Source organism: Numenius arquata, chromosome 5 (genome assembly GCF_964106895.1).
Source record: "Numenius arquata chromosome 5, bNumArq3.hap1.1, whole genome shotgun sequence".
In the NCBI taxonomy this organism is placed as follows: Eukaryota; Metazoa; Chordata; class Aves; order Charadriiformes; family Scolopacidae; genus Numenius; species Numenius arquata.
This window is the reverse complement of record NC_133580.1, coordinates 63,920,318-64,064,496: the sequence shown is the minus strand read 5'-3', so window position 1 is coordinate 64,064,496 and position 144,179 is coordinate 63,920,318. Positions and strand designations below refer to the sequence as shown.

Below are 144,179 nucleotides of genomic sequence, written 5' to 3'. Positions count from 1 at the left end.
TCACCCTGGTTTACAATCTCTTAGCTTGTCACCTGCCAATAGCCTTAGGAGAATTTAAGATGAATATTCTTTTTTTAAAAAAATCCATAGACTCACCAGTTTTTGAAGCAATGCTTTTGTGACGAAGCCTTTTCATTTGCCATAATCTACACAAGATCTAGCTTTCCCACAGGATGTTCATGGATGTCTTTTGTGTGGGCAATAAAGTCCTGCAACCAGTTTACTACTTTGCTTTTGCAAATATCTGCTTGTTTCTCCTTCAACTTGGGGAAGCCAATGAAATTCAGCTGGCACTGTTTTGGTTTCTCTTTAATCAAGGAAGTTCTGTTTTCATGACTCAAAGGGATTCCCTTAAGGACTGGAAAAGAGGAGATTAAAGCCAACACTGGTCCCCCTGATAGTCAAGGATCAAAAAACTTATATGGTGAAGCAGTTTCAGGCTTTAACTTGCAAACGCACTTCAGTTAAATGAAAGAAGATGGAGATACAGTACAAAGAGAAGAACAAGAGGCAATCATAGTAATCAAGCCTACTTGAGGCATTATCTCAAATAACACTGTGAGGCTGGTAATACTGTGTGAGAGTTATTGCAAAACATTTCCCAGTATTTTGGAATGAGTGATATAAGACAAAATCACAGTTTTAAAAAGCATCAACTTGTGAGCCCACATACATTCACCTGTTTTTTAACTGCAGGGTATAAGCTAGGAATGTTTGCTATCATCTTTTCGGATTTTGTAATTTTTTTGCATGTGGTTTGAAAGGTAGTGGACACAGAGAATACCATGAAACAGTTGTTAGATCAGTTTCGAGAAGATACAGAGCCAGGTTATGAACGCTACATGATGAGCCATCGCTCAGTCCCATCACAGGGAATACTCACACAAATGCTAACAGCTAGCCAATATCAGATAGCATCAAACTACTGTTTTATTTGTTTCAGTGATATGAAAGGCTTTTTTTTTCCCCCTCCTTTATTATGACAAATACATCAGAGTGCCTTAGGTGAAACTATTTAGGATAACAGAATGAGCATCAGTTTGGTTTTACAAGTCCCCTTTGGCTCTGCAAGTTTCCTCCAGAGCTGATCTGTGGCTGTCAAGGTTGGAGTGCCACAGTAGACAACTTTGTAATGATCTGAGGCGTATTGCCAAATAGTTCCTTTTTGATTTCTATCCAACACAAAAAAATACTATTAAATTTACCAACTCTTGTATCACGCTGCTGACATATCTGGAGGGTGATTAATTGTGCCCCTGGGGTCTATGTAATGTTCTATTCTGGACAAAAAGAGCTTTTAAAATCTATCTAAGAACTATAATTATGAGTGAGGACAGAGACCCATAACTGTAAGAGGCTTCTCTGTGTTTCTTATTTAAGTACCTGCCAACAACTGAAAGATGGAAAGCTGAAGAGCATTTTGTACCAGCAAGCAGAATGCAGCAACTTTTCAGGATAAGTTCTATCTGCTGTGAACAGTTCTGTCTAGTAAGAACCAATGAATCTATTAATCTGTTCTGCAAGACAATGGATAGCAATGACCCGTCAGCTGTATGAGATACATCAACGTCCTTCCATATCTTTCTAAAGAAGCCCTATATGCCCTCTGCAGGCTCTGCATGATGCAGTAGCACCATTAGCAGTCATCGCTGCTGTTACAGAGCTTCCTTTCCCTGGGTTTCTAACGCTGTTTTTCCTTTAAGACGCATTGCATGGGGTTAAAATTTTGCAGATAGGTTTTTTTTTCTCTCAGTGAGTGATTTTGAATTTGTATTCTTTTTTTAAGCTATAATTGAAATAAAAACAGAAAAGTCATTCTGAATTTGAATTTATATAGTTATAAAAAAAATGAACAATGTAGAGATATTTGTATTCCTAGCTTTAAAGGGAAAAGCATATAAAACAAGAGACAACAGTGGCAGAGCTATTGATAGCTTGACACTGATACATTCCTTGTGTGGCATCTATATTGATTTAAAGAATGAGAAAAGAGAGATATAAATTTATGGGGACATTTTGGATCAAATTTTGCATTCATTTATTAAATGAAATTTATAGAGTACTAAACCATTGACCCTATCATTTGGTTTTACAGATTTATGGCCAAATCCCAAGCCTACTGAAATCAGTAAGGGTCTTTTCAACAGTAGACTTCAAATCAGGACCTTGCTGCCTGACTCTCCTCTCACATTAAGCAATGTTATAGAACCCAGTGACATTACATCAGTGTAAAACTACGAAGAAAGCAAATCTATTCTAAGTCTTCAGGAAAAACAGGTGCATTCAGTGATTTAAAATGTATGTAGCTGTGTGTATGTATGTTCCAGACTTCACTTTGGTTCTAGCATAAAGGGTTCAAAAAGCAGAAAACGAAGGGAGGGTTAAAAGATTATAGGAGGAGTAATAACGAAGCTGGCTAACTGCCCATGAGATTTAACATGGGAAAAATGAAAGCTAATATACCTCAGGAAAAAAATGATCCGCAGCTCAAATATTTAACTAGAAGAGAAAATTTGGAAGTTTTTAGGGTTGAAAAAGTTCAAGTGATTAGAGGAACCAAAGAAACTCACCTTAAACAACAAGTTCTTCCACTTTAAGGTATATATTTAAAGTTGTACAATCTTCTTCGAGTGCTCAAGATCATACAGATATAAAGGTGCTATGTAATGGTATAGGAATCCCACAGAGTAATGGAGTTAAGCAATCTCTATCTAAAGTACATCTATACTTATATCTTCACATTAAGGTACCCACTATTTTTAAATAACAAGATCATCATCCAAATTGTAGCAATATAACTTTCAAGGATAGACCTGACCTGTAGATACAAGCCTACAGTGTACGTCAGTGAAAAAGCAAATGCAACTGTAGTCTTTGTGAGTTGGATGCTGATGCAATAGCACCAAAACATGATATTTATTTGTAAGCACCGCACTATAAAAATGATGTCATTAAGTTGCTGGCAGTCCAGAGATAAGTAATAAGGTGCCAATAATGTGAATCAGCTGACCTGTGAAGAAAGAACTAGGTAGGTATGCAATGGTATTTTACTCCCCAGCTAATGGAGTTTGCAAGTTGTTGTATTGGTGGTGTTTGAAAGAGGGAGGTTGAGTGGAAACTGAAACAAACAAAAAAATCTTCTTTATGCCACTTCTGCAGGAAGAAAGTAAAAATGCTTGCAGTACTATACCCACAGAGTTCATAAAGTGTCTTTTGCATACTCAGTTACAGCAGTGAAGCGTAGAGATGTGTTGACTTTCTGCCCATATTTGAAGAACATTGGTTTAAGAAAAAGCTGGAAGGTCTATTTTAAGTGGTAAACTCTATAGTTATTGTTCACAAGATAATTCAGGCAAACGTTTCATCTCAGTATCAGGCAATATTCCTGCCAATGAGCCTCCACAAGAAATGATAAGAAGTCTAAACTGTAACTTGAATGCAATTGTGTGTTGAAAGGATGAGGAAAACATAACAAAACCCACTCTTCTCATCTCGTATCCCAGTCAAATTTGGAAGTGCTTAGTAACTGGGGTTTCTCATCCTCATGCCGGATTTGTTGGATCTATATGGACAAAGAGGCTTTAAAAATGGCAATGGACACTAGCCATAGGAAGGAAATTTTGATACTGGCTCAGTGCAAGTATTTGCCTGTACAGATATACCAAGTTATGTCAAGTTTGAGTGTAAATTTCCAGGATTTTGGGGTCTTCTGAGGGTGTCAAGTCATGTTGGCAATAGGAGGCTGGTGTGGAGGCTGCTACCTCCCACAGCATTTCATTCCAGATGTTTTTCCCTGTAGACTCTGCAGAGGCTTGGGGTAACAAGGCTCAACTAAATATCCCAAATAGGTGTTCAAAATTAGTATGATTTCAGGCCAAAGTGTTTGTTCTGCTCTGGAGTGGTATTCTTCACTCTCCTTATATTACTCTTTGCTGTGATCCTTTGCTGCATCTTTTCTTAAATTAAATATGCAACCAAAACCGTAACTTTGTGTCCTATTGACCTCTGGCAATGACGGTGTTTGTACAGCACTCAGGATAATAGCAGCTCACCTGGTTGAGTCCCACGAGCTTTACCTTCATACAAATAATTATTGGTACCGTTAGGATAAATGATCTTTGAGGCATTTGAGGAAATTATTTCCAAAGAAAGAAAAAAAAAAAAAGAAAGAAGAAAAAATATAAAACAAGTACCATAATATTAAAATCATTTGACAAGGGTATGTAAGATAAAGGAAATTAAAACCACACTTTCAAAGAGGGAGAGGTACGAGAGGAGTAGGAAAATGCTTTTAAAATTTAGTGGTCACAGAAGAAGGAACACTACAATGTGTCACATTAATAAGCATCGTAAGTAGGGACGTTGATTAACTCAGGAATGACTTATTATAATACAAATGACAGGACATAATGGAACTGAAGTGACAAGGTACGCAACGTGTATTAGAGAAAGTAAAATGAAAGCTAAATTCCTGTGGGACTGGCAAACCTTTAGAAAAGTTTGTTACAGGTTTGTTAAAAACAGGGTTTGGAAATTTGTAACTTTGAGGGGGGACAAGGAAATAGAATAGAACCTGGGCAGAAAGCAAGATGGTTGGTGCTGTGTTAGCCTAGAAAAAAGTGTAAAAAATAAGCTATTAAAACAAAAGGAAACAATACGTGGAAGAATGCATATATTAACTGAAGGAAGAGAGCAAAACCCCCCATTTTTTCTGTATGTAACCCTTACCATACTTTAGTCAAATGGCAGTGCTCAGCTAATAATTGAGCCTCCATAAGTCTAAATCACACCAGCGGGATTTTAAAGGACTCATATTCTTAAGATTAAGAAAATGCACACACATTCCTATCACTGACAAAAAAAAATAGGTAATTTTAAGCAAATGTACTAAAATAAATATAATTTGATATCTGTTTAAAAACACGTTATTAAAAATACTCTCTGTGGCATTAGGGAACTCTTCATATGCCAAAAAAATCATGACTGCAAAGAAATGACTGCCTCTGTTAAGGAAATAAAAGGGTGTTTGTGTTAGTGTGGAGACACATCAGTTTCTGTAAAAACACTGGTTTCAATTAAATTACAAAATAACTGGAAGCTTTATGTTCTTTAACATTTTAATTTCTGCAAATATAAAACGACTAGGATTGCAACGACAATGATCTCTTCAGAAAAGATACCAAGAAGGCTCACCAAACCCAGTGCTTTTGCATGCTTACTTCAAAACACGTCAGGGCGGAAGAATATATACTGCATTACAAGATACGTTATGCCTCATGAAATGAGCACAAATGAAGTGGGACAGGGAGAAGAAAATGATGAAATGGTGGAACTGAGAAGATGTGTTCAGACAGAAGAGTGACTGCAAATGAAGCTGCAAACCCAGGGCTCAACGGTGCGAAATGAATGTGTAGGTTAAAATATTTTGTTGGCAGGACCCTGAAAACTAAGAGCAGATATTTTGAATCTGGCATATTCAAGACTTTGGGTATCGCAGAAACTGAATATCATTGAGGTGGACTATAAAGAAATGCATAGAAGGCAATAAAGAAGAAAAGAAGCTATGAATATCAGCTAGAAAGATTAATAACATAATGGAACCAATGAGAAAGTCATTTTATGCTCGATATCATAGTATTATTATTTTTTTTAGCCTTATGCTTTTGGACTATGTAGGCCAGGTATTTGAAATGCTTGTTTTACATGCCACATTATGTGAGCAGAGTACAGAATGCCTGTATAGGCATTTGTGACACATGGCTCACCATTTTTAGTCAGTGAAAATTAGAAGACATTTGTACCAATTCAATTCTGTAAGTATTTTTAGTAAAATTAGAGACTCTGTTAGAACACTCTGATACATTTTTGAGACCACTAAAATGCTGCCATGACTCGCCTGGCAGTCAAGTGAAATTTTTTGAGAGCAAGCACACCATTTAAACAGTTAATGTAAGCCACTCAGAGCTTGGTACTAAAGCATTACCTCCAAAAGGTGATCAATTTAGTATACTATCCAAGTGTGTTACCTCTGCAGCAGGAGCTGGCCCAGATAAGTAATTGTTCTTTTAAGAAGCATGATTGGGACAAAAGTGCAAAAAAACTAAGACCGAGGAAGATTCAGAAATCAGAGACAGCGCGTGACAGAGAGGAGATTGCGGCTCAAAAGAGAGAACATGGAAATCCTGAGCTATGACTAATGAGGCCAAACATAAATGCAACAAAAATAAATTTAAAAGCAATTTTTGAAAGTAGTCAGTACCTGGCAATTCAGGGAAGTCTTTCAGTTGATGATAGAGTCCTCCATAAAGCCTATAAGAAGTTCATTCAATGGCAAGAGTGTTAAGGATGAAAAGGACTGAAAAATCTAAAATTCAAGATAGTACGAGTAGGATTAAAGAGAGCAATGTGAGGGAAATTGTACAAGCTAGATGAAAAATGATAGAAAAAAATTATCCAAAGTCACAAGAATTTTAAAATGTTGCACACTGCAAGTGCTGAAAAGTTCTAGGCATATAGCTTCTGCTTGAGGAAAATAGAATTAGCATCAAAAATAGTCAACAAAGTATTCATGTGTTATGCTTAGGGGAAAAATTAATTTCAAAAGAACATAGCAGTTCTCAAAGAATTTCAGTTGTCATCATAAGCAAATGTGTGTGGTCTAAAAGGAAGGAAAAAAACCCCATGTGGTCTTGTTTTTGTATTAGTGTCCTGTGGCAGGAGGAACTATTGATTAGCCCACACAGCTGATGTCTGCTCTGTGATACTGGAAATTGAAAGCTGAATGCTAAAAGGTTAATGAAGGATTAATAAAGGTAAGTTGACACACAGACCACTCATGAATGCTATCTCAGAGTGCAGTTACTCTGTAGCTGATACTCAATGATTCGTATATCCTACAGACAAAGGGGGGCATTACACTAACTAAATACTCCTCTGCTTATATAAGGAAAGAGAATTTTAGAAGTTTAATTAATTAGAAACAGTATTTGCCTGGCAACCAGAAGTACCTTTCACAGTGAGTTTAAAGATAAGTCAGGATACAGACTGAAAGCTGAGAGCAAAATTTGAAGTGGTTTTCCAAGGACTCAGATAGAAAACTTCAATTAACATTAACAAGACCTATGTCGTTAAACCAAAATGCAGTTTTAAGAGGTGAATTTTAAACCCTGACACAGGCTTCTGCAATTGGACAAGCTAGGAGTGTAAAGAATAGTCAGTTTAAGTGGGTAACTAAGGCGTTAAGTTTGGAGGGAATGAATTCTTATGAGGTTCCAGCTCTGATTTTGTTAGGGTCATAGACACCTGGGGAATTTCACCACCCACCCCACACAGACGCCACCAAGCGAATTACCTTTACTGAACTTAGAACATGTCCACAATATATATTTTCCAAACACAGTATATAATTGTTGGACAAGTACATATTCCCTTTCCTAGAAAGTCATCATCAACTCCAGCTTTACTCGGATTATCCTTCTGTCCTGCTATTCAGTGTTTCCTGGCTCTCATTTTAATCCTTCTCATGCCTCTGTGTGCCACATAGTCTACTGTCCTGTGAAATTGCCTCTCATCTCTTTCTCTGCCCTCCCACCCCACCGCCATCCATCTACTCTGTAGCTTTGTCTTCTAGGACTCTGAAGTTCTTCATCTCTCCTCTTTGGGAGGCTCCCTTTTTCTCTTTCTGATACCTGGTCCCACTGCTTCTCCCTCAGCGGGACTTCCCTGCCTGTGACCTCTTGCTCAGAGTTGTCCTCCACATTTGGTCTGCCTCACCCCGACGACCTCTGATGGGACGTATCAGCTACTCCTCTGCTTGCTTCAGTTTCTCCACTGCCAGGAGGTGCTTCATCTGTGCAGTGTGTTGCTGCCTCTCATGCTCACTGGGATTTCCAGGAGCTGTTATGTATCATTGGAGAAACAGGAGCTGGTTTTGTGTGCCAGCATCTTTCTGCTCCCCAACAACTTTGCACCCTACCTCCTAGGCCAGGCTCCTCCCCTTCTATGCTGTGGTGGTAAAACTATTCATCTTGGGTCAGACTTAAGGTTTTCACAGTGAAATATCACATTGTAGAGGGGAAAACAGTGACTCATATGCATAGGTAATATAAAATACATGTTACACCAAACTATTACTTTCTCTGATACTATGTATGTTTTGACAGAACAGAAAATTCTATAGATAATACCCCATTGCATTTGGAATTTCTGAAGTTCTACATATCTTTGATTACAAGGCACCATTTATTACTTTTTTTAGTTTGAAGTAGCACAGAGCAAAATATTTGTTTCTGGTCTGCGCAGTTTTAAAAGTGATCCCAACTCATTGATTAGTCAGCCAAATTAAAAGGCTGATTTATCCTAGTAACTTCACTGTAATGTAAAATGTCTTCTTGAAAGACAGTCCACTGAACTCAACCACAATGGGAGGTTTCCATCTCTCTTGAGCTTGTAAGGCTGGTGAAACATCTTGAGTGCCATAAAGAAATTAAATGTATGGACACTTAATGATGATGTTGAATGGAATTATTAATGATACTGTTGCAGTAATGGTTTCTGTGTATGACTCTTCCCAACAGGAATACTTAAGAAACTACACTCATATCTTCCCTTTCAGAACTGTTCAGTGGGTAGACTCTTCCAGTAAGTTGCTCCCTGTTTCACCAGCTGCCTGATGACATGCTTGTTGTGGCAGATACTTGCCACTCACCAGACGTGTTTGTATCCTCTGTTTTGCACAGCCTTTGCAAATCTCAACATTGGTTATGAATTAGTTTTATTGAATGAATTGTTCATATCTTTGTTCTACTTCTCCTGTATTTTTCCCCAGTCATAGCTTTTATTCTGCTTAATATGACACTACAGAAAACTTTGCCTGTCGTTGAAAGACATGTAATACCTCAGCACCCACTTCAGCCAGGCTTTCACCATGTTCTGAGCTTTCTTTTGGTTCCTTCCTTCACTCAAAATTTGGGGAATTTTAATGGGAGTCTTATCATAACTAGTTTTCAACATTTCCCTGGTGACACAGTTTTGCCTGCTGCTTTACCAAGTTTAACTAGAAGATAAACTGTCTGGTTCTGAGCATCTAATTTCTTTGTCAGTGTCAATCATTTCTTGAGGTGACGGTCCATTTAACATCTCTGAAAAGTACTCTGCCTATCAATGACTCAACTCTTTTTCCATTTTAAAAACTTTGAATGTTCGTGCTCAAAAAAATGCATAGCAAGATAAATGTTCCCAAGTTGAAATGAATGTTTCTTGGTTCCATATTCAAAATCTAAACAGAGAAGCTACATGTATTTTTTTTTTTATTTATCATGCTCTGAGGTTCCATGTGCATTTTCATTTGTCACACTGAAATCCTCCACAACTTGTGAAATCGTTTGTGAAAAATACATGTTGTCCACAAGAAACAGTGAAGTTTCATTTCTGGAAGAATTAGAGTCCTACTCCCAGCTCTGCCACACTTGTGCAAGTTCTGGCAGGTCATTTTGTGCTCCTCAGTTAATCCCAAGGATAAATGAACCTGTATCCATCTCCCCAGTCAATAATAAGGACAAACCAGTTTCCTAAGCAAAGTTTAAGAGCAGCTGTAGCAGAGCCTTAGAACAAGAGCTACTTGTACCAGATAATGGTAATGACTGTAATTCACTGTGTCGGATACCTAGACATGTATGTATAAATGTGATACAGATCATGGTGCCTATCTGCATGGCACTAAAATTGGACTGCAGCATGAGGAAATTAACTTTGCTTGCCTATGTGCATGAAGAGAGGACAATTTTCAGTGCTGTCAGCACTATCAGTATGAAACTTATTATGGGTAATAACATTACTGTAAAATAGATGCTTAAAAATAAAGATGATGTAATATTTGTATCCACTGTAGAATAAAACATGCTTTAAATGAAATAGACTAATTTTATTGACGGTGTCAAAGAAATGGATGTCTTTCTTGATGAAAAATCTGAATAGAGCCCAGGCAATGGTCAGTAGTGTATCCTGAAATTTAATACGTCACCCAGAAATCTGTGCTACTTTTTTGAATGTATCAGCTAGATCCCTTGACATAGTATGTGCATAAATCACAACTATTAAGTTGATTTTAATACAATCCAGCCAGTGACTGACATCAGTATTATAAAATATAGAAATGTAGATGTAAATCTGATACTGTGTTTCTAAGTCTCTTTCTCTCCTGTCTGTGTCTATGAAGGAGCTCCAAACTTGATATAGAATTTTTTTTCTGTCTCTTGGCCTAAACAGGTCCTTAATGTCACTTAAACTCACTTTTGTATCTACTGGACCTAAGCAACCTGGTAAATATGATCTGAAGGACAATAAACCATCCTAGCACACAGACAATTGGCTGACCTAAAATAGTTGGAAAGTAAAGGCTCTTGACACTTGAATAATACTAGTTCAGGTTAGACTGGACTTTCAGCAGAATGTGTAAGATCTGCTCTATACTAATTTCTTTACCTATACGATGACAATATGCTCTCTTGCTCACAGACCAGATTAAAATACAATTTGATCTTTACTGGAGACAAAACCCGTGGAAAAAAAATCACCTTAGGTACACAGGTTGTTGAAATGGAAAACCCAAACATCTCACTGGTATAGTACAACTAAAGCACATTTGTCTTTACAAAAATAATATCTACTGTGTTCTAGTAGAAAAATGAATGTCAGCTAACAATCTAAAAGCAATAAACAATAAACTTAAATTATAGTAAAAGTCAATTAGTATGCCAATTAGTCTATATTGCAAGCAACTTACATGAAAAATCTTATTTTTCACTGTCATACAAGGTGTCAAGGAATGAACTCTGTCATTTAGGATTCACTAATAATTATAAAGGGGAGTTTGACAGATTATGATGTGACTCCATAAAGTAGTAATGCAAAATAGCTACTCACCAAATGGTAAAAGCTTTTATACTTCAGCAGCTTTTAAAAGGGTATACATGGTAATAGAAACTCACTTTGCAAAAAGACAAATAAATCTGGGGATGCATATGCTTTGTGTCAGTTTCATGTGGTTCCTAAACAAGATTTTTACTGAAAATGTTCTCAGTGCAAAAAGATAATAACATGGAGAAAAATACATTCATCAAGTACAACACACAAAACCCAGGACCTCACTTTATTCTTCTGGGAAAAACACAAAAAAGTTATCAATCTGTTCCTAGCCACGGAGTTCACTATCCAAGAATGCAAAATGTACTGTAAAGGCAAAGACTACATTATGCAAATATCATAGGCATGAGGAGGCCATACAATTCACTTCACAGCAGAAGATAATCAGCTTTCTCATTTGAGTTCCACTTCAAAACAGAAGCATCTTACTTCTAAAAGAGCTGGACATCCAAAAGTTCAGCCTACGTGTTTGTTTCCATTTGTTTCTTCCAGCCTACTTTTTTGCTTCTTTTGTCTCTTCCGGCCCTTGGCTGTGATTTTGTAAGGCTTCCACAGGGGTAAATTGAAATCTATTGCTTATTTTTGGCTGAATTCTTCATTTGGCTTTTGTCCTGTAAAAAGCATAAGCAGTCTTTCTGGAAGGCTCTTGAAAGCATCTAATTATTTATTGCCATGTAATGGTAATATGAATTTATATTACCTACAAACTACTTTGGCTTAGATCAGTAGGAACTTCCATGATCCCCCAAAAGCTGTTCTAACAAACAAGCCTTGAGAAGCCCACTTCTGCCTGAAAAGATTAGGGATATGCTATGTTTCTGTGTCTGGAAATTGATTTTACTCAAAGCAAACATCGTATCTGACTCTCACAAAGGAACTATTCGTCTAGCTTCCTTGAGTGCAGCACAAGGTCTGATCTTTCTTCCTACTCTGTAATCATATTAATGATTTTTTTATATTTTATTTGTAGTAAATAGCTCTTTGCTTTTCATCACAGAATTTGATAAGGGAAAACAGAAATACAGTAGGGAAACAGAAAGCACAAAGAAGTATGATAGACAAAACTAAGGACATTTATCTGTGGTAAAGAATTCTAGCCAATTATAGAAAAGCAGAAAAAAAAAGTCATGAGTTCTAGAAAATGTCCAGACTTGGAAGAATTGATTCATATCCAATACTTTTGAAAAAATACACCCTTTCTCCATATATTTATTTGAAGCATAAAATCATAGAGTCATAGACTTGTCTAGGTTGGAAGGGACCTTTCAGATCATTGAGTCCAACCGTCCATCAACCTAACACTGACAAAACCATCACTAAACCATGTCCCTCATCATCACATCTACCTGTCTTTTAAATATCTTCAGGAATGGCGATTCCACCACCTCTCTGGGCAACCTGTTCCAATGTTTGATAATCCTTTGGGCATAGAAATTTTTCCTAATATCCAAATATCCAAATTTCCTAATAACTAAAAAAACCCCAACCAACTAAACCCCATGTAAGTATTCAATACTTCTTTATTACATGAGAGCATGGTATGGGAAGCCCTCATTCTTTGCATTCAGCACCTGCCTGCTGCTGGCACAGGAGTGTTTTTTTAAATATGCCAGTATAAACTTGAGTTTGCCCTCATGTTCATCTGATTGAAGTGCTGGGGGACACCTCAAGGACTGCCTCACAATCACCATGTACAAGGACTCATGGAAGAATCTGGAAAGGATGTCTATCTTCAAGAAAAGATAGCTCTGGATGATAGTATTGACTTTGGGAGTAAAGTATAACCTGGTGGTACTGTAGGTACAACTATAATCATAATTTGAGATGGAGTAGATGTTTCCAGCCCTACAACAGAAATATGCTCTTATAAGGAATGTATTACTATATTGTCAATGTTTAGTTGCATGAAGATAATATTTGCTGCCAAATGTAGTTGAATTATTTTCCTGGTGCACATTTTGCAATGCATTTCTAATGCGATCACTTATTATTTAGTTCTCTCTCTATTTGATGAAAGCATAAATTAAGATAAAGTGCATCAAGGTTACTGATGCTTTCTGATAATAAACTAAAACTGTTGATTAAGCAGATGATGAGTTTAAGTCAACATCCTTTGTATTAAAATGCTTGATGTGGATTTATGGACTAACCTCACAAAAGTTTCACAAGTACAAAAGAAATGTTAAATAATGATAAAGAATTTTTTACTTTAGCATAATTTAGTATCTACAGTTTTAATACAGAAAGTCATTTAAGTAAGAAAGGACATAATTAAGTCCTATCAATATACCAAACTACTTATTTTTCAGATTAAAACATCAGAAGTAATCTTGTTCTTTCATCTTGATTAGGCAATGTATTTGTTTTGGATTTCCATGGATATTTAATGAATGTTATCTGTTTGAATGAATCTCTCTTTTTTTTCTTTTTTTTAGGAACAATCTAAGAAATAAGTTTTGCCATTTCTATGGCACTTACAGGTACAAACTCAACAATATCTGTACTAGGCATAAATTCTCCTGTTCTCCCCCTCTTGGGATATGAAATGGGAGATTATTTTTATAATGAAGCAGTTACTTTATACTTCTTTTGGTGGTTCCTATCTTCCTTCATCAAGAATTTTTCTACCATCTTTTTTCCAGACTGCTGTTTAGGCCAGATGAGGTTTTGGCCCATGCTGCTAAATTAAAGAAATACCCTTGTGGCCAGTTTGGGAAGGATTCACGTGATTTTCCTGGGAGTCCTTCAAGGAATCCTCTTCATTTTGGATCATCTCCATTCCAGAGCAGAGAATGTTTACGGACAGCCATGCATACAGGCTGCCATTGTGCATCACCTCCAGCTGTGTCACTGCCTCTTCTGGTGACAGGGCCTGAAGAGTCCTTTCTAGATCATCCTTGATGTGGCCTGATACAAAACCTCCCCATCCCTCTGTTTTAACTCAGATTGAGTTGAGGTGTTTACATGGCACCGCGTGTATGAAAAATGTTGGCCTTGGCTTTCACGACAGTCTTTTCAGGATGGGCTTATTGAGTGCTTCTTGGCAAGGCAGGATCCCTGTTGGTCTAGGATCCTTTCAATTCCAGTTTCTTTCTGAGAAACATATTCAATTTAACATTGTTTGAAAGGTACTTTCAAGTTATGGAGTTAATTCAACTCCAAATTAGCAAACATCAACAGTGAATATCGGTCCTTTTCTTTCCACGGACATTCCTCTTCATACTTTGTATTCAGCCCTTAGTGTAGGTAGATTAGCTCATTACAGCCAAGAGAAAGAGAAAAGGAAAAAGAAATTATTTGAATGTATCCAATAACTGTTCAATATTCTCAGCAGTCCCCAAAATGACATTAAAAAGAATAACATGCTTTCCATCATAACAAAATCTAAGATTATTCAGTATTGTTTGAAATACAAATAATATAGAATTATTTTACTATTAAACTGAAAAGCTTGCAGCTGACAGCAGTTAATTTTTTTTGGAGTTATTGTGTTAAGATCCTCTAAATCTACTTGTAATGCTGAATAAGAATGATCCAAGGATTAAAAATCAGTGAGGAGCTTCAACAAAACACAGCAAATAAAATACAATAGTAACCTTACACTTCAGATACAGGACGAGTATAATCTGCACAGCAGACAAGATGGGCAAGATCTACATGGGCTAAGAGAAATTAATCAAACTGTACTGCAAAGCTTGGCCTGAAATCTAGAAATGCTTTGAAAAGTCAATAAAGGAGGTCTTATCCCCAGCAGGAGTAAATCCATCAGATAAAGTCATTGCAGCTCTGTCCACTTACGTCAGTTGAAGATCTGCCCCAATGTTTGCAAAACTAATGGACTACACTATATTGCTTTCATTTTTCTGCTGGTAGGCTGGAAAGGTAATTAGTACACAGCTGCATCCCCAATAGTACTGTCTAATAGAACTGGGGTTTGCCTCACAGAGATGTGTAAAAACATGCAGAGAGAAGCTAAGAGCCGGAGGGCTTGATTCTCCACAGCCTGATGGGTTGTATTCATGTACACCAGGACCAAATAAGTATAAAATACTTCTTTCCCAGTTTGGTACACGATGTTGAGCAAAACAACCGAGCAAAATAAATGAAAGCAAACCTGGAAGGTGGGAGGGGAAAGACCTAGTTCTCCTGTATACAAGAATTGGTATTTGTTAAAATTTTTAGCTAACACAGCAAATATAAGTGATTACTTGATAAATCAGAAAAGTGAAGGAAAATACAGCAAATACTACACTAAAAAGATAAATTTCAGGGATAGAAAAAACCATGGATGTGCTACATAATACTGAAAGTTTTTTGGTTTTGGTTTAGTATAGTTCATTTTTGTTTAGTTCATTTTAGTTTTTCCACTGTACTGAAATGCACTAAACCAAGGAATTAATAAAGGAAGTCTAATGAGAAAAAAGAGTAAACCATGGTTAACTCCAACTTACTCGAGAGGTGAGCAATTCCTATCAAAGCAGGAAACAGTAAGTCCTTATCTCATAATTAAAGTACTTGAGTAGGAAACACCAGGGGAATAGTCTAAATACAGTAGTATAGCTGTTAGTTAACAAAAGGAAAATGAAAAATAGTATGAGTATTCACTGTATAAATCAGTGCAGAAAGTAACCCCACACACTGAGTCTAATTTTGACTCACTGACCAGCTGGATCGGATGCTGAAAATCAAGCCTTTTGAAATGAAAAGTGTGGAACACAGACTTCCTAGAGAAATTGATATTATGTAGAACCAGTGCTCTACCTTAATATGAAATTACGAATGGGATTTTCAAGGAGCCCAAGGGAATTACGGTTTCCAGCTCCTGTTGAATTTTATTAGGATTTAGGAGTCTAATTCCCTCATGCTTCTTTGACAATCTCAGACTAAATATTTACCTCCTCTCTACATCTTATGCCCTTTCTGCATTATTTACAAGATTCAGAGATACCATTGCTCTCTGGAGCACACAGCAATTGTGGAGTGTGTTCTCAACCATTTTATCTGCTTGCGCCCAGAATAGTTGGACAAAATCTGAAGATGCACAAACTGTTTGTAGTAGAAGAAATCAAATTGGATTGAAGAATCTGGACTTCTAAAAAATTGATCCTGTTATTTACAAGCAATTTATGTTCCCCCTGATTTCCCTAAAGACAGTAAGAGTGAAGCAAAGCCAGTTCCTTCCTCAGGATTCTCCAGATCATTTTCTAGCAGGACCCTGTCAGAAGGGTCACCTCGAGCTTCATGGCTCCTAATGCTCCTGTCTCTAGACCTTTCTCCTGAAATCTACAGCTGCAGCCAGGTGCTGCGACTCATTGGCTACAAAATGCAAAATAAAACGCCACTGTTTTGTGTGTTTGCCTAGTCCACTAGAAATTTCTTCTGTCCTCATTGGTCAGCTTTGAGTTTTGTATAAGATATGTGCTCTGGGTGTTGGCTCCTTCGTAAATGATATTAACTACTTTTTTGAATTTATCCTAAATAAATAGTGTCTTCTACACTCTTCAGGTTCAGTTAGAAATCCATCCAACTAACAGCACAACAAGGCAATCTTCACCAATGATCTGTTCTCCAGGTAACGTCTTCTACTGAGCAGTTTAACATAAACTTGTTGGAGAATGGAGTTGCATCTAGATCAAATGATTTATTATTCCCCCAAATGTATCTTCTTACTAACTGATCAACCATTCTGTATCTTGACCTTTTTCTTAGGTTTTTTACTCCACTTTTCAGGATTTTTTGGCTCCAGCAATTTTTTGGGAATCACGGTCAGCAAAACCACGGATAGCAAAATGCCATGTGCTCGTATCTTGTGCACACTATGGATGCAAGAGGAAGGCTTTGTCTAAGTGATTCTAGGCAAAAGGAATTAATACACTCTACAGCCTGCATTAGGAAAGCAAAGTGATCTAGCCCTCTAGACTGAACACATTTGGCCTTGGGTATCGGACAGTCATAATGTCAGTAATAATTATATCAGATTCTCTACAAGTTTCTAGATGCCTACTTTTAAAACAGTTTAAGGTCCTCAGATACCACTGGGACCTGATTACTTACCTTCTGTACACTTTTTTGAAAATGAAAATTCCTTTCCTATGTGTTAATATCCAAGCATACAGCTGGCATCATTACAAAAAGTAGTAATGCATGCCATTAATAAAACCTTAAAATAGTGGAATGACTCTTTTCCTAGGTAACAAGCGATAGGACAAAAGGAAACAGCTTCAAATTGTCCCAGGGGTGGTTAGGATTCAATATTAGGAAAAGTTCCTTCACTGAAAGGATTATCAAGCATTGGAACAGGCTGCCCAGGGAAGTGGTTGAGTCACTATCCCTGGAGGTATTTAAAAGGTGTCTAGACATGGCACTTAGGAACATGGTTTAGAGGTGAACTTGGCAGTGTTAGCTTATGGTTCAACATGATGATCTTAAAGGTCTTTTCCAACCTAAATGATTCTATGATTCTGTAACTGTCTACAGCATACCCAGATAATTCCTGGACTCCTTCAACTCAGAAGAAAACAAGCACGATAAGTGCATTGGCATTTTAAATCCTGCATCATAGCATGTGTCTGCCTGTTGGGATCACGTATTAGCTATCAACAGATATGGGAGTAAAAGTACAAAATGCAAAGTTGAGTTAAAAGAGCTTTTTAAAATATCCCATTAAAACTCCACCTAATCCTTTTCTTTCTTTTTTTCTTAATAATCCCTTTTACTATATGGCATGGAATTGATATCAACAGCTGATATCTAGAACCTTAATAGGTTTCTATCCTGTTAATTCCCTTTGGTTAGAGGTCAGCAGTTTGTTGGCACTGCCTTCCTCCAAGGAGCAGCTGGGAACTGATACCAAATGATCTAAGTTGTTGTCATTTTCCTGGTAAAGACTTGGAGCTCTGGTCATTTTACAAGCAAAATCCACATTTGTTTCAATGGGCCCTAGATGAAATCTGATTTGAATCTCTTTCCTTAAAGAGACATCACACACTTAGCTAACTGTTATAGTTCACAAAATTTAATGTTGCATGTTTTGTATCTGATACACTAGAGGCAACTTTTCAAGTTCCTGCAGCTGCGCAGCCTAAATCTTGGCACAATCTACTAATATATCTTAGACAGAAATATGACCCCATAAAAGTAGAGTATTATGAGCACTAAAGCTCTGCTATGTCTCAGTCAAAATATCAGGGTTTTTTACTGTAGTGTTCTGCTCAGTATTCATGGAATAGAGTGTGATTAAAGAAGCACTCTTGTTCTTGGTGTGACGATTCGATAATTATTGTCTTTGTTTCTTTTAATATATGCACAAAGTCTCATCCCACACAAAACATGATATCATAAAGCTAAGGTAATAGTAGAGTGAGACATCTTTCACAATGGTAGTAACAAACTCTGGGTGGTTTTTCAATGTTTATGAACATCAACGCTATATTCACAAACTTATTTCAACATCCTGGAAATGTAACCCTTCTACACCAAAAGAGAAAAAAAAAAATCCCTTGCAATGACTAAGGTAGAATAGGATAAAGAGAAGACAAACGTGGCTTTTAATTACTTTTATGCATGGAGACTCAAGGGGTAGAGGAACACAAAATGTCTTCTGTAATTTTTGAAGACAAGTGCTTTTAAATTGCTCTGGCTCTGTTAGGGGTCCTTACAGAGCACCCAGAGCTGCCTCATTGCTCAGGCTCTTCCACTAGCTCATCCTTAACTTCTTTTTTTGTTGGACTTGTGTGTTCCCTGTCCTGGGGCTTTCTAGAACGTACAGATCACAGCTTATCCAGGGCCCACATCAAGGTTTCTCCCAGTCAATGGGAGAGTTCTCCCTCTGTAGCACAAATCCTACATGTGGGCACCTCAGCAGAGGAACAGTCTTACCTCAGTCCTGCCTTGGGCTATGGAACAGCCTGGGCAGCGTTTTGAAACAATGCGCTACTATAGCAATGGAGGTTGATGTCACAAGGACTTTAAATGGCAAGTGACGAAAATGTTTATCTGTTTCATTTAATTTTTAAAAGGCTATTTTAAAAGAATAAAAACCCAGTATGGTTTATGAGAAGAAGTTAGTTGTGTAACACTAGTTCATAAACATGGAAATTTAAAATCTAATGTTATGAGTATTTTCTTGATTACCGGCGGCTTTTTGGCTTTAAAATGATTGATCACAGCATACAACATAAGAAAAAGTGCCCTCCGATTCTTGTCTGCTGAGGTTCTGATCCAGGAAGTCCAACAGAGTCTAAATGGATGGTCCCTCCAGCTGCTTACCTTTTCTTCCTTCTTCCTCAGTGTGTACTTTATGAGGTTGGGAGATTCCTGCAATGATCTGACTCTTCTGGGGTCTGTTATTAATAGCTGTTCTCAGTACAGACTCTTTTCTGCTCCAGATGTTCATGAAGTCTGATGCACACTAGGAATATCTTGTTACAATTAAACCATACTAATCAGTACACACATCAGTTACTGGGTATGGGAGCTTCACACTAAGTATAGAAAAGGTAAAGGAAGCTTTTTTCCCCCCCACCCCGTAAATCATGTAAGGCTAAGGTTTCATGAGACGGTGCAAAAAGTTTCTATAACATATATTTATCACACATACTGCATTCTCTTTCATTACTAATTTTCTTTTATTAAAAAAGCAATTGACTGTGTCTGGCAAGACTATTTGTATTGATTTACAACTAATAATGAAACACAAATTACAGCAGTTTCTGAGTTAATTGCACCTTTGGCCTCATTTTTGACTACAGTAAGGGTTTTCCAATCAGTCTTAGACACCTGGCCATCAACCTTCTGGGACCAGCACTCTTGCCCTAGACATCTCTACTCTTCTCTCTGCAGACTAGTGACAAAAATTGCTAAGTACTTGGTATCTTTCCATTCAGTTTGGCAACTCAGCAAGTCCAGTGTCAGGTAAGCACCTACACTCCTCCTTCCAGGAAGTGACAGCATAAAATAATGATCTTTGAAACAGTCTGATTTAGAACTGAAACCTTACAGAGAAAAAAAGATATTAGGAGAATAAACATATCTAAACATGTCCTCTTTGTCTGGTAGCTGACAAAAAAACAAGATGCAGAACTTGACAAGGTTAAGGCCAAATCCACAAAAGGATTTATGTGTCTGGATGCTCTTCAGTCGACTCCACTACACAGGGGAGAAAGTCAGCTCTTGACACAGAAACCTTGCTTAGAGCCACAGAGAATCACATCTCCCCACTGGGATTCAAAGCCCAGTGTTCTTTCCCGAACCAAAACACTAGTAAGAATTGGTGTTGACAGAGAAGTATTCTCCCCATTCCCTCTCCACATTCTAATAAATCAAGAAGATTAAAAAAAGAAGAGAGGGGAGGGGAAGAGGGAAATAGTATCTACAGGTTTAAATCTCTCTTGTATTCACCGGTTCCGTAATTTCTCATTATTTTTTTCTATGTTTCTGTTCCACCAAAGTGGCAAAATTGTTTCTGAGAAGTCCTAAGAAGTCCTTAGTCCTTCCATTCCCTCATCCCTGATGGATACTGTACAACATGACACAATGCCATTTAAGACCATTGCATTTGCACCCGTTTAGTACCTAATTCACCCGTTAACACTTGTAAAGTTTGGTGTCTCCTGAAACTAGGAAAATCAGGAGTGCGTGTCTGCTGCAATTATGCTTGAAGGCCTGACCTCATCCTAAGCCCCATTGCAGGAGATATATGGTCAGACTGCTTCACACCGGGGTTTTGTTTATCTCTAAGAAGACTACCTGTTTCCCAAAAGAGACATTTCGCCAGCCACCATGCAGAGGTTGTACAAAGAGACTACTACGTCCATGAATCCTAAGCAAAAAGAAAAAGAGGGTAAGACATGCGGGATGGTAGCACAGCTCAACCCCCTTCAGTTCTGATACCTTTCTTTCCTCTTTTCTGCTTTCTCTTTGCGTTCCTCACTTGGAGACCACAGGAGGCAATGCCTTGCTGGAGCACTGACAGTAATACTTCCCTCCCAAAATAATACAGAATCATAGAATGGTTCGGGTTGGAAGGGACCTTAAAGATCATCGAGTTCCAACCCCCCTGCCATGGGCAGGGACACCTCCCACTAGACCAGGTTGCTCAAATCCACAGCAGACATCTGTCCTGTATCATTTCAGCTTAGAAAAGGTGTAGCTGAAAACCCCTTACTGTGGTGTATATCAATAATAGGGATACTCTTATGAAGACTAAAGAGGCTGTGTGAGCTTGGTTTTAAAGAGGTTTCACACTTGCCAGATTTGGAGTGCTGGGGGTCGTAATAGAGACAGACGTTAGCTAATAACCCTTCTGAGAATTCTTGGATGGCAACTATGACACCTTTCATCTCCTGGGCTAGGAAGCAAACAATCAAGGGTTTTGCTTGAAAGGCTTTGCTTTGTGTCAAAAGAAGTGCTAAGGTCGGTGTAAAATGCGAAGAGAGGCTGCCAGTGATGCCTGGAGTTTGGACGTGGTGTGTGGAAAATACAGCTGGGGTGGTAACAGCAAGGAGCCTGACAGAGCTTCTAGTTTCTTGTGCCTTCCTCACATTCATTGCACAGGTCTGATGAAAGTTGTTGACTGCCCAATCAGGTAGTAACTGACTGAGAAACTGCTTACTTTTCTAGGTTTATCACTAACCATTTGATTTTAAAAAGTCAAAAGCAGAGTCAGCCACTGACTTTGGCTTACGGCTACCATTCTTTGTTATTAAAATCTTTCATCAAAGCACAGTGGGAGACAAGACCTACTTCAGCTTGTTATCTGTGTTTATACTTAAAATTTTGTTTATGCTTTTACTACTACCAAGAAGAATAAAGTAGCCTAGTGCTGATAACAAAAAATAAGAACATTCCAAAGAGATACCCCTTTAAGTATATTTTGTTCTATCTTTTTTTCTGCCTTAGATACTCATTTTCCCAAAGCAGTCCTAACTCGGGTTTGGTTAACTTCAGGATTTCTAATTTTGAGTGCTTACAAAAGGCACTCATTAAATATACATCAGATATATCAGCATTTATCATCTACATTGGTGATACTACAATTAAATCTTAACCTTCTAGAAGGCTTATTAAACATAGGTAATATTCTTATGCAACCTTTTTCATAATTCTATTTTCCTTTCTACCCAGTTGATAATGCCATTCGCTTTTTTAAATAACAGGGTCATTCCTATACATGTCCACAATTCGGTGATGTACTAAGAAAACTTCTTACCCCTACATTTTCCATTTTTAGCTTTCTAAAAATTAGACTAAGAACAAGGCCAGAAAGCAAGGCGATTTCATGACATATATAAACACTAAAATAAGATTGCATGATGGTATTGAATTTTTTACTGTTAGAGAATAAGTCATTTGAAGAATTTGGCAGTGGATGGAGAAGAAAATTCCAGATGGACTTTCCAGCTACGAATAGGAACCTTTTGTGTTCCAATGGCTCTTAGAAAGACCTTGAGATTTCAAAGACACAATCTATTTCCACATATCTTGTAGTGCTGACAGACAGAAAGGAATGAGATGGACGACCATTGCACCATGACTGACATATTTTTCCTTTAGAAGTACATCTTCCCTTTCAGTATCCTTCCCACCTCTGGCTGAAGTGCACTGGATGTGCAGCGAGCGTGCAAATCCCAATACCCATTCCAATGCTTCACTGTCACATGTAAGGCAGAGAATTTGTGACATTGTGCTGATTCAAAAGATGTGGCATGAGAAGTAAATATAGAAAGAGACTGACAAATAAGAGCAAAAAGCATAACTGCAGGCTCCATTCTCTCTGTCCTGTCTCTTCGAGACTTTTAGTATTAGTGGGATGCAGCAAGCTCCCAAATTGCTCTAAATTAAGCTATTCCTAGAACAAAATCTGTGACATTTCCTCTCTTTGTTGTTTACAAGCAAGCCTAAGGATGGAGAATCTCTGTTCTGATAATTGATTCAAGGACTGAATAAGCATTTAAGGGAAGACTAGAGAGAATTTCAAAAATAGATTGAGGGCAGGATGCTCTCCAGTCCCAAATGAATATTGTCATCACTGACCTACAGAAACAGGTTGTCTCTTATGTTTAATCTTTCCTTACTCTTAGTTCCTGAACTATTCACTAGACTGACTTGAACAAGAGGCACAGAAAGTGCCAGTCCTGACAGTAGCCTGAAGATTGTTGCTTTCTCCTAAGAAATTGTAGAAATTGTCTCAAAACTCCTCCAGCTGAGTGAGATACCAAATGCTAGAGAAAGAGAGGTTAAAGATGCCACACACAATATTTTTACTAATCTATATTGCATCTAGAAGGAGGAAGACTAGCAATATCCAAAATAAGATTTAACTACTTCCACAGGTAAATTAGATTAGTTTTGGACTCAGGGCCTCCTTCACAGAGGAGCAGCAGTAGAAAAGAACTGAGTTAGGGTGATTTTCCCTTAAACTTCTTATCAGGGCTTGGTGCCGCAGTACAGCTGGGATACATGAACAACCAAATGGGCTGTCAAAAATTCAAAAACCAGCACACAAATGTGAGCAGGCAAGAAGCTCCATGGACAGTGAGGATCCTAAGAAGCGAACTGGTTGAAGGATGCCTTGCCTATTGGAAAGGAAAGACTCTGGCTGGGTCAGCTTAGTTTTAGTTTTCAATGAGTTTTTGAAAGAATTGAGTAAACTGGCTTCTTTAGATCTCAGAACTGCTGTTCAGTGTCATTAAATATGCTTAGTAATCAGTTGGTATATATGATTGCATCTTGCCCTCAGTTACGTGACAACAACTTCCCCTTTAATTAAATGGGATTGCACCTGTGTAGGTAATGATACAATTGGGCCTATAATATATAATAAATACTCAATATCTTTGCCAAAAAATCATTTAGTTGCATAATTTACTGAATGTTAAATAATTATTAGGAACATATTTACTGAAATTCAGTTGTTCAACATCTATCTTCATGCAAATTATTGTTACACTTCGATAAATATTCATAGTAATCAGCGTGTATTTAATTAACATACAATAACTTTCTCATTAAGTCTGAGTTAAATCCTTTTAAGGGGGGAGCATTTCATTTAAAGTGTAACTGGAAATCTCTCTTTGGAAGATTACATAATTAATCGTATTTTTCATTCCTGACCAAAAAAAAGGGCAGTTGATGGCTGTGAGGGATTGTCCATTCATAGGATATGATCCTGTGCTTTGATAAAAATCCAGCCAAATCATCTGAGCACAAAGCAAGAAAGAATTAACAGATTTTTTTTATTTAACTTGCCTGTGATTTAAATTATTTCAAAATAATTTATTTGGAAGTCATAAGAGCTTTGAAATTAAATGACAGAACAGTGCAATTTACAGTAAGAAACAAAGTTAAAAAAATTAAATTACATCACATAACAAATCAGGCTGAAGAAAAAAATTGATGGCATCTTTAGAAAACATATAATTCAGTCACTCTCCACTTTTCATTCAATTTTCACCTTGTTTTTCTGTTTAATGTTTTTCTTGATTGGACCTATCAGTAGAATGGGTTGCTTTCTTTTGGCTTATGTGCAAAGTAGACCTTCAATGATATGAAATTGTTTACTTTCACCTTTTAATCAAATCATGTAAGATTCTAAATTTCTGTTTTCCTTACTGTTATTTTGGTTTAGGCAGAGCTCTGTAAATTGTTTTGTGGAGTAAACGGAAGGTTTTAGCACATGTGTGAAAGATAATAATTTTCATTTATGTCAATAATTCGAGATGTACCAGGGTTTTTTTCCCTCCAAAAATCAATAAGAATGAAACAATAGTCAAATTCTCCATTCAGATGAAACAAAAAAAAATCAGATGTCTTTCAAAACATCGAAGACCAAGATGCCCTGAAATAACCTACTGGATAAACATCTCAATTTCAGGTAATTCTTCAGTCCTCCTGATCTCGAGGAGGAAGCTCAATTTGCCCCAATTTTGTACACTCAAACCTAGAGACAATCCTTCCTTCACAACGAAAACTTTGTAAGTCATATCAAGTGGAACAGGGCCAGCTGGAAGAAACTGAAAATGCCAGTATCAGAAGAAGTACTAGCTTTGTGGTTAAGGTACTTTCCTGGATGTATCAATGCAGAGATTCCAATCCATCCTGCAATTAATACAAACTAAGAGTTAATTATGTCTCCACTAAGTAATGGTCTATTCTAGGACACATTAGCTCACACCAGAAATTGTGTCTGAGGCAATCTTTCGCACAGAATGCTTCACTGAAACCAATACATTCATGCAAAAGTTGCATTTTTGCTGAAATAGACTTTTCTGCCACAAAATATTAATCAGGAGATTCACAAAAAGGTGGTACAAGCACCTTTTAATATTGATTCTGCCTGGTCTGTTTTCTCCTCCTTGGGACATCGCGGCTGCGTGAGTGGGAGCAGTTGGAGAGCGATATCTATTGGAAGCAGATCTGCAGAGAGGAGCTGAAACTCTGTGGAGGAAGATCTTGCTCCTGCCTGGGACCATTTTTGTATCTTGCAGTGACAGAGGTTTTGCACTGGAAAGAAGGACTCCACTTGCTCCTCCTCAGCCTGGGGCCTTCAGCCACCCTCTCCCTGCTCTCACACAACGTAAAACTTTGAATCTGAAAGTTTCTGTGTGAAGAAGGGAAGGAAGCCCCGTGAGTCTCCTATTCCAAATATCTTATGGTCTGCAGCTAAGAAGTTCACCTCTGAGAAGTAAGAGGTGAATTTGAAACCCATCACATAGCAGGGGCAACTGGGCTTTCACATTTCCTTGGTAAACGTTGAATACAATCAATCTACATAAAAGAGTTAGCACCAAGACCTTCTTCAATGAATTAAAAAAACAAAGGATAGTGAAACCAGGTCAACTTGAACAGTCCCGAAAAAAAGGTTTATTCTTTTTAATTAAATTAATTCAGAATTAGGGATACAATCCAGTTGTGCAAACACAGGCCTACAGTGATATTTGAGATGGTTCCTAACTGCCAGTCCAGAAAGGCACATGTCTTCCATGTGTCGTGGGTATTTGCCAGCTCCAGGAAGATATCGCAGCTAACCCAGGATGTATCAAATGGTGCTAGAGACCTCTGTTCAGGTGGCTGAATCACTTCCAAACACCATATACTTGAAATCCAGCATCTAAGAATAAATAGCTGTACTGCATTGTACTTGTCTATAGAGGAATTGTGACAGATCTTATATCAAATGAACATATGCTCTGTAAGGTACAAAAATTCTGAAGGACACTGGTGAAGGGGAAAGGGAGAGAAAGAAAAAATTTTATTTTCCCTTTTCCTGTTTACAAGATAGCAGAACTTGCCCAGCCTTGGCACTGGTGAAACCTGTCTCACAGCTAACGAGCACTGTTTCTACACAGAAAATTTGTTGCCAGCTCACATTCTGCTTCAATTTTTCCATGTATATAACTCTTCTGCTCCATATAGATGATCATTTAAGTACTATGTCCCAATACATAGACTTTATCTAAGGCTCTTGCCTGGCTTTTTGATTTTTTTCACTACTCACCACTCTTTCTTTCAAAGAGACTATCTTCGGGGACTTAGCTCTCAAACATGCCTTGTTTAATTTCAGTCCCTGGTTACCTATAGCCCAGAACTACACAGTATTCCCCCCTTTTAATGGGGGGGATTAAAATTGGCAGTAAGAACTCATACATGTGAAGCCATAGACTTATTAACACTAAAAGAAGACCTCTCAAAGCATTTTAAATTTCCTGCATGAAGAATTTTTGTGGCTCTCATCTAAGCAGTGTAACACGTTACGTCTTGTGTTCACGTTTGGTAAAGCTGAGAGTCATGTTCAAGCAGTTATCTGTAGCTCTTCTGATTTTCTTCTCTTTATTACTCACTTCTTTATTCCCATAACGTGTGAGCCTTTCACTGATTTTGAAATCAAAGTGAACAACCTCAGGCTTTTAAAAAACAGCTCACTATGTTATTTATAATAATTTCCCTTCCAGACCTCATCCCATGGATTATAGAGAGAAAATAGGCTGTGTGGTTTACACTGTACTTTACAGATGAGATAACTGAAGAAAACTCAATAAGAACATAAAATAAGACTAATTTAAATTAGGTAACGTATAAAAGGAATGTTTAAAATGCCTGTGATACTTAGAAAATGATCTTCACAACTCATGGGAGGCTCTTCTGCTTTTGTGTTGCTTTCCCTCCTTATCTTTTAGAAACTGATGATGGTTTTCTCTTTCTTCACCATACTTACCTTCTTTTGTGTGGGAGAGTGTGTAGATATGTAAGAGAACACACACTTATATATGTGTTTCTATGTTTACGTATGAAAATAGCAAACATAATACCACATCTTCTTGCTTCTTGAATCAGTGTGCTCACCAGACTAACAAATTAAAAACAATTTCCAATTTCTTTCATAAATACCTAGTGGCTAAACATTATTAATGCATTTGTCGGACTGGCACAAATTCAAAAATTGCTCAGTTAAGGAAGAAGAATATAAAGCATCGATTGTTTACAATCAGTTTTTGTAATCTATATTTTCCTCATGGAGGTGAAAGTTTATCTCATTGTACAACAGTGGTTATAATTTCACCACAACTATTCATCAAAACTGATATTTTGGAGCTGCAAATCATCACTTTCTGAGGCTACAAAGTAAGCAAGCTGTTGGCCTTTCCTTTAATACCCTCCTTTAAAAAAAAATAGCTGCCAGCAAGTTATAGGTTTATCTCATATATGTGAGAGTACTCCAATAAATCACTTCTGCTTGCAGCGATCATAGATTATGAGGCTTTTATAATCATGAAATAAGCCCAATAGTCCACTGCTGTTCTCAGAAGATTGAAAATGACTGTGTATTATTCCCTTTGTGGGGATGTATGAGCCTCTCGTTTCTCAGGGGCTAGTGTTACATTTAGCCATGCTGCTGGTATGTACCTTGTATACCAGAAATGTTTCCTACAAGTTGGGAAACATTAGGGTGTTTTGTCAATTTCTGACATCTTTTCCTACGAAAGAATGAAGTGCACTTCAGGTGTTTTAACTCCCTAAAATAATTCTTTTTGTTCTCCTTTCTTTTTTTCCCCAGGTACAAGATAATCTTCTACAAAACAGTGGTTTGAAATGCTTTGACACTGCAAGAAGTACATGAAAGCCATTGGAATGAAGTCTACGAAGGAGGTTTATCTTAATTCTCTCTTGGAACAATTATGGCGATTAGATACACTGATACTTTTGTATGCTTAGAACCACAATATTTGTAGAGCAATGATTAGAAGGAGTTTCTTACTGGAAATAGATCTAAAACTATGGTTTTGATGACATTCTTAGCAAAACATTTGTGCTATAAGCAAGATAATGATGACAGATATCAAGGTCAGTGTAATTACTTTCTATATTTGGATTAGTATTACCCTGGGTGTTATATACAAACTATCTACAAGCATCAATCTATTGCTATCCTTCCTTAGGAACAGACTTTTCACTTTCACATTATGAAGTTTAATGCGTATGCCAAAATAAGAAACTACAAAAAAAAATGTTTTTGTATTTTTTTAAGTCCAGAAGGTGCAGTATAAAAAATAAAGGAAAAGAGAAAAGCAGAGCGAAATTGTCTTTAAAGCTGCAGATATGCAAACTCAGAAATGCAGATTGCTAATGTGTATTTTATCCAAGAGAGAGCTGGATGGCAGAAACTAGCTAGCATTCAAAAAGGAATTGGTGTGTCAGGTTCTTATTTACATTTCTGATACTCCTGAAATTAATAGATAGCTATTTGCTTTAATCTTTTTATATCAGCCACAAACTGCTTGTATGTGTTGTATCATAATCATTTTGATAGGAATTGAATTTTATTCTAGTGGCATTCAGTTTCTAATTTTCGAGTCCAAGCTTTTGGATGGTAGCTGTGCTTGAGGGTGATATAAGACCCTTACGTAAACAGTGCTTCAGAGCCATACATACATCTTGACTGGACTAAATCAACAGAGGTAGTAGAGTGCTGATTCAAAGGCACACATAAATGAAAAATATTTCAAAGCCAAACTAACGGCAATCCTCTGAGCTGTGAGTTAAATTTAATGTGATAACAAAAGACAAGGTCAGTAAAGTAAGCCTCGCTCCTTCAGATTCTTTGTTTTAATGCTATTAAGTATCTGGACACAGTAAACCCAGTGGCCCCACCGCCAACAGATCTCCTTCTGAATTATTTGTCTTTGAAATTACTCATTTTTTCCCTCCAGCTGTGTTGCAATGTTCAGCTGAGGCTATAAATAAACAGCTCTTTCAAATGTCATTGGCTAACATCATCCTATGCATTGATCATGGAATAATGCTTCCAAGTTTCTATTGCATTGTGAACTGGATGTTCCTGGCCTAAAATGTGTGTAGCTTGTGGTAATTTGGTATGAACACTCTTGAGTCCATCAAGTTTTACAGCTTCTGCATCATCAGTCACAAATTTAAATCTTCTGCCATTTTCATACAGTAAAGTCATGATGAAATGATTCTTAAGCTACAAAGTGAAGGAAAAAAATACTCTTTTTCTCAGTGGTGACAGCTTGTCTCTCTCTATTTTTCATCCAAACAAGTAGAACGCTGTAAATCCTGTCCAGAAGACACAGACTGGAAGAATTAATCAAAGGTTTGTTTATGAGCTGTTTGGAGCAGATTAAATGTTGTGTTGACAACACAATTTACAAATTATCTATCAACATCAACAAAAGCATAGCACCTGATCCTTATATCAAGGAGAACAGGTCTGAGACCTGACCAAAGAGCTAAGCTAAGAGCTAAGTGTGGTAACCTCCAAATTACAGCCTCTGAGGGTAGTCCTTGAAATCTAGTACTTGCACCCGAGCCTGTGCACTAGCACCCAGACATTTCCCCATGGATGAGGCTCACCATGGAACGACTGTGCATGAACATTCAATCGATGGGACAGTTTCTCACTATCTAGAGAAAAAAACATATGCCCTGAAATCCTTCAGGTCCCTTTGTATAGCAGCTGGTGCTAGTGAATAGTTTTTTATAGAGAAATGTTTTATTACAGCATTTAGGTTCCAGTTTTTGCAAGCAATTTCATGGATATAGAAAAAAAACCACGAAAAACCCCAACTCCAGAAACCTGAGCCAGCAATGTGCCCTTGAGACAAAGGCGGCCAACAGCCTCCTGGGCTGCATTAGGCAGAGCGTTGCCAGCCGGGAGGGAAATGATCCTTCCCCTCTGCTCAGCCTTGGCGAGACACATCTGGAAGGCTGAGTCCACTTCTGGGATCCCCCACTACAACACAGACCTGGGCTTGGTGGAGCTAGTCCTGCGAAGGGTAACAGAGATGACCAAGGGATTGGAGCACCTGACTTATGGGAAGAGGCTGCAAGAGCTGGAACGGCTCAGCCTTGAGAGGAGATGGCTCAGGGGCATCTTGTCAGTATTTATAAATACCTGAAAGCAGAGAAGACAGAGACTGATTCTTAGTGGTGTGTGGTGAAGGGTCAAGGGGAAACGGGCACAAACTGAAGTACAGGAAATCCTATTTAAACAGAAAAGCTTTTTTTTACTGTGATGGGGCTCAGACACTGGAACAGGTTGCCCAGACTCTTCATCCCTGGAGACATTTAAAACCCAACTTTCTTCAGAACAAATGAAACCATAGGTTTTCAAGAGTTTTAAAAGCACATCCGTCTTACCATATTTACTTACATATTGTATCTATATATTCTAAGGGAGATGGAATCCTCCTTTTTCTGGCAATGCACACGACTTATACAAAGGATTATACTTCGCCAGATAAGATTAAGACAGGCCTTCACGTCTTTCCAGATCAAGCCCTGTACTTGAACTGACTGGTGGTGACGCGCTAATTGATGAGTACAGATAGAGGCTGAATTTCCACTGAAGAACAGTGAGATCCGATGGAAAGAAGCAATAACATTTTTTAGGGTCTTGGACTATAAAAGAAGCAGCAAAACTATGACTGTGCAATTCTCAGTCAAACATCATTAACTTCTGAATATGGGGACCCAGGAACTGCCTTTCTGGAATAATCCCAAGGAAGGCTCCAGGCAGACCTTATTGGGGCCTTTCAATAGTTAAAGGAGTTTTATAAGAAAGATGGGGACAGACTTTTTTAGCAGGCCTTGTAGCAATAGGTCAAGGGGTAATGGTTTTAAACAAAAAGAGGGAAGATTTAGACTAGATACAGGGAAGACATTTTTTATGCTAAGGTTGATAAAACAGTGGAACAGGTTGCCCAGAGAGGTGGTAGATGCCACATCTCTGGAAAAATTCAAGGTCAGTTTGGACGAGGCTCTGAGCAACCTGTTCGAGTTGAAGATGTCCCTGCTCATTGCAGGGGTTTGGACTAGATGACCTTTAAACATCCATTCCAACCCAAACTATTCTATGAGTCTATGATTCTATGACTGTACCTTCCATTACCCCTAACAGTTGCAAAAGGCTTCATAGGGTGGTTCCTGGAACCCCACTTTCCGCTTCTATTTTTTTCCAGAAACACATTTTTAACTACTGGATCTGAGAATCTATCGCTTTTTAACATGTTGTTTTACTTCAATATCTGGTCGAAACTGACATTTCAATGTCTGTTAATTTCCCATAATTTTTTTCCTGATACTGTTATTTTTATTGTGATTAAATGAGAGATTTAAAAATACTTTTAATTAGTTAAACTAGCAGAAATTTAAATGAAAGACTTAGGTGGCTGGATTGCAGGAGCAACCCGTGCCTACGGTAATTTGGAGAGCAGGATACATCCATGCAAGTCCATAGAAGAACTGTGCACTAACAACATCTGGTTAGCAAACAGTCACACTTGCCTCAGGTGGAAGGTGGGACTGTTTATGGAGAAGAGCGAGGACAGGACTAAAGTCAGCATTAGAGACAACAGATTTTTGTGAGTGTCTGGGTTAATCAAAACCATCAGATTTCTAAACCAGCGTTAACAATGATGGACTGGATTTTCATCATCTGAGAGTTTGGTTGCTAATAAGTATTTAGTATTTATTAAAAAGTGAGAGAAAAAAAGGAAAAAAATGCCATGGGTATTGGTTTGCTTCATCTTCTAGACATGCCTATATAAACAATGTGAGACTCATTAAAAATACTAGCACTTGAGAATTTTGCAGTACTCTGCAAATTGATTCATTCAAGAAGTGCTGTATTTCTCATTGTTTTGAATCAATTCATTTGCAGGAGGCATGGTATTTCTCATTGTTTAAAGCAATACATTTACATGTGCTGAATGCTCCCATGTTACAAGATGCTTAAATTGTGAAAAATAAGCCCTTTCTTCATGTTACTGGCAACGGACTACAAGCAACAGCATACAAAATAAGCCATGATGCAAATGATTTCATTAGGTTATTAGATTCTTAGAGATTAATATTAAAAACTGACAGCACCCCATGTAACAATAGGAGCTTTTCTTTGCAACAGCTAGTTTTAAAATGGAGTGTTGTTGTCCTTCTTATCATTCAGTACCAGATGAGAGTAATAAGAAAAGCACGTCCTCTATCCAACAGCTGGGAACCCCAGCTTCGTAGATAAGAGAGGTTGTGTTAGTTTCGACAAAAACGGAAACATCCTGAAAAATTTTCTAGGAATAATGGGATCCATATAGAAATGCAAAGGACAATTTAACAGATTTGTACAGCCATTAATCTTATGTTTTAAGCTCATCTAGGAAAATGTGGACCTAATTCAGGCTTGCTGTAACGTATGCTTTCTTTTATATTTCTTAATAATCGTACATAGATATTCTTTGGCATTAGGAAAAAATAAAATTCAGTGATCAAAACACCCAAAATAATTGGTATGAGCCGAACTTTTCAGGGTAGTATATTGGCATTTTATAATGTGGAACTGAATGTGTGAATCTTAAATGCAAACCTTTTTATTAGGGTTGAGTGGAAAAGGGCATCTAGTATACATTTTAAGACCTCTTTTCAACTTATTTTTGGAAGAGGTACAACATACTCATCCTTTATCATATTTTGTCAAGTTTTAGAGAATAATTGCTAGGTGCTGCAACCTAAAGTCCTTGAAAATGTAACTACCTGCACTGGGAATGAATATATCCTCAGCTGCCTCCATCACTTTCCTTTCCCGGCTGAGGGACCCTGAACAATGCCATAAAACATCTTAGCCCCCAGGCCACTTTGGTCCGGCTACAGCAATGTGTTTTGCCTCTCAGAAACTTGTGAAAAGACACTGGATTATACCTTGGAAAAGAGCCTCAGTAAGTTTAGGTATTAAATATTTCACAATTTTTTTCTGGAATTGGTCTAATAAGGGCCAAGAAAATAAGTAATTCTACTTACCAATATTTTCTTAATCCACCCCACTAATGTTTTGAGGAATTGTTAGTATAAAAACAAATGCAGGTAAATGCACCTTACAATGTGGTTCCTAGAGATGGTTGCTGAAAAGGTGTCTATGCTGAATTTATGAAGCATCAGTTGCTCTGTGCACTAGCAGCTACAAGGTCTTCCTGGATTGCCTGCGTTGTATTGGTGGAGCAGCACTTTGTGACCAATGTTCAGTCTGAATTCACCTTCTTTTTTCCCAAATACTAACTTGAAAATCTTGAAGAGCTCCCACTCGAGGTCTTGTAGTAATGGAAATTTGCCAGGGGAACAAAAAATGCTATGTGAAAGGGCAAGGCATTTTCCTAAAGAAGTATTTATCATCTTATTTTACACCTAAAAAAAAAATAAAAGGAAGCTGAAACAAGGTTGTTGTCTGCTCCTGTCACCAGTGTGGTGTGAGGATTGCTTGATGGAGCTATGAGTTAAGGAGAGGATGATGAGAGCCAAAAAGTAGGAAACTGAAAATTACATCACAAAAAATCAAGCATTCTCACCCGTACAGTTCCCCATTATAGGAATCTGTACAGGAAGGTTCGTATGTCACTTTGCCTTTTGGAAAAAAAAATGAAGCTTAGAGAAAAGCAGCTAGAGCAAGGCCTGAATTATGATTGCTGCTGGAAATAAACCCAACTGTTTTTCTATTATTGAATAAATCACTAAGCTTCTAGAATTCATGTGTTAATAGACGGATGCTGTGAATATGTTGTAAAACACAAAACTAAAGGTTAAGTATCTTCAGATACCTAAGAAATGTGTGAATTGCCTACATTTTTACAAATCCTTATGTGACTGCTTATTAAGGTTACCACAAAACCTCTATATTGAGAAAAGTGTTACCTGGGTTGCAAAGTCCAGTAGCTTTGAAAGATAGTAGTAACTCATATTTATTTCTCAACATTTTTACTATAAAAGATTTTTCCTAAGAAAAAGAAACTTTCCTAAGAAAGCTATCACCTGTGTTGTTTGCAGCAAGTATTTGAAATATAGCAATAAAAAAGTTCTCAAGCTACGGAATTGCCTTTTTTTTTTTTGTCTCTTAAAATTCCATTCATGTTTAGCTGAGGTATCAGTTTCCATTTTTTCATCACTTGTTTTTTAAGGGAAAAGTTAGTGTTTTGCAAAAGTGTTATTTGACGGTGAACATTTTAAAGGTCTAGACCCAGACTGTTACCAACACAACAGTAGATAAAATAGCAGGAGCGGTACTTAAAATGCTTAGGAATGAGCAGAATGCACAGGAATTTGGCAGGGTTTGTATTTTCTGATCACCTTATCTGACACCATTGAGCTAGAAGTCACTTTCCATAGACAACTGATTGACTTAACACCAATATAATAGCTCCCATCCTTCAAATCTGTGTTGCAATGGCTAAGGAGCTATGGGAGAGAGGTTGTAATTGTATCTAATGAGAATTAAAAAAAATAATAGTCTTCTACCAGTTAAATGAAAAACTTACGTTAAAAGACTGCTATTTGTTTATAGAAGTCAAGCCCTAGAAGGAATGCCAAATTTATGGTTGCCAATTGTCCTTGGTGAAGGCCTTATACATGTGCTATGATATGCAAAACTATACGCAGAGAACTGTCCCTTTCAGCCCTGTGTCTGCACAGAGGTGGAGTAGAATTAACATCATGTGGATGATTACATGTCTGGCATTGCGTGGCTGCTTCATTTTGCACCACAGATAACTTCTTTTTAAATATAGGATTTTTGTGGTAATCACAGTAATTAGAATTAGGTGGTTGCATTTTTATGCATTTATCAACTATTTGAAGATATTTATCATCTGTCTTGCATTTCATAGTGTAGTGATGAATTGTAGAGGATTACTGAATTATAAAATCTTTCTGATTTATGTTGCCTGCTTCCCCAGACTTCTTCATTAAAAAAAAAACCAAATCCACCCCACAGTCCTGCAGAGATGGTTCCTTATTCCTGGGATGTGTTTCAAAAGAGCTCACTCAGGGACAAAGGTCCTCCCATGAAGAGCAGCTTGCAGGATAGATGCTTTTGATTGTGCATTTTATAGAGAGAATATTTCCTCCATAGCACTTTGATAACAGCCTGGCACACTTCAAACATTATGGCAATATAAATGAGGAAAATAAATCAAAGGCATTTTGGGAAACTAAATTCTTTGAGTATAAATTTTGCCTTTGGATATTATGAACACACGAAACTAAAATGGATGCCAGAAGAAGTGTGGTGTGAGTATCCACAGGAAGTATTCAACCTTTAAATTATTCATGGCACACAGCAATTAGTTAAGCAACAAACATTTTTTTAACCGTTACTCAAAGTGTAAAATAACCTTTAATAAACTCTAAGGAGACACAGAATGTCCAGAGTGATACATACATACCTTTTTAAGCATGTTCTCCAGAAATACTCATAGCGTGGGTTACAACTTGCTACTGAAGAGCAAGTGGTTTGTACACCAAGGAGTTTGTTCAGTCTATGTGTAAAGTATACTAACATAAATTTGAACTATGCAGATATATTGAGAGGAAAATAAAGACTGTTTATTCATTATTTCAAAATTCAGATGAGTTCCTCTCCCTTTTAATAATATACATCAGTAAGGCTTTTCCGTTCTGCCACTACACCTGTGGTACTTCATGCACAGCAGCAGTTACAAAAGAAAGAAAATTTCAGGTCTTCACGTCAGGATACACGCTCTCCATTTGGAGATAGTGTATTTTTTGTTTCCTGGAGCATATTTAACATTCCTCAGAACAAGGGTGTGTTAGCGTGCTGCGTATAGCATACTAAAACCTGAACTACCGATGGAAGCTTCGGTTGAAAAGAGCAACTTGCTTGTGGTCCGCTAGTGGCTCAAAGCAGAGTAGTGGCTCAAAGACGTGGGTGGGATGGTCTACCTCTCCAAAGTGCTTCACCTGAGCTGGCTCACCCCGCCGCAGGGCTACCTGCCCTTCCCGCACAGGCTAAGGCAGTCACCCACCCAGGGAACTGCCTTGACTTCAGCAGCCGAGCTCCTCTGCATCATTTTTACATCATCAGCCAAGTGACTCTGCTTAAGATTAACTCACCATTTTTAATAAAAAGTAATTTTACTCAAGTTATTAACAAGGAGCAGCCTGTAAGTTATACATTTATATGAAGTGAAGCAAATCACCTACAGCGCCTGAGAAAAAATGATTTCCTAATTATTTTTACACAAGAGAAGAATGCGTGGGGATGGATAGGAAGAGAGGCTGTTTCACAAAGGGATCCAAAGTAAATTCATTGCATAATTCAGAATTGTATTAATATTTCCTCCACCTATCTTCTTTGACATCTTGATATCTTTGACAGAGGACGAAAGAGTTGTAAATATGCCACAAAAAATAAAATTTGCTGTTTAGTTATCTAAAGCACTAACCAGTAGAGTAGCAAAAGGGCCCATTTTCTGTTGTTTCACCCCTGGCTCTTTTTTATTCTTGTCTGCATTTCCTGTTTTGTCATCTTCTGGTTAAAGCCTCAGCTCTGTGTAACCACTAATAAAGATACAGCCCCAGTCCTGAAGAGCTTATATTCTAATTTAAGATAAACTCCAACAAGAGAATACCAGACAGCAAGAGGGAAGGAAAGGCTAAAGCAAGACCCTGACTAAACACACATAAGTATGACTGTCTCTGTGCACAGTTTGATGGATACCTCCCTCTCCCCTTTTAAAGAATAAAGATACACAGGAGCAAAATCGGGATATCTTTATACAATGAGAGGAATGGAAAAGTCAACCAGCCAGTAGCACAAGAAAAAGAATAGGGCCCTTCACTCTCTTCTTCTCATTCTTGGGTTTGGAAATAAAGTTACAGACTAATTTTATTTATTCTGCCGTTCAAATTCAGGCTGAATGGGTGTTCAAGCACTCGCAACTCAGACATGCCAGAGTAATTTTCTCTACAGGCTGTGCTTTCTTACTAACAGGCAGAGTAGGTGCTCTTTCTGCTGCATTTGTTCAATTAATTACAGATGTGTTTTCTCTGGGAAATATCCTAAACACTATTTTCTGCAGACAGTTTGTAAATCACAAACCTATAACCCACAGTGTTCAAGTCCCCTACTTAAAAAAGCTCAGACCTCTCACGTTTTCCTGTAAAAATAAGGTTTAACACGTACCTTAGTTTTCAGTTACTGAGCTATTAAACTCCATTTTTTTTCTTCCATGTGTTGTGTTATCTCAGGTCCCTGAAAAAGATGCTGGTATTTACAAGCTTATATTATGTTTTTTCTTAGGAAAGGTCAATCATTCTAAGATATTCAATGATTTTACTGACTACGTAGGAGATCTTATTGATTATACCTTGGGATAATATTTGTGTTTTTTGCTTTATCTATTTATTCACTGCATTACAGATGCTTTAAAGCCAATTATCAGACTTAATACCAAAAAGGTGAGCAATCTCATTGCTTACCTTCTGTGTATAGGTTTTCTTTCACTTTTACAAATAATGATTTATGCAAAGTCACCAAGACAGCTATTGCTTCCATTGTGGAGTTTATTATCTCCAAGATGAGCAGACAAGTCATTAAGCTCTCATAGAAGGATTAGCGTACAGAAAGATCACTGCATTGTGATTTTCTGGTTACATGGTTCAATACAATGATGGTTTAAGGAAGTAAAAGCCAATTTTAGCACCGTCATTATAGAACACTATGTCGTCAATAGGCAGTTATAAATACTATCTCCAATACGAGTTACTTCTCCATAAAGGGGTCTTTCTATCATGTACCAATGGGATCAGTAATACATGAAAATGATTTGTGATGAATGGGTTTAGGATTTATCTTTCATATTACCTAAAAATATTTCTTCAATTATATCTTTTAATCTAAAAGTCCTGTAACACGGCAAACTTCCTCTTGAAGGTTCTTTTCATGTTCGTGTACATTTTCACTTAACAGATGAGTTTTCAGAAATAACCAACCTAATTAATCTCTTCTTAAGGATGGAATGCTGGATACTTTGCTGCATCATTAATTCAAAATACATCTTGCACCTTGCACTGAAGATGCCCTCTCTGGCACATTGTGTTACAAATTAGTTGTGCCCATTCCAAAGCAGAAATATAAAGTTTAGAATTCTCCCATTTTATAATGAGAGTAAAAAGGAGGAAATAAAACATCTTTAACTGGGTTTTATGCCTAACTTAGTATAAAAGCATTTAAAACACTGCTCTGTTCTGCAAGATGCTCAGGCTTGGTACCTCATTTGATCATAGGTTTTGGCAATCAAAAAAAAAATAATCTGTATTACTCCATGAAAACCCATTTTTCTTGCCCAGTGGGAAAGATTTCACTAGCTCCATCACTGTCTACCACACCCTGGCAGCTGAGACATGCCAAAGAGGGAACCGGCAAAGAGCATGTGGCTGGGGAATTGCAAGGAATGGGATCAGAGTATCACCACTCTCGAGTACATTGTATATACTGGACTGCCAAGTTTTAAAAATTATAAATGTTCCCAAGAAAATGAGTCAAATATTGCCTTTTGTTATAGTCCATATAATAAAAAAGATCCGTGCTTCTGTATAGACCACATAGCTCATGTGATGTGTAAGATATGTTCCTTATGGACCGACATGTCACATGGTACTTTGATAACACTGGAACATTGGACTCACCCTGATCAAAGGGAAGGGATAAAATAAACACAGCGCACTTATCCCTGAGGTTGGAGATAAAATGGGAAGGGAGAACTAAAGCCTTCCATTCAGAATTCTGCACTCTAGAAGTACAGCACAGCTTTCTGGAAAATAGCTAAGGTGGCAGAGCTTCACCTGGGACTTTCGTGAAATCTGACAGAATATAAGGAATTCAGATTTAGGATGTGAAAATAGGTATATTCTTTGTGGCGAAGAGCTCGCCTTCTCTGCAGACACAAGCAGTAACTGCTCAGAAAGGCAATGGTCTGTGAGAGAAGCCAAATTGTGCAGGACAGTAGACAAGTGTTTAGAAAAGATCCTTGGGCATGATGAGGAAAAGATTGTGAGATTCATAACCTTCAAGAGAGTTTTTCTGTGTAAAACAATCAATCTTCAGCAGCTGAGGGAAAGTTATGGTAGAACACACACACAGGAACTCCCAAAGTTATAACCAGAGAGAATGTACCAGGCAGGAGGACTGAAAAAATCAAGCTACTTAGGAGTAGATGTGGACAGAAACTGGCAATAAACTAATGGAGAATGTCTTTGGAATGAATTATACGACTTGTTTACCTGCAGTAGAAAGCTCTTGATGAACCAAGAGGTTGTGTCCTTTTTCCATTCCCCATTATTTCTAAAAGATCCAAAGATCCTCTTTATTTATAATTTTTTCAGATTCATTTTTCAGCCAGACAGGGTTGTATTTTGATCATAGAATCACAGAATGGTTAGAGTTGGAAGGGACCTTAAAGATCATCAAGTTCCAACCCCCCTGCCATGGTCAGGGACACCTCCACTAGAGCAGGTTGATGTTTTCACGTAGATAGTTGTACAGCTTTTCAAGGAACAAAGCTATAGTAATATCAGCCAAAACCTTGGAGATTACTGTATAAAACTGTGAGAATCTCTTATTCCTACTGAAAGTCCTAGTTTGAAAATGTGACCATCTTATTTATCTTTAAGTGTGCACATTTTGCAAAGACCAAGAACCTTTCTTTGCCATCTGCTTGACCCGATGATCGTTTTAGGTAAAAGATTATTCTCTAATAAATATGAAAGCAACATCTCCTTCGTTTCACAGATTATATTTTGTTAGAGGAAAAAGCACAAGGAAGACTACTTGTGTATGCTTAAGAAAATGTTTGATGGAGCACTTTATCTATTTCCTTCTTGATTCCCATTCCACAGCGAGTGATGTAGCTCATCTTCAAGTCTTAATTTAATCCGAATTCATATATCCAATAAGAAGCATATCTAACATTGGTCTAAACCCATAGAGATAGAGAAACCAAAGTTCATTCAAATCTTATCCTCCACCACTGACTACAGAAATTCACTCTTTCACATAATTTAGGTGCTACAATTAGGTAATGAGATAAAAGAATTCAAGTTTATCTATTCTAGATCTGCACAAAGTAGTTAGACATGCTGCTGTTTTGTGAAAGGAATCTTTGATGAGACATTTTTGACCCATGGTAAATTTATTGACTTCCAGAAGTGTGTGCCACAGCTAATTTAGTCCGTGGGAAGTGATTTATCACTAGCCAGTTCACCAGTATCCAGTGGCCTAGAATGATGGGGTTCTAATTAAATATTAAAAATTAACAGAGAAAAGCTGTATTTAATAAAACTTCCCTCTGCAGTAGGCCAAGATGCATGAATTAATAGATTCTAAGCCCAGGAGGGTCTATTATGATAATCTAGTCTGACTTTGTAGGTAACATAGGCTAAAGAGCATCAAAATTCTTGCATTTAGTCAGCAATTGTTTTGACAACAGGAGTTCTTTAAAAAAAAGATATTCTCTACTGATTTAAAGACTTCTAGAGTGAAGAATCTACTACATCTTTTGGTATGTTGTTGCAGTAGTTAACTATTTTCATTCCTAAGAAAGCGTGCCCAACTTATTTTTGTCAAAATTCAGCTTCCAACCATTTGACTGGTTTATGCCTTTGTCTGCTAGATTAAAGTGCAGCTAGGTCTGCCTCATGCAGGTACTTGATTAAGTCCCCTCTTAAACAACTGAAGAGATGAGTTTTAAACAGCCACTTTGAAGTGAATGAGTAATAAACTGAAAGTTTTACGCAAATTTTTGCTCTTGATAGTGTTATGTTGTTTCAAGCTGGAAAAGTTAAACATGTCATCAAATATACCTTTATATGTAATCACCAACAGTAATTCAAAAACAGCGTGAGCTTTGTTGTAACTTTTTCTATTTATTATGTTATTTTCTCTCCTTCTTTAATATCAAGCCTGTAACTGTTTTTAAAAAGCATACCAAATGTTATACAGCAAAGAATAAGCAGTTAATGTCTTAAATTCATTTTTCTGCACTCATTTAAAAATTTTTACTTTTTATATTTTCAATAAAATGATGTTCTTATGAGTCAGAACTTTAAGACCATATTATTACAAAGAGTAAATTTTATAAGTATATAGGCTGCATTGGATTTTTTCAAGTGTTCATTGTGTTTACCATGAAGTGATACTGATTTTAAAAGTGGGGTTCGTTATGACGGAAATATTTGGAAGACTTGAGAAAAGGCTACTTTTGTAAAAGCTTGATTGTCAGTGGAAAAATGTCTAATGTGTGCTAAAAATTAACAGACGGTTATTTAAGGCCCAAATTAATTTTTCTAGGCTCTTAAGATATACTGAGCTTGGTAAGTGTTCATCACTAAATATTCTGCAGCAGTGCTTATAGTGTATAATGAATAACACTCAGCAGTGATAGCACAACATCATCCTTATTCCTTCAGTGCAAGTTTTTCTCAATTCATTCATCATTTCTTCCAGCTTTTTACAGTTACTCCATAAAATCAGCCACACTCTATGTTCAACAAAAAGGTTATCAAAAATAGAAATGTCTTGAATGTTAAATTTGTTTAGTAAGTATCAGAGGTCTATGAATATGGAGTACGTGAGTTTATCATATAGAGTATAGAAATATCCAAAAGGGACCAAGATCTGTCAAGTCAAATGGAAAACCAAAATATATGTCCCCAAGCTAGGAAACTCTTACAGCAATACACATTCTTGTTTGCGTTTTTCACTTCTGGCGTTTCAACAGCCCATGTTCTCTAATATTAGTGCTTTAGTTTTGGGAAGGTATTAGGTTTTTACTACAGCTATTTAACACAAGTTCTGAATTTTGTTTTCCAGCAACATTATTAACGTGTTTCCCTTTTTGGTTATACACATCTTGGCTGTCTTGATATTGTCTAAATCTAACCCAAGCAGGAGACTAACAGAATTATGGATTGTGTCCCTTATGTTTAAAAGCCATTTGCCTATATAAATATCTTTCTCAAAACAAGAGGAATTTTAGGGTAAATGAAGTAAATTTGCAGTCTTAGCCACAGCTGATAAAAACAATAAAAATTGCAAAAAAGAATTCTTACTGAAAGCATAAAGCAATGGTGCTGGTAAACAATAAACTATATTAAATTAGTTATACACTAGAAGTGTAGTAAGATAAAGTGAAAACATCTAACTGCTCAAGGACCAAGAAACATAAAAGTCAAAGTTAATATAGTTTGTCTTGCAGCTGTAGAGTAGCCCAGTAGTCACTGAAAAAGATCATTAATTTTCATGCAATTAAATATAATTAATAAGACACCCCAGGAGTGTGTGTTTCTGAGAGATAATGTCAGCCCTTGGGTGTGACCTGCCGTGTGATGTTATCCCAGCAGGGCTCAAATTCTGTACTCCTCCTGAGCTAATAAAATTAAGTTTTCTTTCTAAAGACTACTTTGGTAACTTTGGTTATTGACTTTCATCCCCATGATCTGCAACACTAATATCACAATCAGTATGAATATGAAAAAGAACACATATAACAAACTGATCACAAACTAAATTAGCAGCAGAGGGAGAAGTCAAACCGTGGGCAGCACACGTCACGCACTAGCAGAGCCCCAAAGAAATACCTGAAAACAAAGCAACAAAAAAAGAGGCTTAATAAGCCAGTTACAAAACCTATATGATACATCTATCACAGTTAATCAAATATTGGAGCAAGTATCACCTAAAATCATTGCTGTCTTGACAATACAAGAGTGCCTAATTATACACTAACAAAATCCAAAACCTCACTGAGAACTCAAGGCTTACAGGTAGCACGCTGCTGAGGATGCCCTTCAGAGCCCTCTGCAGTTAAGGATCACTTACTTTCTACCTTACATGTGAAAAGGAAATACAGATATGGCTGGACATTGTGAAGGAAGAGCTTCATGCTGGTTTGAGTAACAAGAAAAGGGTGGAGGACAGGGGAGAACGATGGTAGGAACTACTAAGATGACAAAGAACGGTCCTCAGGAAGATCTTCTGGGTATCTAGGTGATCTGGGTATCTTTCTGTGATACCACAAGGGATGTAGAAATTGGAAAATGAGGCAAGGTATCATAGAAATTATTGCTGTTTCACTGGCAAGTTGCAAAATGGTATTAGACTCACGGAGCAACAAACCTATCAAGGAACCATGAAGCTGCTCATTCAAGAAGTTCAGTAGCATTTATAGTTGCCTGAATCTAAGGTGACCTCACTAAAACAGAACGTCAGAAAGAATAAATTTTAGGCCTCAGACCCAATATTATGGAGCTTGTTAAGCTGTCGTGCCATGCCATGTTGAGGCTGTGAAGCAATGTTATGTGGACCGTCCCCCTAGCAGTCAAGTGTTTGGTGATGCAGGGATGAGGCATTACATTATTTCTGACGTCACAGTGAAAATACTTAAGAATTACCTAAATTTGGAATCTTCCGCAACAGTAATTAAACCAGCTCAAAACAACATAATTTTAATGACAAATCGCTTTCTCTCTATACACACGTTCCAGAATTTTTCAGTGGTTAGAATGTAAAAGAATCTTCTATTCCTGTACACCAAAATTCAGAAAGAGTTCAGATTCCAGCTTTATCTCTCAAGCATCTGTAGTACTTGTGAATCTTGTTCACTGTGATATATTTGATTGCAATGACATTCTCCTTCAGAGTATATATGGTTATGTTTCATGTTCTCGTCATTAACATATTTCTGTCTTATTATCTATGGCCTATCCAAAGGATTTCCTCTCTGCCTGTGAAATGCTCCCTTCCAGCGAACTACAAAAGAAACCTTTTATGGAGGATTTTGAACAGGTTTGAAGAAGGTACATAGTTAGCTGGGAAGCAGATCATATTAATGGTGGAGAGACTCTGTGCAACTGTATTTATTATGATGTTAGTTATATGAATGTGCTTACAGCCTTAAGCATAGGAATCTATTACTGTAAATTTAAGAAATAAAATCATTGTTTCTCATTTAAAACTTCAAAATTCATAACTACAACAAAGGATTTAGATCAACTTTTAACTAACAGAATCTCTGTTTTCCTCTCATTGTAAAGAAATCATTGGAAATAATAAAATCCCCTGTATCTATAGATATCATACTTTGAAAATATTCTTTTGGTAACAAATGATGTCCCAGTTTTTCTAGAAGAGATCTAGTGTCCCTATTTTCTTTCTTTTTATATGGGTCACTTTAGCCCAGGTTTCAAACTCTTATCAAACATCACAGAAATGGCAACTCAATCATCTTATCCTTCAAAACTCTACAAGGAAAGAAATTTTCCTAGAAGAGGCAGGTTTAGGTTTCCAAATCTTTATAACAGCTTTTCAGCTTCATACAAATGAAATCTGTTGGGAAAAAAACAACAACCCAAAAAAACAAAGGAAGGTTTAAAAAAACAAATTAAATTAGATCTCTGCTACAGCCTCCACTGCATATGTCCGCTCAGGCGGTCTGCCAAGAGTATTTTAATATAATAGTCATTCATCCATAGACCCATAACTGGTATATGCAATTACATAATGCTTCTAATGACTCTGTTTGTTGCTTATCTAATCCCTGTAGCTTGCGGTGGTGAAAAGAACGTGTTCCCAATTGACACCTGGTGTTGAGCAAGGAGAAGACTGGTCCAGAGCTGCTTTAAAACTCCAGATAAACAAAAGTGAGGAAGATTTCTGACAGTGCCAAGATGAAATGGGGGATCATATTAATGGAGAGCAAAAGAAAAGATCAAATAGGCCAGGTCTTGTTTGCATTTTGAATATTTGAAAATTTTTCCTTTCCACTAAAAGTTAGGCTTCTGGTTAAACAAATGTCTTTTTTTTTTTTTTTTTTTTTTTTTTTCTTTTTTCCATGATAAAGCAATTGCAGCTGATATTCTTCCAAGAAAAGTGGCTAATTGGGAGCCAGTAAATATGATGAGGAGGTGAGTGGGAAGTGGCCCATGCAGTAAAAGTTTGTTAGAGGTCTACTTCCAAAACACAGTGGGGTTGGGAGACTAAAATATGCGCATGAGGTGATGACTCATTATTATTACTTTCCTAAGTATAAGCTATATTATCTCCTCTGACATCTTGTCCGTCCTGATGTTTCAAATTTATTTGGGATAAGGACTGATTATAACCTTTTGGAGGACAAGGGGTTGGAGAAGTATTACTTGCATGAATACCCATATTTTTATTTCATTTCTACGGGGTTCTAAGTGGGAGTTTAAGACAATGTTTGTGAAACATTAGATAATCTCTAGTCTTTTAAATTCTGTTCTTTTAAGAGTTAAATTTATATATTGCAGCCCTTATCCTTCAGATCACAGTGTACCCACTGCTCAAGTAACCCTTCTAGCAGCAGAGGCTGAATGTCCTATTTCAATTATTAACACAGTTTTAGGAGTTTTATGGCCCTTTTTGATTTTTCTAGAGCTAGAACCATTAATGGGAGATGAACACATTTTTATACCATGACTATAGGAAGCCTTTTTGCTGAGGCAAAGGGTCAAAGCAAAAATCAGTGTCTGATTTGTTTGTTTGCTTGTCTCTTCAACAGAGTTCATTCATCTTCTATAAAACGACTATTTCGTGAGGAAGTAGTATGCTGGTAAAAAAGAGATCTTGGGAAGGTAAGATGGATGTATATGCTACATCTGAGAGATAAACACTCAAAGAAAATTCAAACACAAGGCTGTCCGCCTGAGCCTTGACTGGCCACCAGCTGTTAGGGATGAAGAATACCAACTTCCACCACCAAAGTGAAGGTGGCACCTCACATCCTCTCCCCAGTTCCCAAATGATCAGGTATCTCCTTATGGATGAACAGCTACGTAATGCTCTGTGGCTGGGTGAACTGGGAAGCGAGGGTAAAATTTACCTTGGTTTTAAATAGACTGCCATTACTTCTCCTCACGGAGATGTACAAAACTAATGAGAGAGATGCTTTGTTCACTCCAATGGGGAATATATGTTATGTATATTGTGAAGGAAATGCCAATTGCCGGCATATGCCTTTACCTCTGTCTGTCGGGGTGTTTCTTTTTTAAGGTTTCCAGAATTACAGGTTTTAGCTCAATCCAAGAAGCACATTGTTTCTTAAAACCAAGAAATGTTTTATAAAATAACACTTTTGACTGAATATCTCTCTCATGTCAAGTAACATGCTAGAGTGACTCCTCTAGCATAAATGAGTTACTCTAAGCTTTGTCCAGGACCAAGCATCCATTTGTGCTTACAGTTATTTATAAATAGATCTCTCCTTTAAGCTGTTTCTAGGATGGCACTATATTTTCAGGAAGAAAAGAGTGCCAGGTTCTTGTTCTACCTCCTGAAAACTAATCAAAGTCTCTTTCTTGGTGACCACAGCCCCTGGCACTCACAATATGCTTCCACAGTTGGGCAATCGGCAAGATGAAACCCCTGTCTGGTGAGCGAACCGCGGCTGTCTCAGGATTCACGTGTCCTCCATCTGCTTCCACTCAGCAGCTGTGCTCGGGCCCCTCAGGCAGGGACAGAAGAACTGGATGCACATAAAGTATCTCTTCAGTATGACCAACTGCAAATAATTATGTTTGGGCTTTCTAGGAGACAGGGAAGGAAGACAGATGCGCTATTCAGCTATCCCCCATCAAGGCCCCCATGCACGGGAAGAGTGGAAGTGCTCCTCAGATGCAGAAGAAAGAAAAGCTAGAGAGTCCATACCCTGGGCACCTCCTTGGCTCTCACGAAACTGTGTCAGGAGCCAAAGGAGTCTGACAATTATGATTCTCTCTTTTGGGTTCCTGTCAAGCTCTGTATTTCACAGTCTTTGGCACAGACGGGCTGACAAACACCAGGCCTGCTATTTATTCCATCAGCTACCAAATGGGTTTGAATGCACATTTCCTTCAGCGTGTCTTCCTCTCAGCCTCAAAGATGGAGCTGCTGCGAAGTTCAGTACATTTAAGATGACTACAGACGCTGAGGAAGGGTAGAATTTGTCACAGATGATCACATTCATTTTGCAAAAATAAGCTTATCGTACTTGGCATAGCAATAAGAAAGCGTAGCTAGCTGGCCAGTCAGCCCTAAGAAAAAGTGAGCAGCATCTGTTTAAGTCTCAGAAGTAACACAATCCATGCATGGCATTAGGTTATGTTGCATCATTTAACACAACATAAACCTCACTCACCTTTTCCTCCGTTCTATTGCTACTTTCTTCCAGTTTGTTCTCCCTCTAAGTGGCTGCAAAAATGTTTAAGTGTCCTTGCTGCTTCAAATTCCTGCTTTTTTTTTTTTTTCCCTCTGACTTCTTCAGCTCATGTCATCTTTTTCCTATGCTGTCTTTCTGGGAACCGTTGAACCCACATCCAGGAAGCGTTCTCTCTCGCTTCTGCATCTCGTTGTAAGACATTTTGTGGGTTTTTTTACCAAAGTGCTGTACAAAACTAATTGTATTGTTATGCCAGAGACATTCTCATACAGAAAGAAGCACAAATCATATTTAATCAAATTTAATGAAAGATTGCCATCAGGTGTCTAAATGTCTCACTTGCCTGCTTAGTTGAGTTATGGCAAACAATGGTACCCAGAAACTTAACGTATGTAATAATTCAACATTTTTTTATTATGTGGACCTACTTTGTGCCAGCTCTATTGAACTAATTTACAATAATGGGACTGAAAACACCCTAATTCAAATACAAAATAGGAAGAAATATTTCTTTATTTTTCTTGTTTCAGAATGATTGTTTCATTTAGAAATATTAATAAGCTGATAACTGAGTCTCTTCATTATAATATAATGCTCAGTTGCGTTGGGAGCTATTCTTTATTCAGTGGGTTACACACTAGTGTATCATGGGGAGAGGAGATGTATTAGCCTGCATTCAGAGCTGGTATAAAAAAATGAAACTGTAGGGTAATGGGATTGCATCTTTTATACTAGTGCTGCTGTTTGAAAACAGAAGGACAAGTTTTAAATGGGAAATTCTAAGCAGTATCTGCTAGAAAAGTCACATCTACATTTTCCCATGTCCCTGTCTGCCTGGCCATGCAGTTGGGGTACGTCAGCTAAGCAGTTCCTAATACTATTGATTCAAAATAGAAGGGCCATTAGAAATTGTGCTTGTCTGTGTAGTTATATGGCTTCCGATATCTGTTTCTGACACCCCAAATATCTTTTTATTTCTTTTACAGCAAGAAACTATGCTGCTAAACACTTTTCAAAGTAGTATAGTATGGGTGATGAACAAAGGCAGAGATAAAATGATGAAATGGATGAACCAAAAAAAGACTGGCCACAAGATTACCAGAGTTAAACCCATTCACATACTGTGTTTTCAGCGTATAGGGATGATATGCACTGAGGAATGCTGCATCCAGAGGTCTACACAGCAGAGTCAGAGCGACACAGATACTGCAGAGGTGTACGGCAGGAATAGTAGCTGCATATGAGAAGCAGCCGCTCACTGCTCTTCCAGAGTTAATTAGCTCTTCTCTTCAAATGAGCTAATTAGCCTGAGCACAGCCCTGCACTGACACAACTGTACCAGTCCTGGAGCTGACTCATTAGCTGGCTTGATATCCTCTTCTTTCACTAATGTGGATACTCGCACAGCTCTGAAGAAAAGTGTGTCCTGATAGTTAGGTACTAGCTTCTGCACTAATTAGTATCTGAACGTTTTATAAAATGTGGAACAATTTCAAGAGGAAAAAAAAATAATCAGTGTCCCAAAGCTTAGTGGTTAGAGCATTCATCTAGAAAGAGGGAGGAAAGCAGGTCAAATTCTTGTTTTCACAAACAGGAGGTAACTCTCCCTTCTGATTCTAAGTTAATTCTTTCACAGTTATCAAGAATGCTCTCAAAAGATATCCTTTGTAGAACCTGAAATAAAGAGAGTGGTGTGGGTTTGTTGTTTTTTTTGTTCTTTAAAATTCTTGGTTCTTCCACTAAACCAAAATTCAATTACCAGCAGAGCCCTAATAGCAAACACAGATTATTGACTGCACTTGAGGCCAACCGCAATGAACTACTGCCTGAGGGTTAAAGCCATTCCTAGGATTAGGTAATATTGCCTGAAGCCAATCGAAAGGAGCGCTCTAATACCTTTGGGCAATAGTTTACTGCAATTTCCCTCAGACCCAGTCAGTGATTAATTAACCTTTTAGAATCTTCTGGGTTAATGGAAAGTTTGTGCTGGAAAGCTCCACAGATTGAAACATGAACTGAGATCATCATCGGCAATAGCAGAATAGACATGGTATTGGTAGATGAACCACTGTTTCCAGTGGCTGTTAGGCTGTTGCTTTAGCCTAAGGGCAGTAATATGCCCTATTCATAGTCCAATGAGCTTATGTGAAGTTATCTCAACTACTAAGAAAGGTTTTTGCATGTATAAAACAACCACTGTTTATCTTATAACTGATAATTATCTAAAACTGACTCAGCTTAAATTCTGTGTTTTCAATCAACATGGGTATAAAAGAGTTGGGAAATTGCTACATGAGAGACATATAGAATGACAGCAAGGAACCCAAATAAAGAAATGATGAACCATATTTCTACTCACCTCAAACCTTGTGGATATTTGGATGTCAATGTCATCTGTGTCCGATATGAAGAAAGATGTTTGTGAGTTGTATTTGAATAATTGCATGCCTATCAAATCCTGGGTTTGTCTGGGTAAATAAGGTTTTGGGGTAAGACCAAACTCAAAGCCTGTATTGGGAAAGTAATTGCACTACTTCATAGAGGCATCTTCAAAAGATTATCAGCTCAACAAGTGCCAAGAATAAGTAAAGTACCACAGTCCTACCAGGTGCCTACTGACTGCCAGTAGCACGCTTATTGAAGATTTCAGCATCCCCAAGTTCTGAAACTGATACAAGTTAAGGGACTGTATTAAATGCAGGTCACTTCCAAATCCCTAAAGCCAGCACTGCAGCAAGACATTTAAATGATGACACAATGAGTTACAGTCTGCCAGCTTGGCACAGATTCAAAGTGGCAGCAGCTGAGGTGTGCTTTAAAAATAGGGATTTTTTTAATTGGATTCAAAATCAATTAAAATCCCATTAGAAACATAATTGTAGTGATACAAATCATAAAATAATATCTTTTACAATAAACTATAAAACTGAGGAAGCTTACATAATTAATACTATCTGTGGCACAGATAGACCCATACCTTTCAATCACGTACAACCTACATGTCAAGAGAATGCCTTTGAAAAGTAGAGAGCACAATTTCAATAGGAGGTCAACACATATGCCATAGGATTCTGAGTGTGTTTCTTTGATTTCCCTCCCCTACTCAAAGCCCCAGATCATACATTGCTTTTGGAGATTAAATGCCAGCAAATCTAGATTGTAAAACAATGAGACATGCAACATGATGGTGGCAGTCAATTCAGCAAAGTGGCTAGTGGCCATCCATCACATTTTTGATCCCTGGATGAGAAAATAATCAGCCAATTTTCTGCCGGTGTAAAGTCAGTGCATGTCTTAGGCAATGAAATTGTGCCCCTTTATGTTGAGAATGAATGTGCTTTTGGACCGGAAATTAAGGGTGCAGGTAAAAAAAAATAATGCCAACATCACTTATGCCAAATATCAAGATTAAATTTTTAGTGTATTTCGTCATTAATTCCAGTTTTCCTGAGCTGTCAGCCTTGCTTAACCTCTTCAAGCGAAGCCACCTCCATAGTTTCAAGTGCTGGCACTCAGTTCTTAAACAGCATGCTCTAGGCAAGGTTGGATTATTATCTGTTTATTCTTGTGGGCTTCTAGTGCTTTATGCTGGTGTTTGTACTTTGGTGAGTAAGTTAATGACCCGACCATTTTCCAAAGAGCTCAAATGAGAAAGACACCTTTAAAAACAACTCTTCAGATTTATACTAAACTTAGCTTTTCAGTTTCTTCCTCCCTAATCCTGTTTTATACAGCATTTTTTAAACAATATTGCATTAGTAAAAGCTGCCAGTCACAATAAATTATCAAGTTTTCTTTTTTATTATTTTGCAATGATGCTTTAAATACATATTCCTGTAAAGATTAAGTGTATAATTTAATTGTCCTTGTATCAGATGAAAAAACCATGATTCCCCACAGCAGCCTATTGACTCCTTCAACCTTGCCTCTTGAAACCTTACTGAACGCAGAAGCTGATACTGCAGGTTTTATATTTATAATGATTAATTAATTCTGCACTAAGCAATGTTCCTGACTGCAAGAACAAAATCCACTTTAGAAAACATAAATGACAGCTTGCCTAAAATAATTAACACCAGTGCTGATAGAATTGGGATGTTCTCCCTCTGCTTTACACTGGCGTATTTGAGAGAATTTAATTACTAATATTTCTGACTAGCAGAAGAATTGCATTAAAGGAGCACTTGATGTGGCAGGATTGAAAACTCATATAAAACATGTTACAGAAATATAATGCAGATGGGATAAACCCTGGTTAAAAATGAATATATAATTAACCCACAGTTAGGCATACAAGAGTAAGTATTTTCTTTTTTTTTTTTTTTTTTTTGGAGGAAACCAGATCATGTCCAAAATAACCTGCATGAAAATGTTGTCTCATCCCTCTGGCAGTCAAATAGCCAGGTAGGGTTTGGCTATGCAGCACAGCAACTCTGAACTCTTCCATCTCTGTGCAGAATAAGTCCGATAAGGTCTGTCCTGGGGACAGGAAGGTCTCACTCAGTGAAACGTGGGTGTTTCGTGGCCTGGAAAGGACCGTCCTTCCTCCCCAGCTGCAGCAGGGACTCTCTGCTCGCTGTTCATTAGGGATGGAATTTGGCCCTTAGCATGCTGAATAATGTAAACCTATGTGTTAGTTTACATGAGGCCTTGAAACAGGACAACTCTTCCCTGGAAGGGGGCAGTGGGTATTTTCTGTGGGCGAGATGGCTTTATCTGCCAATTCTAGCATCATGTAGCTGCTTACAGAATTTATTAACTTCAAATTGAAAGCTTAGGTGACTGGTTCCTGTGATATAAACAGATGTGGCATAAGAGTCTGCAACGTTTTCCTTTGAATTGCTGGGAAGATTACATAAAATTACGGTAAAAATGCAGACTCTCAGCCAGAGAAAACAACACAGAGTTATTGTCACACCGTGTCTTAAAAAGTGAAGACTTCTGTGAATAAAATTATATGATAAATACATCATGGCTTTCTCCCTCTTAATCCTTGTCACCTTGCAACCTCCCTATTTTACATGTGTATGGTTTAAAAATCTGATTATTGGCAATGAAATTCCTGTGAATCCATCTTTATTGTTTCTTGCAAACCCATGTATAAGTCAGCAGGACGGACACACATCTCCACACTACCTGCCAAGGATACTAGAGATCCCTGAGTGGAGTTCAGGAACTTTGTCATCCCTCGGAAGTGCAAGTTTACTAATGTGTAAATATCTACAGCACACAAACTTCTTTTTTCTTATACCTTTTTTTTTGCATTACATGAAGGATCTGAGAGCTGAGTAAGTCAGGTATTATAATGTGTCCTTACCATCACTGGCAGATTTTCAGCACAAATGCCAGCCTTTTTTCTTTTATTGGTTGGGGCTGTCACAGAAAACCTCAACTTTATCAAGGGCCCAACTCTGAAAGGAGGAAAGTCCATAAAGATAAAATGATGAGCCATCTGGCCGATTTTCCAACATGTTCCATCTCCTCTAGTGGCTTATAGGCATATGTTTTGCCTACACACAGCCTTGCTTAAAGGTGCAATTTTGCATTGCCTGTAAACGCGTCCCTCTCACTTGTGAGTGGAAAAAGGGAGAACCAGAAGGCTTGATTTACTGAAACAAATGGAGGCAGATGTAAATTGTCTTCCTAAGGCAGTGCATTCTCTGCACCCTAGGTGGGATTCCTCCTAATAAGTAGCAGGGATTGGAAAGGGCACAAGAAAGCAATCTGTAACCTCTCTTTAGGTATTCCTGCTTAATACTAATTATTACTTAATAATGCATAGCATTTATATTTCCTTGTAAATGTTAAAAGTGCTGTAAAAGCATTAACTGGTTAATTCTCAGGACACCCTTGAGAGGTGGGCATATGAGTATTATCTTCATTCCATACTTCTTTCCATAATAAGGGAACAATTAAAATGAAATTGATCAGCTAACTTTATAGAGACCCTAATTCCTACAAATAGGAAATAATAGGTCTAAATGAGTATACTTCTGGGTGTTTAAAAGCAGTATTCATCAGCTGGATTACAGCTGATTTTTCAATGTAATTAACTTTGTATCCAAAAATCAACTTTATTGGTTCACTTCTAGTATATTAAGCACAATAGGAGGGATGCCCCATTTTCTCTGGCAATAATCAGGTTCCCTTCAGCCTTGTAATTGATTCAAGCAGGAACCATATTATTGTCTAGTAAAACAGAGCATCCCTCCTATTATCCCTTAAGTAGCAGTCAGTCTGGGAAGAAAACAGTTACAATGATATATGAAGTTAAGACAGATGCCAACTAAATAGATATCTGAGTAAGCTAGAAAGAAAGAATTAAATAGTTTGCAGAATCAATAAAGGTACTACTTCGGCTAACCATTGTGCAACTCATCAACTAAACTCTCATTATTATTGTTCATATCCTGAGTGCCCCAATACTATTATGCACTGCACAGACACATCGCAAGCCCAAGAGGCCTCACAATCTAATTTGTCAGCTTTCATTTCTTTCCCGCTGTTTTTGTATCCTCTCTCCTGTAGCATTCCAGTTCCCTGTATTTTGATGTCTACACGTTATTATGCCAGTGCACCCCACTGCCAGAGCATCCGAGGACTGAGAAGGACCGATCCCATTGCCCCCTCTGTTAAACAGGGTCAGGCACAGAGCACTGGGGCAAAACCAGCTTGGCCAGTATCGTTTACATTTATTTGTTTTTTATTCAAATTTTCTGTGCAGGGTGATGATGAAAAAAATACTGTAGTTCTGTTGGGAAATAAGCATGAGGAAAGCAGTACATTTCTCCCAGGTGAAGGGTTCTCTGAAGGAAGGTGAGTGTTACTGGTACCTAATGGAGCTTAGACATAGCAAGAAGAATGAGGGAAATATGCTTCTCCTGGTAGAGAAGCAGGAATCTGAGAACTGGTTCACTTTTAGCATCTGAAATGGAGTCTGTGAGAGTTGGATCCACAGCAGTGAGTGACTCCCACAAGGACTCCTGGGATTACTCCGAACTAATATTGACTGTAGAAAGCAGGAATCTGACAAGTACTCCTTTAGCCACAATGTGAGGATGTGCATTCCTTAATACTGGAATCACATCACATCAGAAGGGATGGTGCATGTTTACCTTTTTGGAGTCCTACCTCATCAGCTTTGGATAATAGACTCAGAGAAGAGGCAGGTGATGTGGTGGAGTGGCTTTGAGAGGAACCACACCACTGGTCAGCAACGAAATCTGTGCCGCATACTCTGGAGCTGTGCTTGGGCTTGAATTTGTCACATCTTCACACGATAGAAGCCACAAACCTAAGTTATGTCTCGCCATATGTATTATCTAATTAGGCCCCTGTGGCTCACAGGTTAAAGAAATCCCAGCTTTCTGGAGAAAGTAGAGGGCCAGGTTGCTATTGGTGAACATCTCTCTATGGGATGTGGCTGCAAGATGCCTTGTCACAGCTGAGCACTAGTGAGAAATAAAGCACGTGAGCCCACATGAGCCTTTACCCAGCTCCCGCAAGCGAAAGTGAGTAGAGGGCATCCCACTGAGACCGCTCACGACTTGGATGACCGCTCCAATGGATAGGAGCTAGGGAAAATAACCCCATCAGCCAGTTTCAGCCGTGAAACTGGGATTCTCCTCCTCGCTCTTTGTGGAAAGGCAGGCAAATTAGAACAAGCCATCTGCAGTGTCAGTGGTCCCGTTTGACTGTGTATTGGAAAAGCCTCACACGGCGGACGTTGCCCTGGGCTGGGAAGCACCAGTTTCCCTCTCTGAGCTGAGGGGAGTGAATGCCTCTGTCCTAATCTGGATACAGCAGGAGGCCCACAGGGCTGAAGCCCATGGCTCCGACCTAGTCACGAACAAGGTAAGGTGTAGATATACTTAACTGCAATTTCTAATGGAGAGGAGGGAGGAAACTACTCCCTTTTCTGTACATTTGGCAACGTTGCAGTTATACTTATTCTGATCTGTCCCTGAATGGCTTTTATGCTTTTCTTTCTTCTTTGCCCCTCACAATCCCCTCATTGAAAGAAATATCTATCATCTGTTCGTTCTCAAAACAGACTTAAGAGCCATTATGGGTGGGAAGCAGATGCTAAGGGTGCAGGGCAGTTATTTTATTTTGCCAGATCTTAAATAAGACCATGACATGTAAAGGGGGGAGGAGGGAGGCTTCCTGTTATTTTCTTGCAACTAGATGTATAGCACTTGATCTTTGTAGTTGACATCACTATTTGGCAGAGTTGTACATTTAGGAGGACATTTGAAGTATCTACAGACTTCTCTTCCACTCCCTCCAGGCCAGTAGTTTAGGAGCAAGCAATCAAAGGGAGGAGTTAAAAGACAATTGAATAATATCAGTTCAGCACTGATCTGCAATCTGCGTTATTCAGTCATATCCAACTACCTTAATTTGCTTAACTCGATCCCTGTTGTCTTCTTTTCTCCTTTCAGACATGGTGTGATGGCTGCAGGCATGCAGCCTTCCCACTTCCCTCACTTATCCAGGAGAGCAGGTATATCAGGTTCATTCCACTTGACAAAAAGCTCTATTTAGCATAATTTTGCCCCAAAAGTTCAGATCAGACAGATGAAGACAGCAGGAGGATTGCAAGCCCCAAGCCAAAAGACTATTCTTGAAGGAATATAAGACATTATCATGGTTACTACAGCTAAAATTTCCTTGTTCCTTGACATTATTAAGCATAACAAATGCTGCCCAGAAGGTTCATTGAGTGGAGCGGAACATCAAGAACAATATCTCAGTCTTGCACTGCAACTTAAGAATAAAGAATGATATTTTATTTTTGCCTTCCATCTTCTCTGTAATATAGAGGGCCAATTTCTTTCCCATTTCATTTCAGAAGAAGGAATGCCTTGGCACCCTTAGTCTGAGACTCTTCTTAAAACCTTGATTATGATTCTAAACAACACCATTTCATGCTAGTTTTAAGTCATTATTTTACTGATTGTAACAAATCCTTTCATGGATTTTGCTTTTGGAAGGTTTGGGGTGGTGGTGTTACTCTTAATAAATACAGCTGTAAATAAAAATAAAACAAATATAAACAAAACTTCAATGTTTAAATTTTATTATTTGAAAGTTGCAGTTTATACATTTCTTTCTTTGGTTCTGCGTTGCCTACATTTTTCCAAGTTAGTGAATATTGTTAATTCAAGGATGGAGAAGTTATTATTTGCATATATCAGTGAACAGAAACTTGGTTAACAAAGTGGAAGTCAAACCTTTCTCACCAGAGTGCATAGCTCCTAGACTGGTCTGAGAAGTGTCTTGCTCTGTATAAAGTGTTACAAGGAGCGTACGAACTGGGCTGGTTCTTCATGTCATCTCTACAAAAGGTTCAGCCAAGAAACCAGACCAGAAATGCAGACAATATCAACAAGATTTCTGCTTTCCAAAAGACTCATACTTTTCTCTGTCAAGGAGATTTACGCAGGCATTTAGTTAAGTGTAAACACCTGCATCTTCTTTTTGGTGTAGAAAACCAGAAAGCTTTCCTGTAGGTAGTTCCCACATTATATTCTGGATCCCACTTTAATTTTCAGTATGTAAATGATTTAGGAGCTTTTTCTTCATTGTTCAAAAGTGAAGTTGCCTGTTACCATGCTTGTAACTAACTGTAATGCCATTTAAAAGAAATGAGCTAATCTTTGCTCTGTCTGAAAGACCCGGGGATGCCAAATCAGATGACATCATCTACAGAATACGGTTGATGGATTGTCTGTGATTTCTTTTTTTGCCTATCACACTTAGAATCTTCTTCTGGAGCAAAGGTTATCTGGGATTTTTAAATTTTTTACGTGTATTTTTCCGCTTCAGTGGATACTTGGATAGTCCTTTTTCATTAAGGTCACAGTAAACCAAAACACCTTTTACCCACATAGTTCATGTTTGCTATTTTTGATTGTGGTTTCTTCGATGTCTATGCTCCTACCCACAGAGGGAGCAATCAACCTGCTCTATAAATACAGAGCTTCCTCCAGTCGTTGGACTAGCGACTGGAAGTGACGGGCATCCAAGTAGCTCAAAGCAAAACTACAAGGATCTTTCCTGAGAGCAAAGGAAGAGACCTGGAAACTAAGTTGATCCTACTGCAAGTGAAAAGCTAAGAAAAAAAATAAGTTGCGAGATGGCAGAGATAAGACTGAGCTTATTGGGTACAAAGTGAGGTCAAGCCACAGGCTTCTGATCAAGGCAAGTGCGTGAGATGTCCTCCATTCCATTCTCGGAAAACAGATGGGTTGTGCATTTTTTTGAGGGTGAGTGGGGCTAAGTAAACCAGATTATACAAAGAATAGATTTGAGTTTTAGCACTGACTTCTTAGCAGAGCAAAAATAAATCAGAAAACCACAGATCCACAAGACCCTGGAAATTGGTAGAAGGGAGCAAAAATATTAGAAACATTATTTTTATTGTAACCTATAATAATGCTTGCCATCATTTCACTGATGTAGCCAGGACCTAGAAGCCTCAGACTCCATTTTACTAAAAGCCTCAATAGACATGTAGTACAGTAAAAGCAAATTAAATGCAGAATAATATTCAGTAAAGCGAGGCCATTGCTGTTTGCTTGCCATTGGTACCCAATGGTCTTAATATAAAAGCCTGAAGTTTTGAGAGAGTTGAGAGAATACGTAGATTTGTATCAGAGGGTACCTCTCCTCTCCTTTCCTCTGAGTCTCAGAATTAATGGCGAAGGTGGTTAAATGCAGAGGAGCTCATTAATCTGTCTGCGTCTGGAGCGTTTTACACAGATACCATGCAAATCAATGCCTGCGAGGTAGTTAGCATTGTGCTTATGTAAGCAGCACTCTACAGGCACAAAATCTACTCTTCTTCTTTAGCTGCACCCCGTTTGAACTAATATTTATTTAATTTTGTTTAATAGTGTCAGTAGGCAGTCTGAAACCGTTGGCCCTTTTCTGAGGGAGGTGAGTGAACTGCAAGCATAAGACAGCACCGGTAGTTGAAGATTTTTCTTTTTTTCTCTGAAAATTTCCCACTCTGAATGGAGTTTAGTGTCTGAAAAACATTTATGCAGAAAATAAATACTGCATTTTGCCCCTACTTCTCTGTGGCTACTGGAAACCCATGTGAAGGAGGCAAACTCTTACTGTCACCCTTAATGTGATTAAATGTTTTCTCGCCTTCCAGTTTACAAGGCAGGAAACTGTCAGTGCATTTTTCATGGCATCAAATAAATGCTGTACATCTTTAATTAGCAATGTATATCAGTGTTGAGGCTAATACAGACATAAATAAAAGCTATGAATGCTGTTATACACTCAGTATAAAGCAGAGCATAGATGTAGAGATTAATAAACAAAGGAAATCAAAAAGTTTCTGTTGAGTGCCACAAATGGATACGCTGAGAACAGCTAGTCTTTCTCTGAGGCATTAAGCTCAAAGCGTTACAAACATGTCAAAAAATGAAAGGTTTTTATACAGAACTAAATATTGTTCAGTGATAAAAATAGCTTTCTTCATTCTTGGTTAAACAGAAGAGAAGCACCCTAAGGGTAGAAGAGGGCCTTATCAGCAGAGAACAATAAAAAACTGATGGAGAGAAGTAATCTTTCTCATCTCAGAGGGACTACTATAGTTGTTACATTACACTTGTGGCAGTTTATCTGTATGCAAGACTCTACAGTATCTTTCAGATTAATTTAGCATCTTAGGAATCCATTATACCTTTTGGGGAAGTGACTCAATTTGGAGACTCCTAGTGGGTGCAAATGAAGGCAGCAGCCTTCGTTTCAAGCAGCCTGAACGCAGTAAACGTTTGAATGATGTCATGCGGTTGTGAGGCTCTTACAAATATTTGACAGCAGCAGTTGTATGTCTCCAATATGATTTTGATTTAAAAAAAATATTAAAAACATAAAAGGGTTGAATTTCATGTTTGGGGAGGAAGTGAAAGATTGAGAATATCTCTCTTTTTACTGTAAGCTGTTTACATAGCTCCTATTGCCACAGACCCGGGCACAGGGAGCCCACCTCGCACCTCAGATGGGGTTCAGTCCCATCACCTCTGGAGTCTGTGGCGCAGGCTGCGCTGATTGTATCAGAACAGGGTGAGGCAGCAGCTCCTGAGAGGCTGAGAAAGCAGGGCTTTCCTGCCCCAAACACAACTGGGCTTTTTGGTGTCAGGACCCTTGGCAAATCTCCGAACACAACCCTATGAGTTCATCTTACACGTGACTTCCATCACTTCCACTTTCTGATCCAGAATAAGTCCTTTGAAGACATCATGCACTGTTTTGGTTGCTTATCAAACACCATAGTTCATAGCTGAAACAAAGAAGTCCATCATAAAGTTATCTGCTTTTACCTCTCTCTAAGAATCTTTTGAGATTAACTTTACCATGTTTGCTCTTAGTCCAAAACTTGATGTCCCTAGAAGTTTAAATAAAACCCATTCATCAGGTGCAAGAACAGTGATGGCGAGAATAACATCTTTATTGTGCTGTAGGCAGACTTTAGGACACCTTTGCCTATATATACTCCAAAATGAAATGCACGTGACATTTATAAATGTAATCTTTCCCGGCAGACAAACCTCAGTGAGGAACAGATCTAGACTAAATGTGCTATAATGATTATTAAGATAAATAATCAGAAAGATTATGAGATGGATAGTTAGTTTGAGTATGTGGAGGATGAATTTTCTGTCAAGTTAAGGTGTTTAGAAGAAGAGGCCACCATCTAAGGAAACAGTGCAAATGCTTTAATTGCACAGTTTACAATGTTTTGCCTACAGTCATATATGAGACTGACTGGTGAAATTTAGATACAGAAATGAGATACTACAATAGCTTGTGAGAAATAATTCCCTGTCTAAAGAAAGAGAGGCATTCAGGGAGTCACTTTAAGAGCCAAAGCTATCAATCATAAACAGGCAGGCAAACTATGGCACTTCCCCGGTAATAATAAAAGCACTTACCTTCGTTTCAACTACATGGACTTCTCTTTGCTCTGGACCCATGCATACTTCTCAGGAAAAGATAAATTCACATGTAATGTATCACTGGTTTTCAATTTCTTTCTGATGAACCCACAGGGTGGATTGCATAGTCCATCCTTTGTTTTAGAGAAAAGCTAAATTACACCGTGCCCTCTATGTGGTCCAGGGGATATTGATTAGACTGCTTCAGAGTTTGAAGAAAAAAGAAAATGTACTGAGTTTCCTCATCTACATATTTTCTTTTCATCTTCCCATTTTCTGACAATAATTAGGTTGCAGAAGTCAACAAGACTTATTTATTTTCTCCCTTGAAATACCACACTTGCATTTTTATAAGAGACTTTGGGAGATCTGGGAGTGTACTCTTCACATAGAAACCTAACACAAGGTCTTTGGGATCTCTCGTTCCTTAGTCTTTTGGTAGCTTGAATAACAGACATCGTCTTAATGCCTGTTTGCTTGCAACATGTACACACACAGTTATGTGAAAAAAGAAGACCACAGAGACACTCCAATATAACAGGGCAAGCTGGAGTGAGAAATACTTAATGCCATTCCAGAGATTCACTGGCAAAAAGCTGCAAATGAAAATTATTACAATGAGTATAAAATTATTATAAAACTGTCACATTTCCAATATTTCATATCACTTCTGACCATAAGCCCCACAGCTATAAATGCAATATCTTTTACTCTTCAGTGTGCACAGATGATGGTTTGCGCTCTTCAGGGCTTATCGTGTTAAAATGCCTTTAATTATGTCCCAGATAGTTGTTCAGAACGCACTCTTAAACCTCTTCAAGGTCAAAACCTTCCTTCTTGCTGATCCTCAGATCATCGTTCTACGATTTCTGTTTCACTGGCATAATATCTCTATTATTCTCAGGAATCACTATACTGCTGTGTCGGCCATGTCGGCATATGATTACATCAACTGTCCCTAAAGGTTCAGGTGCTGTTTGCTGATGTCTGTTTCTCCTTTACTAATCCTTAAAGGTCAGATAGATTGGAAACTAATGTATGTACTTACTTCATATTTGAAAAAGGTAGTAATATTGCGGAGTTACTCTTTCTTTTTTTTTTTTCCCCCCTGCAGTTGAAGACATGAATATCAAACATATGGTAAACAGAAGAAGCATCTTACAAACTTGTATTTCTGATGATATATTGTAATGAAAATGAGAAGGAAATGATTGGTTGCCAATCACAACCATAACTAGCACCTTGAGAACCCCAGTCTGTGTGTAGTTTGTGTTGAATTTAAACGATTGCTAGCTATACAGCACAGAGTAATAGACTCTACTCCCAAACCATTAATTTAAACTCAGACACAAAAACTCAAAGAAGAATCTTCTTCATGGATCACTGCCCTTGTTAACAAGTATCAAATAGGATAAATTGTATATTATAGCACTGTCCACTAGCTCTGCTATATTTAAATCTTCCAGTGTTTCTATTATTATAACACTCTTTTCTAAAGGAAGGGTAACATCCACCAGTTAAAGGAAAAGTGATATAAATTGAAGTTTTGCCTTTTACTACATACGTTCTTCATAAAATATTATGGACAGTGTATATGCTAGGAACATTAAAGAAGCAAACCTCCAGCAATCTAAAGCAGTTCCAAACTTTCCCCAATCTTTATGACCTCTCATGCAGAGTCCTTCTCAAATACACACAAACACAAGAGGCCCATTGTGAATAAATCACTGCAAATATGCTTCAGTTCATTAAATGAATCCATGATACAATGTACTTCTTAAAAAGTGCAACGTACCATACACAGTAAGATAAACAAATATATTAACAATGTTAAATATAAAATTAAGGACTATCTTCAAAACCAATCTGAATGTATGTGTCTATTTCATTCACATAACTATGAGTCAGAAAAGGAGCAGTCCTTTTGAGACAAATAAAAATTAGCATAAGAATCAAATAAAATGCAGTCGTCAGAGAAAATGACCTTAACTTTCATTTAAGACAATAGCTAAGTTTAACAAACTTCCCCGTCCAAGAAAACTTTCCAGTACTGATATCTGATTCAAATAAATAACCAGTCATGTCTTAATAAATCCATATTATACAGTCTATACACCATTATTCCAAAAGAAAATTAATATTTTGTTCTTCTCGTCACTTATAGGGCAGTTTTGGCTACGAGGAATTTTAACAGTCCAGTGAATCTTGGTTAGAAACTGGAAGGAAAGAATAATATTTATTTTTTGTAGTCTTTAGTAAATGGAATTAAAAAATGTCCTTTCTTGGTAATAGAGTTATGCACTTAATTCTCTGTCCATTCTACTAAAAATTGAGTGCTCTGTAAAACACAATGTCAGTTTAAGTGTTACCTTCAGCAGACAGATTGTGTCCAAAAAGAAAAATATAAACAGTTTGCAGGATGCAATATCAAGAAGGAAGCATAATGGGTCACACTGGATAGTATAATAAATCAATACTGAATGGTGGATGAGAAGCTGGACATGAGCCGGCAATGTGCGCTGGCAGCCCAGAAAGCCAACCGCATCCTGGGCTGCATCGAAAGCAGCGTGGCCAACAGGGCGAGGGAGGTGATTCTGCCCCTCTACTCTGCTCTGGTGAGACCCCACCTGGAGTACTGTGTCCAGAACTGGAGCCCTCAGCACAGGAAGGACACGGACCTGTTGGGGTGGGTCCAGAGGAGGCCACATAGATGAACAGAGGGCTGGAGCACCTCTCCTATGAGAACAGGCTGAGAGAGTTGGGGCTGTTCAGCCTGGAGAAAAGGCAGCCCCAGGTAGACCTTATTTCAGTACTTAAATGGAACTTATAAGAAAGATGGGGACAAACTTTTTAGCAGGCTCTGTAGCAATAGGACAAGGAGTAATGGTCTTAAGCTAAAAGGTAGATTTAGACTAGATATAAGGAAGAAATTTTTTATGCTGAGGGTGGTGAAACACTGGAACAGGTTGCCCAGAGAGATGGTAAATGCCCCATCCCTGCAAACATTCAAGAAAACACACACACCACCTGGATATACTTGCAAACTACTTTCTTCCTGACTTGATTATGACTTGCCTTGACTATATCTTGTATTTTCGCCTGTGTTTTCATTTGAAACTTCATGGTCGGGAGAGAGGGAATCACTGGTCCCCATTTATGAATCAATTCTAGAGAGCAGTCTACAAGATGAATCTGTAAGATTTTTTAAAACTCTGATCCTATGGGTTTTGTTCATTTGCATTTTTGGGTGTCAACTTGAAAGGGACACATTTTCCATAGGAATTGTGCCATTGATTACTCAAAAATCAGAGGTCTATTTTTATGAAAATTCATCCTTCTCTTCCTGACCTGCAGTAATATTATCTAATCAGATTTTAAATGTCCTTTATGCTATACGTTTCTATATGATAGGCTGCCCTTTAAATCCAAATATTATTTATAGCATGAAAAGCACAATGATTCCTGACCCAGAACCATATCATTAGAAGAGCCTGAAAGAAGCTAGTCCATCAAAGTGTAGGATATTAAACTGGTTTGTTTGTCTAGAAAATGCATAATCAGCTCTTCAAACTTTTGTTGTGTTACCTGTAATTAATACTAATTAAGGCTGAGGCTCTCAAATATGAAATGGTTGGGAAAATCTGCAGGGTTTGGTTTCCTATTTGTCAACTTTTATTGGAAAACAGCAGGTTAAATTCTGATCTGAGGAGCGCTTAGCCTCAAACTATGACGCAGATTGTTTTGTATCTATGTAATTGCCAAAGACTGCTTTGGTCAAAACTCCTGAACACTTTTTATTGCTAATTTTGGCAATAAACCTGTTAATTAGTTAATTGTAAAGCATTAGTGAAACAAGTAAAAAGGATCCATCTGTTTATAAAATAAGATTTCTTCTGGGCATAACATTTACAAACCACAGTGGCAGACACCATACCACCTATTTATTGATAAAAAGTCTCTCACTTCTTTTAGAGCTGAAATGTGACTTTGAGGGAGATTTGTAATATATCACACACAGTTAATACCATCACAGTTTTAATATCATCATGGGGGTTGAGAGAGCAGCAAAGACCTCTACCCCCTCTCTTTTCTGTGTCACTGATGTGAATCTGGCATAGACCGATAGCAGCCAGAGACGCGGCCATATGAAAGGTGTTCGGTTCTCAGAACAAATTCACAATACCTCCAGTTGGAGAAGAATTGTAAGAACACAGCACATCTACCATTGCCATAAGGATTATTTCCACGGGCAGACTCAGAAGCCAAATGAAGTACCAAGTTTGAGGGAATTTTGCCACTGACTTGAATGGGAGCAGGATCATAGTTTTTTCCAGGTGAATGCATAAGCAGTCTAGGAAGCTTACACTGCCGCTACTTATCTTTTCCATGGCCAATTAAATAGTCTTCTTTTCTCAGAGTTGTCAATGTGGCAGCTTTCATGAGCACTAAATTCATCCTTTAAGGAGAAAACATGTTAAAAAAAATGTAATGTCTTTTCTGATTTAAAGATACTGTAAAAAAAGACCTCTTTTCAATACAGAAAACAAATCTCTTGTATATTCATGTGGATTACAGAGTAGTTTCCATACCGAAATATTACATTTCTTTTATCAGAGCAAGTAAAGATGATACAATATTCTTGTCTGAGATTAAAAAATATATAAGAATGGAATATTGATAGCAACATACAATATAAAGTAAAGGAGGATTGGATGATGTACTATGGGAGCTGATAAGAATTATATGGCTTCTAGCAGAGAAGTAAAATGACATAAAAAGATAGAGACTGATGGCAATAGGAAATGCATCTATAAAGGGTATCACAGGAGTAAACAGGGAATAAGTTTGGATAACAGCAGCCTGGCATTTAAGGGATAATGCTAATTGAATTATGCATTGCAGCCAGGTAGGGCAGACTGATGTTTCTAAATGCTGAAGAACAGCTGGGGCATCTTGGCCTGCAGTGGTAGCCTCCATTTCCCCAGCCTTTCCCCAAGAGTCCAAAATTTGCATAAAATCAGTTGTTAATAGCTGTTGGGACCCACTTATTCCACTTTGGACGTAAGGGAGCTATAAACAGGTCTCTGAAAAGATGGGGAATTAGACCATGTTCAGAGTGGGAAAGCATATGAGACCGACTCCAGAAGCTGTGAAGAAAACTACCACACATGGAGAGAGAAAATGTTGTCTTTTCATAGTGGGTGACTCATCTAAATCTCATCTAAAATCAGACATCTAATCAAAGCTATTCAGCTAGAGCCCTTCTGAGGTTAAAGGAAACATCTGGGGACACTTCCAAAGCATTATTTAACCCTCACATTTTTTGTTTCAGTCTTGGGATGGATACAGTCTGGAAGTCACTATTAATGTTGAGGTGGAAACCAAGCACCACATCAATGGAGGAACAAGAGACTACACTTAAGAAATGACTGGCATGCTTTGAAATTAAGAAGAGGGTCCTTCTACCACTGCAGTGGTCCTAACTTGGGCAGCTGACCCATGCTGGCTGTGGCTCTGCCCGGCAAGTGGTTAGAGCAGGTTAGCTGATGTCGTTCGGGAGCCATCTCACATCTGCCTCTCCTCCAGTAGGAGGCCAGACATTAACACTGAGTGAAGACCTAGCTGATAATTAAAGTGCCTACATTTGGGAGGTCTGAATTCTTGCTGTGATGCCTGCTTTCCAGATATCTGACTTCTGCAGTGGCATTTGGAGCCTGGAGCAAGATGCCTGGTTTACCCTACATGGCACCCATGGAAAGAGGGACATCTTCAAGAGGGGATGTCATTTAGGGAGGGAGGCTAATGGGATCCCCAAGCAGGTAGTCAGAAAGCTCAGAGCTTGCCTCCACCTGTGATTCCTTATGGCAAAACCTATTGCAGGAATTAGGCTTCTGGGGGTGTATAAGGGACATATTTCCTTGTCGAGAAGCAGGATTAATGGTACGTTTCTGCAGACTGTGAAGGACATGGAGGTGATGGGAACACCCAGCAGCACCAAATACAGCAAGGTCAGATTGGCATGAAATGAACCCACAGGCTAACGGGCAGACACCTTCGCAGCGGAAGTTTCTTTACAAACATTTAATCATCGAGACTGCTGGTCAGGTATGACCAGTCTTTGCTTGAACTTGGATACCAGACCTACTGTCATGAGGTATCTGATGAGGAACAATGACAAAATAAATCATTTTTCAGAAGGGGTAAGGAACAACTCACAGCAGTGATCTTCAGTTGGAAAAATGACCTTTTCACAATGTCAAAATTTTAGATGGGAAAATATTAATTTGCTCTTGAAACACTGATAGGCTTTTGACACAGCCTGTGGAAGGCTGCAGTTCAACTGGTGGAGCTGCAGAGCTATAGATGGTTCAGGGAGTAAGGGCACAGACACATCTACAAAAAACACGAGTGGCAGGACCAAACCGAGAGGCCCATTTTTAAAATCCTAACTCTGGCAATGCGTAGTCAGGAATATGCTTCAGTGACATTTGAAGTTAGCTCTGGTTCCTCCTGCTTCCATGAACAACAGTTCTCAGTCCAGGTCTTGTAAGAAGGGGGTACAGCGTGCTGCTTTATTGCAGCTGCCTGGAATAGAAACTCTCGTTTAAAAACAAAATAAACAACATCCTACCCCAAACACACACACAAAAAACCCACTACATGACATACATTTCACAGTGGAAAACCAAACTGTGCCACATCCATCAGAAAAACTGATTTCAAGTGAATTTAGAAGTCACCTTGAACACCTTAATTGGAAGAACAGTGAGTAATACTTCTCAAAATATCGTTGTTTGTAGGCTTGAAATTCAAATGTTTTACTAGCTACTTTTCCTCTAAATCTTGGTACACCTACTTTATTATTATATAGTTTCTTACAAATGTTGGTCACTGAGAATCTTAATTTTCAATATAAGCATCATTTAGAACATTAATTTTAAAATATATTGGCTGTATTTTTTTAAACAAGTTAGTGATATTTTAGGACAGGTTGGGAAGCTACTATCCTCGACAGGACTAATTTAATACCCATCATAAAATTGGTAACAGGGTAAAAAGAATGGAATTACAGGGGGAAATCCACCAATGAGAGCTTTAGCCTATTCAGAACAGTACTAATATAATAGACTGAACAAATCAGCTCTATAAATTTCCGTCAGTGTAGAGTACCCATACAAGGTCTCATGCATCAGCTAAACTTAAATGAGGTCCTTGTACAGACCCTGTGAACAGGAGCGAATTTCACCCCCAACAGCTGAAAAACTACCTTCCATTCTGATTGCGTCAGAAAATTAATTCGCTCCATGCTCCAGCAAAACTGAAACTGGTTCAGTCATCAACGCAGCATTTTGAATAACACGGTTTATACTACATTCACAAATAAAGTGATTTCAGGCTAAACAGAGGGTTTCTGCTGTTTCCTTGGTAAAATCTGGTTAATAAAAATATTGACATGTGCAGTGTATCAACTGATGTAAGCAGCAGTTACATAATGAAATAAGACCTTGACAATAACATTGTTGAGGCACATGAAGATATACTAGGATAGAAGAAAATGAAGAAAAATGTCAGGAAAATTACTAAAACCAAGAAAGCAGAGCTTTAGCAAAAGGCTAAGGAGCAGGAGGGGAAACTGAATGAATATGGAAAACGCAGTATGTTTTCGGCTTTTTTTCAGTAAGAACCGGAACAAAATGTCTAATGCAAAGATACTTAGGCTACACAGAAACTGCACCATATCACCAAAAAAATAAATAAAAAAGCATGGGAGAGAGGCAGTAGGACATTGAGTTTGAAAAATAATTTTGAGGAGTATTGAGTACTCTATGCTTAGCAAGCCTGCTAGTGATGGGGCTTGGAGTCCCGTCCCTTGGCTTAAATAACTTCCCACAAAGGGCCTGTGTACTCCAGCCTCCTGCAGCAGGGTTGATTTCACTCAATATGCATATCGCATCCTCCTAATTATCCATCTCTTTGTATTAATGATGAAATAATACAATCTTCTATTTTCTCTAATTAAGTTTATTATGGAGACATTTTTATGTGCCTATTTTTGAAAAATGAAATTTCATTAAAAGTCAGTGTATCAGATCTTATTAATTCTATTACATTACAACATGAAACATTTCATCAGGAAAAAAAAAAGACTGAATCAAAACCAACCCTAGACTTTGATAATACAGATAAAAAAAATCCAATGCATTCACTTTTCAATCTCATTTTAAACACTGCAAAACTTTCCTCATGCGAAGTTTTAAAATCAATAGAGAATGACTTATCACATTCTCCTACAGAAGCATATTTTGTCTACTTTGCTGGGGAATTTTTCCCCTGAAAATACTATGAAATGCCAATGCATTTCGCTAAGACATTTTTTTCTTCTTCTGGTAATTAGGAAAAACTAGATAAATAAATTGATATCAATTACCTTTGGGAAAACCAGGTTGGACTAAAAGACCTTTTAATAATTGGAATGGCAGTGCACTTTGCATGTTGTCAGTGCTCAGTGACAATTGCTGCAAGACAATTGATACATGGCGACGTTTTCTTTGTCATTGCTGGACAGTAGGGACTTTAGCGCCAACGATTTTCTGCCATCATCCGAAAGTGATAGGGGCCTATGAATGGTCGTAGCAAGATAAAGGATCCCTTGATATCCTGTAGAGGCATCGCAATGTTTTGTTGCTCTCCTGACATGTTCCGCGGCTGTGACTCCAGGGCACACACAGCTGAATGGTTTTGCTGAGGCTTGGAGTCTTCTCCTGAAGATTGTTTTTTGCTTCTCGTGAAGCTACAGCTCAGCATTGCTGGGGCACCACTTGCTCTAAGGATGGATCACATTGGGTGGCAGGGAGCAGCAGAAACACCAGGCTGCTGCCGGGGACTGAGGGATGCTTATTTTGCTCTTTCAGAAAAGGAAGTCATAACCGATTTGAGCAGTTGTAGCAGAATATATAGGCTGTGTCAGGAGACTGAAAATTTCACTTATAAAACACAGAGTAGAACGACTTGCAGCACATACCTAATTGACTCAAATTGCTAATTTTGGTTTTCTGTAAACCACAAATTTATGTCATATAATTTCATCTGTTTTCCTTGTGCAGCAGTTCGTCATTCTAGAAGGAAGCACCGTCCCTGAAATTTTATATACAAAAACTTTTTTTCAGCCTTACTTCTTGTGCTGGAATGGCTGAGATACAGTTTTAAAGGTTCAGGGAGAATAAACGACTGTTTCTGATTAAGCTTCGTCCTGCTTAGCTGTTAACTGTGTATTGTTGATCACTGTAGTTGGGGTCTGTAGACCACACTTATTTTCCCAGGGCAATCTAGCTCGCCCAAAGTCCATCCCCAAAGCTCCTCTCTCTTGTAGGCAGCTCCGTGTTGTGGGCAAAGAGATTGTCTGGCATTAACAGAAGTTTGTTCAGGAGCACCTCATTCACCATGCTTCCTGTATTTGACCTGGTAGATGAGGAGAGAGCACTGGACACCGCCCTCTCCTCAATACAGGAGACACATGGACATACTGGAGACAGTCCAGTGAAGGGCCACAGAGATGATGAAGGGACTGGAGCACCTCTGCCATGAGGAGAGGCTGAGAGAGCTGGACTGTTCTACCTGGAGAAGAGAAGGCTTGAGGGGGGAAGAGCTCACCAGTGTATATCAATAGCTGAAGGGAGGGTGCAAGGAGGATGGAGGCAGGATCTTTTCAGTGGTGCATGACCAGAGGCAATGGGCACAAACTCCAACACAGTAAATTCCTTTTAAACATAAGAAAAAACTTTTTTTTGCTGTGAGGGTGATGGAGCACTGGCACAGGTTTCTTAGGGAGGTTGGAGAGTCTCCATCTTCAGCAATATTCAAAAGCTGTGCCCTGGGTTGAGAGACACAGGACTAACTTTTCTTCTAATGCTGGGGAAAATTGCACTTTTAGAAGACTCCAGTGTCTCAATTTGTGAAAATATTTACTTTATATCCAGCCAGGCTCTGTGGGATTCAAGGTTTTTAGTGTTTTCGAGCCTTGCCAGGTGCAGGGACAAGGAGGAGCAAGGCCTGGGCATTTGACCCAGGCTGGCCAACAGGATTATTTCATACCATGAACGTCACATTCAATGTAAATTAGAAAAGTTTGCTGCATAGCGGGCTCTCTTCCTGATGGCGGCGGGTCCAGACAACTCCTTGCCCCGGTGCCGGAGCCCTGAGGCTTTCCCTTCCTCCTGAAGCCATTGCGCTCCCAGTGTCCCACATTTGCTGTCCCTGCTGGGAGTGCACGGCTTCCTACTGATATAATCGGCTGAGTATAATTCCTGTATATCTTATATCAGTATCGGGATTAATACTGGTTCTTTAGTATTACTGTTAATTATTTAGTCTTGGTCTATTAAATCTATTTATATTTCAACCCTCGTGTTTCTTTCTGTTCCCCGATTCCCCTTTCTGGGTGGGGAGGGGTCATCGGGTGATAGAATAATTGTCTAATGACAACAGATTGTTATGGGTTCTCTCAAACCATACCAAGCTGTCTGGATGTGGTCCTAGCTGGCTGGCTCCAGGTGTCTCTTCCTGAGGGAGTGTTGGATCAGACGACCTCCAGAGGTCCCTTGCAACCTCAACCACCCTGTGATTCTGTGCATGCCAAGAATGAGTGGATAAATGCACTTTGATGATACAAATTCATCATCGTTTATGAGAATCTAGTGCTTCCCGGGAGCTAGAGATTCACTGCAAGTAAGGCCAGGAGTGCTTGACTTTATTGCACAGTACTTTGATGCAGATAAGGCATTCTCAGGACATGTTGTTTGTAAACAGGACAGTAAGAAATGGGAAACATTCCAGGACATGGCTTCCCCTGGGGCTGAAACAAGGGTATGCAGCCTGCCAGGCTGAAAAGTTCTAGAGCTATACCTGACATTTGTCAGAGTGACCGGGATCAGGCCTGTAGGCCTACTGTTTCCCTGAGCTGACCTTTGGAAGAAATCAACCCATTTTGGCACCTCCCCTCCCACCTTTCCGAAGTGTATAGCAATAAGGAAAAACGTGGGCAAGAGACTAGCAGCGTGCCAAAAAGAAATGCAAACCTGGCTGGCAGGTCGAGATTTTCAGCCGAATTCTCCAAAGAAATAAAAATTTAAAAGTAGCAATATTCAGGAGAAAGAAAACCCAAAGTAGACAACCATGAAATTTTTCCTTTGCCCTGCCATTTCCAATGAGGATGCTGCACCAATGATGGAAGTCACACCCACAATACCTGGCAAAAGAGCAGGTATGTCTTGTGCACAGCTCTGCTTGCAAAAGACGCATACAGATATTTCTGTCTGCTTGCTGTAAAAAAATCAGTTCAGCAAATAATTCAAAAAGTGAAAATAAAGAAAATCTATGCCCCAAACAATGCGGATCCAGGCTAGCAGATAGGGCACTGGACTAGAAGAATAATTAAGCCTCTACCTACCTGAGTGTGCTGGTTCTTCTGAGATTTCACTACTCATGTACACCGTCTTCACAGCCAGCCTATAGGCTCTAAATATTTGTTTTTGTGGAAGGCAACATCAAATTCCTTTTGAAGTTCTTTACCACCAGGTTCTTCCATACAGCCAGTGCTGTTCAAGCAGTATCTCCACAAGGACGAAGAAATACAAAGGGACAGCCAAACTAGCTGCGACATGCAGTAAATGTGTGGTTACACAACCTAAACTAAAGGCACACTTAAAGGCAACTCTCTATCCCCTTCCTGAAGTTCACCAGTTGGTTTGCTCTAATTTTGTTCCAGAGTGCCCTCCAGAGAGTAAACGGTGACTGTGAAACTGTTCTTAAAATACAACCTTGAGGTGGACAAGGACAAACCTCTTACTCTGCTCCTGGGAACCCAAGAGACGTAGACCCCTTCAGCTCTGTCTCCTCTTCCAAGCGCCAAGTCCCTGTCTCCCCAGCTGAAGGTCAGACTATATCTTTTTGCTTTCTCCATTCCTGCTTTCTCCTTACTGTTCAAACACACAATAAATCCCAGAGAGACTCCCAGAGAAATTCAACAGTCTTAACACAGTGCCATGGAGATGATCTACAGCGTTCCAGTCTTCTCCATGGTGCAGGCAAAAATGACACAAGATCTGTGAAAGACCTGTGCCTTTCTAGAGTGACAGTTTGAGGTCTGGTGGCATACCCTATAACATTTAAAATGCCGCTGAGCACATGTATTTATACATCTGAATTACTCCCTTGCCTGCCCCTTTTAGTGGGAGGGAGGGGATGCAAATATATGCAACAAATTCTAGTTACGTTGCTTGATGCAGCGCTATTCACATCATCCAAATAATGCTATGAGAGGGGATATTACTCATTTAATTTGTTCCACATCTTGGAACTCCCCAGACAATTTGGTGAAAGATGGTTTACGAATTCTAGTCAAATTTTTAGTTTGGCCCTTTGGATTCAAGCTGCAATGAGTGGCTCACATACGAACCAAGTTCGATTTTATTTTTTCACTAGGAAAGAACTCTATCAAAAAAGCTTTCAGTATTATTTACAACAATAAAAACAGGATAGAATGTCTGCTGTCTTAAAGGCTGATAATGGTACAGAGATTACAAACTGCAGTTTCAATAGAGTTGTCTCTGTCTGCTTGAGAAGTAGCCTTTTTACACCATAGCGAAGCTAACCATTTCAGCTATTTCATAATATCAGTAATGAAAGAATTGTTCTTCCATTATAACCCCATTTTATGTATAAAGCACAAAGCAGAGCCTCTGTTTCATTATTGCTTAATTCCAGAACAAATGTTATCCTCTTCCTTTCAGAGAATTACGAACTGTGTCTTTATTTACTTGCATGGCACATTTTTCACACATTTGACAGACCATTGCTCATGTTCTTCATTGTCATGGTATTAGTGAAATGTAGCATAAGCTTTAAATTTGCGACTGCTGTCCAATCAATAAGAAGATCACACCATCCGAATAATGCTATGATATGTGACATTATCTATTCAACTGTTCTATTTCTTGGGACTTGTGAATACTGTCACATTGAAAATGAACACCATTTGCGCTGACAGATTTTTCCTCCATTCAACACTTTTAATGAATATATTTCAAAATGAGGTACCAGATTAAATAAATTTCATGTCATATCAAACCAGAGATATTAATGTTATTTGTAGCAGCAAAGTTCCAAGTAAATTACACTGAACTTACATATGCAATGCATTTAGCAAGAATAGGGTTTTCAAATAGCATAAATCTTGTTGGATGTCAACTTGCCACAGCAGTGATATGTAGACCTTATTCTCCATATTTTCATGACAAGAACAAAAGTGTGCTTTGGAATAGTTTACTAATGTATCAAATTAGTATCCAAACCAGAATTTACTGCCAACACAAAAGTTTACTAAGGAAGATCTGTGAAGTTCAGTAAAAGACTCCTGTATCTTTTGTTGCCCAAACAAGGATATTGTCATGCATTCTTGCCATAAAATCTTCTATATAGATATTTTTTCCTGTGGCTGTGCTATTTTAATGTGTGCATTGGATCTAACCATCTTTTCCCCTCCATGAGTTATCCTTTCTAACAGAGTCATGCCATTTCTGTAAGAATGGCTGATGGATAGGTTCTCATTGGACTTATCACGTCTCATCCCTACAGGGCATAGAACATATTTCTGGTACTACAGGAATTACTCGTATAGAAGAAACCAATACCTCCAGCAAGGTCTCGCACAGCAAGATAATGTAGCAAACTTCTTGTGTGAAAAGGTTTAAAAATGGATTAATCTTTTGCTGAGTATGATGTCTTGGTGTGTAAAGGCTTTCAGTGTCTTCAGATAAGTGCATCTTTGTCTTTCAATAAAGACAGTCCTAACAGGGTTAAATGAAATTTATGGACAATAAGGTAAAGATTGACATTAGGAAGGATTATAGGAGCACGGTTCATCAAAACTTATATGATTTCAGTGTTTCAGTAACCTATTGTATTGTAAAAAATGAAATTGCAAGAAAGATGTCATTCTCAGAGCTGTGCTCTCACTATTTCTATAGTGCAAGCAAATCAATTCACATTCCATTATAGTAATAAGAACTGTATATCGTAAAAATACACTTACAAGAAACTGGAAATATAATATAGAGTTCCCATCACAGACCCATTTATTGCTGGTGTAGTGGTAAAAAAAAAAAAGTTTTCAGTTCTGCCTGATGCTTCCTTAATGTACAAAGGCATGTAAAACCTGCTGCATGGAAAGACCTGAGGCTGGATTCCTAGAATGAGCTGTGAGCTCCTAACTCTGCTAGGGTTAATATTCAGCAGAGATCTTCCTCACGTCTGACTTTCTCTATAGGTACAGCAGAACTTGTGAGATGGTCATTCTTTACAACAGCATTCTCCCAGATGGCGAGGCACAATCTGGAAGTTAACGGCTTCTCAGCAGAGAAATGTCATGCTGTTCAAACACTGGTAGGGAAAAAACATCAGCAAAATTCTCCTACAGGAAATGTCTGACTTTTGCTTCATTTGTAAAAGAAGTAAGAGTCCCTCTTTCTCTGTCACCTTCCTTCTGCAGTTTCACAAAGAATGAGTTAAAGCTTCCTCTCTTGCTTTGGGTGGTTGTCATTCTTTCTGAAATGGAAAAAAAAACCCCATGTAGACATACTGGGATCATTGGAGTTAGTGGGGCAGCCAACAAAGTGAAGATCACCTCTTACTAGCCAAAAAGAAGTAGATGTCTGCAAAAATTAAGTCTGAATACATATAAAAATTTCAGTAGTTAAAGAGCTAATCACATCCTTAACTGCTGAACTATCTTTCCCGAACATAGCAATGGTTTTAGAAAGCCCTTTAGAAATTAATCTCTAAGTCTAGCCTGAGGAAGTATTTTTATGTCCTTAATTTTAATGAAGAGAAAGCAGAAAAACGTTTAGCATTATAACTAATGTCCTCTCTCTCATTTTGTCCACTTGTAAAACAATAAGTTGGTACTTATGTATTAAGTGAAGGCTGTAGAGAAATAGATCTTGATTACACATATAAGTAGGTAGACATTTTCCCTCTATACAAACAGATGAAACAACACACAGATGTTAACTGACTGACCTTACTGACAATAAATTAGGAAATAACTTATCAAACCCTCAAGAGGCACTCTTTGAGAAAAAATATTTAAAACTAAGTAGCATGCACCTTTTGTAAACTCTTCAGGAGCCTGGTGTCTCCAGCTCCATTTTAAGACTTAATGTACAATGTACCAATTATCCAGCATTTGGCAATGTCCATTTGTAAGACTGTAGATTTCCTCAGCATTAGATTATTCTAAGCTGATTTATATGACAGGTTAAGAAGAAACAGATAGTTTATACCTAGAGCAGTTTTATATGGAGGGAAAGCTTTTATATTTCTTCCTTTTCAGACAACAATCGTGTCACAACGCTGTTACAACACAAATAAGTCAAGTTAAAGATGCCATACAGTGAAGTATTTTTTTTTAAAAAGAAACTAATTCTTCTAGCAGACTTAGTACCATATTCCCAGAAAGTCACAGTGCTGAAGGGAAAAAGATACTAAAACATTTTAAGGCTACTTTTGCTTTTCATAGACCAGCAATATGTGTTTGCACCGCTCTCTCAAATAATTGTCTTATGACTTACTAAAAATGCTATGTGTGATGATTTTCTTGAACCTCAAGATTTTTATCCAAATATTAAAAATAAAGTGCTGGTTTTATTCTCTCTCTTTTTAATGTTTTTCTCTGAAGTTTATTGTACTTCAGGCTCTCTATTATAAGCCACGAAGGGCAATTATATGCTAAAGTATGGTGATCACTACTGAATACGATACTCCAGGTGAAGTATATAACTAGTAATTAGGCACTATTAATTCTATTTAGTTTGATTTATTATCTGTTTCTACAGGAATTAAATATAGTGGTCTATCTGACATGTGTACTGCAGTTAGGAATTCAACAGCATGTTAGAAGAGAATGTTATGATAATTCCTTATTGGTCACTACATTGCAGATTTTTTTTAAAGTATTAGCTGTGAATAAACTATTTGCCCACTTATATATATATATAAATATTAATAACTGAAACTTTTGACCTTGACAAACTCTGATCACTAGTACTTGAGCTATCTTGAATCACTTCATTTGCGATATTCTCATTAGATAGTCAAATTAGCTCTAAAATATACCTTCTAATTGCCTCTAAAAAAATCCTGGTCCTCTGATGAGTTGACATGCTATTTTGACACATGTAGCTGAAATTTTTTTGTATGAAAGCTTTTTCAGCTGAAAAATCGTCTTCCAAAATGAAAATTACCAGGTTTTTTGTTTTCACCTTAATATGTGGTTTTGTTTTGCTTTCTTAATAGTGAAAGATGTCAGATTTCATATTTATTTATCTCATTTTTAAATTTCATTTTCATTTATCTTAATCTCCCTTTCTTCTGTGTCCTTTACTTTTTACTATTACCTAGTTAGAAGGTGTAAAGCAGTAAGAAGCCAGGCAGCACTTCCCTCATATTACAATTATTGTAGAATAACTAGTATATGATTACATATAATCTGCAGTAATTTTTTTCTATAAGTGTATGAGATAAGGAATGAGGTTGGTAAGGGGAAGTACCAAAGTACTGTGGTCTTTGCTACCAAGGTAATATCCGTATTCTTTGCTTCTGTAGTGGTAGGAGTCAGGTCCTCCATGTCTTATACGTAGGATATATAAAAACAGGACTTAGAAAGATCTGAAGTAGCAGCCAGCCTTCAAGTTTGCCACTTGGCTGCTACCTAAGCTATAGAGATGAATTTCCAAAGTGCCACAATTTTTGGTAGTCATTGAAGTTTCTCTTGACAGCTGTACTTTGTTGTGTAGCCCAGTGCGCACCAGTTCTCTCTGGTACCTGCCCTGTGCTTAACGCCAACAAGAATCTACAGTTAGGTGTTCTCCCAGCAACCTTATCTCAGAGCCTGAATGCAGCAAAAGGACCAAGGTCAGACTATTGAGTTCCTCTGCCTTTAACAGCAGAAGCTGAAGTGGTATGCCTGCTATATCCATACTTTGATGATTACAACCCCCACCACAGATAATCTATCTGGAAAATAGTTGGGCTAGGGGAAAAAAAGAAGGTTTCTTAGCCACGTTAGTTCCACAATCCTATTCACCAAAGTATGTGCCTGAGGAGTCAAGTGAGTGGTGGGGACGAGGCACTGAGGACAGGGCACCTGCTTAGACCAGCCCAGCTGCTGACAGAACTGACGTGGAACTACAGGCTCCAATCCACTTGTGAACTGGGCCGAAGGCTCCAGTTCAGCAAAGCACGTAAGCATACATCCAAGAGTCACTAAGAAAGCTGATCTTCATCAAGTGCGCACAGAGGTCTAACTTTGTACGTCAACTGAGATTCTGCCTCATTAATGACAAAGGACCTGAGCAAGTGCTTAAGGGTTACGGCCAAAAATTATATACTTTGACAAGATATCTCTTTTCTTGCCAAATGCAGTCAGGACTCAGGAGCTACAGAACTAAATAAGGCTAAATACTTAGGTTTAGTGGATCACTCATGTTTTGTTCCAAAGCAGCACAGCTTCGGTGACCTCGTTAGAGAAAAAAAATTTTGCCTTTTCCTCCATCCCCTCTCCTTAGTGGTCTGGCTATTAACATATATCCCTGTGAGGTGGGTGATGTAATTAAATCCTTTCAAGTTGAGGAAGGACATGAATCCAGGGTCTGAACCTGGGGAGGAAGGAGCACAAGTCCTGTCTTGGAGCTAGCCTTCGAGTCCTAGCAAAGAGCTGATCTTTGTTGAATTGTGGTCTACACAGGAAAACTCATGACAGCTTTAGGAGAAAGTTCAGGTCTTGCCACTTTAATCACAAATTGAGAATTAACTAATCACTTTAAAGTTAAACAACTTCTAAAATTACTTTCTATAAACAGATGCGCTATTAACGCTGTTTTGTTTTTAGAGTGATTTTGGAGATCTTAATTTGCGTGATCAATTAGTAGAGAGCATGAGAAATACATGTGGCTCTATGCAAACATTTTTAATTTTTATTTAAACAGAACAGAAATGAAACATACCCTCTTTGGTAATCAGATGACCTTCCAGATTTCCTTGTATAGTATCTATGGATTTTTAAGTGTAATTAACAGCTTCCATTTCAGTATTTAAGAGCTTCAAGTTCTGTTTCTTTGACAGTCAAAAGCTAATCAATCTTGTTCTCAAATGCTAATACAAGCAATTAAAAATAACATTAATTGAAATACTGCAGGGGCTGTTAGGTTTTTTTTTAACCTCATGGCAACACTAATTTACAGTACTAATTAGTGAATTGCCCTTTGTATTATAAATCTTTAGAAGGGAGAACTGGCCTTTAAAGCCCAACAGAGAGGTGCAGATGGTCACTGTACTTTCAGTAAGCTTTCATGCTAACTATTAGGATATTCACTCCACCATGTAGACCAAACATGATGGATTATATTATTTACAATGAAGAATATTAATTTCTGCAAAGAAAAATGCACTGCCTATTTGTCCTGTTGCAAAATATGCAAATATCCTTTATAGGATAGATGATATTCTGCCCAGTTGTCCTAACTAGAAGAAAGAGTATAACTGCCTCATAAGAAACACAGGAGGGGAAGTTAAATGGACAATTTTATAAAACTGAACAAAACAACCTACAAAACCATATAACACATAAAGTTTTTAAACAAGCATAATTGAAACCTCTTTGCTGTGCAATTAAAAATTTGAAAGAAGAAAAAGTAAAATTGAAAACTATCAAGTACTAGTTAAAACAATATAACTATTTACCTTAACCATTTTTTCCAGAAGTTCCAGTATAACTCACTGGTATGGCCATTTTTACTCTCTAAACCAAGACACTTAGTGTAGTTTCTTTGCCAGAAAATTACCAAAGGCTCAAGGTGACTTTGATTTAAGAGCAAGGTTAGGAGTCTTTAGTGATCACACTATAATCTACACAAATAAGAATCACCATTCTCCTTCATACTACCACGACAGTATCATTATAACATGTCAACATGAAAGTACACTTCGCTCCCTCTGTAGCTCTGCAGGCTCGTGCAGTGTTATTGTTGTGGGCTTTGGAAATCTGATAAGAAGTTTTAGCTTTTTAGTAAGTGGAGCTTCTCCGAGTGCAGGATGATGGCAGCCTTAAGAAATCAATACAGCTGCAAATTAGTGGTACTGGGTATATTCACATCAACAGGGATTGCGCTTTTAGCACAACTCAGTCTTCTGTACCCAGTGTACAACGGTCTCCTGTACCGTTGCCAGCATGGGCTACATGGTCCACTGTAGGTCTCCTAATGCTGAAATCACCAAGAGAGCCAGACTTAAACAATGGCATAAAATTAAACAGAAAAAGGTATAATGTTAGCGACATTCTTGGAAGCAATGTGCCTTAAAAAGGGGTGTGGGAAGTGAGGAAGCAAAGAACAAGAAAAAAATGTAGGAGTGAAAAGAGAAGATTTTACAATGAGATGAGGAAACCACAGTTTCGTAGTCTAGTCTTGATCCCAGCACCAGTGTAAAGTAATGGCTGCCAAGGAACCTCAAGCTGTAGGTGGTAAAATCAACTTGTCATCAGTTGTATCAAAGGTCAGGAAGCTAACATTATGACAGAAGCTGGGCAAATATTGAAATATTATTGCAGCTCGTAGCTCATTTGATTCCTAGATCCTGAGAAACTGAGCTGCATAGAGGTGACATGTGCCAGCTACTGGAAAAGAAAGAGCAATTGTAAGATTAACCATCAGTGTAAGATCTGAATGTAAAGCACTTTTTTTTTCATCTAGTTCCTTCCCCATCTGTAAAATGCAGCACTCTGAGTCTTAGCAAAGCACTTTAAAGATGAAGCATGAAAGATTCTTCTCAAAGAAAAATATTATTATTTTTTCCTCTCCCCCTCCCTCCCAAATACCAAAAGGAGAAAAAGAAAGTCTTGACTCAAGGAGATCACCTTGATGTAATACTGGAACAGGTGAAGTACACATGTCCTTTATAAGTAAAAAAGGGAACAAAGCCAACAACCTTCCTTGCTTATATATTAAGTCTTCTGGTCTTTTGTGAACAGCTGCAGATTGCAAGTATTGTGTATAAGGTTAAAACAACTTGTTTTTAATCTTAGCATCAGAGCCAGGTGATTTTTTTTTTTTTTCCTAGGAAGTTACAGTCTTTTCACATTCCTTTTTCTTATTGTAAATCCTTTTCATCAAAAAAAAAAAAAAGGTTCAACTTTTTTCTCTCCATTGTCAGAAAGCAGCAAGTGCAATGAACCTCTTACTAAGAGTGTGATAAAGCAAAGGGGGCACTAATATAAAATTTGAATGCATCTTAATATATTTTACAAGGATGGAACATCAACTTTTTCTGCATTGCTTCTATCTGAACACTTTTTGCCTACTCCAGCTTATATTGTGCCTTTCTAAGCTGGGGTTAATTTGGGGTGGCCCTAAAGTAGGCTGGTGCTCCATGAAATTAAATGCTCCTGAGATACTAATCTGAGAGACGTTTCTCTTGTTTCTTCCCTCTTCTTCAAAGAAAGTGAGGAGCCAGGGCAGTGACTTGATGCTGGTGTGATGAGACCCCACGTCAGTCCCGGCATTTTGAAGAGGTGAGGGTTTGTTCCAGTTATCTGCTCTTCTTTCTCACAGATTTTCTCTGGTGAAGGGGAAGCATGTTGTCAAAGTTATCAGAGGGATCACACAAAACATACTGTAAGTTGGACAACTTCAAGAGAAACGGCTGGAATTAACTGCAAATGTGGAATGTATATAAGTTCACATTTTTATATTCCAGTTTTAAATGAGTCGATGCCCCAAAATGCAACACTTACTATTTATAACCTTCCTGTGAATGCAATCCAGAGGATTAGTCTTTCCCTGCTGTTCGTAAAGAATTCTTGGCAGTAAAGTTGGCAGCCCCGAGCATAACACTGTTGTACTCATGGAGGTTGTTTAACTCCCTTTCTCTACACTTATACATGCTCTGGTGTAGAGTGGGTTGGAGGACTATAGTAGGGTATTAAACTTCTCTCCCTTTCCTTCACTTTTGTCTATTAAAACTAATCTATACAGCATCCTTCTACTTCTGTCCTGTAAGCTAATGTATACAGGACAGTGTTTCCTCATGTTACTAGCTCCATTTTTTCCAAGGATGGGTTGGTTTGGGAGCCTAATTTGGGCAACGGTTTAGTGATGTGAAATTCAAGATTTTTTTTTAACGGAACCTTTCACAACTTCCTCTCAACATGACAGCTTTTATGGAATCCCTGTGTGAAATGCACTGTGTGTATATTAAGGACAAGGCTGCACACAAACTCCTAGTTACTTTCTGCAGCATGGTAGACAAGCAGCGTGTATGATTTAGCCTCCATACAACCTCTACCCATCAAACTGCCATTTAAGTAACACACATGCCGTGAAGCAAATCAGTATAACCACGTTATTGCTTGACTTCTCTGTGCTTACACATGTTTTGGTGCAGATTTTGTTAAATAACTAAGGCAGGGTTTAAAGAACTTCCAGCAACACTCTAGATCTTTATTCTTTCATTGATACCAGACTGTATTGCGCTCCCCTGTGTCATACGTCAGAGGTTTGGCCACGTCTGCATTTGCCTGTCCACATAAATATGAGGGTGGATATGAGACATGGCTAAGAAAAATGATCACGTAACAATTGCCTGGATAGCTGTTTGGAGACATTCTTGGAAAAAGCATTGAGAGAAATCTCATGAAATTTTATCGTGCTCATCTAACTTGGATAATCAAAACCAGGCAAAAATTAAGCGAAGACAACCTGGATTCCTTTGACTGGTTTAACAAAGAAAATAGAACAAACCTAATCTGCTTCTCTCTTCCATATTCCTAGAAACATAATCACGCATGTCACTAATTATACATATGCATAATTTTTTAACAAAACGTAGCACAGGAGATCAATCTCTCAAGAATGAAGGATGTTGCTACCATAAGGCAAAGGGAGAAATGGAAAAAATTAGTCCTTAAAAGCACCACTAGGTCCACGGCTGCTGCAATTATGTGGATTCAGTAGTGGAAATATGTCTCTGTTTTTGTGACAGGAAAATATTGCCTGGGCAAAACCCACAAAAAGCCTGCTGTTGTATGTGAACTGCACAATGTTATGCGTTTGCTAAAGAATAAGCTTTTGAGGAACCTACAGTACATGCCTCTCTGTGTCCAATAGACTAAACAGGGAAAGAAGTCCCACCATGTGACTTGTCTGATTTATGACGTGCCTAAATCTTGGGGGAAAAACTTTTGCAAAGTATCAAACCTCCATTCAAAACAGTGTTGCATGGAAAGGTAACTGAGACTGATAGGGATGTCTGTTGGTCCAAGGAAGCTGGAACAGATGTGATAAGCACTGCTTTTCTGTTGTTTCCACTGCTTTTGACTTAAAACTGTAAAAAGGGAGGGGTAAAGGCAAATCTAACTCGAAGATGAAACACAAAAAATAATATCCACAGTGAACTTTTGATACACTGCTGTCTTGGTAATAGGATGGTCTCCAAATACAGTGAATTTCATGCTGATACTTTGATTAGAAAAACACATTAGGAGCTCATTATTTCTAAGCCCTAAGCACGATTTTCTAGCACTGGTAGTTAAATTGTGCAGCAGCTCTTGCCTGCATAGGCTAGTCAAGACCTTTTTTTTTTTTTTTCCCTTCAAGAAGAGGGTCACCATTACAAAATTTTATTAAAGATGCTTTTATTTCAGCTTCAAAGCATGAATACTTCCTATTCCTGAAGATGTACACAGAACATCACTGTAGAGAGGCCTTCCCTGCTTTTGTCATGCTTGACAAAATTTTGCTTATTTGGGATGTCTTTTTATACCAAGCACATCTAACCAGAACTGAAGAAAATATCGCTCTACTGGTTAGCCACTATCTTTCTTTAACTGGATGCTGTGATATCTGGATACTACAATGACAGGCACTTTATAAATAGGCATAGATCTCCCCGTCCCTATCACACCATTTATCACTGTGTTTGGAAGATCTTCTAATTACTCTGCCATTGTAGGTGGTCGCAGTAGCTGAAGGAGTTGCTTTAGGTATACTGCCAAGTATCTAATTTGTCTTGTCATCCTTCACATTAAGTGCCTGTTTCTTGTCGGGTCATTTCTCTGTGCTCATTCTTCCTTGATAGCTCTGTTACCTTTGACACCACGGGCCACTTACTACTCCACAAGAAACTCCCACCCTTAGGTTTATGTGACACCAACTTATTGTCTCTCCGTCTGGCTGCCAGCACTAGAGAGTTAGTGCTGATGGATCCTCTATTTCTGACCCCGTCTCTGCTGGCACCTCTCAAGGCTCTGTCATCATTCCCTTTTCGCTCCTCCCAACCACTGCCTGGGTGTCTTTGCCAGCTGTCCTGGACCCACTTATTTCCCAGGGCTAATGACTCTTAAATCTGCTCTTCTGCGCCTCCAGCCTTGCTTCTGTGGCACCTTCCCACAGCTTCCTTGGACGTTGCATGCCTAAGGATGAGTGTGGTGCCTTATCCACGGCAACTGTCCTCCCTATCACCAGCTTATGCACCTCTCATGGTTATTCTGACTACTTCTTGCAACCATTTCCTTCTAAGATATTGTTACCTCCTGTCACTGTTCTTCCATTTCCTAGGCCTAAATTTTATCCAAGTTCTCTCTCAATGAATGGATTTGAACTTTCTCTCTGACCTTTAATCTCCTTTGGCATTGTCTTGTGTTCTCTTTGTTATAAAACTTGTTCATCAAGGCTATTCCCTACCTCCTTTCAAAATCAGCAAATTTAGCGTATGTGTATGCTGAAGCCCTTTGAGACTTGATTTGAAAAATGTAGAAGAGTGTTTTGTTCAGAATATAGTATATTTTTAAGCCATTATGATGAAAACAATGAATGCATCTACCACCATCAAAAATGTTTACTTTATACCACAGTGGTAAACTGTGTCTCTGTGACAGTAGCGTTCATATTTTCATGAACACGGTATAAGATTTTCTACTGCAATGTGATTTACAGTAATTTCTGATTCTTTTCAGCTGAAACTTAGGGCTGTAGAAACCGGTAACTTGGTAATGTCGTCTTCCAGCCTGAAATTTCAGCAAAGTTGATATCTCTGTCTTGTCTCCCAAAACTGATGAGAGAGCAGAGATGAATTTTTAACCGGAGTGCTGCACAGTGTAGGCAAATATTACCACAGGCCACCTCTGACTACTTTCCCAGCTTCTGCGATGGTAGATACAGGGGAACACTTTATTTTGCAAATGGCAGAAGTCATGGCATAAAATAGGCAGGGAAAACTCTTTTTAATTCTCTCATGCAGTTATATAGCTGCGTAGGAATGGAAACAGTTGATTAAATGACTTATCTGGCAGACAACAAAGGCATCTAGGCATGTAACAGGGAGTTTTGCAATTGGTGATGCTGAGTAAATATTAGGTCATTTTAAGCACATTGAGTCAGATTTGAATCATCATCTTAGTAGTTCACTCAGCAACCAGCTGACATGGTTTGCAGGCATGAAATGCCGAAAGTCTACTGCTACCTGCTCAGAGATTTTAAACAGCAGTACTGCTGAGTATTTTCTACTTTCCACTATTTTTGCTTTCATATTACAAGCTGCGCCGCGAAGTTAAACACCAAAGATCAGTCAAGAGGGGTAATGAGAAATAGCAAAAATTTCCTGAGAACAGCATTTTCAAAAGTGCTGTTCTGCGAGTGACAACTTTATAGCACCTAATGTCTGCGGGACAAGCAGATTTGTAAGCATCAAAGTAAACATCATCAATGAACCACTTGGCATATTAATAAGGGAAAGGATGAGGGGGAAACCCTGGATGTAATGTAATAAACCTGTTTATTACAATCCTGCAGCTTTTATTTGCTTAGAGTCTTAACTAGAAAGTACTCCAGGTATGGCCACTGATGGCCAGGACCATGAATGTTCAGAACAGACGAGGAGCTCTCCTTTATCCAGGCATGGGATAAAGAAGACTGACCTCAAGCTCTGACTGTGCAGGAATCTATAGCAGAGCTTACAAATGTTAAAAAAAACCCCAAACCCCTGAAATTTCTGTCAGTGAGTACCAGCCTGAAGGGTTAATTTATAGAGGAAGGGGTAGTTGAACTGTGTCCCACCATGACAACCTGATGGTCATTTTCCTGTATAAAGCACCTTCTGCTCTCCCTGCCTTAGAGTGTCTTCAGAAGCGCTCCTGGCTTTTTAAGATGCTACTATTAAAAATCATTGAACGGAGACCAACCTGAGTTCATCTGCATTAAGTATTTAGTCTGAGAGACGGTTATATCTCCCTTGCTTACTCTGCCTTTAGTATACTAACAAAAATGGTAGGATATAGTACCTGCTATGACAATCCTTGTTCTCTGCTAATCTCTTCTCGCCCCTTTGGGCTCCTTTTAAGGAGAGATTGGCTATTCCTTACCAATACAGCTGGTAAAACTGGATTACTTCACCCAAATCTGTGAGAACTAGAAACCCGTAGACAGTGTCCCATACTTAAAATGAAAATGTCAAATCTTGTTTTTCATACTGATTTTACAGAAGTCATTGCACATCAACATTTGCACTTACCTAATTTTACAGTCAGTAAAATTACTGAGCTGCAGGTGCCAAGGTACTTTTTTCCTATTAGGTTGCCATGAATGCTCTTGTTCATCATCAACCAAGCTCATTCTTTCTGAATAAAAGGGAAGGCTTGTACATTTGTACTGTGCAATCAATACTTATTCAAAAAATAAGATTCCTCATAGACCACAAAGTGAAAACCACGAAATAGGCTTCTCTCTGAAAACTTCTGGAGCTGGCATATTGCAGTGTACAGAATCTGTCTCACTACCAAAAAGCATTCAATCATGCAAATGAAATGTACAGGCAAATGATATATATGGATTTAAATAGATGTTTAATAATCAAGAGAATAAAAAAGAACATTAATTTAATACCGTGTGTATTACTGTGCCTCTTACCTGGACGGAGTTAGCAAATTTGACAGAAGCACAAAGGGGAAAAGATTGACCTGAACAATGGAATGAGATTGGACTGAGGCTTAGATTTCAACAGCATAAACTAAAACACCACAAAAGACCAAAAAAAAGGAAATAAAAATTCCAGTGAGATAAGTGACAATCTGGGGAAGTATGACATAAAGACAGCCATACAGCATCACAATTGTCATACTTTACAAAAGTCTAAATATTTGAATTATATTTCTCTGTATAGAAATATGCAGGAAGAATCAGGAAATGCTGTCAAAAAATACCTAAAGAAGTTTTCAAAATCTGTACATCCACTGAGATTCAAAAGGAATCCATTCCCTTTTGTGAATGTTGAAGGGACAAAAATGATCAATACTCACTCGGGTAAATTTGAAATTTTTGTCCCAGCTATAGTGATACCATCCGAATGCAGACTTCAGGGTTGTACTGGTGTAAGAGAAGGACAGATCTACCACACGGTGCTTACATACCTAACACAAACCACACTCTATAAACAAGTGTGTCTGAACTGGCATAAAGCCTGGGTTTCAGTTCTGATTTCCAATTTCTCATTGTAAAAGAAACAATTTAAATTTGAGTGTGATTTTTCCCCATCACCAGTCAAACATATACTTTTTTTTTCTCAAAGCAAGCTGGGGGCAGGAGGAAGAGGAGCACTATTAACAGTCCAGCAACACACACTGGCTTCCCCAAAATAGATGGATGAAGACAAGAAGAAAAACATTTTTGGTACAGAAACAGATTTGTGTTTAAAGCCTCTAAGGAATTATTAAAACCCTAATGAATGTTTTTAATTAACATTCACAGTGTCCTTTTAAGTGAAATCATTTAGGAGTTGCAGTGGAAACCTGTTAAACAAATTGCTAGTTGGGAAAAAAAAAATCCAACTCTGCCTGTTAATAGCTCTTCTGTTTCAAATGGCTCCACGCAACCCACTCGGCATCTCTGGGAACTGAGAGTGGAAGATTTAACCAATATTTAAGTAATTTTACGGAGGAGTTGTGGGCTAAATTTACACCCAGATGATGCAAACTGGTGGCTGCAGTGCAGACATGCCACGCTACACTAGCAAATAGATGTCTCTCTGCACCCCAGACTAGTAAAGAGAAGAGATACTTTAAATAGATCATTTTCTTTAATGGATCAATATTCTATTGTTTTACAGATTCAGGTACACTCAGTGGTTTGGCTGGTAAAAAAATCAATACAGAGACACAGTGTCATTTGTGCAGCTGGGACCAGCGCAGGGCAGCAGGATGCAGCAGCAGAGTCTCTCCTTCAGCTCATCTCCAGCCTTTCCCCTGCTCCTCCAAAATCTCCCACCACTCCTCACGTCCTGCAGGGCCGGCAAAGCCTTCACTGCTCCACACGGTGAACCGCTCCTCACGCACAGAGAGCAAAAAAAGGTCACCTCTGGAGCAGGGCTGTGGTTATGACTTACAGGAGGCTAAAACAAGGGTTTGGTTTCACAGCGTCAGGCTTGCTTTTATTTTTTTTCTGAAATCTTCTGCATAACTCTAGCAACCATGCAGCATATTCGTACCTGCAGCTACCCGTGACAAAGAGGGATGTCTCCTGTGTTAGAACACCATTTGCCTTTGTTGCATGCAGAACTGATGCTATCCTACGGGATGTTTTGTATGTAATTTATAAACACTGCTTATAAATTAATAAAACTAAGGTTCTGGAAAAGCTTTTTGTTTAAGTAAAGACATTTTTCATATCATATTAATCTTCTCTATTACAACTTTCAAACAGGTGCACACGCTTTGCTTATTTAAAAGCAATAGATTAAGACTGAGAGAATTAAAATGGACTTTCCATGACTAAAACTCGCTATGAAAGGATGTAGCAGAACACTGCCACCTCCAGTTACAGATCATGCACAGAATAGACTGTCTGTATTATTCAGACACTTACTCAGAATAAACAAAACCCAGGCACAAGCTCTGGTAACAGGCTCAGACTGACTGCCAGTGAAGCGGCACATACGCATTGGAGCCTTTGATCACGGATGACTTTTAAAAAAATAATAACAAAAATTGATGCCACAGAAACAAATAAACCATCACTCCCCACATACTTGTAACAGCGTGTTGCCGTGTTAGTGAAATTCTTATGACTGGGGACTGTTCAATTAAGGACTCTAATCTCCAACTTCAATGCTTTCCCCACTCAGCTTGTATTGGGTATACGGAAAGGGAATTTGCCTTCCCATTTTCCACATGTCATTGCTGTTTAGTTGTCTAGGATGAACTGTCTTGAATATTTATAAAATTCTGAGAGGAGCCTATGACATAGGAAAACGCACCAAGGGAGGGGACGTCAGGCCAAATCATGAGGGTCTGTGACCCACAGAAAATAGAGGCAGTGGTTCGGACTGAAGGACTGCACTGATGCGGGGCTTTTTTTTGCCAATGTGAGGAGAGAAGCATTGTCCAGATAAACGTGAAGTAAGGAGGGCAGAGTTGCAGCTGGTGAGGTAAAGAGGATGACTATGGCTGCTGCTATCACTATTTATATGGGTGGTGAGAAGAGACGAGATAATACCTGTAAAACGTGGAGAAGTGTGAGAATCCATCTCATAAAATTGCGGTACCTAGTATTTCATTATGGCTAGAGCAGAGTTCCCAGCTTTTATGTAGCCAAGGATCACTGCTGCCACCCTCTCCTTCTTACCTTTCCAAACTGCCTTAACCACACTCCTGAGACCTCTGCCTTCCTGCTTCAGCCATTGAGCCATGCTACATACAACTCTTGCTTTCCACACCAAGCTGATATTTATTCCTTTGTCCCTTCCCCAGCTTTAGACCTGAGACTGCTCCTTGGCTTTCCCTTGGCTGAAACTGCACTGGAGTTTGCTTGAAACATGTCTTCCACATCCACAATCACAACCGTGCAACACTGGTCATTGGCATGGTCTCATGTTCTGGGTATAATTTGTTTGGAGAGAGGCTGAGAAATCTAATGAAGTTGAAAGAAAAACAAAAATGATCACGAGATGGAAAAAAATGAATTATGAGTTAAGACCAAGAGAAAAGATAAACATGCACGGAGGAGAGGAAACACACTTACTGGCTGTTGTATGAATAAACACAAAAGCAAGAGAGAAATTACCTAACTCAGGACTTAGAAACAGTAGCAATAATGGGAAGAAAAGAAGGAAGCATATTGGGATTAAATGACATATATTAGACAGGGGAATTGCCTTCCAAGTCTGAGTCTTACAATAATATTAACATGCTACTTTTAAAACAATTTGTGGAATATAATTAACCTTTTAAAAAATCTTTATCTTTAAAGATAAAGCCATTACCGTTTCACACCTATATATGATTACATCATTTAAAAACCTATCACTGCCTGCATAAATGATAATGATTCTCAGAGAGGAGAACAAGTGAGAACAACCAATGAACATTAGTATGGAATGTGTTTCCCTGTTTTTCTGAACAAATCTTGGGTGGTTTTCTCATTGAAAATAAGCATACTGTAAATGCAATTATGGTGTGAGATGGGTAGAACTCTTTCAGCCAGAAAAAAAGGCAATGCAAAAGGATTTGGGGAAAGTATAACTATTCAAATTAAAAATCTCCCAGAAGAAACAGCTTCACTTTTCTTTACAAAATGGGGTATACATTTTAAAATTATCCTGACTTAAAAAACGATAATAATTTAAAATAATCTAAATATTAAATTTATATACTCTGGATCACTCCATTCCTTTTTTTGTTTGTTTGTTTGATTTGGTTTGTTTCAGATTTGTCTCTAGGCCAATAAAATAATTATTTACACAGATATACTTCCATAAAAACAGTGTCTAATATTCCAAGGGTATACCTCAGACCAGCGTGCTTTTCACGATGTATGGACAGTCATTGTAGCCAGCACTTTTAAATTTATAGAATTAAAAACTGAGAGATCATAGGACCATCTAGTTTGACCCTCAGTGAATCACAGGCTCTTAAATTTCACCAGTTTTCCTGGAATGTACTGAAACTTGTGTTTGGCTAGGATGTATCTTCCCAACTACACTCAGCATGGATGTGAAGGCAAAAGGTGCAGAATCCAGTCTTTCTGGTAATTTGGGCTGATGTTTAATTGATTCCACTGCTAAAAAAAGTGTCTGATTTCTCATTTGAATTTGTTGGGCTCTTTTTATGCTTTTCTCCACCAGATTAAAGAGCCCTTTAGAACCTAGTATATCTTCCCCATGAAGGTACCTGTACACTGCAATCAAGTCACCTCTCAATCTTCTTTTTTGATAAGGTAGACAGATTGAGCTCTTTTAGAGTCCCACAGTAAGGCATTTCCTCCAGCCCTCAAATCATTTTTGCAGCTCCTTCCTGAACTCTCTCCCATTTTTCACCGTCCTTTTAAAAAAAGTGGACACTAGCACTGATGAAATATTCCAGTAGCTGTCTCACCAGTTCCTTATGCTCCTTGCTGTAGTTATTCATCCTCTGACGAGAGGCAGAGCTAGTCAGAAGGCACCATCTGGTGAGGAAGTCTGACTAGTAGGGGGCAGATTTAAATACTTAAAGAGTAGCAGAGGGGAGGGTGGAATGGGCAAAGGACATTTAAAGACTGACTTGCCAGACTATGATCATTTTTAGTTTCCCCAGGAGGTTAGTGAATTCTTCTCCCTTGGACTCCTATTGCCTGTGTTTAGAAAGGTGAATAGCAGCAGACTATAAAATATGGAAAATGAAAGTTTCATTGGGATTACGCATGGATGAGGAGAATCAGCATCTGCCTGCTGGAAAACACAGGACTAACGGGGGTAAGGCAAGCAGAGAATAAAAAAGAAGAGAAATGCCATGATAGTCAAATAAGACCAGAAAAAAACAATCCACACCAGTCAAAAGAATACAAAAGGAAAGGGGATTTCATTATCTTAATTGATGTCATAACCTATATTAAAAAAGCATTAAATTACTGAAGTGTCAGGATGCGGGTCCAGTGTTCAAGTCAATGCCCGCCCTGCAGAGCCAACACCTGGGAGAGGAGACTGATGATTTTGCCCCACTCTGGCTCTGCAAATTGTATTTCTTAGTGAAAGATCCCTTTTTAGAAGCTTATAGAGATGTTGAGTAGAGGGCAGGATGTAGAACCTGGGAACTGTTTACTTATACACCCAGCGGATCATCACTGCTGGGGGAGCTCATGAGAAAAAGGCTGCCAGACACGCATGGAGCTGGTCGCTGAGATCAGAGGCGACAGCCTGAGTTGCAGATATAAAAGGCACAAAAGTCCAGGAGAGCTCTCGAATGACTCTTTCGGAAGCTGCAAAAGCCAAAAGCAGTCTCTTCCCCCCTTCTGCAAGGACTAAAGCACTTGTCTCTGGCTCTGCATTCAGCCATGCTTATTCATTCCTTTACGATCTTTAGATTGGATTTCCACAACGCGCGGTAAACTTGAAAAGCACATGGCAGCTTCGGTTGTTACAGCAGAAGGCTACTTACTGCTGTGAAGGTATTAGCCCAGGCAGAAAATATACTGCATGAGCACTTCACTGTAATTGCTGACCCTGTATTCACCCTGGCACAAGCATTGTTTTGCCTTTTTTTTTTTTTTTAATCATCCAAGTAATCAATAAAAGTTCATTTTAAAGGACATGAGGTATTTAAAAACATGTAATTTTGAACACTTTCTCTAAATTTATGCTTCATATAATTTCTTACACTTCCAAGAAAGGAGAGTGCAAAGTCTTGTTGTTTGGTTTTTGACCATCTGACTGCTTTTTTTAGGAACATTCAAATACCTATGGCACGTATGGACTACACTTGATCCTTTCTGAAAAATCAAAGCTTTTCTATTTTGCTTAAGCCCTTTACTAAAGCTCCCATAGCCTCTGCCAATATCCATATAAACTTTATCATTCCCTACCACCGTTGCCTGAATTCCAATAAATTAGGCAACACAAAAGACATCAACAGCAAAAATTACACTTAAGCTGAGGAGACAGTCAGTGTTTCTGGGAATTCAAAAGTCTGCTCTGACCAACCTATTGGTATCACCAAGGGAATACAAACAATGGAAGACCAACATGGAAGTATCCTAAAGGCTTCTTGATAACTGAAACACAGCGGAGATCTGGTGCGGGACGCAGCAGAAGGAACCTTTCCAGCCGCCCTTCCCTTGTTTTGCAAACAGCCATTGCAGGACAGTTTCTTCTTTCCTTAAACACCTTGAGCCCAACACTAGCCAATACTTGTCATTTAGCAAGTCCAGTTCGCTCCAGATTTTATCTCCCACGCAAGATGGTAAAAAAAAAGCCCTATATTCTGATGGTTCCAAGTCACTTTTACACCGTGTAACTGTGCCAGGATGCGCAATTGGAGAGTAGAACACGGAATGGCTATAAATATTAAGAAGGTCTTTACTTTAAGGTGTTACTTTTCCAAAATAAAATAGTGACACCAACAGGGAATCTTCTCAGGCAATAACAGGGAAAATACATTTAACTGTTACATTATTATAAGCAAATTAAAGGTAAAAGTAAATTCTTTTCAAGCATTCATGAACATGATAAAATTAATTCTCCTAAAGAACTGATTTTTCTTACACTTAATTCTTTCTGAAGGTAAATTGATAGGAAAGTCTAGAAAAATTCACATAGCTGGTTTTTTGTTACCCTAGCATGAAGAAGTAAAAGAGATGTTTTTTTTTTCCCAATTTATATATTCTAAATTGTGTTGTATCTAGATGCAGCATTCTTATAGAGAAATAATGCCTTGCACTTATTTTACTATTTGATGGTTTGATTTTTCATTTCCCAGAAATATAATCATCCACCTTTTTCCTGGGCAAATTATTCCACCATATAATAGAATTATTAACTCCTCAAAAATCTTCTGTTCAAACATCAGACTTGCCTCACTAAGGATAAGCGTCTTTAATATATTTGAAATAGTAACATTTTCTATTTAATTTCCAGCTACCATACAAGTTCAGTAGATGAATTTCCCATTAGTGTTTTTGATAGATGTATACCGTGCATTCATGTAGATCCTCATACTCTCTGCTATGAATGTTTATTTCAAAATGTGTTTGTTAGCAGCAAGAATGTGACATTGCACACACAGAATGGGAACAGGAGAGCAGAAAAATCCAGGTACTATACCTATTATTACCCCATCTGCTTTTTGACCTTAGCTAAATTACACTGAACTTGTGCTACCTCAATTTCCCTTCTTTAAAATTGAGATCGAGATACTTCACTCCCTGTGTAATGAAGCTAAGTATTTCTTTATATAAAAATGGGAGATCCTTTAGCAAAATTGATTCAATGCAAATAAACTAATGCAATGCTATGGTTGCGAATCGGAACAGAGAGCTATCCAAAAAATGCAAAGGCAAACTCCCACAGCAATTATAAAGTAGGTCATATTGAACGTATGTGTTAATGCATTGAAGGAACATATACTTGCTCAGTAGAAATTGCAGTGGCTTTAAACACTCAGACAAATGTGAGTTCAAATTCAATGCACTATTACTGCCTGAAAGTTGCATTTTCATTTAATAAGACTTTATAACAGATAATGCATTGTTTGCATTTTATCCAATCACTTCTGATACTCTACTCTATTGATCAATATGGTTTCTTTCCTTTTATCTTGACATTGTAGCAGCATATACGTAGAACTGCAATGACACTGCTTCATTTGACATTGTAATATTCCCTGTACAGCTGCATTTACATCATTTTCAGCCCTTTAGAATGACAATAACTCCCATGAAATCAAATGATGAGCTATTATTATCACAGAAACATCATGAAAAATAACTACTTTGAGAGCTGGATAGCAATATATTAGCTATCCAAGCACTTCAAAACACAGATTTATTTTTTTAATATAGTAGACCCTAACTAAGGTTCTCTTCTCATTCATTCTCCTATTTGCACTGCTAAAAACGTGTCTTGGAAAAGATCCATTCTTCAGTAACTGTCAAATGAACATAAGGACAATCATATCACCGGTCCATCTATTACATGGTCAACAGCAGATATTTAGACAGAATGATGAGAAACAGGGCATGAATACTTCCCATGGAAAATACTCAGGAATCCTTATTTAGGAACATCTTGAGATAAAACTTGTACCAGCACTACTACATTTAATAGCTTTCTCACTTAATTCTCTAATACCTCTTGAACCAATCTTCATAATATTTTTTGTAATGAGCTCTGCCCTAAGAAGAAATAAGTTTCCTGTTGTATATTAAAATAAAAAATCTCTTTTTCTGGAATAGACATCTGTGACTAAGGGGTGACAGTTATCTAAATAGAGATGTTTATTCTAATAAACTGGACTTATCTCTCAACTCTAGAAAAGATGTATACCTATATGGAAAAGTTTAGCCAAACTATTATATATTAACTTAGTTTCTCCTATGAGTGATCCTGTATATTATCCTAGGAAAGGCATTTGGAATGCACATAGTGGCTGAGTTATTTAAAACGGAATTATCTTGAAAAAGGGGAGATTTAAATTAAAAACTGTCTCAAAGACACAACATTAGCACAGTAGCTTTTTTATGATGTGCCTCTGTGGATTCAGTACATTTTTCTCCTGAAAGGTAACTCCAAATGAAGCATGTGGCTTAGAACTGATATCAAACCCAATGATGTTATGTGCAATCCACATCTGATGAATTTAAACTCACAATTCTCATAAAAGTCTGTTTATTCACCACAAAGGCCAAAATCCCTCCTTTTTATTTGTGAGGGTTTTTTTTTTTTCAATGGAGTTGCCATTATCTTTTATCTTGTACAATAAAAAAGCAGAATAAAAAACCTACAGCAGCTACTTCTGATGTGGGGATTATGTTTTTTATGTACAAATAATTTCCTAAGGCAAATCTCTGATGTGCAGGTGAGTAATTGTTGCCTCTAACTTTCTGGCCACGTAGATATGATTTGGAGATTAGAGACTGGTTAATGGTTGAGATCCCCCGTCTCTGCTTGCACAACTGAGGCAACCAGCAACAAAGCTGAGGAGTCCTGGATTTTGTTTCATCCATGCAGCAGTACTTCTACCTAAGCAAAGCAAATCCACTGCCTATAACAAAAGTAATACCCCAAAGGGGGTTCTAGTAGGGGCTTAATCATGAGTTATCCGGCAGCAGGACAACATCCACAGCGCCTAAATATTTAGGTTATCCTCTCTGAGGTAACTAGTAGTCAAAAACCTCCCACACAGTGTCTCACCTCTACAGTGTGGGATCTATTCCAGTGCTGCAGTCACTAACGCTTTGGAAAACTAACAGTTCACTGGGGGCTGGGGTGTAGTTACTTTTGAGTCAAAGCGCATCCCGGGTATTGCGTGAGGATGTGAAACTCTGGCTACATCCAGGTTCCCAACAACCGGAACAAACTCCTGCACGGCTCAGTCTACCTACCGTCTTTATAACTGCACACACAAAGCTCCCGTATCTCCTGCAGCCCTTTCCCCAGGGACCAGCCCATAAGACACCTAGCAGCTATTTCATAATCCTGCTTATAACTTCATCTTTTCACTCAAAAATCAAGACACTGGCAAGGAAGAAATCCACTCACATAACTTGGTTTCAGAGAGATGATCCTCTTCTGCTGGTTTACCAACCAGGTTCTTATTACCCTGTCTCCAGTAGAAATTTTCCCAACATGAACACACAGCTGTGTTTTGTTATCTTCACTGAAGATATTTTGAAGGCAGATTACAGAGCATTTTGGAGAAATAAAATGTTCCTTCACAGTTTTGCATTGGAAAACTGGTGGTTAAGAGTTGAAAAAAAAAAAAAAAAAAAAAAAAAGCACTCAGTTTTGCAGCTTAAAACATTCAGGTTAGAGGAATAATGTGAAAAAAATAGGTATAAACTTTCAGTAACAAGAAAATACTGCTACAAAGTGGTCATTTCTATTGCCTAGAGGTGGTCTTGGACATCTTTCCTAAGAAATGATGCGTGCCTGTCCTTGTCATAATGTGAAGTTATAAAACTGCCATTCAACTGGAATTTTATGGAATAATACTTACGTATTCTGGATGAAAAATCTAATATAGACACATGCTAGCTATATCTTTACGATTTTAGGGGTTTCTGGTTCTTTTTTGGTTTTGTTGTTTGGGTTGGGTGTTTTTTAAACCTTTGAATCCCTCATAGTATTCACAACAAATTCAGCTCGGTTTTAATGCTTCTGCAGTGACTACTGCAAAGCTTCTTAACTTTTACACTATAATGCAGTCAATGTATTTATAGTTCTTGAAAATGTCACATGGCAATGTTATGCCAGGGACAGCACATCTCAGAGACTCCTTAAGACGTCTGCATTGTTGTATTCTATTTGTAGAGGCATTTTTGTCAGCGGCAATGAAGAAACAGAGCTGCCGCTGCAGCTCTTTCAATAACATTCAAGCTTATAGTTGACCCGAGGGGCTCACATTATGACATCCATATTTAATTTAACAATAAATCATATTTTCATGGACTACAGCATTGCATTATAAGCTCACTGTTTTATGTGCATGGGAATGCAGCAAAAGCAGGCTGGTGCCTATCTACAACACAGACTAAATGGTTAGTTCATGAGAGCAAGGTCAAAGTGTACAGTGACGGCAATATATAAAGCGTTTTATAACAACTCTTAGAAGTCTGAGGGAAAAAAAAGGACAAAAAAGCTGTCCAGAAGGGACTGCATTTAACTTAAGGTGCATTTTTTAAAAATTCCCTTAACTGCACCACCTTGCTTACTGTCACTTTTAGTTCTGCTCTGCACTTCCCATCACAGTCAGCATTCTCTGTATCTCATTTTCTCTTCTGCTTCATTCAAGCATATTTAAAGAGAAAATAAGCACCGTCTGAATCTTAAGCTTTACCCATGCCTTTCCCTTCACAATAATTTCTCCTATTTGCCCTGCATTTTTTACTGTTGACCTTCCAGCTGACTCCAAATTAAATGTTCATATGTTTTCTATTTACTCCCAAATCTAGTCCTGCTTGTTCACATTTATTCTTGCTCATCTCCCTCTTATTTGCCTCTGCCCATATCACATCACATCATCCTCAACTTCTTTACTTTCTGTTCCTACTAACTTCAATTCTCTTTCCATTGCCTACTTCTTGCAGCCCTCTGCAACCTAAAATTCATTTAATTCATTCTTTCCTCCCCATCAGCATTATTAATAGTCTTCCACCAGCCAGATTAAGGAATAACTTCATTGCTTTTCCCCATCAGCTCTCTCTGGCAATAGTCTACCAGCTCTTGGAACTACTCTCCTCTGTAGACTTTATGAAGCTCTATTATCTCTGTTAGAAGGTTCCACTTTTCAAAACTAAGTAGTTTCAATTACCTCTTTATTGGCAGCCTTGATCTTTGGTCTAGATGTCATCCTTAACATACATTACATAAAATTATGGAAGAGCAACTGTAGTAAAAAGCATTTCACTACTCTGATCCATGTTCTCTTTTTACCTCCCATCCAGCTTTTTGTTCGTCATCTCTTCATGCATTGTATCTAAATTAGATTTTCAGTTCCTTGGGGTACAAAGACATCATTTTCATTTATCTGTAAAGCACCATGCATGCTTATGGCTCTGTAGAGATGCTAAATATGTATATCCACATTTATTAAAATATAGATGCTTTTATCTATTCATATAGTGCAGAAGCAACATGGCAGCAGTTGTACCCATTTAAAAACTATTTTCCATCTATAATAGCTATAATGTGATATATTTATAGTAGCCACATGCTGTTCACTCTCTATTTCCTAGTTCGTATTTACATTGCTCTTTCTGGTTTTATTAACTAACACTGCCCAAAAAATAAAAATTCCAGTTTTCTCTGACAGCGTCAAAATCTTTTTCTAAAAATAAATTATAGGGGTAACACACAGTGGTTTTATTGCTTATCCATATTGCGTGATCAGAATCTTGGTGAGTGTAGGTTGCTGTACCCACTCAGGACTGCTCCTGCCCTCCAAAATCTTGTAATTTAAATAGTCCTAATGATAGTAAAAATTTTAAGAATTTTGGACACCAGCATTCTTGCTACCTAACTTTAGAGGCATTGATGTATTTGCTTTTCAGAGTACTAGAACACAAGGTCTTGAGAAGGGAAGCTCCTTATTATTTTGAAAATTTTGACTGACAAAATTAACATAATTAGAGCAAGCATGCATTCTAAAAGCTAGGAGGGTTTTTAATGCAAAAAGATAAAATGAGGATACTATCAATCCAATTATACCACATTTTTTCTATTAACAAGTGCAGTAACAGGCTGTAGATATACTCTCCTTTGTAGTCAAGCATATTTATTTCTTGGTTAGACAAAAAAATAAGTAGGCATGTCCACATCCCACGGCAGAATCCACACAGGCCCCTGTCATGACCCAGAGCTCGTTGCCTGAATGAGCCTGTACTAATCATTTCAAAAGTTAGCTCAAAAGATAAGGAATTATTGTAAAGTAGACACTGTATGCAGAGCAATTAAACTGTTCTGCTTCACATAACACTTAATAAATGGTTAAGCATTTAAGCATTGAATAAAGTCAACATCTTCGAATATCCTGCTTTGCAGGATACCTGAGCTGAAAACTTGAAATGGCTGCTTATTTGTGGGTCAGTACATACAGAGTGATCTTGAGAAACTTTATGCAGAGTAGCAGGAGGGAAGTTACATGGGGATAACGTTACTGGCATTTCTTCACAGTGCCGTACAGCTGATGGATTTAACATATATATTGTCCTTGCATACAGGAACCTGTTTCAACCAGTGTTCCACCATGGTTTGTACTGGATAAAATGATAAACATCAATTCAACTCGATGTCAAACTGCAAAACCTAAACCTGTATAAGGTTGCACTGGTTACAGTCAGACCACATACATGTTTAAAAGCTTTGTTGGACTGAATAAATGGCAAAGGTTCCTTTTACCCAACTTTTGATGTCTTGCATATAGGCATCTACCTCAGTGTCCCCTTCATTGCCTTACTATGCATGAAGAGAACTGCGTCAATGAATGCACTAAGGTGTGATTCATCAGATCTACTCCAACTGTTTACTTCAGGATAAGCCATTTTACACTGTAAAACAACTAGACTTGGTAAATTAATCCCATTTCATCAAACAGTAAGAACTGAATGTTTACTCCTTTCTTTACATCTTCAGAGAAAGTAAAATCTAGGTATCCTGTCTACAGCCTTGTAAGTAAACCAAACTCCTTGACAAAACTGCTGTCCGATGCCAACGATTACTCTCCAGATATGGCTTTGGGCCAGATAGGGCACAGCCCAGGAAGGGCTGTCCAAAGGCAGCCAGAAGATGGTCTCCCTGCTTCAGATAGAAGCAGGCCCTACCACTCGGTTTCGGTGCCAGAAAACGGTCCTTTGCATCTTCTACTTAGCTGAAGAAAAAAAAGTTAATTGGCATGGGGGGACAAGTGTAAATTGCAACTTTAAATGGAAAGGAAGAACGGTAGCTTTTAAACGAACATTTTAATGAAAGTATGAAAAATAATGCAGATGGAAGAGTGGCTAAAAAAACCTGTTAAATTTTGATATGATATTCATGACTGTGATCACTTTGGACAAATATAACAGGGAGACTAGCTGTTACATAAATGAAATGGCATTTTAAAATACAGTTCATTTGATACACAGTGAGAACATCTACTCCCTGCAAACTACCTCAGAGAATACTACCAACAAAACCAACAAAAGGAAGGTAGGGAAGGAATTTCCAGAAGGTTGGAAAATGGACCAACTCTGTTTCTATCAAAACGAATGGTAAAGCACCTTCTAAAAAAAAGAGCTTCAGCAGTGCTGAACACTTTTGGCCCTCATGACAGAAAGGCAGAAGCTGAGCTATAACGACTTAACGGCCCCGTACAAGGATGAATCATTACACAGAGATCATTGTGTATGGGAGGCTGTATTCTGTAAGGATATTATGAGGTGTAATGGTCAGGTTTTCAGGTGCACTCAACTTTACATCCTTCATAACGAGAAGTACGAATGACGAGCACTTTTGAAGATCAATGTGGTTTCTTTGCTCAACGAAGAACTATGGCTCTACAAAACTAAGATGAGAAATAATATATGTATGGAACACCTTTTAATCTGTTTCCACCCCAAGCTGGGGAGCAGAATTAAAACTACTTGCTTTCCTTTCAGCTAAATATTTTTTTTTTTAATCACATCACTTTACTCTGATCTACATGAGTTTTAGCTTCAAGAATCATTGGTCATTGCTGAATGCAAATAAGCACCAAGTAAAATTATATTAAGTTTGCACAATTGATCTTTCATCATTTTAAATGGTACCTTTTAAAATTTCCTGTAAAATCAGCCTGAAATATTCCCATCGTTGACTGTCATCAAGTAGAGCAGGGTCACTTTGGGAAAACCCATTCTCAGTGATGTAAATTATAGGGTTATTATATGTATCCTAGAACAAGAGAGCAGAAGTTTTATTCAGAACAGATGTAAGAAAGCCCATAAAATCAGATGCATTACCCTCTATCTTTTCTAAGCTACAAACTAAAACTAGTTTTCATCAAATTGCACTGACCCTATTAACTTAATTTTCCATGAGCTGACCTTTTACGACTAACAATGGAAAAGCAAAACTGTGCAAATATCCATGAAGACAGTGAAATGACTTATTTTAATGAGAAGACTAAAATATCTTTCCTGCATTAGCATCTGCTTATTGTCACTGCTCCTTAACCCCTTGGTACTGGCAGTCACCACATGTCTCACTGCCAGGAGTAGATGCATGCCAGGAAAGCCTTACTGCTGGCATCAGAAAGATCATTTCTGGAGTTCAAAAGATGATATAACACTGGTGTGTCATTTCACACTGTAAAATAGCTATCAAGTACAAAGGCAATAGGAAAACACTAAGGCTCTTACTCTTTATAGCCAGTGTGCAAAAATTAAATTAAGAATCTCAAGGTGACTTGTTTATTTATATCTTGTACAATGTCTTATGCCATCCAGATGGGCTCCTCAAAATAAACCCAAATCACCAGTATTACTCATTGGATTCTCAGATCCCCTCATTGGCCAGCTAACAGTGGTAAAAAGGTCCTGTGAGCCTTAGGTCATTCCTTGATATAACACAGAAGTCACAGCAAACCCCATGGTTCTACAGTCATCCATAAACTCCCAGGTGCAACAGGCCAAGAAGGATCCATTATTTGCTCAGCTTCATAGTCCACTGCAACACTTAGCCTCTTGTCTGCATTTCTTGGTCTTAAGTTTAACAGTTCAGAGCAAAGAAGTCAGCAGTACCCATGATCATAATTTTTTCCTCTTTAGTAAATTCCAGAAGCCTTGATCATAGAATCATAGAATGGTTAGAGTTGGAAAGGACCTTAAAGATCATCGAGATCCAACCCCCCTGCCATGGGCAGGGACACCTCCCACTAGACCAGGTTGCTCAAAGCCCCATCCAGCCTGGCCTTGAACACTTCCAGGGATGGGGCAGCCACAGCTTCTCTGGGCAACCTGTTCCAGGGTCTCACCACCCTCACAGGAAAGAATTTCTTCCTACTATCTCATCTAAATCTCCCCTCTTCCAATTTAAAACCATTACCCCTTGTCCTGTCACTACATTTCCTGACAAAGAGTCCCTCTCCCGCTCTCCTGTAGGCTCCCTTCAGATATTGGAAGGCTGCTCTGAGGTCTCCCCGGAGCCTTCTCTTCTCCAGGCTGAACAACCCCAGCTCTCTCAGCCTGTCTTCATAGGGGAGGTGCTCCATCCCTCTGATCATCTTCGTGGCCCTCCGCTTGACCCATTCCAACAGGTCCATGTCCTTCCTGTGTTGAGGACTCCAGAGCTGGACACAGTGTTCCAGGTGGGGTCTCATGAGCGCAGAGTAGAGGGCTACAATCACCTCCCGCGATCTGCTGGCTACACTTCTCTTGATGCAGCCCAGGATTCGGTTGGCTTTCTGGGCTTCCAGCGCACATCGCTGGCTCATGTTGAGCTTGATGATGAGTAACTCTGCTTTGAATGCATTGCAGAAATCTGGGACTTCGTGACAGCTGGATAGTCACCACCAGTAAACATTGTCCTGACAAACCCATCTAACGTAAAGGACAAGTACCCTTTAATTGCTTTTTCATCTGCTACAGAATTTGTAGAGGTTCGACCAATCTGAGTTCAGAGCCATAGACACAAGTCCACATTGTTTTCTCCAAATAGTTTATTGCAACTGTGTCAGGCTTTATCGCATTATAAGCTGCTTTGTAAGCTCTGGTACCTATGCTGGGGCTATATGTTTCTCACAACCACCTATAGCAACAACATCAGGTTCATTAACAGTGATCAATCAGTCTCCAGATGTTCTGAAGCAATACTTTGCATGAATATCAAGGGTCTCAGTGATCTTTTCAGACCTCCATCCACTTTAATCTTCTAAGGACTGAGGTAAGCCAAAGTGATACAGGGACCAGAATGCCATTTCCCAGGTTATTGATGATTTTGCTGGAATAATTGACTCCTGAAAATATTAAAAGAGGAAAAAAAAAAAGGTTTAACTCAACTTTCTTACATTTTAACACATGAAGAAACCTTACTGCACATTTTCTCTGATATGAGATGCAAATATTTCCTCTCAGCTGCATGCTGACTACTGTTACAAGACCCCAGAGTTGGCAAAAATGCTCAGCACACAAAATCTTCCAACCAGGCACATAAAATGAAATGAGGATGCAAATTTTCAAAATAGATCAGTGGACAGCAACTCCCCAGGAGAAACATAATTCTGATGGGTGCTGGTCACATGAAAATATAATCCTTTCATTTAAATGCCTGAACGGCAGCCTGGCTGCATGTACAAGACGAAAGCGTGTTGGAAAAATCCTGACACTTGAGAGCCTGACAGGTAGATTTGTTCTAATGAAAGCATTGCTCTCCTTGAGAACTGTGTCTTTTAAAAAGTTTAGTGCCACACTCAGCAAGGTAAATAAGCTGATCTTTTATGATCTGAACTTGGTTAGCTGGGTGAGCTGTTTTCTCTAGACTGTTCCATTCTCCATCACCATCTGGGCCAGTATCAAGACAAAGAAGCTATGGTCAATGCATTCAGTAAAGGTGTAAATTCAGCGCTTCCCTCAACAGATCTATATGACACTTAAGGCTTTTCTTTGGGCTTTACTAGATTTTAGATGGAGTTTAGGGCACTGGTCCCTTCAGCCACCAGCTTGAATGGCTTGGCAACAGTTTATCCAAGAAACCAACTCTCTTCCTTCTGTGCTGCCGCTGCTGCAGACTGCTCAGTCCCTCTAACTGCAAGAAAGAATTAGCTCACCTCTCTAAAAGCTCATGACTTCCAACCTTTCTTGTCCCCCCTTGATAAGACAGAGATCAACTTTAATTTCCTGGATGTGTTGTTAAAGCTGACCAGTACTGAGGATGTATTTCTAGAGGCTTAAAAGGAATTCACCTTCTGCTCAGATTTAGCAGTGGCTGACATGAATGTTTCCTAAAGGACTATTTTTATGCTGCTGAGAGGTCACTGTAAGTTTAAATATTAGGATACCTTAAGCCCTCATATAGGCATTTCTAATTTTGCTTACATCCAAACACAACTACATTGCTTTTAAGCCTTCTGAAAACACTGGATATTGCGAAACACATCAGAAGCTCTGGTTCAAAGAGTATCAATTAGCTTGCTCTTTTACTTGAACTATCTGGTTTAGTGCGGTAATTGGAAAAGGCCAACAGTGGCCTTGAATTATTATTTGTTAAGCTAAGAGGCTCCAGCCAGGAATAGGTTTCCATCATGCTGGTGGAATGTAGAAATCAGTCAGCCTTTGCTTCAGAGACCTGGGCTAAATATATCAAGCTGTTTAAGAACATTAGAAACCTAAAATCCGTAAAAATTTCATGGGTCTTAGACTACCACGTATCCTAATAAGACATAGGTGCTTATGAAACGTCGATCCCAAGGCCACGCCGCATTGAAACCCAGAACTGAGAAAGGTCTAAAGAAGTTGAAAACACAGAAAAAAGGAGAAGGAGGAAGACTAAGTTACAAAGGTTAGCAAAATGTATGCTTAGAAGGTTATGTATGGTTTAGATTATTATTCTTATTTGTTTCTGAACCAGGGATCTTGTTTAATCCAAAGCAGAAAACTTGTTAATTAGTAAATATGTTTGTACTATATTGTATTATATATTCCCCAGTATTTTCAGGTTCATCTTACTGTGTATTGATATTTAAAAATGCCAGCACAGAACCCCATACTACCTTCTTGCTAAAAGGAAAATATTAGACTTCAAATTATACTAACTTCAAATGACTGATCATACCGGTTCCCATCAAATGGCTTTTTTAAGACAACATTTACTGCAGCAATCAATGATGAACCCCCAGATTTAGACGGTGCCTTCTCCTAAACAAACAGGTGCATACACATCCTTTAGCACAGCAAGACTCTATAAGTTTGTTTACAAAGTAATTCACAATAAATCTCACAGGTAGTTTGCTTTTCCTTCCAAATGCAGCACCAGAAAAACACATTAAATTTAAGGAGATACGTGCTTGAGCCTGAGAATGTACTCATGTAAAAGAGGAAGGAATATACCAGAATTTATATTTAGAAAAGTAAAATCTTGCCATTTGCAAGCGCAATTATACGCAAGTAGAGGTTTTTTTTACTGTTACTTTTGAACAAGGACCTATTTCACTTCAGTGGGACTGGGTGTGTTTCACTTCAGTGGGACTGCAAGGTTTACTACATAGAATCAGAATCAGAATCAGAATCAGAATCGTAGTGGTTGGAAGGGACCTCAGAGATCATCGAGTCCAACCAACAGTAAAAAAAAACAAAACAAAACAAAACAAAACAAAACACCACAAACAAAACCACCACCCTCCACCTGAACACACAACAACAACAACCAAACCAAAAACCATCACCCACCCACACAGCACCCCACCACAAACCAGTAATCTTGGACACTAGAGCATGCCCTGAAGAACCATGTCTACACGTTTCTTAAATACCTCCAGGGATGGTGACTCCACCACCTCCCTGGGCAGCCCATTCCAATGCCTGATAACCCTTTCAGTAAAGAAATGTTTCCTAATATCCAACCTGAACTTATAGGCCAATAGGCTTAAAGCCAATAGGCTTAAACTGGGAAAAAAGAAATCCTTTGCTGGTGCAGGATCCTGTTCTACTATAGTGAGAGTAATGCTTGCCTAAAAGACACTAGTATTTCTCATTCTAATTTTCAGATTATAAATTACTTAGTACAATTTGTAACATTTAAGCGCAACCAGCTATCATGCATTTTTTACATCTCAATTGAACACCAATATTGGAAAAGATTTACGCTTTGTGTTAGGAAATGAAGAGAAACAGAACCGCACCTCTGAAAAATGTAAATGTCAAGTCAAATTCCCAGATTGTCTCATACCTTCCAGAGTAGCCTGATTTAGTTTCTATGGCTGTATCTGTGGGTCAGATAGAAGCAGAAATACAGAAGAACACATTCTTCCGAGAAAGTGTGTATATAAGGGTTTTGCGGAGACACCTCAAAATTTTGGGATTACAGACATTAAGGAGGATTTTGTTACTGGAAAGTGAAGGATTGCTCTTTGCTCCTTTCTGTCATCTTCTCTCCCTGTCCTGATTCCCTACCTTCACGCTGAAGTGAGGCGTAACACCAAATTTTCCCAGACTCAATACCACCCCCCCCCCCCCCTACTTCTGTCTCCCTCCACACTGACACCTGGTGTTTAGCAGCTAACTCCTTCTGCTCAGGGCACCTTCGAGGGTAAAAAGAATTGTACAAAAATATTTTAAAAACAAACTCAGTGTAAGTTTTAACCCAAAACCTGACACGGCTTAGAAACAATACTACAGCCTACAACTGAGGGAGCTGGGACTGTTTAGTTTGAGGAAGAGTAGGCTGAGGGGAGACCTCATCACCCTCTACAACTACTTGAAAGGACACTGTAGAGAGGTTGGTGCTGGTCTCTTCTCACAGGTAATTAGCGATAGAACGAGAGGGAATGGCTTCAAGCTGCAACAGGGTAGGTTTAGACTGGACATTAGGAAACAATTCTTCACAGAAAGAGTGGTCGGGCATTGGAATAGGCTGCCCAGGGAGGTGGTTGAGTCACCATCCCTGATTATGTTAAGAGTTGTTTAGATGTGGTGTTGGGGGATATGATGTAGGGGAGAACTTTGTAGAGTAGGGTAGATGGTTGAGCTCAATGATCCCAAGGGTCTTTTCCAACCTGAATGATTCTAGGATTCTATGACAAAACATTGCTGCTTTAAAAGATCCTACCCACACCGAGTTAGAAACAGAGTGGTTTTAAAGGTTTTCAAATGTCCTACATCTTAGGTGTGAAATTGGTAGTGAATCAGTTGGTGTGAATGATTTTATTTGAAAGGACATTGCTCTAAGCTTTCTAATTCTTCACATGCTCTTTGTAAAAATGTTTATATAGAAGATGATGGCCTTTCCATGCTATGCAGTTACAATTGCTTCAACAGATCACTGCACAAGAGAAGTGAACTCCTGCCTAATGAAAGCTGGCCTACTTGGAGTTCCTCCAATGCCCTTTCGCTAAATGTAAAGTTCATAATATTAATCAGGCAACTGCTTATACTGGGGATCAAGTGAACATTTTCTGAAATTCCAGCTGAGTTTTGTCAAAATGTTAGCTTTCCTTACCAAGCGCATTCAGAATGTCTGCTTGCTGTCTCCCACCCTGACGCCTAAATAACAAAGCCTGTCATTCAGGAGGCAGCTCCGTGGGGCTGTACAGCGCCTGAAGCCCCAGCTGAAGGAAAGAAACCACAAGGACTCAGCCAAATTTAAATTCAACATTCCACAAAAAAGGCATTCCTAGGGAAAGGCAAGCTGTGCCAGTGAAAGTGGGCCGCGTATTGTAAATTTTGGTGGCAAAGGGAAGGCTTCCATTCAAGCCTCTCCAGGGTGCTGGCAGGGTTTTTGCAGTCATGCTCTGCAGGAGAAAATGGCTGGTTGGTCTGTTTATAGCAGATTCACCAGTCTACCCCCCTTTCTGAATTCTTGAAACAAAGGCTCCTCCACTCTCTAGTGAAAACTGTAATCTCCAGGATGCAGAGGACAGGCTGATGTCTATTGAACAGCCAAACTCTACATGACCAAAATTCTGCAGAAAAATATTACTTCTGCTGGTATCTTCCTAGGACAGATCAGGATTACCTGAAGAGCATTTTCTAAGAAATTCTTTCCTTTTGTAGCCTTCCATCTTTGCAATCTTCAAACCAGGGAAAGAAAAGAATTGCCAAGGCAAACGCTGTCCCAGATGTATAAAGATATATATCTTCTTGGTAGAACTGAGATTCAGAAGAGCAGGAGGCGGAATTGAGATTCAGAGGTTCATCCAAATCTACTTTACCTTTTCTCCCCAGAACATTATCCTCCCAGCATACAAGAGACCTCAGCCAAATACTATGATTCTCCCATCCTTTCTGGTTCAGCTTCAGTTGCTTTTATTCTTCACAATTCTCTTTATTTCTTTGTTCTTCCATTCCCTACTTTCTGCAGGCAAAGCTGCCATTTCCTATCTTCCTAGTAAGCCACCTTAATCTTTCCCCAAGTCTATACCAAGGGAATTAAAATAAACAAATTAGAAGTGCAGCAAATTTTATATCTGACTTTTAGCAACCTGACCAGCTTGTTTATGTGCTGTATCCCTTTCCACTTTTACATCTTCTGCTAGGACTGCAAAAACTCTTCAGAATAGGGACTGTCTTGTGCTTGTCAGAGAACTAAGCACGTTCCGAGCTGAGTCCGAAGAGCCCCCTCTAATTTGCTAAAGAAAATATCTGGGTAAAATATGTCCCTCAGTGCAAAATAGTTGATGTGAAGTTCAGTACATCGGAGTATACTGATAAACTATCTAAATGCATTTGCCAAATAAGATACTTGTCTATTGTAAGCCATCCAAAAATATCCTCGTGGCTAGGATCCCTGCAAGTATAAACATTCTGATAAAGCAAAATGATTTAGAGTTACAATTAAAAAAACTGGAGTAAGCAAAAAGATACATAGGAAACATAATACTAATCCTATCCCAAAAGATTGTGCTATCCAAGGGGATCTAGAATATTAATTAGTAAGTTGTTGCAAACCTATAAAAAAATCATCCCATAATTACTCTGAAAAAAGTTGCAATTTCAAAGCTACACTGCAGAATAGCATACTGGATTAATTATGCCAGACTGCAGCAATAACCTTGAATTAAAGCTGCAACCTTCTATTTTTAAGAAACAATTGCCTTTCTGGTTGATGAAACCTGTCGTCCCATCAGGTAACAGACGTGACCAGGAAAGAGAAAAGCGATAATGAGTCAATCCAAGCTGTTTGATACATTTCAAATCTTCCTCCCACAGAGTGTAGCTGCCACAAGCTACATCACCAGTCTGGTTCTTGAAAACTCGATCTCCTCCCTGATGGGTGAATGTGTCCCAGACATTAGCGCCCTTTCCATCTGCATTCCAGCCTTCTGCTTGAAAAACAAAACTTGGTCGTTACACTTTTGACATCAAAAGACATATGTTGAATGTAAATATTTATCACAAAGTAGGCACAAACCCCTCAAAATCCTATGAGCAAATCAAGCAGTATTCCCTCCCCCATTTAAAGTCACTAGGAACTTGTAAGCATTAGTATGTATTTGCATTAGGTTATGCATTTATTCATAATTTTGCTTGCTGCTAATGATTTGAAAAATCCTGTTTTAAAAAGCATTCAGAGTTCTGACACTCTTCATACTTCCTTAGCCAAAAATCAGATGTTTGCAACTCTTGAGATATTATAGGTTTTCACAAAGGGCATTTTCTAATGCAACTTCCATCCATAAATGTAAAAGATCAGTCCATATCAAAGAAAGCCTCTCGGGTATGAGAAATACATCCAACAAATAGGCACTTATGGCTTTCTGGATGTCCTTTGAAAATCCTGACAGTCTGTTAAAAAGAAAGGAATGCCATTATGAGCCATGGCCCTAGGCATATACAAGCTGAATTAATAACACAGCTCTGCAAAACTTCTGCTTTTTCCTTAGCCAAACGTTCAGAGAAATGAATTTTGAATCCTCAAAACCCCTGCACCATTTCCTTCACTTTCACAGTTTGGGGAAATTTCTTTCCAATTCCAAAATCGAGATAGACAGATTACCTTTAAAATATTCAAAATTTAGCCGTTGTTTGAGCTTACACAGTACTAGTATCACACAATATTTAAACCAAATAAATGCACCTTTCTTCACGACAAGCTTTTTTGTCTTTCCAGACCAATGCTGTAGCTGAGGCAAACATTTCATTTTTAATGTGGAGAGCTACGTAAACTTACACCCCTGAAAAGTGTGATTTTATCATAAAATTCCAAATAACCCTTAAATGGCCAACCTCATTTACCAGCAAGATTTTTGAGAGCCCCAGTGAATGCACTGTTCCAGGGTTACTCCTTAAAAACTAAAATGACATTGTGTGTTAAAATTGTGTATAAATTAAATATCAGTTGGGTTTTAAGATTAATAACTATATAATAGCTACGTATCAATCCTCAATAAAAGCGTTTTAATAATCAATTAGTATCATAGAAATTAGAGATGGAGGAGAACTATTAGGAGGTCATTGAGTCCATCCCCTGCCAATGCAAGATTGCTCCCTTAAGTATATTCAGTACTTAATACACATCTGTCTTATTAAATCTAAGTTTAATGCAAGGTTAAGCATATTGAAGACACTTAATTTAAAGCATTAGTAAAATTTGTAATATCACTTCTATAACCTAGCTTTTCAAAGATCATTGTCACATTTCATGTTCTTTACAGAATTTTATTGCGGCACACGAACACCGATACATCTACATTTGGTTGGTCAGTAAATTAAACTGTTATATGGGACAACCTTCAAAGTAGGTCAAATTTTAGATCCAGACAGTTTGAGTTTCTCTTAATCTCAGATTTTATCACAGACTCTGTGTTCTGCCTGTACAGTCCTTGGAAAAATACAGTACTAAAAGTTTTCTACATCCTGCTTCTGATTTCAAATATGCCTCCTGAAATAAATAGTCATTTTAGAAGAGTGCAGAAAATAAAAAATAACAGTAATTCTTTGGTGGTGCCTAGAATTTAGAAGCTTTTGAGAGCAGGCTTCCTATACCATGTTGATATCTAAAAGACGGGTAGACGTGGTGCTTGGCGATATGGTTTAGTGATGGTTTTTGTCAGTGTCGGGTTGATGGTTGGACTCGATGATCTGAAAGGTCCCTTCCAACTCAGGCAATTCTATGATTCTATGATTCTATGATATGATAGAGCTCCTTTTTCACTACAGTTGGAGTGAAGGGAAGCCGAAAGCTGCCATAATGGGCAGCTAACACACCTTCATTTAAGAAACACCAGCTAGGGCAGATGCTGAAGGATTTCTTTTTTGTCTGCCTTCCCCCAGCAAAGGAGGTGGAAGGGAGAGGGAGAAGCATTTGATTTTCAGCAGAGTATGATGGTACTACTCCAGTGGCCATTAGCCATTAGCCTGAGTGGGGCTGTGGCAAACAGAGTATGGGAGCTAGCTCAATGAAGTGTAGGAAGCCACCTAGCCAAGTCAAGAGAAAGCTCCACATCCACTAAGGCATCCCGCTGAGCCACAATTAGTCTACTTTGCTTCAACGAACGGAGCCTGCACCTTTGAGCTCGCTCAGGAACCTCCACACTACACAGCACTTCACAGCATAGACGCATCCTCCAAGTTTTAGTGAGCTTCAGGGCCGGGAAAGAACAGCCATGAGGAACCGATTTTACATTTCGAACGCATAGGTGAGACTGAGCCAGCAAATCATCACGTAACATGCCATCAAATGATTAATATAAATTAATGTCATGAAACGTGATGCATGTTCCCCATTCTCTGCAGTTATTACAATGGGATAAGATAGAATGTTTTTCTGTTTAAGTGAAGCTAGTGAAGCAGGAATATTACTGATCAGAGTATTTAAGTTTTCATGTACTTTTCCAAGTAAGTTTTTCTTCTAATTCAGCTGTGCTTTCACCTTTCTGAGTGAAATTTTCTTGGCCTGGTCTCTGCCCAAAAGGTGAAATTTTGTTTGAATTAATGCAGTTCAACTATTTGGCATATGAAAGAAGTGAAGAAAACCACTTTTACCATTACAAGAATTTTTTGCAACTTTCCCTCTCTCTTTCTCTCCAAAAAAAAAAAAATAATAAAAAAAATCAAGCAGAGAGTTGAAATTTAGCATAGAAATGGCCCTCAGTAAGAAGAAGTGCTTTTGAGTGTTCTGGTGCAAATTGATTTTGATTTGACTGAGTCATGAACCTTTGAAATCTGCACTTTGAGCATGCAGAGTACAATTGGTATGATTTTTTAGCACTTTGAAATATACAGAGTGGCGAAGGTTGTGCTGTGCATAAATACATAGCTGACAGTAAAAAAATAAAGTAGCCTGTCAGCCCTCGCCCTCATCCGCTGTGCGTCTTGTGGTATGTGCAGCAACTGAGTTTGGACTCTATAAGAACTATTGCTCCAATCGCGCTGCCTCCAAGTCGGCAGCTGCACAGCTTCCACAGCTTTCAGGAGGAGGAATTCCCCGTCGAGTTTCTTACTTCTGTGGGAAAAGGGTCATTTGAGTAGTGTCTAGACCATATTATGGATTTTTTTTTTTTTTTTTTTAACGTTTCTCCCACTCAGAAGCCTTAGGAAAGCTCATTAAAAATACATTAAGAGAACATTAAAGTTGCACATCTAGCCACTCAAAAGGCAGGAAATTATAATGACATTCTATATGCACACACAATTCACATTTTAAAAATTAGTTAGTAGAGCTATGTGCATTGCAGGACTCGAGTTAGAATCTGGCCCAGAATATTGATTCCCCGGGAACAGCGAGCTGTTCAGTCTATTAGATGAAGCTAACTGAGCTCGTTAAAAGGTACCAAGCACGGGCAACTACTCTCGCTTTCAGCAATAACCAAGAACTAAAGGCTACATCCTCAAAGACAATTTTAGATCTACAGCTCCCATTTAGGTACCGAAATCAATGGGAGCTAAGTGCCTGTATGCTGCGGGGTATAAGATGAAAAAATCAGATATATGTGTATTTTAAAGGTCTCTAAACACACATTTATGAAGGGATAAAGGTAGGGGGAGGGAAGGTTATGGCTGTGGGTGTCCCTGTACCTTATGGGTTTGCATTTCCTACTCTGCCACATATTTTCATATCACGCTGGGAAAATCACTTTATCAGCATCTCCATTCAGTTGGGAACATGACACATGTCCCTGGGGGAGGGCCTCCTCAAGTCCTCTCAGCTCACTGTTTTTCATACTCTTTAGAGATGAATTCCTCACTGAGGACCCCCTGTGAGTAGATATGTCTGATGAGCTAGTTCTCCCATCCAGTTTTGGAATAGCCAATAGTAATCTACTTAAATTAGCTCTAGAGAAAGGAAATGCACAAGCAGTACTTGGAAAATTACTTATTTCTGCTTTTTTCCCCCCACTCCCAATAGCTAGTGCAAAGTTCCTCCTCCATTTCCATTACCTCACTGTATTTCTGAGATTAGAAACATTTTTTTACCCTCTTCTTACTGCTCAGGCCAGAAGTGTTTAAACAGAAGTGCTACATGGATTTGCATCAGATGTAGCATCTACGTAATGAGGCGAAGAGCAAACGGTGTCCTGCCTGGATCCAGGCTTTTCATTCCCTTAAAACTTCCTTAACACTTTGGCAGCTAAAAATTGACACCTTTCAATTTGATATGCCGCTGTAGCTGCACCCCAAGCAAATCCAACCGGAAAAGCAATATCCTCTGGCACCGGCTGCAGAGGACAGGCGAATACACAACATTATGCGATGCTATGGAGATGTGGGCTTCATTTGCAGACAACGGCTTCTGGCTCGATCACTCTTCCACTTGGTACAAGCAGATTCTATACCGAAGACAAAAATAAACCCTGTGCGGCTTCACACACTGCAGGGCAAGCCATGCGCTTTGCATATCTCGGGATTAAAGCGGGGAGGTTCAGTCAGCTAACGGTGAAAGTGGAAAAGGCAGCGGTGGAAAAGCCCAGGGTGGTCACGTTAAAAGGGCTCCACCTCCCAGAACAGATCGCTGTTCCCTTTCACTCCCTTCTCACCTCCTACCTCCCAGCCAAAGGACTTTGTGGACCCTCTACTCAACATAAATCCTTTAGCCACCAGGCAAAGAGTCATGTCCACCCCTTTCATTCTGTCGTGGTTTCGGCCGAGTTTACCAAAACCGGACTGACAGATGGCCCTTCCCCCCCTTTCCCCCCCCAAAAAAGAGGAGAGAGGAGGAGAAAGAGATAAAGGAGATTCAGAAGTTTAGAATGAACTAAACTACTTTAATGAAAAATTAATATTAAAATAAAAATAAAGAAGAAAATAATGAAATAGATACAATATATACAAAACCATATCAAGCTCCCAGGATGACAGTCACATCACCGGCAGGCACTGGGGAAGTCCCAGACTGGACTCGGTGACGGATGGGAACTGGATTCCAGCTCTGGAGTCAGGAACACACGGATCGGGATCAAAGGCAGATGAACAGACAGAGTCCTCTCTGGACGTCGGCCATCGCAGGAAGGGGGCTGACCCTTTGATCCCTCAGCTTTTATACTGAGCGTGGGGCAGATGGGATGGAATACCCCAGTTGGTCAGGTTTGGGTCACCTCTCCTGTCCGCTCCTCCCCACCGATGTGACCCCTCTACGTTTTTTCCGTTTCCGACCCTCTAAGGGGCAAATAACGAAATGGGCTGCGCTTGGTTGTTATGGCAGTAAGGATAAGCAAGGGCCTCCCTGCACACCATTCCTTGGCACGGAGCACAAACATTGGGCTTATCACTCTGAGAACGAGCAGTTTTCTCCACAATCTGCCGTTAATTTCAGAGAGTTAGAGGAGGCCTAGCTAGGATGTAAAGTTACAGAACAGAAAATTGGTTCGGTTTTACTTCAAACCGGGACACATTCAGTAAGCTTCGAAAAACAGCAGCACCCCTTCTTTTCTGGCATCGAATTTTTATTTTTTTTCTCTCCCAACACCAAAACAAGCAACCTGCAGTAGGTGAGAAAGGGTGTTTTAGCCATCACATCTTTAGCAGTGGACACCAATGAGTAGAAGAGGAAGATTTGTATGGGAGTACAGACAGAGCAGCTATTTTCTTCCTTCTTTAAAATCCCAGGGATGCTCTTTTTTTTTTTTTTTTTCTAGAGCAGCAATGACAACCTTATGGCATGTGTGCCAGAACCAGCATCTGCAAAACAGCCCTCAGGTCTCTCCTCCACCTTCTGCCGATGCTGTTACCGCTCCCCTGTCAGCAGGCTGAGAAGGGGGCAGCAGCAGGAGGCTGGGTACCACTGTAACAAGTGGGACCGGCTGAAAGCAGTTTACCATCCCTTCCCAGAAAACTGCAGCACCTGGCACACTAGATGGCACTACTGCGATTTTTTGGTTTTTATTTTTTTTACTTACAGGAGTTTTTTTTCCCCCCTTTTATTATAATACAGATTCACACTGCTTTTGCCAAGGTCAGTATCTGCACTTACTGGACTGCTCAGCAATAACATGTGATCGCTACTATTTTTGCTTCTTGTTTACTTTTCTTGCGCCTTTTTGATTTTGAAATCTTTCTGGGTAAGGACCTACTCCTGCAAAGCATTATATACACATGTGATATTTTCTTTGATAACAAAAATAAGACAAATCTTACCATGCACAGAAACAGCCACTAATACAGTTAACACACATTTTTCCAGAAATACACACAATGAAAGAGTCAACTTACTAGGAAAAAAAAATCCTTTGAAGAGATGCAGAGAAGCTGATTTAATTCCAGAGTGCACATTGCAGAACCAGACAGTGCAGATGCAATGCAAAATAAATCAGGCTTTCACAGCAGGCGTGCATTTCCTCAAGTGTCTTTCAAAGGAAAGGTAAAAGCCCCTTGAATACAAAGGAACAAAGGGGGAAATGAGGCACAACACACCAACTTGTTCCCAAAACACACACTGACACATGGTCTAGGCAAACATACATATCCTTTATGCCTTTTATACAGATCACAGAATCATAGAATGGTTTGGGTTGGAAGGGACCTTAAAGATCATTGAGTTCCAACCCCCCTGCCATGGGCAGGGACACCTCCCACCAGACCAGGTTGATCAAAGCCCCATCCAGCCTGGCCTTGAACACCTCCAGGGATGGGGCAGCCACAGCTTCTCTGGGCAACCTGTTCCAGGGTCTCACCACCCTCACAGGAAAGAATTTCTTCCTACTATCTCATCTAAATCTCCCCTCTTTCAGTTTAAAACTCTTACCCCTTGCCCTATCTCTCCACTCCCTGATAAAGAGTCCCTCCCCATCTCTCTTGTAGTCTCCTTTAGGCACTGGAAGGGGCTCTAAGGTCTCCCTGGAGTCTTCTCTTCTCCTGAAGAGAACAACCCTAGATGACTAAAAGCTGATGCCATGAACTAGTTAATGTTCTCTGGTCGAAGCAGCCTCCTCAGGCTTTCATTTGCAAGAAGGTAAGCATTGGACAGTTAACAGTAAAACTCAGCAGGGACACCTTAAATCGTGATTAATAGGTATTAATGAACCAGAGTAATTATGCATATTTTTACATCATTAAATGTTATTGGTAGGTATCTTTGAAAATTTAAGTGACATTAAGTCTTTTCCCAGAAAATCATGCAATTCAATTTCACAAGAGATATAATAAATACATAACTCAATAATAGTGAGAGAGGGGCAGACAGGAGATAGTAGCAATAAAAGCACAATAAAAAGTTTTATAAAAATGTTTAACCATAAAAACAAGGCTAAAAAGTGTCACTGCTGATTCCCTGGCAGGAATCAACAGAGACAGAGATGGGTTTTAGGAGAGATTGAGTGGGAGGAAAATATTCCATAAGCAGCCTGGGGAAGAGTGAACAAAATTTGCCTCAGAGGTTAAGGCAGATTCACAGTAATGAGATCGCAGGCTTTGTCAGATAGGTAGGCAGATACAGAAAGACGCAGCGCTTCAAAATTCAGGGAAGCTGAGTTTATAGCAGCTAATCTCCCATTCTTCTGGTAACCCCATTTCTACATTTGTGACCACACTTCTGGTTGTATTTTCACTGAATTTCACTGAATTTTTAGAGTTGGAAGGGACCATAAAGATCATCTAGTGACTCACTCCTTGTTGCAGTAGCGGGATTTGCAATTATATTTCCATTAGGCCCTTAGGATGCACCCTCCTTCTTACTCTCATAATTTTCTTTACATCTAACAAATAACCTGACCTGACCCCAACCCGAATTTCAGTATTTCACTGTCCCGTTGTTTTATTCAACACAAATAAATACAAAACTATAAGAGATCTCAGTTCTACCAAGAGGGAATTTTTTTCCAGATGAGGTTTAGGGTTTTTACATTTGCACCGACACAGACTACACATAACTAAATGAGCTCAAGCCAAGTATTCCTAGGAAAAATCGAGCAGTTCTTGGATATCCAAATGTATTTGGATAAAAATATTTTTGGCAAGTTAATAAAGACCAAGAGCAACTGGCTCTGATGCTGAGGGTCGGTAACCCAACTTTATAAAATGCTAGGTGTTATATTAAGGTGAAGGATGAACAGGCTTTGGCAATGGGCCCTTAAGTCATGTGGGATTAATTATTATCAGAAGAATTGTATCGTGTCAAAATGAGTTTTTCCTGACTGAACTGATGTTTCCTAATGACGTATTATAAATACGTTTAATAGTATTCACTACAGAATTTAGAATTTAGACTTTGAAGGGGGTGTGAAAATTAAAATCTCTTTCCTGAAATTTTATACTGTGTAGGAACAAGAAGGGTACAGCTGCTTTGGAAACAAGGCTGTACGTCTCTGAAACAGCCAAAGATAGAAGTTCACATATTCTGTGACTTGTCTTTGAAATTGCTACTCATAAATTTAGCTTCTTTCCCTGGCAACATAATGGAACAGCTATTGAGAAAACAAATTTACTAAAACACTTTGAAGTCTGCCAGACAAACTTGATTTTTTAATAGTAATACAAAATTAATGAATAGAGAGCAGAAGCTATACTGTCACATGCCTGAATTTTTGCAGTATACTGGGTTTTTTTTCAGGATGTTTTAGCACTGAGCTTAAGGTGTTCTCAATTACGTTATGGAGACAGTTTCCACCTCACACTGTGGCTGCAGTAGAAGACTCCTAACTTTGATCCTCTAAATTGAGCCTTAATTATAAGCCTCTGCTGGATTGTTGATTAGCCTTTCTTCTCCCATCTCCGATGTGTCAAAATTCTGTTCCCAAACTTAAATCAAATTGGAAATGAACTATCATGTTGACTGAAATGAAGGGTGATGACAAACAATGAAGGGTAATGATAAACAATAACTTTGAAGGGAGGCATTTAGTGCAGTACACAAAGATTAGTATTACTTCTGATCTCATTTAATAGCTTCAATAATGAGCTAGAAGAGGGAGTAAATGGTACATTAATGAAATCTGCAGATCTATTAAACTAGGAGGAGCTGAGCACACTGCTGAAAATGGAGAAATAATACAGGGGGTCACGGGAAGATTAGAAACACAGGCAGAATATTGCAATGAGATTCAGTTTAGAACACAGAAGAATAATATTTGGATAAAAAAATCAACAGATGGTAACAGGTAAAAAGCTGGAGAGCTGTAATGCTGGAAGAGATTTAAAACTAAGAACATCAGGAAAACTAGGCAGGAGTCTGTAACTGAGCAGCAGAAAAAAAACAGTGAAATCTGGGCAAAACTGTTGAAGAATAAGCAAAGAAGTAATGACTCATCTTAAAGCAGCTCTACAAACATCAGCTCTCTTCTGCATTTAGTCCGGGCACTGGAAAAACAGACTATCAGTCAGACGGTTAGAGGTTTTGCAACTACGGAATATTTTCCTGGAAGAAAACTTAGAAGTAAGCCATTCATTTAACAAACACAGTGTTGTCCTTCATGAAGTGAATGACATAACAGTGAGCCACTGGCTAAAAGACAGTAAAAGAGCATGAGACTGAAGAAATAAAATATTCTCCCACTGCTTCTGGTAATTGCATCATGCAGCTTGAATTTTTTGATATTGCTGAGGAAACTGCCAATGTAATGCCAGATGCTATGAGCTTTCCCATACCAGATAGATGTGCACAATATCTCAGGGAGCTAAAGCTAGTTGTGAGCAAGTTAATTCCAGTCGAGGAGCTCACACAAATTGATCTTGCTGGGAATAACATTACACAAACTCTAGCTGAGCGCCAAACCAATGTTACATCACTGTACCAGAGACGGTTTCGAATATTCTGCGTGGCACAGCATTAGGATGTATGCTACGTCTGTAAAGTCATATTCCATATTGGTCATCAGTCTTCAAAAGTCCTTGGTAGCTCTTAGCTGCTGAAGGCATCGTCCTTTATTGCTGAGTGCCTCCATACAGTATTTTTAAGTGGGCTTTGCCGCTCAGGAGTTTGTCACTGTCACTATGTCGTGACCCATCACTGAGTGTGCAGAGAGCAGGGCATTGATCCACAGCTTTAAATTTGCACACTTCAGTAGAAAAACCTGGAAAAAGCCCTTTCATGTAAAACCATGCTCTGTTCATTTATATCTCGGCATGTCCTGCCGTTCCACACTTCTGGACTGTTCAGCTTCTAAGTGAACAAGCTTAAAAACAATGAGCTGTCATGCAAAAATGTCAGGATGAAAAAGGGAAGATACATATACATACATACATACATATATATATATATATATATATATATGAAAACCAACAAAAAAAATACAACAAGCATAAACAGACTCCCTGGTCCCTTATGAAAGCAACTTGTTTGCTGAGACAGCACCCCTTCACTGAAGTTTTGGGGAGAGCTGCCTGTTTTCCAGATATTGAGAGTTTCAAGACCTTTGTAGAGCTACCAACTGGCAAACTTGCTTGATACGATTTTGCCAGGAAAATATCTGCTGTACCTAATCAGATTGGCTGCAACTGGTAAGAATGACACATCTGAATGACTTTAAACTAAACTTGTCAACATTTTTAAAAAAGAAGGCAAGGAAGTCTTATGCGTGCATGAAAACAATATAGTTTCCCTATTTATGTCATGGATCTGTAGGCTATTTCACTACACAGCTGAATTTTCAAAATCATGTACATATAACCTTCACTGCACACACCGAGTTCCGCTTTAAAACCAGTATGCCCCATGTTTTTACAGTCCATGCACTTTGAAATCCCAGCACCTTATCCAAGGGTTACCTCACTCTAGAACATCATTTAAGTGTCCATATGCCTACAAATCTAGAAGTCAAATTTGACCCTCTTGAAAATTTGGGCCCACTATCTGTTTTGACGCTTCTGAAACTTCTCCCTCATTAACAGCTAAATCATATTTACCCTTCAAATCCTGTCACATCACTCGTGTTTTATTCCTGGGAGATTATATAGGTGATGTCTATATTATTCTCCCACTCTAACACTCACAACTTACATATTACCCAGCACAGCACGGATCTTTTTTGCTTGCTTCTGAGCCCACAGGCCACCACCAAGAAGAAGCGAAAGCAGGGCAGAACTTGGGGAGACTGTAGCCCCCACCCCACGCACCCACCCCCGTGCAGCCCCCGCTGCCATTGCGTTCCCGGGAGGCAGAGGTGTGTGAATTACAGAATAAAACCATAGAATGGTTTATGTTGGAAGGGACCTTAAAGATCATCGAGTTCCAACCCCTCCTGCCATGGGCAGGGACACCTCCCACTAGACCAGGTTGCTTAAAGCCCCATCCAGCCTGATCTTGAACACCTCCAGGGATGGGGTGTCCACAGCTTCTCTGGGCAGAGAAGTGTGTTCCCGTCACATCGTACCATGGCTAAAAACATTGATGAGAAATCTGAAGGCTTACAGGGATGATGAAGCTTTGTCCTCATGCTCTATCAACCCTCCACTGGTATCAGTGGAAATCACTAGCCCACGTCAACCAAATTTGACAGAAATTATGTGGGAAATGAATGGATAGGCTGATATTGGTGTTGCAACTGATGGTAAGCCTGAAAAGTAGATGCAACTGTAATATCAGGCACCAGAGAATATACTCAGAGGAGACACATTACAGATGCTGATACTATGGGAAATGCTTCAAGGAAGATGCATAAAACCACATAAAAGCAGAAATCAAAAACCTCAAATAAATCTGGTTTTAAAACCGAATGGTCATAGAAGCACTTTTTTTTATTTCTCAATTCTATGCAGGTTTTCTCACAAAGACACTAATAGTCTAGAAATATTCTTAACACTTTTTACTGTTTTTTTTCCTTTCAAGGTTTTTTTTATTATTATTTATTGTAACACATACATAGAATAGGAAAGGATTCTGCTCAGACCAATTTTATACTGGAGATATATTGACTAAACCAAATGTTTTCAACATTTATGATATGCATTAAGTCCTGTAAAGTCCCACATTTTGTTTCCAGAATTAACTAGAAACAGTGTGACTAGTTTTTATAGCAGTGAAACTGTCTTTCATTTTCCTTTCTTACAGAAATGCTGTTTCTAATGTCACTGGATATGACTAATGACATTGACTATGACTTTAGCAAATACGCTTGAAAAGCTTCTTCCACCAGTCAGGATTAAGAAATCCCATTATATTAGTGCATTTACATAAAATTCACTTCCCTATATCAGCAATATGGAACTATCTACTATTAAGCAGCAGCACACTATGAGAGACAGTAGTTGATATTACTTTTCAAAAGATTTGTGCTACGCCATTATGCTGTAAATATTTTTTCCTTTTGCAAGAAATACTATCCATTGTACTCTTCATTTTTATCCTGCAAAATATTAGTGAACACTACTGCTTGCACCTGGAAAGGGAGATAAGTAGTACAGCAGTACTTTAATTTGACAAAGTAATCCAAATACCTATTTGTAATTCAGTAAATACAGGTTATTTTTCAAACAACTTGTGCTTTATACATATATTTTTGGTCTTCTAAACAGTATTACAGATGCGCAGTGATGTCTCAGGATTATGTTATTCTGGGAATATCACAAAACATGTACCTGACCCTGAAGCTAAACTAATAGAATCAAAAGAAAAAAATCAATACAACTGTTTAACATAGTTCTCTCTTGCTTGATTTAAACACATAAATAAAAAAAAAAAAGATTAAAGGATTTGGTAGGTATAATGGTGCAGCACTGACCTTTTCATCATCACAGAGGTTGTCTACTTAACAAAGAAGTCACACAGATGAATACAGTATCTCATTCAATTTAAACTCTTTAGATCTTTCCTCGTGTTTTAGCTTGATGCAGAGAAAACTGAACGTTTGCACGGTGTAGATGAAATCATACACATTTTCCCCTTCTGATGAAATGCTAGTTAGAATTTTATAAGCGCACAACAAGAAAAAAAGTGGAGTTTATGGGAAGCAAGTCTACTTTTCTATCCAAGTCCTTTGTATGTCTCTCTCTTTACTGCCTCTTTCAAAGGAGGCTGGTGAATAGACCTAGTGATGGTTGTTGTATTAAAGCTTTTGGCTGCTGAGTGAGCGATATCCAGTAGGAGGCAACAGCCACAGTTGTGAGGATGTGAAGGCTGGGTGAACGTTCACACCCAGCTCTCAGAAACTTTTCTGGTTCCTTACATTCCCGTGGAGGCCTGTCGAAAAATAGTGGATGTTTCTGGAATTAAAAGACTACATCATGATCTATGACATAGATGAGATGGGGGACACAAAGGCATCCTTTTATTTTCTTGCCTTCGAAAAGTAGATTTTGTAAATTACCATTATTTTAGCAGAAGGCATACAGCAGTTTATTAAATGTATTTAAAAACTCTCCGCTGGTGGTGCTGCTATCCCGCATCACTTTCCTCTCAGTCTGAGCCAAGGCAAGAAGCTGTAGCAACAGAAAACCGCTACCTTTTATGTGGACTATTACTACAGCTTGTCATTGGTTTCAGCTATTTGTTTCCTTGCCAAAGATTGAGTAACTTTACGTTGAGCTCCAAGTTCTGCAGCGGAGTGCGCTCTACTGATTATAAATTATTTTTATACTCCGCTTCTGGCCTGTATTCCTGATCTTAGCGTCTGCTTCGTTTTTTTAAAACAGCCTTTGGCAGCAAAAGGAACATGGCAGGGAAAGTTTAGTTTGGCCTCTGAACTCTAGCACGGAGCCTCCCCAGTCTCCGCAGGAACAGCCCAATCTGGTTGACGCAAAGAAGCTGAGAGGGGCTGAAGCGTTCTCAAGGCGGACCAAATCTTTGGCAGATTACACAACCAAACTCTAACAGGTTCTCTGCTGAGCTTATGTGAAGTGTATTTCTTCCAAGGCTTATTTATACTGGCTCCAAATTTTAATGAATCTTAACAGGTAAGGCAAGAGAGGTCTGCTGACAAGCATGTGTCAGTGGTGTCCCAATTTCGATTCGCTTCTTCAGTCTCTGGAGATGCTAAAGTTATCTTGTTTTCTTCCTGCAAAAAAATCTCATGTTTCAGACACTTCTGATCCACACCAGGACAAATTTGAGACTGAAAGGAAAAAGGCAGTCAGACTGCCAGTCCAAAACAAGGGGTCCAAAACTGCCAAGGGAGGTTCAGGTTGGATATTAGGAAGAATTTTTACACTGAAAGGGTTATCAAGCGTTGGAATGGGCTGCCCAGGGAAGTGGTTGAGGCACCACCCCTGGAGGTGTTCAAAAGACGGGTTGACATGGTGCTGGGGGACATGGTTTAGTGATGGTTTTTTTATCAGAGTTAGGTTGATGGTTGGACTAGATGATCTTGAAGGTCCCTTCCAACCTAGATGATTCTATGATTCTATAATAATCTCTGTTTTTTAAGCCCCATCTTTCCATATTCACTGTTTTCTTCCTTTTACATTTATTAGTGGGAAATTCCTCAGAGTGCCGTGGGAAAATGCAAATTCTATCACCCCTCTGGCAAGTAGAATTCACATTTTGGACTTTACATGGACACAACCTCTATGAACAAAATCAACACAAGCTTTCCATTAAAGTCATTGGAAGTTGGATCAGGTCTTAGCTTTCACCAATATAAACCATTTAATCAACCTGAATAAAAGAAGAAAATATAACACATGAATGGTACCCTATTTTTTTCCTCCAACAAAATGCCTTTTTTCATATAACTGCAACTGATATTTTAAAAGCTATTTTCTCAGTCTTCTTTCAACATGGTTGATCTTCCACTATGGCAATGGGATGTTAGATGGGTATTGCAAAAGGGATTGGGATTATTTTTTTTTCTCTCTCCCAATCAAGATCAGCCAACTCCTCATTAACATATGCTATATATAAGATTTCTAAGAGTTTTCTAAAGACTGCAGGTTCTGTATTTCTCTTGCAACTACAGCAGTCTTGGATTGATGCCGAGAACAGACCAAAGATGTGTATCTCTCAGCATGCTCTGTCATGTGCTATTGGTTATAAAGCTTGCAATTGTTATACAGCTGGATAAGTGCCTTAAGCATTCCTTTGCCATTCAAGGAAAAGGTTTAAACAAAACCAAACCTTTGTTCTCCTAGGAAAGTTTGATGAGAATGTCAGCATGACAAAGCAAGCTGGGAATATTTCCTTAAGAGAAGATCTTGTGACTAGTATAACTTTTGTTTCTGGCAATATCTGGTTATTTGCACGGAATACTTTACAGACATTAATTTCTCCAGGCATTGGTTTATTGTCTCTCCTATTTAAAAAAAGAAGGTGATATTAATTTTTTCAACTTTATTTTTCCCTTGAATATGCTGAGTTTTCAGATGAGAAGAGTTCACAGATGGAACAATGGAAAGAGAACACAGTAAGTAGGAAATAACACTGTCAAAAGACAAACAATCCTTAAAAAAAATCAACTGACACCGATTGTTTCCTGCCACAATACAGTAAGCATTCCAGTGCAAAAACATTCCAGTGCAAAAACATTCCAGTGCTGTTATGCACAGATCTTTCTCTGTCCCTGAAAAGAGATTAGGAAGGAGAACAGAGTCCCTGGAGAAAAAAGAAATGATTTCTCAAAAGCCATACAAAAGATCAATATCAGGATTAGGAAAATGCTTACTTCTTTCATCAGGCAAATGTCCTTTTCAGGGGACAATACCTACCTGTACCTTCTCACATCTACTGCAGAATTATCTGGCACTGAGCACATTTCTGAACAGTTAGGAAAATGTGCAGATATAGATGTTTTGCTTTACAGTATACAATTATAAAAAAGGAAGCTGGAAGGTTTTTTGTTAGCTTTAATTGTCTTTTATATTTATGTACATAGTGAAAGTCAGTTTGCAGTACTGCCTTGTTCTGGAAAGCATTTCTACAGAAATGCTCAAAGGAATATGAAACTTCATACATTCCTGCAATAACTGACATTAACAGAGCTTTATAACTCAAATGTTAAAATGTCAGAAAGAAGACCTGAAACTCAAAATCACATATCCTAGCTCTGCCCTTCTCAACATTTTGTATGCAGTAACCTGTATGTAATGCTGAGTGGATGCTGAAATGTATCTTTTCATCCATAACTTTGCAATAGCAAGTTTTCTGTACTAAATTTACCTTGTATTTTAAAAGTCTAAAAGTTGAATGATTGCCTATTAAAGTCAATACCACAGAATCTCAGCTCCTGTAGAGAAAGAAATCTTAAAGGCTTGTGTTCAGTATACACCCAATTCAAACACGAAGACTGTAATGACATTAGAGATTACCTTTTTATCATTCAAATTTCTCCTGTGAATCTGTAAGGGAAAGAAGTGATTTTATAAAAGACATAATTATAACTGCTTTTGAAGTGAGATGTGATCACAATCTACCAAGAGGGTAGATAAGTATTTGACTGTAGGACTAAAATTTTAACAGATGTGGCAAATCTATCTGCAAACAATAGCTTTTTCATTGGACAGCATGAAACGACTCCTACGCTTTTCCATTGTGGTTTATCTCTGTTATTGCCCACCTAGAACTTTAAAATTCATCCCCTTACAGTCATTAAAACTTGAATATAAACTCTTCTCAAACTGTATTTCTGTATGTATAGTACTGATATATATACATACACACTATATAGAAGGAAAGTATTTTTGAAAGCTGGAAATAGCAAAAAAAAAAAAATGTTTGGCTGTTTGAGCCTGATTCAGGGAAATCTATGGAGTAATGCCATTATTCCACTCGGAGCATCTGATAATGTAACCTCCCATGAGTTCACTCATCCCACTCACTTCTTCAGGCACTATGTCTCTTTCTATGTCTCTTTATGATTCTTTGACCATTGTGGGGTCCCTCCCAGGTCCAAGTTTCCCATGCAAAGTCACCATATCATTTAGTGAGATAAATGTTTGCATGCATTTATTCTGAGACAGGAACCTCACCAAAACGAGAGGAAATAGCTCAAGTTTCCAAACATTGGCAATCTCATCATTTCACTTGTCACTTAAAGTTCTATTTCTTTCTACACATGGCCAACACCAATGAAAAAAAACCATAACTTGGATAATCTGTGTAACTCTACCAAATAGGAATAGGTAATAAAGCACTGAAGAGAACATGTCTATACTAAGTGTTCTCTGCGATAAATTTCAGTCTTCAGATATGAGTGTTGCTTAAATCTCTGTAAGAAAAAAATCCACAACCCTTCATGTAAGAAAAAGCAAACTGTTAAATGACTTAAGATCACAAAGCTGGATGAATTTTTCTTTTTTCTAAAACTTAGTAAGTGACCTATGATAAAATTGTCCTTTGATCAGTGATCATGTCTGAGAAATTTCAGTTATGAAGGTAAAAGTTCGACAAAGTCATAAATAACTAAAAAGGACAGACAGAAAACATTAAGAAAACTATAAATGTCACTACCGTCTCCATCTGGAATACCACTGCCAGTACTTTCACAGTGCAGTACAGACAGCAGAGTAAGGTGATCTATGGAACAACAATCTGTCATTAATAAAGAGGAAAAACATCATGAAGACTGGAGATGAGCTCATGGATCATCCAAAAGACCACCTACTGAAGAAAAAGACAAAGAGGAAAAGAAAGTCTGTTTTAGTCAACTTCAGCTCCTTAGTGGACTGACCCTTCCACCACCAAGTCATCAGTTTCCAAATATCCAGTTTTACTGGCCAATTACTCAGCAGAACATGACATGAGCAACGGTCTGAAAGTTTTCAGCTGGTTATATTGATCAAATATATAAACAAAACACAACTGTCAGCTGCTCTGAGTTTACTGCTGATGAAGTGATGTTTAAAACAATTAATGAATTAATACTTGAACACAGAAGAAAAAAAGCCTAACTGGCATAAAAAAGTAAAAATGTTTAGTGCTCAGTTAATTAATAATTTGCCTTATAATTGATTTTTTGAATTGTTTGCCTGGCAAAACAGAGGTGTGAACTATGATTACCAGCTGCCTATAATAGCTCATTTTTTTCATTTCTGTTAATTATTTCTAAAGTGAAGGAAGCAGGATCACTGAGGCCGCCAAACTCTCTTTGAATTATTGGTGCTAAAAAAAATAAATATCAGAAAATGCCAATTATTACAAAATGTAAAGGTTGATTACTTTTTGTAAAAAAGGGCAGATGAGCAAATGCTATGAAACGCTGAGGCAGGGCTGGGGCACACAAAGGAATTACGGTAAACTAATGAGCTTCCAGGTGTCGGCTGAGCCTGGGTAACTAACAATATTTGCACTCTTAGCCTCGAGCAAATCTGGAGCAAAACGTGTTCGATAAATATTCAGGGAGAGCACCCTCTGTCAGCAGGATCAGCCCTAAACAAGAGCCAAGTTTGCAACGACCCACCACTTCACGAAGAACAACCTTCCTCATTTCTCCTTGTCCTGATCTGAGAATAGGAACGATTTCAACTTTTAAAGGCGGGTATTTAATTTCCCTCTGACAGCAACAGAATGATGGAAGACTCAGTATAGAAGAAGTGTCTATAAAATGGTGGCTGCTTTCAAAAAGAGGCTTGGAGTCAAATTCCATATTGGTCTCACTGGAAAATGTAATTTATGCTTTGCTTAGCCAGGTAAGATGGGTGGCAATCTAGCTGTTGGATAATAAGGACTTGAGTTAAAGGAAATGGAAGGGGAGAGAATTAAGCATGAAAAGAAGACTATTGAAAGAGACGGTGAAAACTGAGAGATTAATTTAGTGTTAGTTCCATTTTATCTCCTGTAAGTACGTTTTTTAATTCTTTAAATCAAAGTTCTTCTACTCTATGTGTGTTGCCATTATTTCCCTGGAATTTAAAGTGCCTGTTTTGTTCAGCAAGTGCACGTTAGAAATCTTGGGCTATTAAAAGATGGTGCCAATGTTAACTACTATACAAAGGATTAAATCTTAACTAAGTAGTATTAAAAAGTGACTTTATAAACCTTTAAGTTATTGGTACTTCACGATTTTTCAAAGAAAAGAAGACCAATATGAAGGATTAATAGTTATGGTTATGCAAAATCCACTTAATCAGCATGGCTAATTTTAGCTTTAACTAAAGCTGCTGGCAACTATGTGCATTTTGCTTTGGGGCTTTACTTTTGAAGAGAGTGATGAATACATTTTTGAGGTAAATTTATCTTAACTGAGAGTCTACCTAATGCTCTTTAATTGCTGAAAAAGTGATTTTAATAGCATTTGCATTTAGGAGAGGAGGGAGGTCTTCAGCTGTGCATCTTTAAGACCCTAAAATAAGCATTTTATTTTCACATTTATGTAATATACTGCTTGACTATAAAACAGGTGAGTTATATAAACAATGCAGTCATCAACACGGGCGTTGTTTATGAAGAAAGAATTGTTCTCCTGACAGTACATATCCTATTCAGAAAAGAGCCAAGGAAAATTGGAGCATACTCTGAAGGTACGAGCACAACGACTCGCCAGACTATCTGGGGCACAAACGCTGAGGATGAGGGTCTTTCGCTGACAAATGCTACCTAAGCAAGGCAGACGTACAGAGTGTCAGCTCAAGCACCCCAGGCATTTTAAGCCAGAAATATAAACTCGCTAATACTTATTGCTCCTTTACCCAGCTCCGAAATCACAAAGGATTAGATCATTCCACGTGAAGTGGATCAGATATGGTTATGCTCTTAGTTAAAACAAAATGATACGAACACTAAGTTTCCTGTCCAGAGAAAATCTGACTGCATCTCCCATTGATGGGGGTAAGAGAAAGCAAGGGGATGGGCATGGGGTGAACTCAACTTTCTCAGCATCGTGAAAATCTTGTGGGAGGAACTACCTTTACGTTACAAAAATTAAGGACCACGGTCATCATTCCATAGTGGATTACAAAGGGCTTTTTCTAGCGGGAAAGTGGGGAAGCCTGGTAAAACTATACCATTGATTTACAATGATGTTATTGCAATTGGAGGCTTGAGTAAAATTCGGATGAGGGTACCTATGTTAGCACACTGCTAGTGTTTATACAAACAAAGGTAATGTTATGTTAAAATGTATAACCAGATCCTAGCATACTAGTATTAGACAATTTAAGTTTTCATGAGCTGAAGTCTTTTTAGGCACCTTCAGTACTATTTTTTTTCCCATGTCATGAATAAATTAATAGTAATTCATGCAGCTTTGCCTCTCTATGCCTGCTGTCACGGCCTGAGAAGGTCATCCCAACTTCCCATTTCTCTTAGGATTTTCACTACTATTACTTTTTCTCTGAACCTATTTATGAACTAGGATCATAAGGGGTGACATACTGGATTGGATTCAGGTTGCCCAGAGAAGCTGTGGATGCCCCATCCCTGGAGGTGTTCAAGGCCAGGCTGGATGGGGCTTTGAGCAACCTGGTCCATGGCAGGGGGGTTGGAAGTCGATGATCTTTAAGGTCCCTTCCAACCCAAACCATTCTATGATTCAGTACATCCCCCCATGTGAGTATTCTGTGTGTGGCAGTGATCAGCACAAGAAGCTTCAGAAGAAGGCATACGAACCCCCAGCGAGCAAATAAACTTTCTCTCAGTCTGAACTAATGGCTGGAGAAGGCTTTAGGCCCTGTGGACCAGAGCTGAAAATTGCATGCAATTAAGTCTCTTCACTCTATGCAAAATTAGGCAAAGCCAGTAACTGAACAAGAAGCCACTTCAAGGAAACAGGGAATCTCAACAGCAAGTCGGGAGCGATGCTCTTCCTTCTGGCAGTAAATTTAGGCTACAAAGAAGGCTGTGATTAGCTCTGTGCATTTACAGGGGTTGGAGTTTCCGCTAACTAATTTAAGTGCTGTTAGCGGTGTTATTGTGCTAGTAATTGTGCTTAGCAATCTACTGAAGATTCACATAAATATTTGGATGGCAAGCCTGCACTTCTGTTGCTGCTGCCATAGAATCATAGAATCATGGCCAAAGCTATGTTGTAGGTTGCCTCTGCCACAGCTGGTATCTGTGAAAGTTAGTATTCTAGGGGGGTTTTTTGAGTGCAGCACAGATATTTTGAGAGTCTTGCATGTCTTAAATATATGTCCCACAAGAGGATCGAATCACGGCTATGATAGAAATGCTTTCTCCCAGATTGCAAATGGCAATTAGATTGACTAAACTCAATGAAACTGAGATAATATGTATTGGACTATTTCCTTGGCTAAATGTCATCCAATAATACAGTTCTGCCTGTTTAAAATCTTCCCATTCCTGCCACCTAGTCTTACTCAGATATTGTCTTTGATTCTTGGTTTAGACCATTGTGTAGTAGACCACTGTCTGGCACTCTTCACTACACCTCTTTGATGGAAAAATTGCTGGGAGAGATTTGTGGGAGGTATGTCTTTGAAAACAAATTATGCGGATAGTTCACTTAAAAGGGCGGGTGTCAAGAGGATGGGATCAAACTCCTCTCAGTGGTGCCCAGTGACAGGACAAGGGGCAACTGACACAAGCTAGAAAACAAGAAATTCCATGTCAACATGAGGAGGAAATTCTTTACTTTGAGGGTGGCAGAGCACTGGAACATGCTGCCCAGAGAGGTGGTGGAGTCTCCTTCTCTGGAGACATTCCAAACACGCGTGAATATGTTCCTGTCCAGCCTGATCTGGGTGACCCTGCTCTGGCAGAGGGTTGGACTAGATGATCTCTAGAGGTCCCTTCCAACCCCTAACATTCTGTGATTCTGTGAAAAATCTTCCAAGTTTGGGCCTTTCTGTTTCTCATTGTAGAGTGGCACTTGGAGAATAGTAATTATGAAAAATAAACATCTGAGCCTGAAATGTCATATACTGCTGTGATTCAACCTTCTTCAACTTCAGGGTTTCACACAACCCTCATCACCTTATGCAGTTGCTTCTATTGTTTTTTTTTTCAGGAAGCATTCAGAAAGGACATATGTATAATTGTTATCTGGTTTTCTATTCTTTCTTATGTTCATGTGCCCAAATGCATTTCTATGGGGTAGATCTGAAAACCACTTTAAAACTCTTAGAGAACTATTTATCTGTGTGTGTTTGTACATACATGCTTGTACTTCAGCTTCTCAGTTGAAAAGGAAAAAAAGTTCCCTTCTACATTTTCTAGGAAACATTCCTTAAAACAAATTTTGAACTGTGAGCTCTGACCAGACATCCCTAAATCAGATGTTGTAGGGACGTTTTAAGGAGAAGTATTATTACTTATCAATAAATCTGTTTAGGTAAACTATAACAACTGGGTTTAGTTTTAGAGTAGAAAGTTAAGTATTTAAATCCATTGTAACTTAGAAGGAGGAATAGTAAACTTTAGAGCCCATGTAACCCTCTGTATCCTTCACATTATTTTGTTTTCAGCAAGCAGTATTTGCAATCTAATATAGATTTGCATTTTTCGGCTATTAAACGTTGCTTTCATTTTTTTCCTATGAAGTGAACATGCCTACCTAGAAACTGAGTTGTAAGAGAAAAAAATTAAATCCATTTATTGATTTTTATTATATGTTTTGAAATCTTAAATTTATCTTAAGATAATATTGTGATTGTACTAGTACACACAATTGAAGTAACACATTATGGAGGAGAACAGTTACCTTATTCTTTGCATCTTTACATGGGATACTTTCACTGAAAAAACTCAATGTAGTATTTTCCTATTATTTCAAACATAAGCTCCCAATTTTGTAACCTCAATCTATCTAATGATATTTTATCCTTGCCCTTTTTCAAATTAATTATTCAAGTCATGTGGTACTTTGCTGAAATTAGAAGGCACACTGCTTATGAGTGCAAAGCCATTCCTGGTGAAGTCAGAAGCAATTTTGCATTTATTTCAATTTTAATACAATCTGGACTATATTAAGTGTGCAGAAATTACTGTGGCAAAAGTTTTACTGACTAGGATTTTATTTGCCACCTATACCTTACTAGTTCTATTCATTATATTTTTAAATAAAAACTACTGCAGTCTGTATGGGCAGACAAAATCAACTGTTTAACAATTAATGGTATTTGCTTTTTCTTACGTAAAACACTTTGTTAATTGCATCTGCTTGTTCTCTGCGCTCTGCATTTCAATCTTTTTCTACAACGGATGTCTTCTTTCTACTCTGTATTTTGATTCTAATATCTGAAATATATTTGTTGTGTTTTATTGTCAGATTTGATTCGCTTACTCTCTGTTCAGGTGTGTACTGCCCTTCTGACTTGGGAAGGTTGGCTCGTAAGAATCTGCAAAATTAACCTGTAATCCTCCTTTAGGATTCTAAAATATGTTCCTTTCCTCTAACAGCTATGAAAAATCTTGACAATGATGGGGCAGCTGATGTTCTTGCTACGATTGCTGTCTATGAGTCTTACAAAAACCCTCTCGATATCTTGGGCTCTCATGTCTCTACCAGCTGTTTTCTCCTGTCATGTCAGCTTTTGGGACAAGAACAAGTTTTTGTCCTGTAGGTGTCCAAACACATAGGTGGCCATAACTGCCAATGGCATGCCTATTTGCTGTGGTAAAATCAAAGGAATAATTATAAGAATCTTTATTAGCTTTTATAAAGAAAGCAGAGAAAAAGTTCCCAGAGACATGTGATGCCACGAGACATCTTTTCTCAGTCACAACAAAACAGCATAAACATTTCATGAACCGTGAGATTTTTAGATGAATGGACAGAAATATCAGTCAACAGAAGCAACGTCAATAAATAAATTCGAGATAATCCTGCAGTAATCAAAGCTCTATTTAGATATGCTTTGGAGTATTTAATATGTCTAAATAAAGAAACTCAGCTGTGGAGCAGAAAAACGATGCTGATGTAAGCTATTCTGGGGCTGGCATAGAACCAAAATGGCTGTCATTTTTGCTGGTCTGCTCAGTTTCTTAATTTAGGTGTTTCTTACACTAGATGCTGTTTTATGGGGGTTTTTTTTGGTCTTTAAAAAAAAAAAAAAGGCAAACAAAACCCCTTCACGTCTAAATTGAGCTATGTAAGATGTTTGGTCATCTAAAGTGGTTTTGATCTCCTCCCCAGCTTCCAGCTTAGCTGTGCATAAAGTTTCTCAGTGTTTGATTTATTTACCTGTGTATTCATTTTATGCTGGTTCCATCTAACCCAACTTTATTTAGCTTCTTTCTGAGAAGGCCACGTGCAACCAGTATCAATGTCTTACTCATATGAAGAAATTCTGTGTCTACCACTTTTCCTTTACGCATTCATTATTCCATCAAAGAAACCAATTAGTTTGGTTTCACTTGATTTGTGCTTTTTCCAAATGTGTTACTGATTTATCACTGCATTTTCTTCAAGCTGTTTACATACTGATTGCTCTTGCTTTACTAATTGTTCTAGTTATTTGTCAGGTATTGAAGTTAAATTTAGTGGCCTATAATTCTTCTTCATCTTTCCTCCACCTTCACTTATTCTCTTCTTTTAAATTGTAATATAATTTTAGCCTCCCCTTGGATTGCAGAAATGGAGATGGGTATTAACTAAGCAGTAAACAGCAACACTTGACTAATAAAATCTGGGCAAAGGAGAAAGTTCTGCTTAAACTGGACTACAAGTGGCTTCCATCTTTGGCTCACAACATGACACCTTCTCTTTTTGCCTGTTCTTCTTGTTTTCCATAAGTCTGTATCTTTTCAGGGTGAGAGGGACAGTAAAGTAAAACTGTCAAACAGTTTTGTTGGCTTAGTATTTTTGGATCATGAATCAGCTGAGATCACTGCTGCAGCCAAACTAGAGCTCAGGCTACAACATCAGTGTTATGGCAGCACGGTAAGAAATAGATGGCAAGAGTCAGAAATGATGTAATCTCTGGCTTTACATGAGAAACAAAAATTGAGTCCTATCAAGACAAACAAAATAGGCTCTGTTTGAAAAGTGCAGAGAAACATGAAATATCTGTTTCCTAAGTAGCTAGGGACTAACCTACAGAGACATTTATTACTTAAATCTCATCAACGTTTTGGATCTTGGCCTTAAACTCAATGCTCAGCCACAAACAGCTAAACGATGTAAAGGGTAGTAAATCTGTCTACATTATTTCTTTAGCTAACACAATTTAGCTCTTTTTAAACACTCCCTATTTTCTCCTACTGGACAAGATTATGAGACTTGCAGTCTTTTATGGGAGTGACTGCCGTCAGCTCCCTCCATATTCACCTTTCATGGGAGAGAGATCACCGGATGACCTAGACCTTAGAAGGAGCTGTGGTGGGTTCCTCACCAACTCTTTCTTATCTCTGCAGCAAATACAGTCTCAAATTCTAGTAAGATTCTATGCCCCAAATGAGAGGTTCAATAATCCTGCGCTTCAGAAATGTGCTCTTTAACAGCAATCCTGTGACCGCTCATCATCTGACATATCATGCCAGCCTCCACCCTGCTCTGGGACTTTGCCTGCAAGATACAGGCAGGTAGTTGACACATCTGGCACCCAGGGCTATAGGGTGGGAGAAGGAGTCTAACATGGCTTTGGAAACTCATGAAAACACAGCCCAGCTGCAAGGTGCTGCAAAATAGGAACTACTGGACAAACTTAATGAGTCTGTGGAGAAAATACGGTTGAAAACTACATATTTCATATTTGGAAGTCTTGTGTCTTGTAAAAATAGCACATTTGATTTTGCCCCTTTGCTGTGGCCATGAAGAACGTCATACAACATCTATAAAGGATACTACTATTATTTTTTTTTCTAGTGCTCAATTAGCTTGTGGCTGAGACTCCAAGGAGACTCTGCTAAGCATCTCTCTTACTCAGAGATGTTCAATTTAATATGTCTTGTAAAGCTGAATGAGTTCCAGAGAACAGAGGTAGTATTACTGTTGTGCCAGTATTCAAAGCATAATGACCTGTGTGAACTTTTAATCTGGAAAAGTATAGCAAAAGTCAACACAGGATTGCATTGACCAACAGGGAAAAATTATAAGTTAATATCTGTCATTATTTTAAGTACACCTCTTAAATATATTTGAGCTTATTCTTTCTTGACACAAAGTTTGAATGATTGAGGTAACTTCATAGATTCTCTAAGTGCTATAATGCCATACCAAACAGCATTCTGGTTTAAAGGAAATCAGTGCTGTCTGCTAACAGCAGGATACATGTTCTTCGGGATACACCTTAAATAAATAATACATTTAAAGATTCCTTACACTGAGATGGTTTCTAGTATGTCTCAGGAGATACTCAGTTCTGGTACGATCCAACATTTTAATTTCAATTCTAGAAATAAATAATGCCACATGACAGTGATGGATAAGATATATGGGGTAATAATACTGGTCTCTTAGGACTGTAGCATGGCAACTTGCACGGCAACTTGGAAAGAACTTGTACGGAACTTGGGTAAGAACTTGTTCAGAACTAAGTAAAGCCCAGAGCAACCTGATCTAACATAGACGTTGGCCCTGCTCAGGGCTGGAGCTGAACAAGATGACATAAAGAGGTCCCTTCCAATCTAAATTACACTGTAAGTTTAATTCAAAAATTTCAGGTTTCAGTGGGAATGGTTTTGGGAATGGTTTTAGGAAAAAGAGCCAGAACGCTGTTCTGCCGTGCTTGTGGTTTGGATGTTAGATGTTATTATAGCATCAATTTAATAGATCTATCAGTAGAACATCAAAACATCATTTGATTTCAGAAACATGGAGTCTTTCATGCAAAACTAAGATGCAATATGTGGAGCAGCCTGCTGTACTGTTTGCATTAAAAAATGTACATGCACCTTCATATTGCCACATACATAGATATATCTAGGCGTGATATCTAGATAGGACAAAAAACTCAAGGTAGATCTACAAAACAAGAGACTGTTCAGGGGCCTCCTGAATGCTGATTCTCAATGCACAGTGGCACAAAACCAGACCACAATCATAGGAAATAATGATAAGTAGGAACAAAGAAGCTGTATGGCATTGATGAGACCAGTATTGGAATACGGTATACAGTTTTGGCAACTGCGTTTTTCAGGGGTGTTGGGAAACTGGAGAAAGCAAAGAAAAGATCCACAGAAAGGCTGGGAAGACTTCTATAGGACACAGATTGTTTGGCTTTAGAAATAGTGAGAGGCGATATGATTAGGGTGTATGGATACGGTCATGAGAATTAGGTACAGAGTGCTGAATAATGCCTTTATACTAGCTTTTAAAAGTAGCGTAAAAGAAGGCAGAAATTTCAAACCTGTATGTTTATTTTTAAGGGAATAGATTACTAGGAGAGTACTGGATTCTCTAGCTCTGGATGTTCTCAGAAATATTTTTCCAGAGTTCGAATCACATACCTTATACTGAGGTCAACACAGGCTTTTGATGTCTTCTTATATTAAATGTTAGACTATATATTCAACAGTTTTTTCTGGCATTAATTTCAAGGAATCTTGTCCCTTTCTCCAATGAAATGTCTCAGTTCACAGATCAAAATGCTCTGATGCCAGTTATTGCTCATGGCTGGGCAGTCTTCATCAAATGACAGAATCCAAAGTCTAAACCCATCATTATTGTAGCTTCTCATGTTCCTTATGCAGAGGATGCAAGGGACACAGTCACTTTTAGATCAGTTCTGTGGTGATCCTGATTCATTTAAAGAATAAGAGCATTTAAAAAAAAATTCAATCTTACATCCCTTCCTGAGAGTTGGTCATTTTGTAAACTCAAAATATGCAAACCCCACAGCCAAATTTTGTCTCACTGATTTTAATGAACTGCTGAATGTCAGTTCTTTCAGTCAATAGGGATTACTTTTCCTAAACAAATATGTGATAATTTATTATCTCCAGGTAATGCTAATTACACTGGCAGAAAATGGGAGAGAATCTTTAATATCACTATTAGCAGAGAAGCTTGGCAGAATGTGATTCACAGGTATTCAGAGCACCTAGTAACTATAGTCTAAATGAAACAAATTTACTCTGTCTTTAACACTAATTTTAATGGAAAAATATGAAACAAAGATCAGATCTTCTGGGGAAAAAGGTAACCTTTTAAATTAATGTTCCCTGAGCCACAATTAATTTAGATTTAATAGGACAGTTAATGTATGTTATTTGAATACTAATTATTAAACATTCACCAAGGATTAAAAGTTATGTAATAGATTCATAACTCTGAAATTGATATGGACCGATTGCACAGCCATAATACTCTGCAAATGCATTTTAGTATGTAGTTGCTAGTTGTTTAATATATAATAACTGTTTAATGAAGTCTAAATTAAATACTTACATCTCAATTTAAAAAAAATGTCTGGGAAGTACAAAACGCAACGTGCAATATGTTTACCATGCTGTGGTTATCAAGATAAAATCACGTTGTTTTGAAAACAACAACAAAAAGAAGTCTGTGGGGCCTGCTTGAACAAAAAGTTTTCCCTGGATAGTTTCACTGCCGAAACTCCCAAGGAAGTGCCTAGATGTCAGGATGATGAAGTACCCAAAAAGCAGGATCCAGAAATTTTGCTGATGTTGACATCCAAATGCATTGTTTTCCCCATTTCCTTCTGCCTTGAGAAGCAGACCTATAATGATGTATTAATTGCTATTAATTATTATCCTTCCTATTGCTTCATTTTTTACAGCTTGTGGTTGCTTACCAGAACTGAAAGTAATCCTGTGGATAAAATTTACCAGGAGAAAAGACCAGTGCGAGTCTACTGCAGATTGTTTGGACCGTGTTTTTCTTGAGTAATTGAGGGTGCCACAAAGATCACTTCTCTGACAAGGGGAGCGCCATCTCTGCAACCAGGCGGGGATGCTCTCACCTACTGCTGTGGCTCCACCTGCTGAAAGGCAGGGGTTTGAGTTGGGAAGGAGTACCACGGGAAGACACATTGCTTCTCCCATCCACTTACTGCTTTTTTGGCGTCTCTGTGTGGTGCTGGCTGTACTGTATGTCTTTATGCTATATAGGGTGTAGATGCATCTTGGTTACTTGACAGCGAGGGCCCCAGCCCCCGTCTCAAGGGCAACACGTTGTCATCACTGTGTCTGTAACTCCTGCTCCATCAGCTGGCTGCGGGTGCACCTCTGAGCCCTGGTGTGCCTCTTATCATCCTCCTATTTTGATTTTTTGACTTTATTGCCCAGGCCTGTCTCAGTCCTGTAGGATACTGTCTGAGCGACACTCCCATGTCACTGTGGGACTCAGCTGCCACTCGCCTCTGGCCAGTGTAGCCTTTTTTATTTTCTTTAACTATCACATTAGCCTTTTCCCTTCTGCTTTTCCGTCTGAATTTTCTGCTTGAGCTCAAGGTTCAGTGCAGGGAAGAGAAAGAGAATCTCTTGCTTCAGGCGCCATTACGCAGCCAATAAAATTGGGACTTTTCTAGGGTTAATGGTCTGTAAAATCTAAGGTGATAAGATTTGGGAGTGAAGGAAATTCTTCAAAGTATTCATGTTAAGGAAGTTTAACTTCTGAACCATTTGAATTGCTTAAGCATCAGACAGCTTTTCTTTCATATGCATTGTTCACACAACAGTGCAAATCCCCATCTATCTATCCAGACATAACCACTACTGTCTTGGAATACCCATCGCTGCCTTTTCACGGATGTGTTAGTAACAAAGTAGTTCAGCCTTCTCTTTTCCCTACTAATTTTTCCCCACAACTCTGTGTGTTTGGGTCCTACTTACATTATAACATCTATTAAAGTATTTAACAAAGTATTAACAAGGAGGAGAAGGAAAACTATTTAATTTCCATTTTTATTAGTAGATTATGGCTTGGAAACCTGTAAATTTATTAATGCTGAGTAATCTGCCTAACTGATGGCAATCTTTTCAAAAGGGGCTGAAATGACAGTTATACATTTTAGCAAAATTTTTAATGCAAGGTTGTATGAAAACTATACTTATCTCTTCTTTCATGCAAATATATATATATATAGCTTTATTTTTATTTTATTGAAAAGTCACATCAGATATATAGAAAGCCAAGAGGTTTCAAAATTATATGAAACACTTATGTGGAGGCCAAACACTGAAAAAGTGGGTATGGAATTGCATGTCAAAAAGAAACCTTGCACAACATATTTGATGTATTTTTGAGCTGCATACATTGCTTTCTAAAATTCAGAAATGGGACAGTATTTCAAAGGCAGTATTCCATCTACAGTTATAGACTAGAACAGCAGAAGAGGAGTGAAATCCTCGTATGAGTTTGCTGAATCCACACAGTATGGTTGGTTTTTTTTTCCTTCACTCAAGGCAAAAAAAAAAAAAGAAAATCAAGCATGAAAACCTTCCGGGCCTGACTGTTCTTTCTGCAGAAGTGCATCTGGTGATATTTCAAGTTTTAATATACAAAATTTCAGTGTCTAATTCTGGCTTAATTTGGGGTTTATTGATAACCAAACCCAGAGACTTATAAATAAACAGCTTTGAGAGCATTCTCCTTTTAAGCATTTCCAAAAAGTTTTCCATAAGCAGTATACAAACTAAGCCAACTAACGTTTGGTATTCTGCCAAAGCATCCTTGAAATATGCCTACCTAAAGGAATAACCAGGTAAAGGGAAATAGTGCTTCTCCTCAGACTCTCAACTGAGTCTAAAAACTGTGTTTTCCCCAGTTCTGCTACTGATGCTGAAGATTTCTGACCCTTGACTGCAGCAGAGCGGGGAGAGGGTTTGCAGAGAGCATCTCTGTGTCTGAGAACAAACGGAGGATGTCCAATGTGCCAAACATCAGCCAAGCATCTGGGAATACCTGTGTTTGTCACAAGCAACAAGCAGAGCTCGGGGTAACTCAGTGGACCGTTTGACAGAGGCAGGGACATAATACTACAACCTGCAGCTGTGTAAGAAGCAGTTTTTCTAGAAAGGTGACTCTGTGCCTGCTTGGATTTAGCGGTTCCCAACAGCAGGCCAGCGTGTGCCAGCAGTTATCATCACCTTCCCGCGCTTGGAATAGCAAAGAGCCACAGCATTGCAGGCATAGCTGAGGGCAATCAAACCCTTCCTCTGCCTTGACAATTGTTGTATCAAAAAAACCCATAACCGATGACATCCCAATCCATTAAGGGAAGAGATGAAATGTGGTAGGTAGAAGTGGCGGTGAGAAAAATAACCAAGAGAAGTTATGAAGGTAGTGGCAGCGTGGGAGTCCCTTGAGAGGAGAATTAGGGTGAAATCATTTCAGTGAAGGTGATGATAGCCCAGAAAAAAATGTGCAGGGATGTGACACCTGAGCTGATAAAAGCAAAGGACAGGAGTAAGCAAAGGAAAGAATCAGAATGAAAGACAGACAAAAATCACTTAGAAGCTCCTATTTATCTCTCTATCCTGAGGACAAATGAAGGATTTGAAGCTCTGCCAAAGCTACCTTTGTTTACACATAAACAGTGATAAGAATTTCTCTGCCTTCCCCTCTTTCCCACACCCTTCTTCTTAATATTTTGGACACACGAAGCTAGTAATTAACAGACTAGACAGAAGACAGGAAAAATTAATTTTCAAAATCTAATGTACTAGTGCCAAATTTTATGAAGGGAAGGAAAACAACAGAAAAGGACAAAGTATACTTGTTTGCAAGCTGGAAATTTCAAGTTACATGCCTTGCCTCAAGTAAAGCATTACCAGTACCAACAGGATTACCAACAGTGTCAGAGAATGAGGGGACTGAAGGAAAGAAACTTTGGGTTTTTTCAATTCGGAAAAAGAAGGAAGACTTGCAGAAAGAGGTACTATTTTAGAATAGCTGCTATCCCAACTACAGCCCGTAAGTTTTGGGAACAGCTTGCTTCCTTTTTTTCCTGATATAGTATATCAGCTACTATAATAAAAGATATTGCCTCCCTCTACAAATCTGCCTTTCTTGAAGTTACTCACGATGGCTTTCTTTGCTGCCCAGGTGGGAGGTTCCAGTCCCTTCACTAGTGTCCTCGCTGTCCTCCAGCTCTGGCACTCTTTTAATCCTTCCCTGAGTTGATTCAACTCAATTATCTGGCAGAAAACTAAATAAATAAAAAAAAAAAAAAAAAAGAAAAAAAAGTTAGCTTAGTTGTTGAGTTGAATCGGTTTATTGAACAACCAGATTAATATCCCGGGCGGAGAAAGAGCGAGGGCATATAACCTAAAGGTAGAGGGGTTGTTGGAAAGTGAAGAGGAACAGGACTTTCTGGTTTTTGAAGCAGACGTACCATGTAACTTTATCCTTATACCCTTAGACCACTACAACTACAATAAAGGTAGAGATCTAATAAACCTGACAAAGGTATATCGCAGTTCAAAAAAAACCAAAACACCACCACCTGAAATTTGTTAAGTGACTCCTGTGGGACATATGCTTTGGATTAAGAGCTTTCCTGAGTCAATGTAAGAAAATCCATTTTCAAATCTTTGGCACAGAATGGAAGTTGCAATAATCTGCATGAAAGAGGAAAGATGAGGGTAAAAGCACAAGCCTTCAAGAAGAACCTTTTGCCTGAAGGCTTCAAGCTTTTTGAAAACAGGTGAGGAACAATATGCCCTGGAATTAGATTCACTGCAGAAGCAGACAAACTAAGAAAACATAAATCAACAGAGAACAACATTTCAAGGTTTCAATAGTAGCAGTTTAAATAGAGGCATCATTTAAAATTGTAGGAGCTTTGCAACTGCGATCCACCGTTAGAGATCGTGGTAGAAGTGGTCTCAGTGGAGTGGAAAGAACAGAGTTGATAGTTCAGAAACATCAAGGGCAAGTAACATACTTGAATATATAAATTAGAAGGAAAGGAATTGCACATGACATTAAGATGAAAATCAGTGGCAAGAAATTTGTCTCTCTAGGATTATGGGAAAATCAAGACTTAAGGTGGTTTATGATCACAGTCCCGAGAAGCAACAGTTCACCACTTCCACCATCATCTTTAGAATATGTGACCATGTGGATCACAGAATCATAGAATGGTTCGGGTTGGAAGGGACCTTAAAGATCACTGAGTTCCAACCCCCCTATCATGGACAGACACCTCCCACTAGACCAGGTTGCTCAAAGCCCCATCCAGCCTGGCCTTGAACACCTCCAGGGATGGGCCATCCACAACTTCCCTGGGCAACCTCTTCCAGTGTGTCACCATCCTCACAGTAAAGAATTTCTTTCTAATATCTGATCTAAATCTCCCCTCTTTCAGTTTAAAACTGTTACCCCGCGTCCTGTCGCTCCACTCCCTGATGAATCATCTCACTGATACGACTGGAGACTAACGGGGTCAAAACATTTACATTGCCACAAATGCAAGACAAGGGACAGGAGAAAGTAGCTTCAGAAAAAGATGGGAACGTTCCCTTCAGTAGGACTGAAGTGCTACCTTGATCAGCTATAATGAAAATGTGGTGATGCAGAGCCAAAATTCTGGTGGGATCAATGGCTTAAACTGGCTCCTCTGCCAGAAGAGGCAGCTGTGTGCCCTCTCTCCACGCCAACCCTTAACCCAACACAAACTCTTTACATAGCCGTGCAGTGAATTGCATGAAGATGTTGACATAAGCTGAAGGTTATGGGAAGAAAGCAGCAAAAGGGGAGAGCTGTTTAACCCAGCACCACTTCTGAGGGAAAAAAGCATCTTGGGCTGTGGTTTGATACAGTCAATCCAACTTTAAAACTCCTGGTGCCAGATCAGAAACGATGGGGCTCCATGATACAAAGCACTGATCCAATACGAACTCACTCTGCAGTTTGAATTTGTCTAAAACAAAGCCCAAAATGGAAGAATTAACTTTACACTGGTGAATTTTATGCTAATTAGATCTCTCTTCTCTTACAGTTGGCACAACAGCAGCGAAAGAGCACAAAGGCATTGTCAGCTTTGTGTTTCGTGTCCTGACCCAGTTTAGTTCCAGTGTAATAGTGGCCTCGGATCTCACCCAGATGAGGTTGGTCCTGCCGAGTGACTCAGTGATGCAAACCTAATATTAAAGTTCAAGGACCTGTGTCCTCTTTGCATTCTGGTGCAACAATTTCATTATGTAGGACAGGTTCCACCTCCATTTTTAAGAGGTCATACAAGGGAGGAGAGAAAAGGCAATGGTGGCTAAAGAGTGTCTACAACATGCCCACGTAATTGTGATGTTATTAATGTAACCTTGTTCCACTTGCCCCAATCCGCAATTCCCATTGTTTGCCCGTAACTTTCATTAGGTTACATTTAAAACTGGGTCAAAAGCTGCATTAAACATTATTCAAGGAGACCTTAGGTTAAAGACTTTGTAAGACTCATTTTTTGGCAGCTGTTATTGCCGATGCCTAAAATTGCATTTCTGTGTAATAACAGGTATTTTGCAGAGTGTTATTTGCCAGGGCTCTCCTGTAAGGATGGGGCATGGCGAGTTCATGGTTAGGGACCAGAACTTCCTATGGCTTCTGCAAAGTCCCTCTTGTATTTTTTTTTAAAGTAGGTGCTGCCAATTCTTGTAATTTGATTGCGAGTGAGGTAACAGTTATTTTATTATCCTCACACCTACCGGAGGCAGAGAACGTATTGAGAATTCCAGCTGTCACTGGCACAAAGGCACTTGTGCCTGGCTGTCCTGGCAGCAGAGAAAAGCGAGAACATGACCTGACTACACCCAGAAACGCAGTCCCAAGCCTGCAATGAAAAGATGCATTGTAGGTAGTTGGGTTTTTTTTTTTAACATTTGAGATCGATGATATTGAAGTAACTTTTTCCATCCTTTGGCTCTTTGGCTGCCCAGTGGGAATGAAACAGGGTTACCTCATTTTGCACGGGATGATTTGAGGACAAACGCCTTACAAGCACAAGATTCTTGGGTGCTACAGCACTGAAAGCCATTTAGCACCCAAGGAGGAAACCACCCTCCCTCCATGGACCACGAATGGCAACCGTACCTCCCGCAGGACCACGGATTCCGAGCTGGGGGCAGGAAGCCTGGGGTGGAAGCAGAGGAGAGGGAACCCAAACCACCCTGTTCCTCACAGGGGGACAGGGCCCCTGAGGCGTCGAAGGGATGCTGAGGGGAAGGGTGGCCCAAAGACACCCGCCATGAGGGAAAGGGAGGCTGAGGGCGGGAAACCGCGACAGCTCGGGGGCTCGGAGGGACCGGGGGGCAGGCCCAGCGCTGGCGGCGGCGGAACGCCCTCGTGCCGGTGAACCCCCCCCGGGAGGGCGGTTTTCCCCCTCAGCGGCACTCCCCCACCTCCGCCGGGGCGCAGCACGGCCCCGCCGCCGCCCCGTCACACGCAGGCGCAGCCGCCGCCAGCGCGGCGCTTGCGCGGTGGGGCCGAGGCCCGGCGGGCGGGCGGGCCGTCCCGCTGGCGGCCGCGGGGCTCCGG

General features: G+C 38.7%; 1 pseudogene; it reads right to left on the bottom strand.

Annotated features, from left to right (window-relative positions):
- Positions 1–101,671: 101,671 nt before the first annotated feature.
- Positions 101,672–118,847, bottom strand: LOC141464621 (cytosolic beta-glucosidase-like; annotated as a pseudogene).
- Positions 118,848–144,179: the final 25,332 nt, after the last annotated feature.